The sequence below is a fragment of the Glycine soja genome, chromosome 5, assembly GCF_004193775.1.
Source record: "Glycine soja cultivar W05 chromosome 5, ASM419377v2, whole genome shotgun sequence".
Classification (NCBI taxonomy): domain Eukaryota; kingdom Viridiplantae; phylum Streptophyta; class Magnoliopsida; order Fabales; family Fabaceae; genus Glycine; species Glycine soja.
In genome coordinates this window covers 42,867,388-43,000,909 of record NC_041006.1, presented here as the reverse complement: position 1 = coordinate 43,000,909, position 133,522 = coordinate 42,867,388, and the positions used below count along the sequence as shown (strand labels likewise).

The following is a 133,522-nucleotide window of genomic DNA, read 5'->3' as shown; positions in this document are numbered from 1 at the left end:
ATGTCACCTTGTGACAGCTGTCATTTTTCTAAACAAAAGAGGCTTCCTTTTCCTAATAGCATTACTACTTCTTTATCTCCTTTTGAACTATTGCATGCTGATGTTTGGGGTCCATATTCCACCATTTCCCTTCTAGGACATAAATATTTTCTCACCTTAGTAGATGATTATTCCAGATTTACCTGGGTCATTTTTCTCAAAAATAAAAGTGAAACTAAAAACCACATTATTAACTTTGTTGCTTATCTAGAAAATCAATTCAACACATCCTTAAAATGTCTTAGATCTGACAATGGGACTGAATTTGCCTTAAATGATTTCTTTCTATCTAAGGGGATTATCCATCAAAAATCATGTGTTGAGACCCCTCAACAGAATGGTGTAGTTGAACGTAAACACCAGCATATTTTGAATGTGGCTAGGTCCTTCTTTTTTCATTCCAATGTTCCTCTCACTATGTGGAATTTTTGTGTTCAACATGCTGTCCATGTTATAAACAGAATTCCTAGTCCCTTACTTAAGTCTAAATCCCCTTATGAATTGTTATTCAAATTACCACCTACCCTTCTCCACCTTAAAGTCTTTGGTTGTTTGTCCTATGCCACTACTATACAAGCACATCGTACCAAATTTGACTCTAGAGCCAGAAAATGTGTTTTCATTGGTTACAAAGATGGTACTAAAGGCTACATACTTTATGACCTTCACTCACACAATATTTTCCTCTCACGCAATGTTATTTTCTATGAGCATTGTTTGCCTTTCAAAACTGTTCCTGGACCCACTCCCTCAAATACTCCATCTAATTTTCCACTTTATGATGATCCTTTGGACATCTCACCTCATCCTTGTGTGGACTCCTCTCCTTTATCCACCGGTTTGATAGACAGTACAAGCACCAGCCCTGCATCCATTCCACCCATAGATCACACTTTGGACTCTAGTTCCTTACCTACCCCTGCTGCTACAGCTCATCCTACTCATCCTACTTCTGATCTTGATCAAAATTCAATAGATCAAACATCATCCCACATTACTAATGTTCCTGTTACTTTAGAGCCACCCTTATCTACCAGAGTGTCAACTCGTCCAAAACGACCTCCTGGTTATTTACAGGACTATCACTGCAATGTCATATCTAGCTGTACCAATCAGTTTTCAAGTAATGTTGCTTACTCCCTTTCTTCTGTTTTATCTTATAATAATTGTTCTCCTGATTACAAAATATTTTGTTGCTCTATTTCTTCCACCATTGAGCCCAAAACCTATAACCAAGCTTCCAAATTTGACTGTTGGAAGAAGGCCATGGATGCTGAGATTACAGCTCTTGAGGTAAATAAAACTTGGACTGTTGTGGATCTTCCTTGTGGAAAGGTTCCAGTAGGTTGCAAATGGGTATATAAAATCAAGTATCATGCCAATGGCACAATAGAAAGGTACAAGGCCAGGCTTGTGGCCAAAGGTTACACTCAGATGGAGGGTGTTGACTACTTTGACACTTTTTCCCCAGTAGCCAAGATGACTACAGTACGTGTTTTACTAGCTGTTGCTGCTGTTAGGGGTTGGCATCTTGAACAACTGGATGTCAACAATGCTTTCTTGCATGGTGACTTGAATGAGGAGGTTTATATGTCTCTTCCTCCTGGTTATGATGCTTCTTCCCCTTCCAAGGTATGCAAATTGAACAAGTCCTTATATGGGTTGAAGCAAGCTAGCCGTCAATGGTATTCCAAACTCTCTACTGCTCTTACTTCTTTGGGCTATCAAGTCTCTCAAGCAGATCATTCCCTTTATGTCAGGTCTGATGGCACTTCCTTTACAGCTCTATTAGTCTATGTTGATGACATTGTGTTAGCAGGCACTTCCATGGAAGAGATAAAGTCTGTCAAACTATTCCTTGATCAACAATTTAAGATCAAAGATCTTGGTCAACTTCGATTCTTTCTTGGCCTGGAAATTGCAAGGTCATCTTCTGGTATTTTCCTAAATCAAAGAAAGTACACTGTTGAGCTACTTGAAGATACTGGATTTTTGGGTTCCAAACCGGCTTCAGTACCTCTTGATCCTCACACCAAATTATCTGCCACTGATGGTGTTCCCTTTGATGATCCTTCTGGCTATAGAAGACTCATTGGCAGGCTTCTTTATTTGACTCACACAAGGCCAGACATCTCTTTCTCTGTTCAACACCTTAGTCAATATGTTTCAAATCCCTTAGTGCCTCATTATCAAGCTGCTACAAGAACTCTAAGGTACCTAAAATCTTGTCCTGCCAAGGGAATTCTATTCTCTAGTCACAGCCCACTTCAACTCCATGGTTTTGCTGACTCCGATTGGGCTTGCTGTCCTAATACTAGGCGATCCATCACCGGCTACTGTGTTTTACTTGGTAGCTCTCTCATTTCCTGGAAATCTAAGAAACAAAACACTGTTTCTCGTTCATCTACTGAGGCAGAGTATCGTGCGTTGGCCTCATTAACATGTGAGTTACAGTGGTTACAATACTTGTTCCAAGATCTTAACATTACCTTTCCCCAATCAGCTTCAGTTTATTGTGACAACAAATCTGCCATATATCTTGCCCACAATCCAACATTCCATGAACGCAGCAAGCATATTGAACTGGACTGCCACATCATTCGACAAAAACTGCAGTCAAAACTGATCCACCTCCTCCCAGTTCCTTCGCAGTCACAACTGGCTGATGTGTTTACTAAACCCCTTCACTCTCCCTCTTTTTCCTCCATGATGTCCAAGTTGGGATTGTGCAGCATACACTATCCAACTTGAGGGGAGCTATCAGCTTTATTACCATTAGATTTGTATATATCTAAATTAGTTAGTTTTGTAATTAGTTAGTTACAATTCTGTTAGGAGGTTAGAAGATTTCTCACCTTGTATAGATTAATATATAAGGCCTAATCCTATCTGTAATAAGAGAGTGTTTTCCCTTTTCACATTCAATGAGAATGAGTTTTCCTTTGTTCACCTTGATCCTCTTGTCAACACTAAGAAAGGGTAAACATTGCGCTGACTTTCTGGCTAAGATGAATCCTAGTACGGGAACTTGGTTTATGGAGGTTGTGAACCCTCCTTTAGGCATGCATCAGTTGATCCTACCTCATGTCATGGGTTTACCTTTTATAAGGTTGTAATTTTCTGCTTTTTTCCCCTTCTTTTCTTCCTGTTACCATAAAAAATATATATATACATACATATTAACTCTAGTGGTTTAGGGTGGTTCAAAATGACCCTTTTGGTCTTGCGGTGCCTTGGTGGTTTGGATTGGCTCCTTGTGGCCCTATTGTTTCTGGGTTCTAACAGCGATGGCTCTTGTACGTAGGTTTGGGGAAGGAGAAAGAAACGCCACCAATGATGATAATGTTTTGGTTTTTGTTCTAGTCGCCATATTAAGGTCTACTTATACTGTGACTAGTTATGATTAAACATCAGTCTCTTTTGGTCATCACAAAAAATTAGTGTCAACTTTAGTAGTGGTAGCCTCAAGGTCGTTGCTTCACCAACATTGTGAAATTGGCGTCCTTGAATTCGAGGACAAGGTATGCCTCCATGAACTACTGATTACTGTTGAATTTCTTGCTTTCCTATTTCATTCCCATTCATCTTATTTATACAAGTGAGTAATTGTCTGGTAGTGTAGAATAGAAAGCATAAAGCACTAACAGAAAGCACAAAACACTAACAGAATGGTATAACAAACTGGTATAACAGAGTCTTTTCTAACAAATTCTGATATAGCCTATCCTAGCACTAAGTGTTGAAATCCTTCAAGTAATCCTTTTGGGCCGTGTTGGCTTCTTCCTATCAGCAATACTATCAATAATCTCACACGTTACTTTTCTCATCAATACTATTAAGAATGTGAAGACTATATGACAGTTGACGTCGTCTTCTTTGTTATGTTTGAAGGGTTTTTTTTTTCTTTTCAAAGTATCATACGTATAAGCAACAATCAGCTTGTGATCCTACTAAAATTACTTGGTCTCAATCATCTCTTCCATATTACGCTGAGAATTTGGATGACTGTTCATTGGACTCCCGTACATCATCATCTTCATTAATTACTTACACTTGTATATTATATTTTTGCTTGTGATTATCATTTTTCTCATATATATATATATATATATATATACTTTCATTGTTTATAGCCTTTTGAACTGAGATTTAACATTCATTATGATTCATTCTATTTTTTTTATTTGTAATTATGATTATAATTACATATTTGCATCAATACGTAAAGCATTTGAAATATGCATTTTTTATTTGCACGTATGCATTTTAAAAGTTCAGGTTTCGTTGCAATTTAGACTTTTCAGGTAAGGTTTTGTCGAATTTTAAAATTAAAATTACTTTCCATCATATATAAACAAATTAAAATTACTTAGCGTGAGTCATTGAGTTGTTGGTGTTGGCAAAGCTGAGATTAAATTAATGATTAGCATGAGCGACAGTATTACTGTAGCTGCGGTAACTTTTAAAAAATGGCATCAACCATTATTGTCCTTAGAGATGGCTACTGCTCCACGCTAATTGCATCAGCTACAGCTTAGCCAACATCACCAATATCAAACTCTGAAGTGTCAATCTGGTGACCAACACTATTAACTCATTTAGCATTATTTTCTTTTTTATGAGAAAGTTTAGTTTAGTTAGATTCTAGACTTTTGTCATGTCAAAACATGTTTTAAAGCTGATTAGACACTTATAAAAATATTTACATATTATTTATCAACAAATTTTTTATATTAATAATAAAATTCAAATTTATGTTCTTATGATATATAAATATATTCCTTATCAATTGAATTAATATTTGTTGGCTAAATATATTCTTTTATCTTTCTTACCTTTTATTTTCTTCTAAACAAATACAGTTAAAATGTTTAAATAATGTGAAAAAAATAGTGATTTGAAAACAAATCATACTAGATCCTAGATCCTGCATTAGATAATAAGAGATTACGTAGATAGCAATTTATAACTAATAATCAAGGTTGCGGCCTTTAGCTCACTCGTTTATATTTTAAGGTTGTTGACCGATACAAAGATAGAATATTTAAAGTTTAAAGAATTGACACTTGGACATAATTTAAGTGATTAGAATGTGAATGAAGATTTGTCCAATAGTACGTACATATAAAAGGAAATACTTCATTTTTAATGTTATACTAAAGCATCCACAATTAATATCTATATATACAGGATATTAATCATACCCTTTTTTTTTCTGTGGATACAGGTTTAATTATACCCTGAGCTTAAACTTATTCGAAACTTAAACTTAAACTTATTCGAATGAAGTGGTTAGCAATTAATCCTTGGCAAGAATACCTTACCCTTTCCCCCATTATATCTTATATTAAGAATATTTCAAAGTAAAATTCGTTGGTTCCACATTGGTGGTGGTGTGGACAACAATAGGAACTTTTTTGAGTTTTCCTCGTCATTATTTTTTGTTTTTTGTGCAGTTCAATATTTTAGGCTGAGAAGTGAGAAAGAACTAAGTGCATCTCCAACAGTAATTTTTTAAATAAGTTTTTGAAGTTATTTCTTTTTTTTTTCACTGTATCATGTTATTCTCAGAGCTCATACACTTTTATTTCAATACTTTTATATATTTTTATTTTTACTTAATTATGGTTCAAATAAAATTAATAATTCAATTTTTGAATTATTACGTTTAATGATACTAAATAATTAAAATGGTGAATAAATATAATGTTGGAGATTTTAAGAATTGTCACGATAGGAGTGGTTGGTTTTGCAAAGGATTGCAGTAATATTGAAGATTAGAATTCATTTGGTTTAAAAAACTTCCATGGTACATTCATTTTTTTTATGCTTTCAATTAATAATTTGTACTCATTTTTTTTAATTTTTGGATTCAAAGATAATATCAAAGGTTAAAATAACTTACACACTCTTTATCAATCATTTGAATTGGATTTTTGACATAATTTGTGTTAAAAGAATAGTTTGTGTTAAATTCATTTTTTTTAACAAAAAACCTCCCTTTCACGTGAGAGAGTCCAGAACTTTCCCATGTCTTTAGCTCACCCTCTCCTTTTCTCTCTTCACCTCACACGGTGGTTCTCCGTCACACAGCTCCCCTTCTCGACTTCTCTCTCAGACAGAGTTGTTCATCCTCTCATTCAGTGACGAAGCTTGACTAAATAATTTGAGGGGTCAAAAAGTAATAAGTAATATTTATATATTTAAAATTATACATATATGATGAGGTAAAAATGTTGAAATTATATATTTTTGTCATCAAGAAATTTTCTCTTAAAAAATGCATATATTCTTTTATGCTGGATCATTTTACCTTTTAAAAATGTCACTTCTAAATTAATATAAAAATAATTATATAACTCAGAAGACAAAATAAGTTATTAAAAATCATATTATCTAGTTATAATCACCGATCAGTAAGATAATTGTTTATATTCACTGTATTATTAATCGTTAAAAAAAAATATTCCATATACTTATCACTAAAAAATTAAAATCCTTTGACTAGTATGTTTTTATTCTCTTACTATTAAACTTTTAAATTAAAAAGAATGATTTTTTTTTCAGATACAGAAATAATAAATTTTTCTTACATCCAACAGAGTCTATACTCTTTGCTCATTTCTCATTTCTTCCTTTCAAATAATTAACTTCTCACAGTATTATAATATTAATAGATGTTGATCACAAATTTTAATGAAAGACATACATTTAAAATATATGCAAAATAATTTGGGGGAGCATGACTCTCCCCGTCCCTTAAAGGATCCACCAGAGTTCTTATTTGGCCCAAATCTCCTTCTCTGTTTCATCTCCCACACTTTCCCCAAAATAAGATCTCGTGCCAGGTGCGGCGGCAAGGCTAGCTTCTGTTGTCGCTGCGAATGATCATTCTGCTGTTGTCGGTGTAAAATATTAATCTTTTTACTGAAGGAACGGCTAATGGTGTGAAGAAATTTTGGGTCCCACATAGATTTATTTGCTCTAATGAAAAAAATAAAAAATAAACCAACATACTACGTTGTTGTTCCGTCATATTTTACAAGAGTCGTGCGGGGAAGCCAGAAAGTTTATAACAAAATGCATGAGCATTTATTCCGCAACTAAAGTTGAACAGAAATATTTTTTTACGGAAAAAAAAAACTAAAAGCAGAATACTTATTAAAACAATTGCTGCAAACTATTATACTAATTTTCCTAATTATTATGATCTAATCCCACCGTCATTTCAATATTGCGCCCCACTGATTGAAAATCAATTCAGATTAAATTATTACAGACAATGATTTTTGTACGGAACATCGATATATGGACATATCTTTATATTTAAATATCTATTTCACATTCTCAATTTCTTTCGATATTACGTTTTCGTCGCATCATATTATATTACCTATATAATATTGTTTAGATAATTTTTTATACAAATAAATAAAATTTTAATATAAATTAGAACTAACTTATACATAAATTATTCCATATTAAATTCTTTAAAAATGTATTTTAATTACTATTTTAATCATTTTTTTAACTTATAGGAAAAAATTTATTTCATTTTATTTTTTTAATTATTATGAGGATCTTTATATTTTTACCAAATTTTCAATTAGATATATAATTTTTTAATTAGATCCTAAATTTTCATTTTTTTCAATTAAATCAATTGTGAGAATTTTATCTGAAGTTTTAACTTTCTATAGAGTCAAATAAATGTGAAGGGTTAAAAATATGTAAAGTTTTAACGTTGGTTTTGTTTTGGCACGTTTCACGTGAAGCGAAATCGTACTAGTAGTTGAGGGGCATGTGCCAATGAAATGAAAATGAATGATGAGGGGAATGTCAAATGCAAAATTGATAATTCCATCTAAAATCTCAAGCAAAGGCGAAAGCTCATTCGTGGCCCACCTTCACATTATTGACCGAAACTGCACTTACTGCCCTGTTATGTGCATTACCCCTTTTTCTCTCACCAAATACCCAAAAAAGTCACAAATAATATCTCATTTTAAATAAATTATTCTATTTTTAAATGCATTTTAATAAGTATGTATTGTCAACCAACATGATACAAAGATGATTTAACTCAATTATTTTATGATACTACATGAGTCATTATAATTTTTTTTATTTATCTTTGATTTCTATGCATAAACAAAAATATAATATTATATAATTGATAGATAATTTTATTTTTTAAAATATATGATTAAGAATTTGATTTTAAATATTTGTGTGAATCTAGATACAAATGAGTAGATTCCATCTAGCTTGACCCAGTGGACCAAATGGTGGAAACAATCTAGTTTGGTCAGGTTTGAAATTCTAATAGACCATGTTTTTCTTGGTTGGCTTGGCCTATTTACACATAGAATCAATCAAATTGACTTTTTTTTCTTTCTTTCTTGAATTCATACTAATATTAAAAGGAAAAATAAAAAATAATGTTGAGTCAAATAGTCTTGATAACATTCAGGCCAATAATTTATAGGTATGGTTTAGCCTAATTGGTTGGACAAAATTGAAATAATCTTTTTCAGGGCAACATTTTTACAGTTTTGCTCGACCTAGTCTAATAGGCCGTTCGGCCAGCTCACCAAGCAAGGCCAATTTTGATAAGTCCGGTGAAATCCATAAAGATTGAAAAGAATATCAACATTCTAGTTGCCCTCGAATTAATCACCTAACAATTACAAATAATACATTATTTACAAAAAGTAAAAATGTTTTAATAATATTACTTCAGAAAGTAACTTATTGTTTTTAAAATAGGTATAAAATAATCTCAAACATCAATTTTATTAATGAAGAAGATATTTATTGTGCTTGAAATTTTGTTCTTCTTTGATTCTAAATTAACATTTACCATTTAAAGGATTTTTTTTCATATTTTAAATAATAATTCATCCATCCTAGTTTGAAGTGGACGGTGGTCAAAATAAAAGATTGATAAAGGGAAAATAGTAGAAATGGTTAATGTCACAACAAAATTAAGAAAACAAAACAAAATGAAAATGAGATGCAAACAATATATTTGAATAAAAGTTAATGTTTCATTCATCCTAAAATAGTGTGTCATATTATTTTACATAAATTAAGAAAAATTAATAAATAAATAAAAAGACTGATAATTTTATAAAATTAACCTTATTAATATTATACTAAAAAGATAAAGTGATAATTTTATAAATTTAATTTTATTAATATTATACTAAAAAGATAAAGTAACACTTATTAAGGATATTAGTGAAAGAAAAAAATGATTCCTTTGATCCTATTCTTTTAGTGTAGACGGATTTGATGGTATTTTATAGAATGTATTATAAAATTCTCATGAAACATTTAATTTTTTTTTGTTAGTTATCCTTGTTAAATATTTTAAGTATTTTTTTTCATTGATAGTGATGCATAATATTCATGAATTTAATGTTTTCACGTTATTCATAATAATTTAATGATTATTAATAAAGATATAGTTTATACATGTTCAACATTTTTATAAAAATTCAATAAAATAAAATAAAATAATTATTTTTATTTATCTATTTAATTGATGTTTAAAGTGTCTTAAAATAAAGATTAGAATCAATAATTAATATTACATTAAAAACTAATAAAATATCTAGTTTGAGATAATTTTTTTCTCTTAAACACTTCCCTCATATTGAAATATATCAATATCATTTAAATTTGACAGTTTCAAAATAAAAATTCATTTCCTAAATATCATCTATATTAATTACACAGGAAAAAAAGAAAAATTATTGAAAATAAAAATCTAATTAAATAAAAAACATTGTAAATGTATTATTTAAGAAAAAATAATTAAAATTTATTTATATTTTAATCTAATGCGGATTTATTGAAATTTTTTTCCTATATATTTTAAATGGAGAGATCCGGCAAACATGTAAGAACTCCAGAAGATTCTGACTCAAGTCCACTGCTCGAAATTTGAAGTGAAATGAAAGGACAAAAAAGTAATTGCATGAAAAACCCGCCACATAATATGAAACAACCTGACGATGGTTTTGCTTTACCCAACTGAAAATGTCAACTATACCACCCACATGTGACGGATCCTTATCTGACACCTCAACCACGTGCCACCATATCAGATTCCCCTCCTTTAACTAGAACATCCCCTTATTTAAATTAAATAGTACTATTTTTTTAGAAAATGATAATATGATTAATTAAATTAATTATTAGCGCAATTTAATTTTAAAAATTTTATAATTGAAGACTGAAAGAATAATCGATATTTGATATAGAAAAAAGAAAGGTTAAATTACTCTATCTATATAGTTTTATAATTCTTACTTTTTTAATCTCTAAAAATAAGAATCATTTTGGATTAAAAAAATAAGAATCATAAAATTATAAAATTAAAAAGTTATTTTTAAAATTATAGAAATTAAAAAAAATTAAAATGTAAATTATAGAGACTAAAAAAATCACTTTCAAATTATAAAAATTGAAAAAGTAAAAATCATAAAATTACAAATACTAAATGAATAATTTAAGAAAAAAGAAATAAAATAAAAGAATATTTAAACTAAAGAGTATTACTATCCCTCATCTTGAATAAAAATAACAAAACTTTTTTTCTTAAATGCATATAAATTTTAATTATTTATTTATTATTTTTACGAATTTGTCTTTAAAATATCTTTTATTTAATAAATTCAAAAAATTTAATACTTGATATCAAGTTGTAATAAAAAAATAATTTAGAAAATATGCTTATGTTGAATTACAAATAAAATAATTTATTAATATTAACTAATTTTTGTTTTATAATATTGATTATTTTTTTTAGTAAGGGTAAAGTATATCTTCTTTTACTTACAATCGAGAAAAGGAAAATATAATTTTAAAAAAAGTTTCTTTCATGCTCACTTATTTTTTGACAACCAAAATTAGTCTTTCTCTTTGGCTTTCACAGTATTCGTATCATACCTATCTTGCATATTATATGCAAAAATGATCCCCATATTACGTGAATGTTTGAATTGTTAAAAGTATTATATCCACGTTCTAATGCAAATTTATCGAATAAAAAAAATAAAAATATGATTCTTTTATAAAATTATTTTTGCCTCAGAGATATTTTTCCACGATTTTCGAACAACATGGACGGCATGTGTCGGGGTCCACCACCTCATTTCTGTAGAGCATATGAGCGTTGGGGTTGGGGATTCCAAACGTGTAACAAATTCTGGATCGGTCTTGATTTTTTTCCCCATTAAATAAGTTAATATTTTTGTCTTATTTTTATTTATCATATAAGTATGAAATTATTACGGACTTCGTTCATAATTTGACTTACAAGATATTATCTTCATGAACTAACTAAAACATTATCTTCTAGAATAAATTACACTTATAGTTCCTGATTTTTTTTAAAAAATTACAAACAAGAACGAATTTAAGAGGGCAGGAGACTCTAGCCCCCTTTTCTCAACACTTTCTTCTAAAAAAATAAAAAATTTAATAGAAAAATAATTGTTGATTTGATCATTTTCTTTCAGTAACAATTCTTATCTCTATTTTTTATACATTCTGTGAAAAGAAATCTCTAATTTTATACATAAATTTAATAATAAATATTTTTTGTGAAATTTTTATTTATTATATAAATATTTATTAAAAAATAATATTTAAATAATCGTATAAAAAAACTCAATTCCCTTTAATATATTTTTGGATCCGTCCCGAAATGCATACAATTCCATTATTTTTATATTCTTTTAAAAATATTACACTTCCTTTTATATATTACATTAACTCTTTTCTTTTGATGTTTGAAGATATTATACTAACAACTAATACCCTAAGGAAGGTTGTCATAAACATTAATAAAATAATTATTGCACGTAATTAAAAAAAATCTCAAGAAATATTAATATAATTTATTTTATTTTCTAACAACTTTTTTCGTAAGATTTAAACTCTATTATTAATAAGATTATTAACATTTACAAATGAGATAACTGCTAACTTTATATAAGAGTGTTACGAGGTCTCACATCGGTTGGATAGTGTCGTTAGCTCTCCCTTTGTGGTGACGAGACAATAGGTCCAAAAAAGTATTTAAAAATATGAAATTTAGATATTTGTTTAGATATTTGTACCCTGTCGACGAGGTAAGGAACCATGGTATATATGTACATTTACCCTTTCTCAAGGCATTTTTTTAGATAAGGACTCCGTTTTTTCCTTTTTTTCGGATGGTAAATATTTCTTAGAACATGGAGTGTGAATCAAACCCATGTTTTAATTAAAATTGAGATACTGATGCAAGTTCTTCCCTTCTGAATCAGGTATATTCGGGTGGTTAATCAATATGATAAGTGCTTATATAACTGGGTAGGGCACCCCTTATGAACCGATTTTTAAGGGGACCTTTCAAATACCTTTGTTGTACTTTAACATTTAATATGATATCAAAGCTAGGTGTTTTGTCCAGTGTTGTGGTGGATAGTGCCGCTAGCCCTCACTTTGTGATGACAAACCCTGATTTAAGGGGACGTATTACTAGTCTCACATTGAGTGATTAGTCAACATGATAAGTGCTTATATAACTCGATAGGTCACCTCCTTATAAATTAATTTTTAAAGAAATTTTTCGAATGTCTTAAGTGTACTTTATCATTTAATAAGGAGTGTACCAGGTTGATTGGAATTTGCTCTTCTAGCAATTATCACCGTCACAACACAACAATATTTTTTTTTCTTACTTTCTAACAATTTGATAGCAAATTCTTCTTCAATGATTATTTACAACTCGATAGAAAATTCTTACTTTCTAGTAGTATTATTTTAAATTTAGAAGATAATAAGGTGAGTAAATTTCATTTTAGTTCAACATTTTTATAATATAATTAATAGGATATTTTTGTTAAATTTTATGATTAAAATATATATCTTTTTTATTACAGATCAATAATTATTAGTGACACGTGAAACTTTCAATTGACATAGTCTGACAGAGTTGTTACATTTTTTTAAATGTTTGAAAAAATATTGAATTTGTAATGTATTACTTTTGAATATTTAAAAAATGAAAATTCACTGTCACCCAAAGATATCATCAGACACTGTTAACAAGATTTTTTATTAATTTTTCTACGGTCCAAAGATGTCAGAGGGACAAGACAATTGGACAAGGAACAGGTTCGTCGGTAACAAACAAAGGGCAGCCTCGTAAACAGCTACCATTTTGGATTCGAGTGTGACCCTGACGTCACCTGATTTTTTCACTTTAGCAGAGTAAACACTGCACCTATCTTTTAAATACTTTATTATTTATTCAATACAAGAGGATGTGAGGGAAAATATTTCAATTTCTTTTTTATTTTTTTATTAATTAAAAAACTTGTTAAAGTATTTGTTAAATGAATTTTTTAATAGTTTGAGTTTTTTATACGTTAATTGAAGTTATTTCTCCTAAAATTAATTAAAAATTAAAAAATGAGTTGATAGTTAAAAAAATTAGTTGATAATTATAAATAAAAAATTAGTTTAATAAATTAATAATTTATTTTAAAAAGATAATAAAAAAATTAAACAAATACAAAAATAAAAATAAAAAATTAGAAGTCAGCATCTCAAACAATACTACTTTAAGTAGAGGTTAAAAAAATATCAGAAACTACTAAAATATGTTTATTTATTAAATAATCAAACAAATTTTTTAACTAGTAAAAAATATATAAATTAACCAAAATATTTTTTTAATCTTTTTATAGGAAAATTTTATTGTTTTTATCTTTTTTTTACGCATGGTAGGCTTTTCTCATTTTTGCATTTTTATTATATATTTCTATAATAAGTTTATGTAATTTTTTTTGTATTTTATAAATAAAAACTACAAATATTTAAAATTAATTTAATACTAAAATTATAAATACTACAAAATATATTTTTATCAATAAAATTAAATTAAATTTTGAATAAAAAATTACATAAATATGTCCATTTAAGTAATTTTATATTTTTTTAATTAGTTTAACATATAATTTTATCAAATATTTATTATTCGATAATAAATTTTTTTAACTTTCAATTTTTTTTTATATATAATCAAAATAGGATAAAATTATAATTACAATAAATGTATTTTTTATTATAAAATTGACATTTAAGATTTTTTATTCCGATTATAAAAAATATCGGAGTAATACATAACTTACCTTTTGAAGTAATACTAGCACAATGTTATTGCTTTCAATAAATGCACAGTGTGTAACTATTGGGTGATTAATGCAAATGGTTGAAAAGTTGATATGCATATTCTTTAAAATCATTAGATTGATTGATGTAATAATTTTTTTACATTTTATTTAAAATTAAAAATATTAGTCAATATAAAATTTTTTAAGACTAAAACATCAATTATTTCAAGACAAAAAAGAGCAAGTAATAAAATATTATAAAAAAAGGGGAAAATGGAGGTATTTTTTTTTACTTTATACTTTATTTTTATATTTCAATCTTGATGACAAAGAGGTTGACGTGGTGGTGGTCGTCGTGAAGATTTTGGCAAAAAATGCATTATAAACAACACTTGTCCAAATCTTACTCACTCTACAAATAAAGGAACGACACCCTCACTTTCAATGTCAGAGAATCCGCTCCCTGAAATGGGAGAGGGGAAGGGTGTCTGAATTATTTTTTGAAGTTTTAGATATTTTAAAAAAGACAAATTAATTTTTAACACAAATAAAAATTAAACTAATAATCCGTATTAACAAAAAAATAATACATTCACAAATTTCTATTTTATGTTAAATTTAATTTTTAGTTAATATAAAAAGTTTGTTTTATAATACTTAAAATTTATTCATTTTCACTCATTTAAATAAGTAGATAACAATTTTCTATTCACTTTTATCCATTTAAACAACACATTATTTTTCTTCTATTTTTATACTTATTTTGTTATTCCATTTCTCATCCCAACAAAATATTAATGGTTTGTTTGGTTGGAAGAAAAAAAATAGAAAAAAATAAAATTTAAAATTTAGATTAAAAAAAGAAAAAACAAATTTATTTCTATAACGCAACTTTCCTCCTTGTTTCCTTTCACTTTCTCTCAAATCAAACAATATCTCTACCATGCTTTCCTTCTTCTTCTTTTTTTTTTCTTTTCTTTCTATTTCACCTAAAAAAGATCATGGAAATGAATTCTGAAATATGACAAAAAATAATAGGGATTGTACTTGAATTATCATCCTTACTCTTGGCGCAGTTGCATCATCTTCTACAGACAAAAAAAAAACCGAAAGTTCTACGTCGAAATTTGTTTTTAATAAATAAATGTTTTTTTTTTTTTACGAACGCAAGCAGTTGTTTTCATAATAAATTAAAGGCTTAGATGCAATTTAAATGCAATTCTGATATTCTTATTTTTTTCAATTTGTAATTTTTTTTATTTTAAAATTGAGACACTTAATTTTTTTATTTTTTTTAAAAATCTATAATTTTAATTATCCCATTTGAAAGTAGACATTTAATCATTATATTATTATATTTTTTAAAAATCTGTTATTTCAGTCATTTTATTTTAAAAAATTTACAATTTTGATCAAATTTTTAATTTTGTTTACATATTATTTTTTTTTCTTTTAATTCGATTTTAATCCAATTGAACTTTAAGTTTAACATATTTATTATAAATTATTTAATTATTACAAAGTAAGAAATAAAAGATAAAAATATAGATTAAATTAAAGATTAAATCAAAATTATAAATTTTTAAAAAGATGAGAAGCAAAATTGAAGATTTTTTAAAATATGAGAATCAAATATTTATATTTTTAAATAGGATGATTAAAATTTTAAATTTTTTAAAATAGGATGACCAAATAGCTTAATTTTAAAATAAATAAATCAAAATTAATAAAATAATGAGATAAAAATTACATTTAACCCTAAATTAAATTAAGTACTTATACACTGGCTTGATTGAGAACAAATTTAATTGATTTCAGAGTAAAGTTGATTTGTATTTAAACTCGTTTAAAAATTTGTGCAAACAACTTAGAATTTTGGGACTTAAATGCAAACAACTTAACCTGCGTTGAATTATAATTTTAATATCCTTGAGATAAGTTTTTTTTTTTTTTGTTATTTCTGCGATAAGAATCTTTAACAAAATACACAAATCTATCTATACAATTTTTTTTAGGGCCAAATCTATCTATACATACATACAATTAGACACAACATATTTAATAATAAGTAATTTTAAAAATTATGTACAGTACCATTTAGCTCATGTTTGATAGGAGAGAAAATATAAAGAAAAAAAAACACAAATAATGAACTATTTTTTTTTTGTTTGATTAGAGAAAAAGGAAAAGAAAAAAAGAGAAAAAAACTGACTTCTAAAAAAAAATTAAAATTTATCATTTCTTTTATTTTTTCTTTCAATTCAAATTTTGAACTTTTTTTACCTTCTCTATTTTCCTTCTTTCTAATCAAGCATATCATTAGTAGTTGATGCTGTCGTACACTTCCATATTACAATTATTATTATTTTTTAAGAATAAATTTAAGTAAATTAAATCTTGGACTCAGGATCAAAATAGACTTTAAAATTCAAATAGCACTTATAAATCTATTTACAAATTACCTACTTAACAATATTTTTACATCTACAGTGAAGTGAAAATTGAACATGTTTTTATTGGAACATAAGTATGTTATTTACCAACAAGACTAACTTTTTTTAGCATCTTACAACTAAAAAATAATAATATCCCGACATAATTGGGCAACATTCGTCCTTACGATAATATTTGTTCACGCATCTTTGAAATAAATAAAATCAATAATTCAATATACATGTCATTTACGTATAACATGAAATGAACGTTTTTTTTTTCTTTTTTCGGGATGGGAAAGGAGAAATAAAAGGTAGAGGTATGTTAAAAAAAATGAAAGAGAAAAAAAAAAGAAAAACACAAGGAAAAAATATAAGAAATAATGTTATACGAAAGAAAGAGAAGAGAAAAAAAAAAATAAAATAAAATAAATAAAATTTAATGATTATGTATTTCTGTTTTTTTAGCAAAAGTATTAGGCGTGCTACAATCCAATTAGTTCACCCTGGAAAAAAACCATTACACATTGCATCTTTGGAAATTAATATTTTTTTTTTGTTATCCGAAGTACAATAATTTTTATATGTATATTATGAATGTGAATTTTTTGTATCAATAAACTTTTTGAATGCGTCCGATCTAATATAATTTAATTATATTTTTGTAGTTGGATTTAATCATTGAATTAGATTGATTTTAACTTAATAAAACTAATTAAAATTGGTCTAGATGACGGATTTAAAATTTTGGATCGATCAAAATTCAACTCCAAAAAAATATTATTAAATTATTAATATAAAAATCCTAAACTAAGCATATTTTATTCTTAAGATAATGTATTATTCATCTTAAAGTAATATATTATTTTATATTTTTTTTTTGTTTATTTTAAGGTAATATATTTTTTAGGGATGACATTGGAGTATATATTTATATTTATTTTTTCTATTTATCATAGTATAACATTTTATGAATACTAATTCTTAAAAATATCCTTATTATTTTGAAAAAAAAAATATATCGTTCCTATTTTTGAGTTTGAGATTTGTTTAATTTTTTTTTCAAAACAAAAAAAATGACCATTTTTAAAATGATCCAACCTAATAATCAATTCAATTTAATTAAAGTTTAATTATATTGAATTGAGTTTAAAAAAATATAATCCAACTTAATTAAGTTTAATTAGATTGAATTAAAAAAAAATAGATAAAAGTCAATCCAATTTTTAATACTTACACCCCTGAATTTTCATTGTTAAAACTTTTTATACAGTCAACTAATAATTGAACAGTTTTAAATAATTATTTGTAAGATGTTTAAAGTAATTGTAATACTTACACCCCTGAATTTTCATTGTTAAAACTTTTTATACAGTCAACTAATAATTGAACAGTTTTAAATAATTATTTGTAAGATGTTTAAAGTAATTGTTTAGATCACTCTATAAAATTTTATATAATTAATACATATAGGTTTTTTATTTATTTCATATAACGCGAAAAGATAAATGAAGAGAGATAACCATTATGAATACATTGTTTTAAATAAATGAAGAGAGATAACCATTATGAATACATTGTTTTAAATTTATTATTACTGTAGGCTGATTCTTGATAGTTGCATGGGAAGAAACCATTTGCAGTTTGCACTACCTATATCAGTACTTTATTGACTAAAGTATTTAATAAAAAAATTATGCTATTTTTTTTAATTTTTCAACAGCTTCCTTTTTTTAGTTACTCACGAATAAAATTTATATTACTCTTTTTCGTGAAATGTCACTCCAGCTTTTGATAATTTGTTATGTATCTGGATCCATTTTCAGGCTTGGGAGAAGATGAACAATGTGGAAAAAAGAAAGAAGAAAATATTTAGTCAAAGCAGAGAAAATAAAAAGAGATGAACCGGCAACATGACGAGACTCAATTAATAGGCGGCAACAAAATCCACAGCAGCAGCAACAATAAGGTATGCTTGAAGAAGGCTTAGAAACTTGTTTTGTTGCTCGATTGAAAAAAAAAAAAAAAAAAAAAGAATCCTGGGTGTAATTTTTCTAAAAATAAGAAAATTAAAAAAAGCAAAAACAGCGGTGGGGTAGAGCAGCCCAAAAGTAAAAATACCATAAAACCAACCACATGATTCTCCCGAAGCCACGGACTTGACACTGAATTCAAATATAGTTAAACGGCCATAAATGAAACAAATAAATATCCTCCCCCTTGGCCCGCAACGGATCCCACACGCAAAATTAACAAACCCTTTCCTTTTTAATTATTTATTTATGCGCCTTTTTCTGCTACGCACGCGCCTGCCGTTAATTTAATCAAATGAATTAAAGTAAAGTAATCCCATCTATCCAACTATATATACCCTCCACCCTTTCTTTCTCCCTCCACCCTTACATTCTCTTTTTCTCTCTCTACACTCACCCATGGACGACTCCCACAACAGGAAGCGACTTCGCCACCACTCCCACTCCCACTCCCCAAAGCACCCCCGACTTTGTTCTAACTCCTCCGACACTCACCCACTTGACTCGCCCCAGTTTCAACTCTCCCGCGTCGACCCGGACCTTCTCAACATGCTCAATGATGCCGAGAACGTCACGGAGCGTGACCCTACCATGCAGGGTCTTGACTCTGTTATTAAGAGTTTCGAGGAAGAAATACTTTCTCCGCTTCCGAACCCGAATCTAGCGTCCGAAGCAGAGGTGTTTAATCCGAACCTAGGGTACTTGTTGGAAGCATCCGACGACGAGCTAGGGTTGCCGCCGGCGGTAGCGCCCGGCGAGGATGCGACAAATCCCCAAACACTTGATTCGGGCCGGGTTGGATCTGACGGAGTGGATCTGACTGGGTTCCTAGGGTTTGAAGATGATATCGTGAACTGCGGAGGGTTTGGGTTAACTGGTTACGATGATGTGGAAGGTGACGGTGGTGGTTATGTGACGATAGATGGATTGTTTGACTATGCGGAACCCGGTGCCGATATTCTGTGGCGATCGGAGTCGTTGCAGGCGATGTAGTTGGTTGGAAAGATTAATTAATTAATTAATTAATTAACATTTGGCTAATGAAGGTGTACAAAGAGATATCTAGGAATTACGTCCCACAGATAACATAAGTGGGTTAGATTAGATGTCAATTTATTTTAGTTCTTGGCTAAAGACTTGTTCTTTAATCTTCTTTTAGCAAAAATGTTGCTTAAATGGGAATCTAGAAATGGTTAAAATTAAAATCCTTGCTGTCCTTAGTGAAACTGGAGAATGATCTATAATAGAACCAGATTTTCAATCCTTTTATGTTTTTCTTTTTGTTTTATTTTTTGTTACGATCCCTGTGAGTTTCTTTCATAAATTTGTTGAAATATATGACACCATTTGATGCATATGAAACTATTCAATTTTACTAAAAAAATTAAATCCGAAGAAATACTACTATTTAGGCTTGTAGTTATGTTCTTCTTATTTTATTTGATCTCTAATCTTGTCTTTTTATTTTAAAATTAAGATATTTTAAAAAATAATAATAAAGAACAAATGGATAATGTTTGAATGTGTAAAAATCAATTTAATAAGTTTATATATATATATATATATATATATATATATATATATATATATATATATATATATATATATCAAATTGAGAATTTGCGACACAGGAACTAAACTATGTGCTTAACCTATTTTAAAAAGAAACTGTAAAATATATCAGACTAGTTCAAGAAGAGCTCGTGTTTTTTGAGTATAATTTCAATGTGATGAGTGCAAATTTTGTTTATACCGTTAATTAATAAAAAATATTATAATTTTAGATATTTATTATAAAAAATAGTTTTATTTTTCATTTTGTTTGCCACAAATATTGCTAAAGAATGGACTGACCCGTTCCACTAATGGGCCAGTAGGTCTGCGATTAGTGATGGTCGATGGATGATTTGTTTGGCTAAACGTTTGCTTGAGATCAAGACAAAAATGAAACTAAACATCTCCTTGCGTACTTTAATGTCGATTTTGATATATTAAGCTAGATAGAGTTTTACATACTTCAGAGTCTGGAATAGCTTTGGAGAAGAGGGAATAGTTTACACTTTCGGATTCCCCCTCCCCCCCAAAAAAAGATAAATCATTTTCATGCTGTGATGAGAAGAGCTTATATATTTTAAAACCGAAATTTATTAAGAGCCCCGAAATACCTAATACGATGACTACGGTCATTCAGAAAGAAAAAAAAAACTAATACGGTTGGATGCCTCAATGGGGAATGGACTACAAAAATTAAGACATGAATTTGCACGATCAAAGATCCGAGTAATAAATGGAAGATAAAAAAAAAAAGAAAAAGAAAGGCATAATAAGGTTTGGAGTTTGGACTTTGGATGTCACATGTGTAATGGGAAGAAATGCTTTTTTCCAAAAAGAAAGTATTCTCTTTGTACGTGGCATATACATAAAGTGGAATAAGAAGCCAAGTATACTGGGAGCCCAGCTTATCTTATATTACAACATGTAGAATCCAATTCTTCAAATAAAAGGATAATCCTTGTATTGTTATCCATCTGACTTTAAACCTTTTTTGGTTCTCAAAGTTACATTTTTGCTTTTACAAGACCCACTTTTCCTTTACTATTCACACTGTATTGGATTCTGAAACAACTCTTTCTACATGGTGATGACCGATCAATATTGATCATCCATTCCATGCAGTTTATTGCAATTGCGAGGTAGTTCTGAAAGTATCTATAACCATGATATTGCGGTTGTAATTAAGGTGCTAATTAACGGCAAATTAAGCAACAAAAGTAGTATGTTAATTACTCTTGTACATATGTTGGGAGTTTTGTTAAGTTTTACTCTTTTTAATTGCTCCTTAACGTTTACATAGCGTTTGAAAATTCGGTTCAGGTTCAATTGTCATTTGTCAACAGTTGAACGAACCGGAAGTATCAACAGATCTGATTATGTTGAATGAATAAAATGATTGAGTACGGTTTATTGGAAACGTGGCTAGACAGTATATAGGTTGAACTATTTATAAGTATTCATGCATTAAAAAAAACTATTTTAAGTATTCATAAATGTCAACTCTAAAATGGGAGAAATAGATCTCATTGGAGGTAACATTTTTCTATATTAAATTGAGGGCACGAGAAATCAGTTTATTATATAACAAAATGGGCTAAGCCACCCCCCGATTTTGGTCATATTTGATCTTTTAAATTGAGCTCAATTCTGGCACTGTGTTGGAAAATAGAAACTTCCTACATGTGCTGAGTTATTAATTGTTAATTGTTAGGTTTGAAAATGTTTAGACATTTTATTGGTCAACTTTCACTTATATACCAACCCAATAACCAACACTCTTCACATAAGGTTATTATATAACAAAAAATAATAATTAATAAGAAAATAACATATAATTTGATTGGTTACAAATAATAACAAACACTCTTCACATAAGGTTATTACATGTAGAGAGTTTCTATTGCGCCCTAGGAATTTTGATATTGTTAATTTTTAACTAATCAAATTATATGTTATTTTTTTATTAATTATTTTTTTTGTTTTTTAAATTAGTCATTGATTATTATTTTTAAATTTTTAAAATAATAAATTTTTAAATAAAAAAATATGATTAAAGATAACTTTAGAAGTCTGAATCTTACTTTTTTTTTTAATTACTTTCAACACTTTTTTTTATAAAACCTATGTTTAAAATAAATAATAATAATAAGAAATTTTTAAATCCTAAACCTCAAAAGATTTTGGTGTTGAAAGTAACTAAAAAGATTTTAGGATTTAAACTTCTAAATTTATCTTTAATCATATTTTCTAATTTTAAAAAGTTATAATCTTAAAAATTTTAAAAATAATAATCAGGGATAAATTTTAAAAAATAATTAATAAGAATATGACATGTAATTTGATTGGTTAAAAAGTTATAAGTATCAAAATTCCTCAAATTATTGAAAACACCATAAAAACTCTCATCACGTGTAATGTAACATTGTTTTGGTAAATTATGTTTTTAACTTTCTTGTTAAATATTTTGACGTCATCATGTTTTTTGAAGACATGGAAATTTAAACAATAATTTAACAAAAAATAATCATAAATTTTTAGAATCGAAAGAGATTTAAAAATGGATTTATCAAAAAATATTATACGTGATAATTCTCTCAGACTACTCAATATGAAAAGTTAACGAGCTACTAATGAAGTATTTGACTGGATGACTACAATAAAAAAATAACAGATACTAAAATTAAAAAATATATTTAAAGAACTTCCTATTTGATAAAAACCAAAAAATTGTTTAACCCTTATTTAATGAAAATAAAATAAAATATGATATAAAACTAAATGTACCATAAGTAATTTAAGTCATTTAAAATGGAATTGGTAAGATCTAAAAAAATTTCATTTGATTTACAATATAAGTATTCAATTATTAATAAATAAACAAGTTGTATAAAAAAATAAAAAAATATAACATTCTGTATTCTGTAAAGTCTTTAAATTTATAAATCTGTACCTTAAAAAAACAAATCCCTTAACTCAATAGTTATCCTCTGCTGGGAAAGAAGAAGAAAAATAGTAGCCCATTTTCCGGAAAAAATGCAATTGTTGTTCTTGACGTACGGGAATTAGGGCTCATCTAAATTCCCACCCTATTTTGTCACCATGATGTCATGTCATATCAGTCTTCTAACTCTAACTCGTATCCTTATCCGCTTTTGCTCCTAACGAATACAATACAAAGAGAAAGACGACACGATAAGATAATAATGCCATGGCAAAAGTTGTTTTGTCTATAATATCTACTCAGTCAGCACATACCTACAGCGAACTCTTAAACAGAAATAATAACATCTTAATTTTCATTCAAACCGTTTTGTTAGGAAAAATGGGTCCGAAATTGGCGAAAACAGGGTCTTTCCGTCACGGTTTGGCGGAGAAGAAGGAGAAGCTTCTCTCTGCGTCGGCGAAGAGTAGTAGTAGTTATTCTGAGATAGGTATTGACATAACCACGCGAGAGGAAGACGAAGAGCAATCGTGGTGGAACACGTTTAAGCGCGTGGCTGGGAAGGCATTGGAAATGGGTCGCTCTGATCCAAGGAAGATTATCTTCTCTGCAAAATTGGGTCTTGCTTTGACCATTCTCTCCCTTTTGATTTTCCTCAAAGAACCCTTCGCCGATTTGAGCAGCTACTGCGTCTGGGCCATTCTAACTGTTGTCGTAGTCTTTGAATTCAACATAGGTATATAACAACTACAACTTTACGTCTATAACTAACTAAAATACCAATACTTTTCTTTTCATGTGTTTTTTTTTTTAATTATTATTATTATTTTATTTTTGCGTGGTGGGGCACTTGATTTCAACAGGGTATGTGTTTTTTCGTTCTTTAAGGTTCGTGTTAGAAATGTGATGCTGAACTGTTTTTGTAATCAGATATTTTCATTTATGCAATTGTAATTAGATTTTTTATTTTTATTCCGTCACGATAAGAATGATTTTTTCATGGTTGGGAATTTGATCCTGTTCTAACCTTCAAATGCATTTCATGTTCTAACACTATCATTTATGCAATAGGTATCTAATTGATCTGTCTATGCGCTTGAATTCATGGTGAATTAAATTATAATGCACTGACCTGATTCAGGGGCAACTCTGAGCAAAGGGGTAAACGGTGGAATGGGGACCATGTTGGCTGGAGGACTTGCTGTGGGCATGGCAGAGTTATCAACATTGGGTGGAAAATGGGAGGAACTTATAATCATTATGTGCACCTTCATTGTAGGATTTTGTGCCACCTATACAAAGCTATACCCTACTTTGAAGCCTTATGAGTACGGGTTCCGCATGTTCTTGATCACCTATTGTTTCATCACTGTATCCGGGTATCAAACAGGGGAATTTGTTGATACAGCTATAAATAGATTTGTTCTCATTGCACTTGGTGCTGCTGTATCTTTGGGAGTCAATATCTGCATATATCCAATCTGGGCTGGTGAGGATCTGCATGATCTTGTCACAAAAAATTTCATGGGTGTTGCAACATCTTTGGAAGGTATTCTACAATATTTTCTTCATCATCACATTTCATTTCCAGTTACTACCATTTAGTTTGTTGCTTCTCAAACTTGTTTCCTAGGTTTTATACAATAGTTAAAGATAGTGTTCAGGACACATATAACATAATAAAATGATTTATTTTGTGCATAAAACATACTACAACACTAAAAATTAGGGAAACTTAAAATTATGTATCCTCATACAACTTTTTAAAGCATCAAAATTTTCTTCAATTGTATTAAGATTCTATATCATATCCATATTGAGATCAACCTGCTATCAATTCTTTGATTTGATGTGAGAAACTAAAATTAAAAAAACAATCCTTTTGTGAATATTTGGAGGCGAGCGGATATAACTTGCACTCGTCCAACTTGAGGTACTCATGAATGCGCCAAATCCAATTTACTTTGCTTTATTTTATATTTTTAGTACTAACAAAAAGTATACTAAAATTTCAATTTAAAAATATTGATTTGATTAAATTAAATTATAATATTAGAACACATGTTTGTATATGTCACCCTCATCAGTTTGATATTAATTCAATAGCAAATTGATGAAAATTAATTTACTAATCAATATCTAACAGTATTCCTTAACGTATAGGTAATATGTTATTATTGTTAAAATCTAATAAATAAAAACATAATATTTATTTGATATATAATTTGTGAAACTCATTTTTTCATTCATTCAATCACCTAATCAGGTCTTAATTTTATCATAAAACTAAAACTCGTTATGAAAACTTATGACTTATTCTTGATTAATTGTCAATTTTACACAAGTATTTAATTATAACAAGTCTCAGATTTTAATGGAGAGCATTACCGAATTAACTATTTAATCAGATAGGATGTTAGCCATACATATTCCCCAACACGATTACTCTGTTGAGCTTCTCTCTCTCCCCTTCAGGTGTTGTCAATCACTACCTTCATTGTGTTGAATATAAGAAGGTGCCATCTAAAATTCTTACTTACCAAGCTGCTGATGACCCAATTTACAGTGGCTACAGATCAGCTGTTGAATCTACAAGTAAAGAAGATTCATTGGTACTGTCTACTATAGCTATAGTTTTATCTGGTTCATAATTATATATGTTTATCCTCATTTTTGACTCAGTCGTATGCTTGTGATTAAAGATGGGATTTGCTGTCTGGGAACCACCACATGGTCATTACAAAATGCTTAAGTATCCATGGAAGAATTATGTGAAATTAAGTGGGGCTCTAAGGCACTGTGCGTTTATGGTCATGGCTATGCATGGGTGCATACTTTCTGAAATACAGGTACCTCTTGTCTGTGAACATTTCTTCTTCTTAAATGGTCGTTGGTAGAAAACATCTGAAACTTTTGTTCTTCGTTATCGAGTATTGAATAGTCACCCGAATCCATTTTTCTTTTATTTTATTAGGCAGTGGCCTATATTAAGTGGGCATATATCATTTTACAATTTTGGTTAAAATACATTTTTTGTGTCTATGACACCCATTTGCTATTTAGTTCCTATATGTCATTTTCAGTGACATTCCCGATTTCTACTGCCATTATAACTTTGAAATTGACATGGAGTTCCTCCCAAGTTTAGTGACCAAATTTATGGTCGATCCTAGGATGAGGACAATAATTTCACTTATTAATAATAGTTTTAAAATCAGTAAACAATAATAATTACTAGATAAATAATATCAATCTGTTACGATGATTAGGTTAGTTTACTCCGTTCGGATCCCTTAAATAAGGCCTTCTAGTCTAGTTGTCGAAATGGAAAAAAAGTAGTTGAGAAGGGAGATCTTTTCAATTTTCAGCATACATTCAGGCCATGTGACAAAGCTCTTTATATTTCCTTGGGCCAAATGTCTTCAAACACTCAGCATATGTGCATGATCATGGCATTCCAAAATCCAAATGCACCAACTTTTTTCTCCCTCCAGAGTCCAGACAGAGAAGGTTTCCAATTGTTAGATATTTTTGTAGGTTACCAAGATAGCACTTTCTATTTCTCATTTTTACTTTTTCTTGCCTGTTTTCCTGAGTTACTACGTCTGGTCATTTTTATTAGAAACAAGTTTTAATGTAAAATACACTAAGAGTTATTTATACGGGTGTACTGAACTTGCTTTTGTGATACATAGGCCCCAGCTGAGAAGAGACAAGTTTTCCGCAGTGAGCTTCAGAGGGTAGGTTCTGAAGGAGCAAAAGTGTTGCGTGAACTTGGAAACAAAGTTAAAAAGATGGAGAAACTAGGTCGTGGAGACTTGCTGTATGAAGTGCACGAGGCTGCAGAGGAATTGCAACAGAAGATCGATAAAAAATCTTACCTTCTTGTCAATTCAGAGAGCTGGGAAATTGGAAACCACTCAAGAGAAGAGAGTGATCCTCAACAACAAGGCCTCTTTAACATGGACGAAGAAAGAAAAATTCTCGAGTATAAGTCTCTCAGTGAAGCAGTACTTGATCTCAGAACAGTTCAAGTTCCAAATACTTGGGAAGGAAATGTAACTCTAGGCAATAACCCTGGTGTGCCTGCAACCGATGCCTCTGAAAACATGTTCAGGAAAAAGATATATTGGCCTTCTCATATTTATTACAATAAATCGAAATCGGAGGTCGAAGAGGGACAAGAGTCAAAAACTTACGAAAGTGCTAGTGCACTATCTCTAACAACATTTACATCGCTTTTAATTGAGTTTGTAGCAAGGCTTCAAAACCTGGTGGATTCATTTGAGGAATTAAGTGAAGTAGCAAACTTTGTTGACCCCCTTGAGCAACAAGCACCAGTAGCAATAGCATCTCATGGGTTTTGGACCCGGTTGTTTAACTGCTGCAAATTTAAGGACTGAAATATATGGTCTACTCTTCCTTATGTCAACTTGAAATTTAAGGATTGAAACATGGACTTGCTCATGTCAAGAGCACCATCTTGCAGTGTCCGATCGACTAAATGAGAATCTGCATGGTTGATTCTAAATTACTTTGGAAGGATGCTAACTTATGTGGAATATAGATTGTTTGTATTGCGACCTACAAAAATTCAAGATACTCTCCACCGAGATATGATGGTGCATTAGATTGGAACGGTTGGAGGTGATACTTATAAAAATACTGTGATGCTCAAGTCAAGAGGTGACCTACCCAGTGTTTATTGTAATCTATTACCAACAAGTTATTTGAATTTCTAGATAATACTAAGATCGTGTTCTCCTATATTTTTTCGAATTAGTTATCATCCCTTAATATAATAAAGTTAATAGCAGGAATCAAAATTATATTATTTCGTAGATTATGAATCAATATTAAACAAAATTATTTATATTAGAACATTTACAAGAATAAAAATATAGTTGAACATATAAATAAGACTTAAATGAACTTTTGGTGCCAAATGTGAACGTGAAGTTTTATATTATTATGTCAATTTTATGGGTTTGTAAATATGATATGTACATTTCATTAATTTGTTATATCATCAAGAAATTTAATAAAACATATTCATGATTTTTTTATAAACTATATATTTAAATTATTATCTGTTTAAAATAATTAAATTTGGACGTTTTTTCTTATTATTTGGTATCACTTATAGTATTTAAATAATGTAGTACCATGCTGCTCATAACGAGCCACCATTCAAGGCAACACCTGGTGACCTTAGTAGCTACCTTTAACACAATCACATGTATGATCTTCACATGTTTGGTTGAGTAGAAGAGGAGAGGAATGGAAGGAAGAAAGAAGAAATGAAGAGATATTAGAATTCCTACATCGTTTGATTGATAAGTGAAGGGGCGAAGAAATAAAAAAGTAAGAGACTCACCTTTTTTTTAATTTTTTTTCGCAAAATAATGCTGAACTATGTGAAAAAATGTGATTCATTAAAAAATTAGTAGGAGTTGATTTTATGTAGATTTATAATTAGGAAGGAGGGAATAGTTGATAGCATTTAGAATGATTTAAATTTTTATTAAATACAAAATTTGGTTTTACAGAAGTCTAAAGTTCGATTAACGAAAAATATTGTTTAAATATGAGTTTACATGATCAAATTAAAGCCTCTAAAAAATTTAACTTGTTGCATTTTTTAATTTTATTTGATTAATTTTCATTATATTTCTCTTAAACCAAAAACATATATTTCTCCTATGTTTGTTGTGTATTTTCCTTCTTTTTATTTCTCACATGCTTCTTAACTTACTTTTACTCCTTTTATTTTTTTTCTACATGCAAAACACAGTATAAGGATATGCTCGATTTATAGGATGAAAATAGAAACGATGAAATTAAAAGATTTTTTTAAAAATTAAAATATAATACGAATAAACAAGCATAAAATTAGAAAATTTCTCTCTTATCTTTGCCTTCCACGCTGAACCAAGGACAACCTAAATCTAATATGAATAAACAAGTATCCATGTCTTTACTGAAGTCTTCAATAGTCAGCGGACTCCCGATAGAACGCAGTTGTTGTTGTCGACGGGAATTGGGGTTCATCCTATGACGTGTCGAATTCTAAACGACGCAGAAGTCAGGCATCGGATTCTGGTCTGTTCTTTGCTTGTCTGAATGATGTCATGTCTTGTAGTAACTCGTAACCCTCTCCATTTTCGTTCCGAAAGAAAACAAAAGAATTACGACACCGTAAACAAAAATAATATAATAAAGCTTTTGTGCGGATGCAAATAACGCAGTACGGCCAGCCAGCCATCACGAGCCACCATTCAACGCAAATCCTGACAACGTTTTTGTCTATATATCTATATCTATTCCACACACACAGTCACTCCCATCACATGTTAGAACAACATTAGCATTGGTTAGGGACTGAAAATGGGTCCGAAATTGGCGAAAACGGGGTCGTTCCGTCATGGATTGGCGGAGAAGAAGGAGAGGCTTCTGTCGGCGAAGATGCGGCAGGAGGAAGAGGAAGAACGCAGGTGGTGGTGGTCGAAGTGGAACAGTGTGAAACGCGTGGCTGAGAAGGCTTGGGAGATGGGTCGGTCTGATCCAAGGAAGATAATCTTCTCTGCAAAAATGGGACTTGCTTTGACCCTTATTTCCTTTCTCATTTTTCTCAAAGAACCACCCTTCAAAGATATGAGCCGCTACTCCGTCTGGGCCATTCTAACTGTCGTCGTTGTCTTTGAATTCACCATAGGTATAGCTGATGCTCAACTTTATTAATTAATAAAGTATGCTTGTAGTTTGATGGGGCCATTCTTATGGGGACAGAATATAGATATCACAAAACTAATTGAATAATTGACCTGTTGGGCCACCGTTTTAATTGTATATTCCATTGGGTTCAATAAATTCTATTCCTTTTTCATGTTTTCCATTGGGTCTATCAATTAATGCAGGGGCAACTCTGAGCAAAGGGTTTAACAGAGGATTGGGGACCTTGTCAGCTGGAGGACTTGCTCTGGGGATGGCAGAGTTATCAGAATTGGCTGGAGAATGGGAGGAACTTTTAATTATTATAAGCATCTTCACTGTAGGTATGCTTTCACAATCACTTTCCTTTCATATCTTGTTTATGTTATATCCACACAAATGTTCTGACTAGCTTTGTGATTCATAGGATTTTGTGCCACCTATGCAAAGCTCTACCCTACTTTGAAGCCTTATGAATATGGGTTCCGCGTGTTCTTGATCACGTATTGCTTCATTACTGTATCTGGGTATCGAACAGGGGAATTTGTTGATACAGCTATAAATAGATTTTTGCTCATTGCACTTGGTGCTGCTGTATCTTTGGGAATAAATATCTGTATATACCCCATCTGGGCTGGTGAGGATCTGCATAATCTTGTCACAAAAAATTTCATGGGTGTTGCAACATCTTTGGAAGGTATTCTACATCATCACATTTCATTTCCAGTTACTACCATTTAGTTTGTAAGTTTGTTGCTTCTCAAACTTGCTTGTATAATTCTGTTGAGTTTTTGTTTTCTTTCTTTTTTTCTTTTCAGGTGTTGTCAATCATTACCTTCAGTGTGTTGAATATAAGAAGGTGCCATCTAAAATTCTTACTTACCAAGCTTCTGATGACCCAGTTTACAATGGCTACAGATCGGTTGTAGAATCTACAAGTAAAGAGGATTCACTGGTATTGTCTACTTTTTTCTCTGGTTTATGAATATATGTTGGTCATCATTTTGACTCATTCTCACGTGCTGGTGATTGAAGATGGGATTTGCTGTCTGGGAACCACCACATGGTCGTTACAAAATGCTCAGATATCCATGGAAGAATTATGTGAAATTAAGTGGGGCTCTAAGGCATTGCGCATTTATGGTCATGGCCATGCATGGATGCATACTTTCTGAAATACAGGTATTTATTGTCTGAACTTTTTGGCAATGGTTGTTGGTAGAAAACCTTGAAACTTTTGTTTTTCATTATGACGAGACAGATGAATATTGAATAGTCATTGCTTAAATGAAGCTTTTATCATGGCAATCCGTTTGTCTTTCTGTTGTGAAGCAATCTTTAAATCATATCAGTATTACTGGGTATTGTTGCCAAATACTATTTCAGGTTCCACAGCCCTTGTATCAGTTCTTATTTTTCAACCTACTTTTCATCATGAATACGGGATTTGTGACAAAAAATCTCAGCCCTTTATTTTTCCTTGAGACTAATGTCGTGGTCTTCAAACTCTCAAACTAACAGCATCATGATCATGGCATTCCAAATGAACCAACTTTTTTTTTGTCCAGATATAGAATGTTTCCAATTGTTAGATATTTTTGCGTGTATTGAAAATCCTTTTGTGATAATACATAGGCCCCAGCTGAGAAGAGACTAGTTTTCCGCAGTGAGCTTCAGAGGGTAGGTTGTGAAGGGGCAAAAGTGCTACGTGAACTTGGAAACAAAGTTAAAAAGATGGAGAAACTAGATACGGGAGACTTGCTGTATGAAGTGCACGAGGCAGCAGAGGAATTGCAACAGAAGATTGATAAAAAATCTTACCTTCTTGTCAACTCCGAGAACTGGGAAATTGGAAACCGCCCAAGAGAGGATCAGGAGACTGCTCTTCAACAACAAGGCCTCTTTAACATGGATGAAGAAAGAAAATTTCTTGAGTACAAGTCTCTTAGTGAAGCAGTACTTGATCTCAGAACAGTTCAAGTTCCAAATACTTGGGAAGGAAATGTAAGCCTAGGTGATAGCCCTGCTGAGACTGCAACCGATGCCTCTCAAAACATGTTTAGGAAACAGATATCTTGGCCTGCTCATATTTACAACAAATCAAATCCCGTAGCCAAAGAGGGTCAAGAATCAAAAACTTACGAAAGTGCTAGTTCGCTATCTCTCACAACATTTACGTCGCTTCTTATTGAATTTGTAGCAAGGCTTCAAAACCTGGTGGATTCATTTGAGGAATTAGGTGAAGTAGCAAACTTTGTTGATCCACTTGAGCAACAAGCACCAGTAGCATCTCGTGGATTCTGGGCCAGGTTGTGTAACTGCTTCAAATTCAAGGACTGAAACATGCACTGGCCCATGTGTCAAGTCAAGCCTTGCAGAGTAGAGCTCCTAAATTAGAATATGCATCACTGAGTCTGATTCTGTGAATGTTACTTTGGAGGGTTGCTAACTTCGTTCCCATCCTTTGTGGAATGTGGATTGGTTGTAATGAGATCACTTTTGTATCCGAGAATGCGGGTGTTAATTGAACTCTCATTTTTTGTACTGGTTGAAATTTTGATGAAATTTGCAAGTAATGCATAAAAATCGTTTGTATATTTTTCTACAGCAATCTTTAAAACCACATCAAATAATTAACGCCTCTACATTTTTTATTTTAAAAAGTTATACAGATATCTCCGAGTAATGCATAAAAACCGTTTGTATATTTTTCTTTTAGATTAAATATTAACTATAGATTTACCGCCACATTATGGAAGCATAAATTAACTATAAAATTGGTTTAGTAAGTCAACATATAACATATTGTTGGTTTAGTCTTCTTGATTTAGAATGTAAATATTGTAACCTCTCTTAATCTACAGAGTATACTCCGAAATTTAAAAATCTCAGCGATTTAGCAATGTATACTACATTGACATGGAAAAAGAAATCACAGATCAAGCATATATATATATATATATATATATATATATATATATTTCGTGTAACAATAATATAAGTATTATTACAAGTGCCTTAGAAAGAGTACATTTAAATGAGATTGTTTCTTCTTATGATATTTTTTATTTATCATTTATTTTTTCTTAGAATTAGTCACAAATATCCTATCTTACAATTTATTTTGTCAATACTGAAAAGATAGGTTTTCTAACATTCTTTTATGCATACAAAGATCTATACACACTATGTTATTTTACACCTTGGGAGAGAAAAAAGAAAAATATAAATATAATAAATGATATAATTTGATAAAATGAGAAAGTTAAAAAGAAAAAAAAATGATTGTCAAATAAATATTTGTGATATATGCATGTCCATATATAATTATCTCGTTTATACTTGATAACTGCTAAATTATATTTTGATAATAGAAAACGAAGCAAAGTTGTCTTTAAAATGATTATTTAGCAGTTATTTGTGCTTAAATGTTAAAAAATTGATGTTTCGTTGAATTTTGGCCGCAGATATAAAAACTGAAGGTGTTATAAGCAAAAAAGTACGAAATAACAAAGAATAAATCAGAAATGGCTTAGCCTAGCATCTCGCTTAGCGCACAGCTCACCCTAAGCGAGACAAGCGCTAAGCGAGACGTTAACCACGAGAGTCAAAACTCGTGCTCAACACACAACAAAAACAGAACCCGCTAAGCACGATTTGAACGCGCTAAGCGAGGAGAGTTGTGTTAAGCGAGTTTACAAAGGTTCAAAGCCCACTTCAGCAACTATAAATAGAGTCTGGCCAAGGAGAAACACACACCGAGTCTTAGAGCACTCTCACTTCTACCTAGAACTCTTACTCTCTTCTCTCTTTTGTATCTATTCTTTCTTTCCCCCCTCTTACTATAAAACCCTCTTATGGCCATGAGTGGCTAATCCCCTAGTTAGGTCTGACAGGCCTAAAAAGTTAAGCGATATATGGTGTACTTCAGATTTATCAATGCAAAAGGATTCCTTTCCAGGTTTTTCTATTCTATGATCTTTTCTGTTTTATCTTGCATTTTTCATCTTTAGATTCTTTTGGGGGTTAGATGTTTGGGAGAGGGTAACTTCTAAAAGATTTAAAGAAAAGATGTAGAAATTAATTTTAGAAGTTAGATGCTCAGGAGATGGTAACTTCTAATAGAAAAATAAAGAAAAGATATCATAAGGAAATTATTGCTAGACATAGAATGATAACTTTATGCCCACACATTTAGCAAACATCTAGAATTTATTCTTTATGCATTTTATTTATTGAGTCTTTTCAAAGAAATTTGAGAGATAGATAAATAAAATAGGTTTGTCATCCAGAGACATGAGGGACAAGTAAATGGATAGATGTAGGTAGAATAGATCCAATTAAATTGATAAAGAAAAACCATAAATTTATACATCCTAGGCCAACAAGGCATGCCAAGTCTTAACATTCGCATTTCATTGAATTTCTTTCTTTAAATAATCTACTTTAATTCTCTTGCTTTTTAGTACTCCTTTTAATCGTTTCCTATTCTTCCTTCTATCTCTTTCTCTATTAATTCTTCACTTATAAATTGAAAAGTATCCAAGATAAGTACAATACAAAATCTTTCTGGAATTCGATACTCGAACTTTTGAGATTTTATTACTTGAACATTTGATACACTTACCAAACGCCTAACTATACTTATGTCAAGTATTACATGTGTGATATGTTGCATGTGTTTTATCCTTACACTCACCACGTCTATGTTTTAGTTTGGTTTCAATTTTTAATTTATTTAATTTAAATTATCTATAACAATACTATTTGAAGGTTTTAATGAAGTAATTGATTTTTTATTTCTAAAATTAAAAATATTTTCCAATTAAAATCTTTAAATATGTTTTTTTTTATCTAAATATTAAAGGATCTATGAAATTTTTTGGATATGAAATGAAATAATTTTAAAAGTTTGAAATTAGTGAAATTGAATAAAAATGGAAGATTTTGTAGTATGTTAAATTTAGATTTCACTGTAATTACATACGACTAAGTTATTGATTTCGCTAGTGTACCACCATTTGTAACAAAAACCACCACAAGAAATGACAATGTTTAGCAATAATAAAACCGTAACATTTGATAAAGAGAAAATACAAGACCATGACTAAATAAAAAAGTTAAAGAACTAAATTGGAATAAAAATAAAGTTGTACAATATTATGAACGGAGCTCCTCATCCCCAATTTAGTTGTTAAACCTAAACTATCAACCATCTCTCCTCTGCTGATCTTATTAGGTTAGGTCCCCTGTATCCGATCTATGGCACTCTATCAGCAAAGGAGGGAGCGAAAGTAATGGTATTTGCCTTTGCAGCACTTAGTGAAAATGGAACTCTGCCAGCTTTATCATCTAGTTAGCTAGTCACTCTTTTCCTAGTCTTAGCTAGTCTCATTTTTCTTTGACTTCTTGTAAGGATTCAAATACTAATTTTACTTACTAAATTAATCATTAAAATGATGAAAATAATAGCAATAATACATGATTATCATTATTAATCATAATAATAATAATTATTAAAATGTTGAGAAATGTTATAAAATGTGTGTGGCATATTAAAATCTTGTGTGTGTAGATATAGATGGCCTAGTGGTCGTAAAAGAAGAAAAAAAAAGCGAAATTATTTTCAAAAAAATAAAAAGTGTACTTAATCTGTTTATCTTGTTTCAGAGGCTGATATCAAGCATTGCAACCTACGGCTTGGCTTCACAAGGTTGCGGAGAAAGTACAGAGTATGGCGAGGGCTGTGTTTTTGGAGGAGATTTTAACTCTGACTAATAAAAATTGTAGAATGACCCATGCATTTAGATTTAGAAAACCATGAGCTCCTAAATTCATTTACAAAAGGAAGGGAGACATATGTACTAATTCGCGAAGAACTTTCTCCGAACTGCCATGGCTGAAATATGTGTCAATTATTTGTGACTGTCAAGATTGTGAGATTTCAAATATTACTAGTTGTTGTCTGCTCTTTAGAATGCCTTCACTAAATGAGAAAGATATAAACAAAATGAAGATGCCTCTAACCACCAAAAGCAAAAACAGAAGACAAAGGCAAAAACTGTTGAACAATGGATGGCATTTCAATCAGCATCCAAGTCTGCTAAATCATAATCCAAGCTCAGCTCAGTCCACTATTTTCCTAGAGAATTATTTAGCGAATCAGTGTAAATGAGTAAAGAAGCAATACTGGAACACGAGTAATAATTTGAGAGAGAGGACGAAGAAATTCAGGGCTGGGAAAATCATCAGGGCATGAAAATATGTAGGAATTGTAATCAGTAACCAAACGAGTACTGGAACACGGACATTGTTAAAAATTAAATCGAGGATGAACTCACAAAAGCAGTGAATATCAACCAGATTCACGCATTCAAACAGCTCAGATGCAAAAGTAGAAAATGCACAAAATGAATCCAAAAGTAGAAAGCATGTAGAATCACTAACCAAAACTTGGCAGGAAAACGTTCAATTATACAGTAGCAGCGATGAAAGTGGGGTTTTCACGGTGGCAGAAGCCTCAAGAAGCAGTATATTTCACCCATATATATTTTGTGCGACAATAATATATTTTACAAGTAGATTATATAGAGTTGTCGAAAAAGTTATGAAAGAGAAAAGTAGGACAACTAAATTATAGTTTGGAACCATATCATGTTTTACCTCAAACTAAAATCATTTTGATTCATTACAAGCTTCCCTGAAAAGACGATACTTGGGCACAGCAATCAAGTGCTTGACTCTCGGTATTGAGAGGCCAAACTTCTCACTCATGTCCAACTCACCTGGGGTCATACCTCCTGGAAGTTCCCAACTAAAGCAATGTACTAATTGAGCGACAACAATTTTAACTGTTGCTAAGCCTAAGTGTATTCCAGGGCATCCCCTTCGACCAAAACCAAATGGTATATATTGGAGGTCAAGTCCTCGAAAGTCTAAATTTTTATTGATGAATCTCTCTGGATAAAATACTTCAGCATTATCAGACCATATCTTGGAATCTCTTCCCATTGCCCATATGTTTATGATGATTCTTGATTTTTTCTTTAAGAAATAACCCTGAACCATAGCATCCTCTGTTGACTCTCGGGGGACTAATGGTCCAGGAGGGTATAATCTCAAGGTCTCCTTGATCACAATATCCAAGTAACTTAACTTTGCCAAATCATTTTCCTCCACCATTTTGTCCCTCCCAACCACATTATCCAGCTCATCTTGAAGGTTTTTCATCACTCTTGGATGCCTTAGGAGCTCGGAAAATGTCCACTCTACAACAGTTGCAGAAGTTTCAAATGCCCCAGCAATCATATCCAAGAGTATAGCTTTAATGTTAGTTTTATCAATGATGTGATTTTGTTCATCATAGGGATCGATAGGCTGGTGCATCAGCGAGAGTAATATGTCTATGAAGTCCCTATGTCTATGGTGCTGTTCATTTTGTACATCTGAACCGTGTTCGTGCTCCTTGATTATCTTTTCCATAACTTCGTCAAGTGCTTTACTAATTCTCTTGTAACTTCGATTTAATCCCTGACAGTTACAAGTTAAATTACTTATAGAGATTGAAAATAACAATGAATTTTCATGCTCAAATTCAGGACAAGCAGCTCCCTTGCAAAGAGCAACTCGCTCAAGTCCTGCATCTAATCTCCCATCATCACTTTAGTTCCAAACTTGTCAAAATTCATTCATTTAAATCTTTTTCCACTTCCTTTTCTATGGTTGTTTGGCGGTAGAAAAGAAGATTAAAGTGAGTAATGTTTTCCATAGTTAGGGACCAAAGTGACAATTTTGTGAATCAAATTCAAATGCTAAACTGAGAGTTCAATAGACATTAAATTGTTTCAAGGTATATCAGTTTGAGTGGGTAGATATTTTAGAAGTTACTACCTTCATCTCTTCCTACCTTTTTTTACTTGTCTCGTTTTATAAGATTTTCTTTTTGTTTGGTGTATTAATTATTTATTTCCTATAATATTCTTAATTAATTACATCTTCTCTTATTAGAAATGAAGAATAAAAGAAGACACATTAATTAATTAGGTGAGAAATAATTAAGTAGAGAGAGAAATAAAGGATAATTTTAAAAGAGTAGTATAAATTATTGATAAATTTAAATATGATTAATAAAATTAACTACTTTTATTAAAATATTTAAATTAATCGAAAATGTCTTATATATAAGAATGAAAGTAGTAGAATATAATATATTCAAAATTACAAAATCATGTTAAATAAGGTGGGAGAAGCATTTTCAAAAATTTTAACCAAAAGAGAGAGTATATTAGAAAATATGACCCTAGTATCTAGGGAGATATTTTAATATACCTTGAACGTAGTTAATAAAGGCTTAGGGGTGAAATCTTTTTGAACTTAATTTCATGCTATAGGAGAAATTACAAAACCTACACAGCTACACTTGACTGAGTGGACCTAGGCTTTGTTTGAATAATTTCTCGAAACTTGTACACTTCCAACAGTTAAATGAAAGAAGTAATGGGAATAAATTGATTCCAACTTTGTGAAAAGGTCTATTTGCCATGCCAGTAACTTACGGCAGAAAAGATATTAATTGCAACGCAAGTGTGGTTGGGTTATTTATATACCTGAAGATCGAAAGCTCGAAGCCAAGGCACATAATCTGATAGATTAAACGCGCCAGTAAGATTCATTGCATTCTGAATCAACCCCTTCAAATCAAACTCGTCATGCTTGCTACTCCCCAACACCATCTTGTACACAATTTCCTCCACAACGTTGTGCACCACCTCGCTAAGATCCACAACGACCTCGCCTTCTTTCGCTGCGGCGGATTCTTGGAGCGACTTCACGGCCAGCTCCAGCTCCCTCTTCCTCAAGGGCGCGAAGGAGTCCACCTTTGAGGCGGTCAGAAGCCGGAGCGTGCACACTTTCCTCATGTATCGCCAGTAGGGACCATACTCCGAGAACGCCAAGCCCTTGGAGCCGTAGCCGAAGTACTTGGAGGCTTCGAGCCTTGGACGGCTCGCGAAAACGGCGTCGTGTGCTTTGAGAAAGTCTTCTGCGGCCTCTGAGGAGGAGACCACCACGTGTGGGACCTGTCCGAGGCGTAGGGACATGATGGGTCCGTATCGATGGGCCAAGGCCTCCAGGGTGCGGTGTGGGAGCTTCCCCAGCATGTGCAGGTTACCGATCACCGGCAAGGCCGGTGGACCTGGCGGGCCATCTTTGCTCTGATTTCGACGCAGGAAGATGATGGAGAGAATGAAAATTATGAAGGTTGAAAGGAGGAGGAGGAGGAGAGGGGGGATTGAAGGATACATGCTTGATCGATCATATGATTCTGGGAAGAAGAGATTGCTTGTGCTTCTGTTAATCACGGTACACCGTTGACTAAAGCAATATTTTAATTTCCAACACCACGAGAGTTAATAATGAGATTAAAAGTCAGTTTGTTTTTAAAAAAACCTTTATTTTAATCAAATAAAAAGTTTTATGTTTTTCTAATGTATTTATCTAAATAATTTTTAATTAAAATTAATAGTTTTTATTTATTTATTTTAAGAAACAAATTTTATTAATCCAACCAAATGAATATTTAATATTGATGCATGATATGTATCATGATTGTGTGCAATAAACTGCGTTCAAGTATATTTAGAGAAGTCATCAATATAAATGTAAAAGTTGGTACCAAACATCAAGTTTCATGAGAAGCCACATTCGATGTGTGGCTTGGAAATTAAAATTACGGCTATTTAAGTGTGTCTTAGTAAGTCGTGTTTGGGTTTTACCAATAGTTGGATAAAAGTAAATTGGATCGTCCATTAGAGGCCTAGGACATGATCATTTTAATAAAAAGATTCAACTCAAACAGTTTCTTTTTGTTAAATAAGTTAGGCCATATAGGCTTAAAAAAGATTATTAAATTTGATGGACAGATCTAATGAGTAATAATATTTTTTCAATACAAATTATTATTATTAATATAGTATATAACATTATAGTTATTCTAATGAAATTACAAAGTTAATTTAGATTAATTCTTATAAATATAAATAGATAATAATAGGAAGAATGAGTTCTGTTGTTTTTGGTGGAGCTTTACAAACTACACAATAACACTAAAAGATATACAATAACAAGAATAATTTACTTTTATAATAACTAGTACTTGCTCGTGCATATGCATGGGTGACTCACACTTTTATAATAATTCCTATAACCATGTACAGTTATTGTATATTATTTTTTTTCTCTGTATAATAAAAGATAAATTAATCCTTTAAAGAAAATAATTAATATTAAGTTAGTATTTTTCTCTCATCTTAACTCTTTCGTAAAAATAAATATGACAATATTTCAAGTTTCACAAAAATCGTTTCAGTAACATACATAACCATTAACTATGACTTGAAGTTTAATGTTTATTTTATTTTATGTCTGGGTACATTACATAGGAACAATTTTCATTTCATGTTTTTAACTTCTCTGGCTCTGTTTTCTTTGTTTACCCAATGAATCCCTGAACCGGAAGAAAAATACATTCTTAGCGCCTGAGCACCTGGTTTGCATTTGACTACAAAAATCAGAACTAACAAAACAAACTCCCTCATTTCAGAAATCCAAGTTAAAAGTGGAACAAATTCACATTCACATTCAAATTTACCAATCGCAGCCAGATCTCGGAGCACCCCTTCTCTCTCGGGTTTCGGAGAGGGGAAAGGGGAAGAAATCAGAAAAGATCGCAACATCTCTTCGATTCGCCATCGCCATCGCCAGAAGAAATGTCTCCAATCTTCGAGTACTTCGTGGTGTGCGGGATCGGACCAGAGATTCGAACCATGGACGGAAACAAAGGGTACCATGGCCCTCATAAATGTTGCCTTCCCATGGACATACAACAAACCTGTTTAAATTACATGCAGGTACCCATTTAGATATTCATGGCAGATTTTACCTGCGTATACGGATTTTTTTACCATCCCTAGGTGTCACAAATATAAGAACAATTACAAGAATATACAGTTACATAATTATGACAATGTTATCTGACCAACTTGCAATATTACTATAATAATAATTACATATTTCCAACTTGTTTATGGATTTGCATTTTTTTACCAGGTCTGCCAACTATGCATCTTTGGTGACAGCTCAGCTTGTTGTGTTGGCATCACACATGGTATTGTTTTGGCTATTCATGTGCTTGAATTGCATTGAAGTCAAGTTGTATCTTTTTGTGTTTTTAATACTTTGCCTGCATGAAGGCTGGGCTGGGACTTCCTGATAATGATGCTTGGTACATGATTGAAACAATTGCAGAGAGGAATAGCATCGGATCCAAGCAATTTGTAAGTTAATGCTATTTTTGTCTCTGGAAAAATCCTAGTCATGAAAATTATGAGACACTATAATTTTGGTCTCTGCAATAAATCATCCAGAGTGCTACATTTTTTTATTGTATAGTCAGTGTTAATGGTCAGTGGCCACTATAACAATCATACGAGTTCTCTCTCTTGTGAATGCTCCTTTGTTTATGCAATATATAGTTATGTATTAGTTTAAATATTTGTCTTGATTCTATGTGATTGAAAATTTGGGCTCACATAATGAATTATTGCTGAATCATTCCTCATGTGATTGATTCAGATAAAGATCAGAGGGTTCTTGTCTCATATCCAGCAATTACGCAATGGATACTGGGGAATCACCTCAATGAAGGCACAGTCTGTGTTATTACTTGCACTGCCATCCCCGCATTCTAAAGATACCAAAGATGAGAACCAGCAACCCTCTGAGGCAACTGGTGTTGGTAGAAACTGGTTGCAGAGTATGTTCAGCCGAAATAAAACAACTAGATCCAGCTCATTTAGTCACGTTCATAGATGGACGTCTGATGGAGGAAACTCAGGTACTTAGTTCTTGAATGAACTGCCAGTATCATTAAGTTTTGATTCTTCAATAAACTGTCAAATCACTTTGTTCTACTTCTTTATAATTCTAGCTACAAATGAGAATGGGAGTCCTCGCAAACAAGATCTGTCAAGTGGTGGCCAGAAAAAGCTTCATACCAATGTTCGCATACTTAGGGGTCATAATGGTGCCATTACTGCTCTCCATTGTGTTACAAAAAGAGAAGTGTGGGATTTGGTCGGTGATCGTGAAGATGCTGGTTTCTTTATTAGTGGAAGCACAGACTGCTCAGTAAGTTTCAATATCTATCATATGGAATTACCTGGTACTGAGTTGTTTCATTGCCTTCTGGTACCCAGAATGAGGTGATATGCTGTTCATGTGCAAATATGCAGGTTAAGATCTGGGATCCTAGTCTTCGTGGTTCTGAACTCAGGGCAACTTTAAAAGGGCATACTAGGTTCTTCCTCTCACTCATCAAATTTCCTGTATGGTTTTCAACATCTTTGAATAAGTAATGTGTAACCTTGCTTCTGTCTTTAAATGTAGAACCATCCGTGCCATAAGTTCAGATAGGGGGAAGGTGGTGTCAGGATCTGATGATCAGTCTGTTTTGGTGTGGGATAAGCAAACAACTCAACTTCTAGAAGAGCTTAAAGGCCATGATGGACCGGTATTTTTTACTTTAAAAATATTTGGTTTGTTCTACTATAAATAGTATAGGTGTTGTAAATTCATTACAAATATACAGAAAGGATAATTGAAACTTAATTCAGACAGCCAACCAACCATGTAGGTCAGCTGTGTGCGCATGCTTTCTGGGGAGCGTGTGTTAACTGCATCCCATGATGGCACTGTGAAGATGTGGGATGTAAGAACAGATAGATGTGTTGCAACTGTTGGTCGTTGCTCTAGTGCTGTTCTATGCATGGAATATGATGACAATGTGGGAGTCTTGGCTGCTGCTGGAAGAGATGTGTATGTTAAAAAAAAAATTGAGACTGAGTTTTCCTCATGTGATTTAGATATTTGTCATACATTATTTATCTAATGTCTAACCTGCTGCTTGTACCACAGGGTTGCTAACATATGGGATATCCGTGCTAGTAGGCAGATGCATAAACTTTCAGGACATACACAATGGATACGGTAAACAAGGAAAAACATGCATTCTTACTCATTTACAAATGTAAACAAATAATACATGATCATATACAAAAACAAAATGCAGGTCCATAAGAATGGTTGGTGACACTGTGATTACTGGTAGTGATGATTGGACGGCAAGAGTATCGTCTGTTTCTCGAGGAACATGTGATACTGTCTTAGCATGCCATGCTGGACCAATATTATGTGTTGAGTATTCTTCTTTAGATAGAGGAATAATTACAGGTGCTTCATCTCCAATTTTTTGCTATGCTGCCATTTGATATGTTTTATTTTGTTGGTTCTTGGACTTGCTTGAAGAGAAATTTCCGCCGTGCTTTTTATATCCAGTGCTTACTAAAATGTTAAATTTCCATTCCAGGGTCCACTGATGGCCTGCTACGTTTTTGGGAAAATGATGATGGTATGGCAGTCCCTTCATTGTTGCATATATTTTCATTCTTGACATTTTGCTTCTGTTTGATTTGGGTAAAATACAAACTATAAGGTCGCAATATGTTAAAGAATTTTCCCTAGTGTAGCTTACCCTGCTGTTATTCATTAAACTAAATGTCTCATTGTATAATACTATCTGTTGTATTTCTACTCCACCTATACAGTGTCTTAATCTTAGCGCAAATTAAAGCAAATCAATTTTATAAGAAATGCATAAGTTTATATGTGATAAGCTAGAATGTTTTAGAATTGGTGTTATGCCCATGCAATTCTTCTCTGCAAAGTCACAAGGCATTCGAGATCACCTGGTAACATACTCATTGGCTGTGCAGGAGGTATACATTGTGCAAAAAATGTAACAATTCACAATGCTGCCATATTATCTATCAATGCTGGGGAGCACTGGTTAGGCATTGGAGCAGCTGATAATTCTTTGTCACTCTTTCACCGGCCCCAAGAAAGACTTGGTGGTTTTTCTGGCACTGGGTCCAAGATGGCTGGTTGGCAGCTTTACAGAACACCACAGAAAACAGTTGCTATGGTATGTAGTTTATTGCCTCTTTTGTTCATATAATTCCATGTATATATTGCTCCCTCATGCCCCTAAAATAGTTATTGTTCAAGATTAAGTTCTGTTTTTTCTGGTGAATTTTCAAGATAATTGTTCTGTTATGATATTTTTTGCCTCCCAGATAAACTTTATTGCCTGGCTCATGCACAAATTTCCTTCATGTAACTACTATCACAGTATCTTAACTACAGTTCCTGTTATTTTTTGGGGTGTTATTAATATTTGATACAAATAATTAGTTTTGGAGAACTTGCCTACGTAAGCTAATTTTTTTTCTTCTTTTTCTTTAAGATAATAACTATTCAGTACTGATATTAAATAATTAAATATCTTTCAATTTCTTCTGGCTTAAATTTAATTTTTCTTTTCTTTTCTTTATGAAATTATGGCTTACTGTAAACTATTACTGATTATTTGAATAGGCATCAGTTACTTGATAACACTTTTTTGCCAGCTAACGGTGCATACATGGCTGGAGAATGTTATTTTATGCCTGTTGTTATGTCCATTTGTTATTGGTTGTTTTCCTGGGTTGATTTTGGCCGTATTATGACATCCAGGTTAGATGTGTTGCTTCAGACTTGGAAAGGAAAAGGATATGCAGCGGTGGTCGCAATGGGCTTCTAAGGCTGTGGGATGCAACTATTAATATTTGAGCTTGATCGTTAAATGCATGTTCACGTTTGTAAATTCTAACAATTTTATAGGTGAAAAACAAGGTACTTAATGAACAGGGGGGTTCTCCAATATTTTTTGTTTTATTTCCCTTATAGTATATAATGTGCAAGATATGTCTGATGAGTCCAACTTGTGAACAATTGTAATTTTGTGGTTAGAGGTTTCTGTATCCTGAATGTACAGACTGCTACGAAGAACAAGTTTTGTTAGTGTGTGGATAGATTTAGATTTAATGTCTACCATTAAAGCCTCAATTGATGTTGCAATGACCGTTATGTTTACTTCCACATATCAAGATTCTCGGTATGCTTGATAAATTGGAAAAATGATAAAACAAATTTCCTGAACTTCTTATGGTCCTTTTCTCGATCTTCTTCCTCGCTACTTCAAAGCATGAAAGTGTCACAATGCACAAGTTTGATTCATCTAATAAGAGGTGTATATTAAAGTGTTAATTCTTTAATTGAAACCATTTACCAGTAAATATTATAAAAGGACTTAGGCGAACGTGATTCCTGCGTTTTAAATTTTGATGCCAAGGCCACGTTTTTGGGGAATAAACACGAGCATAAAAGATAAACCCTAAAATGCGCAAAATCCTAAAATGAAGTGTCAAGAAAAGAAATAGATAATATGCAACAAAACAAAACCGCCAGTCGCTGTTGCTAGAGGTCGAACCCAAGTTACCTGCGTGACAGGTAAAAATACGTACCACTATATTACATATCCTTATTATTAGTTTAGTTCAACAGACAATTTAAAATAATAAGTCCTATGCATTACTATTAACCTGCAAAATACTAATTTGTTCCAAAGTTATCAAAATATATATATATGTATATAAGTGATAGTGAAATGAGCACTATATTTTCAAATTTGATAATATTACATGCCTTTTTTTATTACTTGCAATTTTTCTTTTCTTAAAAGGTTAGCTTCTTCTTTTTTTTAAGAAATGTTAGCTTTGATGCCTTATTAAGATAACGTTTTTCATTTTTATACGCATGAATTATGCTTTATTCTTTTGTTTATTTTATTTCAATATTACCGATAGCATTTGATTATGTCACCATTGCCTATAATGCAAATCATGTTCACCTATATCCCGTAACTTTTTCTATATATTTATGGAATATGAATTACGTAAAAGAAATGTTTCTATATAAAAGGAAGAGTGATAAATAGTACCTAACTGATAAAAAAAATAGCTATTTGATATTATCGTAAATTGTTTCAACTAAAATATAAAAATTTGTGTAACTTTTTAAAAGTTAATAAAAAATGTTATATGAAAAGTAAAATAGTACCACAATGAAAAGAAATAAAGAAAACTATAAAAATATGGATATAACAAATATGAAGAATAACGAAATAATTTTATAACAATAAATAAAAAATAAATTGTACCGAATATATAATATCAAAAAGAAATCATGTAATACATAAAAATATTATGCCGATTAACATTACGGTTGAAATATTATGTGTTTCAATTCCAAGTTAATTATAATGCAAAATCATTAATAATTAAAATAATTTATTGAATGTTATAATCAATAAGTCGTTGTAGTATAGTGGTAAGTATTCCCGCCTGTCACGCGGGTGACCCGGGTTCGATCCCCGGCAACGGCGTATTTTTTTATTCCTTGTTTTTTTAATAATATTTATCTCTTTTGACTATTTCGCTATCCATTCCGCAGCGATTCCTTCTTCCCTTCCTCCCCAAGCATAACATAGCTTCCTCGATTCTTCGTTCTAGGGTTTGAAAAGATGAACATTTGTGGTTGTTGGGTTTCATCAATGAAATTGCCCTTCCTCGGGTGGCGCTTTTCAAGGCCTTTTACCTCTCTCTGTTCTTCTTCTTTTTCGCCACGCATTATGACCATTCAAAGTTGTTCTTCTCCTTCTTCTTCAGCCTCCTTATCAACGTCAGAGTCGAAAGAGATGAAGAAGGAAGCTTCACCTTGGTTAATTGTTGGCCTCGGCAATCCAGGCAAAAAGTACGCTGCCACCCGCCACAATGTATGTCACTCACTATTTAAATTTAATTAGTAGCTGAAGCTGAAGAGATATCTATGAGATGGTCATCTATCTGACCTTCTTTTATATTTTTCAGGTGGGCTTTGAGATGGTTGATACCATAGCTGAAGCTGAAGGGATATCTATGACCACTGTTTCCTTCAAATCCTTATTTGGAAAAGGTTATATTAGATTAGACAAAACCCTTTCTCTAATATTTCTGTCTAGTTAATTTGGGATGAAATTTTAAAGAGGGATTTCATGGTGAATAATATCCCCCAAATTTGTTTTTTTAACTAAACCCCAAAGGCATTGTTTGACTCAGGTAGTCCACCTTACCTATTGGGATAAGGTTTCTGTTATTGTTGATAAGTCTGAAAGAAGTTTCATGCCAGACCTGAATCTGTCATTGTTCTAATTAATGTTTTGGCCATGTTATGGCTTTCACATAAATAATTAAAATATTGCATACAGCCACTGTTCCACATAATTTCAGTTCAGGTTTCAGAGTGTTGGTGATAAAAGCAAAAAGATAAAATTTAAGTTTTTTGTATGTTCCCATTTATGACAAATTGTTTTCCAATTGCAGGTTTTATAGGTGATGTACCAGTCATACTTGCAAAACCACAGACTTATATGAATTCAAGTGGTGAATCTGTAAGTCTGCTATCTGGATAATATTCAAATCTTATGTAAGCAATAGTATTTTATTGTATCTATAATGACTCATGTTTATTCTTATGACATCAATTCTTTTTTTTGATTTAAAGATTCATGCCTTTATGTTAAGTTTGTACTAATTTTTAATGGTGTATTATAGTCATGTATACAATGATTTTTTTTTTTCTTAAATCTACTATGTCTCCATGTCCATGTCCTCGTCATAACATATCTATATTCCATGTTGTATATTCACTTCCCAAGAATCTACCATAATAAATATTTTATTTTGATTATGATTGGCTGGCGTTTGAATCTATTTTGAAGGTTGGGGCCATAGTTTCATATTACAAGATTCCACTGAAGCAAGTACTTGTGGTATAATATCTATGCTATGACTACTTTGTTCTTTATATTTGCAAGTGACGAAAGAAAAGTAGAAGGATGATTTGCTTGAGTATTCAATTAATAATTTTCTTTTCAGATCTTTGACGACTTGGATTTGCCTTTTGCTAAATTGCGGCTTCTACCAAAGGGTGGACATGGAGGTCACAATGGGTAATTAATTTTCTTTGTTTGTGTTCTCTTTTTGCTATGAAACATGTCGACTTGGTTTGGCTCCTTATTTGAGTTTTATAAATCAACATGTCCACTGGCGTGCAAGTTTCTTCATATTTCTGAAATTTGAAATGCCATATTTGTCTTCCTTTATCTCATCCACAATGTGAGTCAGGGAAATGCTCAACTTGAAGAATACTTTGCTACACAGTCATTTTCTTTCCTATCAACTGTCAAGGCAAAAGATTATTGGTGGTTGTGGGATTGTAGGTTTGCATGCCTTATCAATGCTGGGGAGCCTAATTATTTTTATTATGATAATTTACACTGGGTGATATTATATTTATTCAGCTTGTTTCTTTCAAAGCAGAAGAGAAATGAAGTATTACTGTTTTTCTTTTTCTTGCTATTTGGCAGAATGAAGAGTGTTATTAATCACTTCAAAGGGAATTCTGGTTTTCCCCGTTTAAGAATTGGTACGCTCATATCATTTCCATTACTAAAATATCCATTCATATTACAATAATTTATAATACTATTTGTCATTTTATTGCTGATTAGGCATTGGACGACCTCCTGGGAAAATGGACCCTGTAGCTTTTGTTCTTCGCACCTTCACTAAACATGAAAGGGAAGAGGTATGTATCTGTTTTTTTTTTCTTTAATTTTTTAAAGGTGCAAACTGACAAACTGGCCCTCGGCACATGGAAGTTCTAAATGTTGATAAAAATGTCTTTCAGTTGAATTTTACATTACAAGATGGATTAGAAGCTGTGCGGATTCTTTTGCTTGAGGGATTTGATAAAAGTGCAACATTTGTTAATAGTGCCAAAAAGATAGAGCAAACAGGTTGAGGAATTGCTTGCCTTAGAATATCCCTTTGGCAAGTACAAACAAACAGGATCGTATAGCAAGGAGATACAACTTAGAGTAAACTCGTCCAAAGCTCTGTTTTTTAATTTGATAGGGCTATGTTTGAGCAAGTATTCATCCATTCTTTCAGAAAGCAGTTTCAGCACAATGAATTCGAACCTGATGCCTGGAATCTTCAGGTACTCGTACGTTTACATACTGTGGTGTTTGATCAATTTTGAGCACTTCCAGCACCTTGAATTATAATATTATATAATGTGAGTTGATAGCTCACACGGCACTCAACGACGGTTTTTAATTCTTTATCACCATGTACTATGTACTAGAAGTTCATCACTATGTATTCATACAAGAGTTGCTCTGGCTTGATGTCATGAATCTGTCCATCACATTTCCTTTCCCCATTCTTTGGCTCGGCTAGGCTTCTTGTACACTAAATAACAGTTTTTTGGCTGTTTTCTCAACGATCTGTAATTTTTAACCAAAGTTATTGTGTATAATATACCTACTTATCTTTCTATAAAATTTGCTATTAGCATTCTCTCCAACGCTATTTATTTCTAGGTGAAATTTATGTTAGGCTCACGAAGTAGGATCCGCTGAATATAGCATGGAATGGAACTCACATAATTTAGTGTCCTAGCAAAGCCATTTAAGGAAAAAAAATGAGAATTTTTTTTATTGAAATATATAAAATTATGTTGTTGATAACTTTTTTTTGTCTTTCTATGATTTCCACCATAAATATTTTTTTCTTTTTAGTTCTTTAAGCAATGCTATAAGAGTACCGGTTAGCAGAGTCTTTCTACTTCACTCAATTATAAGATATTACTAACATTACCAGTATTATTGAATGCCTAAAATTAATTATATCATATTATTGTTGTTAGAGTAAAAGTATTGATAAAAGTTATTAAAAAATAATAGCATATAATAGAATTAAATATTTTTCAACGTTTAATTTATTTATTTAAAAGTATGTGTTCATGAACTTGATGCATTTAGGATAATAATTAAGAATAAAAATATTAAAGAAAATAGTACTAAGAGAGAATACAATTAAATAAATACTAGTATGAACTATACCCTCTTGAAAATATTTTTTCAATTATTACTTTATTTCTAATTTACAAAAAAAAAAATTAATGTATCTACAGATTAGTAAATGCCAATATCAAATTCCTTTATTCTCAAACTGTTAATTGAAATCTAAAATTAGTTACTCTTTGTTTTAATGATTGCGTAGTTTCAATTTTCAATTCACCATTTTGGAAATTATTCTTGTAAGAAGAGTGACAGTCATGCATTTTATAATAGTCATTCTAGCATTTGATTAAAATTTATTCAAAACTATAAAATTATAGATGAGATTCATTATTAAAAAAAAAAACTCAAACAATATATTATTCAAAGAGTCATTCATAATTGTTGACTACAATTAAAAGATTTTTATTATATTTTAGAAAATGTATAATCATATTCATTTCTCATAATTACTAAGAGTGAATTGATTAGTTTCAAATTAATTAATGATCTCAAATTTGAGTTTCAAGGGTTCAACTATATTAAATATTTAGAAGGAAATTTTTTTTTATAACATAGTTTTACTTAATTTGAACAATATTTTCTTCTAGGGAAAATACTTGTGTTTATATGGAAGAAAAAAAAACTCATCCCTCAAAGGGAAGAGTATAATTTTAAAACAAATATTCTAACCATTTACTTTGATTATAAAATTAATAAACAAAATGTTTTGGAAAAAGTAGTGTTTTTCAGATTTTATTATAAAAAATATTTTTCTTTTAAAAAACCACTTTTAAAATTTTCAATATATTTATTTAAGCATTTTAAAAATTAGAATAAGAATTTTGTAATTTTTTCAAAAACCTACTTTCTAAATAAAGTCGTAAGCATAATTATATTTTAAAAATCATAATCATATAAAAAAAATCTTGTAACTTTTACTTCACATATCTAATCTAAATTCATACATGGGCCATGTTTGATTGTTTCCGACAGATCTGAAGGGCCCAACAGAAATCCCAAAACGCGGCATCAACGGGAAACTCGAAATGAAAAAGCCCTTTTTCACCCCTTCCCAACGCACGTTTCGTTCTCTTCTCTCTTCTCTGCTCGTTGGATTTCAAACTCACATTCTCTCCCCTAGTCATGTATGGCGATGGTGAGTGTTCACTGTGGCCTCTCTTTTCTAACAAAATTGCAATTTTATTTTGTTGGTAATTGGCAGACAAAGCATCAGCAATAGTGATAGACCTGGGTTCGCACACTTGCAAAGCCGGTTACACTGGCTAAGATGCTCCCAAGGCCGTCTTTCCCTCTGTAAGTGACATACATTGTTACATACAGTGGTTGTTTATAGCTTTGTTATTATTTTGCATGTGTTTATTTATTTAGGTTGTTGGTGCAATTGATCAAATGGACATTGATGGAACTGCTGATGTTGATCAGAACTCAGGAGCTGACAAAAACAAGGGAAAATGCAAACTTAATGTAGGGTCTCAGTCACTAGGATACCGCAGAGACTATATGGAGGTAACACTTCAAAATATCTATCTATCTATCTGCTTGCTTAGGCTTTTAACTATTCTCATTTGTTTTGATGCTCATCAGGTGCTGTCACCATTGAAGAATGGAGTTGTTGTTGACTGGAATATTGTAGACAACATATGGGATCATGCTTTGAGGTTGGTTGTTTCTGATTACTTAATCTGGCTATAATAGGATCATCATTTTCTTGATATAGCATATGCGGTTGTCAATTGCTAAGGTTCCTACTTCTTAGGAAGCTCGTGATGGTTCTTTTTTATATGCAGTGGTCCCAAAAATTAGTCAACTATTGTATAGAGAGTAAAAAGAGAATACTGATGTGGTTGAGCTATCCTGTTGTTTATGTTAGGACATATGTTTATACAAATCTCACTTTATGTTTACAAATTCGTGTTGTATGTATTTCCATTCTTGTGTCAAATTTTGTTCTCTTACAAATTTCTGCTAATTTATTTATCTCTGTCTATGCTTTATGCTACTATTCACTATCACTAGTTTTCAGGGAATGCCTCCTAGTTGATCCTAAAGAGCGTCCAATGCTACTTGCCGAACCATGTTCCAACACTCAAGAACAGAGAGAATTCTGTCAACAGTAAACCCCCAACTGCCCCTCTCATTTAAGTTTTTGGGTTTTAGGCTTTTTGCTGTATACACTATTATATTATTTCATGTTTGTTTAGTAATAAAGTTTGGTTCAAATGCATCAGGGCAGCAGAACTTATGTTTGAAAAATATAAAGTACCAGCGTTGTTTTTGGCAAAGAATGCTGTAAGTTGTATGATCTTTACTGCTCTGTCCATATTTTTTGTAATAAAAATGTATTTTATATTGTTGGCATGAAACCATGAATTTGTGAACTAGTTCATGAAGGAGTATTTTATATTGTTGGCATGAAACCATAAAAATGTATCTTTACTGCTCTGTCCATATTTTTTTTAACAAAACAAATAGTGATAAAAATGTATTTTATATTGTTGGCATGAAACCATGAATTTGTGAACTAGTTCATGAAGGAGTATTTCTTGGCACCAGGTTCTCACATCTTTTGCATCAGGGTGTGCTACCTCATTAGTTATTGATAGGTACGAGTCTTTGAAGTTGTTGACAAACAGTTTGGTTCTGTGTTGATATTAATGTGCAGTACAATTGCCAAATTGCCTACTCATGAATGTGGTTTGGTAGATACTGCAATACATTTGTCTTCCTTTCCTTTCCAGCATGCAACTAAATGTCTGTTGTCACTTTACTTTTTAATATTTCATTTATTGATTGTAATTGATAATGCCGCATTACAATACTACATTTCTGACGAGTAGTTTTGTTCATTATTTCAAAACTCAGTGGTGGTGGATCAACTACTGATGTACCAGTACTGGATGGTTATGTTCTTCAAAAGGTATTGCTTGCTGTCCTGTTAAAAAGAAATCATACATTAGACGACTTGGTCCATTTTTTAAGCATGCTTATTAAATTTAGTTTGTTATCTTGAGACTCTAATTTTAGTACTTTGTATGCACTATTCTTCCAAAACATGCTTCTTCATTAAAAATTATCACTAGTGGGTTATGGTTTCAAGTAAGTCAATGATATATTTCTTAAAGATATTTAATATGATATGTGATAAATTATCTGATCTTTCTTTGCAAAAAATATAACATACTCTAATACAGGGCCCTTTTTGAGTAAGGAAGAACTCCATAGAAAATTGGGAAGAGGAAGGGAAATAGGAATCTAAACTGAATTCATTCATTTTCTACTTTTCATAGAACAATACAAGGGATATATAGCTGCATGATGTAATAACAGAATCCTAACAAACTCAATTCTAGAACCTACCTCTCATATTATCTATATCTATTATTATTAAAAGACAACACTATTAATACTCTATTGGGCCTAACATAAGAATTGGGTCAAAACATACTCCTTCTGGTCCTTATTATAAGACATAGTTTAAAAGGAATTGATGGTCCTTTTTATAATGCACTTTAGAATTCTTATGAAGCATTTAATCTTTTTTCCATTAGTTGCCCTTATTAAATACTCTATGTATTTGTACTTTTTATTGATAGTGGTGTATAATACTCTTGGACCTTTATATTTTCACATCATCCATAACAAGTTAATGATTATTAATAAGGACATAGTTGGGACAATGAGTAACATTTTTTAAAAACTCAATAAAATCAACTGAATTAATTACTTTATTGGTCTACGTGATTGATGTCTAAAGTGCCTTATAATAAGGACTATTAAATTGTGTAATAAAGAGTAAGTAGTAACTATAAAATTTGTGGAAAGTACTAATGTAAATTGGTAACTTTGACACATTGGTGTGCAAGTTCCATTTAGTTTCCTGGGTGACTCCATATCAATATTAATATATCTATATATGTCTGTGGTTGATGTCTTACATTCTCTTTCCTTGATATATAATTTAGAAGTATTTGTGTTATATTGTATTTGTAGCCTTGTATTTTGTCATTAAGGTTTATTCAAGTTTCCTGTGTCTGCTTATGTCTTTATTTATGTCTACAATAGGCTGTGATAAATTCACCAATGATGTTTTTACCTTCCTGGTTACATTGAAGTTCATTATTATCAGATTCTATACATGACATGATATCCATTATGATTACTTTTCCATGGCAGAGAAAGCATATTCTAACATTCCTATGACTCCATACGAGCTTCCTGATGGCCAGTAAGTCCATCGTTACTTGTATTGAAATACTGAGGATTTGTTGAATTATTTGAATGGTCTTCTAATCTTCTTCCATTCTTGTCTCTGTTATGTTCTGTGTATCTACAATCTTTGTTTATTTTACCCAATGCATTGCAACTTAAGATGACGCATTATGATTTTTACATGATTTTGTTTATACATCAAGGAGATAGTGCCCTCTTAATCATGGTGGTAACTCTATGCAGTGTTTGGATAAGGGGGAGTATACTGGCTTCTCTTGGCTCCTTCCAGTAGATGTGGTTCTCCAAGTCCGAGTAAGTGCTAATTCATTGCAAAAAAACTCAGTTATTCAAGTTCATTCACCTTAATGAATTTTTTAACACAAAGCTATTTCACTGTGCTATGAATAGGTATGAAGAGCAAGGTGCTTCTTATATCCAAAGAAAGTGCCCTTGAGTTTTCTAACGGATGTGAATACGTGTTTATTTTCTTACCATTATTGGGAGCCCGGCAGTTTCAGGAAGTCCAATGTTGAGCACTAAATTAGTGCCCTTGTCATCAATGACCTGTTTCGAATTCATGCTATTCTCTTCAGTGTTTTACTAGGCGGTTATAACTATTGTCTAGATTGATATTGACAGCTTATTTATCTGCTGTCGAGGTTGATGTAACATTATAACTATACTGTAACTGGCACAAGCTCATTTTCTTTTTCTGCATCACATTGCATGACTGCATCCCCCTCCCATATAGTGTAATGAAGTCTAAGTTAAATTCCTGTTGAAGTCTGTATAGTGGATAGCTAGCTATTGCCGTTGCTGCACCCCATTGTGCTTATTGATGCCAATACAGTTAATGCTCGAGGCATTAGTGACACTTTAACTAAGCTAAATGACGTTGTACCTTAATTTGGTTGAGGCAAATGTATATGTTACAAGTTACAGCGTGAAAAGGCGTAGATTAATGATTCGATTTGTGTTGTACTAAATTAAAACATTTCAGAAAAAGAATAAAAAAATTAATTTCATGGCATTGTAATTTGGTATGATATTTATTTTTTAATAAATTGAAAAACATAATAAAAATGGTGGCTTGATTACAAAAATACATCTTTTGTTTGCCACGAGAGAAGAAAACAGTGAGAAAGAAAATGAAAGTAAAAAATATGAATAAAAAGAAAAGGAAAATAAAGAGGAATAATCAAACTAGAAACTCTTTTGAATATAGTAATCAAACATATACGCACTGGGAGAATGAAAAGAAAGATATATCAATTTTAATTCAACGATTCAAGTCGGAAAATCGAATGTAATTAAAGTTGGAATTATCCTGCAAACTAGAGGAAGGAAAGTCAGAAAACGCACCTAGTAGTAGGAAGATTGGAGGAGAGGAATTATTATTAAATCATATGCAATGTGATCCTTTCACGTTAAATTCTCCAATAATTACGTTATTTTTGTTATAACAATTTCATATCATATGTATCTGTGACATTTTTACTTGTCTCTCTTGTTACTTATACCATTATATAAATACGATACTTAGCGTAAAAAAAGAAGGTAATACTTCTTTTATAATTTCATTTGATTTCTACTTTTATTAAATCATTATACCCTTCAACCAATTTTAAAATTATCTACTAACTAAAACTATCCATTACTTTCTAACATTCTCTTCCTATTTCATTTTATTTTTATTTTATAAAAATGTAAAAAGGCATACTCTCTTTTCCCTAGTATGCAATAATTATCTTTTCCTTTTTTACTACATTGAATATATTTAGACAAAGAATCATATATATTCATATTGAACATTTTAAAATAGAAAGACTGAATTAAACAAATTAAAAAAATTAGAAGGTTTAAAATCAGTAATTTAACTTAAGTTTATTTATCTTTCTTTTTTTTATCCCCTTAACTAAACAAGAAAGAATTCATAAAATAAAATATAAAATATATTTAATTACAACTTTGTGATTTTTGAAGCCTATTATTATCAATATCAACTTTTTAAGATAAATAATAGATAATATATTTAAAGAGAGAAAAGGAAAAAAGAAACGGTTGAAATGAAAGGGGAAGAAAGAGTGAAAGGCATTGGGATGAGATAACGAATTGTGGCGCTAAACTAAATTGGTTCGTTCAAAGTAAAGAGAAGAGAAGAGAGTAATGGCTTGCAACAGTTTCTCTTGGCTCATGCTTTCATCCACCAACGCCAAACGCGTTCCCTTGTTCTTCGTCCCAACCTCAACCTGCTTCAAATTCGATGTTCCTGTTGCTTCCCAAATCCAATGGCATACCCGCAGCAGAAACATCCCCCAAATCAAACGCCATTGGGTCGAAGCTTCTGATCAATCGCTCGCGTCTCAAGGTTGTTAATTTTCTTCTATCTATATATATCTTCTCAAATTGAAGTAGAATCAATTGTTATAGTATTATGTTCCAGAAAGATTCAGCGTGGCGTCGTACAACATACTGGGGGACAGAAATGCTTCTCAACACTCGGATTTATACGTAAACGTTCCTTCTCGTTACATCAACTGGGGCCGTCGCAAGAGGGTTATTTGTGATGAACTCTTTGGATGGGACCCTGATATTATCTGCTTACAAGTAAACCTTTCACCTTTCTTGCCTCTCTTCTCATTTCTTTGACACTGATATTTAATAGAAAATTCAATCATGCTTTCAATTTAGCCCTTAAGTTTAAAAAGTTCTATTTTGATTTTTTGAAGTGTATCTATTAGACCAAGTTAGTGTTTTTTTTTTTTTTTTTTTGTCAATTTAGAATTTACCACATTAACTTGCTCAACTTAGTGACATGTGACAAACTGTGTGAGAGATGTCTTGTCAGATGAACGTTTGTCATGTCAGCCAAAGTTAGCTTCGTTAGTGCAAAAAATTGAGAGACGAACTAATTTGGTTTAACCGAGATGGACCAAAGAAAACATTTTAAACTTAGGGCTCCAAAGTAAAGCCAAAAAATAAGATAGAGAACAAGAGTGTATTTTGGCCTATTAATAATCTTTGTTAGACTTGATCTCAAATACTAACTTGAAATATTCGAAATGATATTGTCAGGAGGTGGACAAGTATTTCGAACTCTCAGACATTATGGTTAAAGCAGGATATGCAGGATCTTATAAGGTGTATTTTCATTTCCTTTCTGAATTTCTGATTACTACTTTGGTTTTGAGTTTTGACTGACTGATATGTTCTTGATCAACTTTTGGTTCATTAAAAATAAAATGAAATGAAATAAATATATTAGATGATTGGATCTGCACCATTAATCATTAAACATGCTGAAGTCTCTCTACTGTGAAATTTGTCATTATCCTGTGCATAGTAGTACTAGACTACCATGTATAGGTGTTATTATTGAGAACTTAATGAATTGTGTAAATGGAATTGTAGAGACGCACTGGAGATGCAGCTGACGGTTGTGCAATGTTTTGGAAAGCTGATAAGTAATCTATTGATTGCCCAATTTGCTTGTTTGGTAAAAATTGATGGATAATCCATTCACTTTGATTACTTTTTCACTCTCTTTGTTTGTTTGTAAGGTTCCGGTTACTAGAAGGAGAGAGCATTCAATTTAAGGACATTGGCCTTCGTGATAATGTTGCCCAACTTTCAGTTTTTGAGGTATCAGTTCTTTGATGTCGGCTTATTTCTTTTAATGTTCTTACAATGGTTGGTCCTTCCTTTTTAGTGTTTTGATACTCTACTCATGTTCCTGTATTCTAATATTTTCAATTAACAAGAATTTCTTGGACCTCTTGTGTGGTTGCATCAGAAACCCCATCAGACACAATTGAAAATAATCAACATTGAACATTCCATTAGGGCATGAGATACAAGGTTTCCATCCGAATAGATGTTTACTCAGGATAGTGGGATTGGTGAATGTCTCTAGGGTCTGGACTATTGATGATTTATTATTTTGTAGCATGATTTTTAAAGAGTAACGAAGTTTCAAGTACAGCAAAATCTCTTGTATGGTTGATATGTTTGATTATCGGCATAATCGTGGGAATATTTTATTAAACATACCAGTCTTTGCAAAAGTGGGTGCTATGGCACCGGGATACTGCCTGTTCCTAGCACTTTTCCCACCACCCCTTGCTTTTATAATGTGTTATCTTACATTAGTTTGAACACAAGCAGCGGCTATCCTCTATTGTCCTAGTTTTTTATTTATTCAGGTTATCCTTTTTTATTGTGTCCTAGTGTTATTATTGTAAATATTTTCCTCTTATATATTCGATTGAAAATATTGTCCTATTATATATTCAATTAGTCATCCTTTGCATTTCTAACTTCATCCTGTACAGGCAGATGTGTGAATCTGACTCAAGAAGAATGTTAGTTGGTAACATCCACGTACTTTACAACCCAAACAGGGGAGAAGTTAAGTTAGGTCAAGTAAGTGTTTTATTCCATCCCCCTCCCCCCACCCAAAGAAAATGTTCGTTAACGGTCTTTCCTCTATTTTAGCTAACTATCTTTCAGAAATTAACATCTATGCAGGGTTTCTTTATTAAATTCAAAAACATATCAAGAAGCCATGTTTAATATGACATATGTGTTGGATCAAGTGATCTCGGAATAATTAAGAAGGGGAGTTAAATTAATTATTAATATGTCTTGACTAATTAAAAAATTTATCATTCTTAATATTATTAGATTCAATTAGACTTTACTACTAAGTTATGAGAAAGTAAAGAACAGAAACAATAACTTAGACAAAAGTAAAGCGAAAATAAAAAGTACACACCGGAAAAGTAAGGAGGGTAGAAAAGAAGAAAACAAACACAAGTTTTTATATTGGTTCGGCAACAACCCTTGCCTACATCCAGTCCCCAAGCAACCACCGGTTCTTGAGATTTCCAATAACCTTGTAAAATCCTTTACAAGTAAAGATCCACAAGGAATGTACCCTCTCTTGTTCTCTTTGTACAACCAAGTGGATGTACGCTTCACTTGATCTGATCCACAAGACTCTTGTTCTCAGTATTACAACCCAAGTAGATGTACGCTTTACTTGTACCACAAAGGATGTACGCTCTGTTAGACAAGTGGCCTCAGATATCTTAAGAAGGGGGGGGGGGTTGAATTAAGATATTCCAAACTTTTCTCCTAATTAAAAATCTATCTTACTTTTTACTTAAGTTATGAATTCCCTTAATGACAATCTTCTTAAATATTAATTCAAATGAAGCAACTTGAATATAAATATAAAGCAATAATAAATAAAGGAGATTAAGGGAAGAGAAAATGCAAACTCAGTTTTATACTGGTTCGGCCACACCCTTGTGCCTACGTCCAGTCCCCAAGCAACCCGCTTGAGAGTTCCACTAACTTGTAAATTCCTTTTACAAGTTCTAAACACACAAGGACAACCCTTCCTTTGTGTTTAGAGATTCTTTACAACAAGAGACTCACAGTCTCTTAATCCCTTAGAGAATGAGAAGAAGAAGAGGAACAAATCTCTCTAGAAAGAGATGGATTTTACAAATTGAGCACTCAATTAATTCCTTAATGAATTGCAATTGAATTGGCCAAGGAATTCTTAAGAGGATAAAATGAAATTGCTCTTTGAGAGGATAAACACTTTGTTGTTCTGAAAATCTCTTAGCAATTTCGTGTTTAAGTCACATATATATAGACCATTGGTGGTCATGAGTAAAGCCTTTGAAAAGTTGTGACTCTTGAAATTATTTTTCTGAAATTCCTGTCTGGTAATCGATTACAGTAATTGTGTAATCGATTACAGCTTTTAAAATTTGAATTAAAACGTTTACTAACTGCTGGTAATCGATTACCAATATTGTGTAATCGATTACAGCTTTTAAAATTTCGAATTCAAATTTTTATAGCTGTTATAAAATGTATTTGGCCACTGGTAATCGATTACATCCTCTGGTAATCGATTACCAGAGAGTAAAACCTTTGAAAAACACTTTTTATTTTAAATCACTTGGCCAAACCTTTGCTAATTCAATTAGGAATTCCCTTCCTAATATTCTAGTGATCATCTTGATGTTGTGCCTTGTAATCTTGAAGTATTGTCTTGAATTTTAATCTTGAAAAGCCCATTTGCATCAATTGCAACACATTATCATGATCATCATCAAAACATCAAAGCCAATTGCATCTACACGCTCCAATGTGTTAAGACAAAGAATTCTTAGACGGTTAGTCCCTTGAATCTTTATAAAGGGAAACAAAAGATATCTCAGATAGTTAGTCTTTTGAAATCCTTTGTTCATAGGGAAAAAGAAGAATCAAAAGAATTCTCAGGCGATTAGTCCTTTAAATTCTTTTGGCAAGAGGGAGAAGAAAGAATCAAAAGAATTTTCAGGCGATTAGTCCTTTGAATTCTTTTGATAAGAGGGAGAAGGAAGAAAAGATAGCATACTTTTGTTTTCTGCAGAATTTCCACTTACAGAAAAACAAAGTTTTGAAACCGAAGTTTAGAAAGTTTTTTGGCAAGAGTTTTTGCAAAGAAAAACAATGGGCAATGGTTAGAAAAGATTTGAAAGAGATATGTGTTTTTTGGATGCTTGTAATATACGTGCCAAGGTCTTGCTTTTATAGACTCTTCATGTCTGGTCAAAAAATCATTGAAAGAGTTATGACTTTTGAGAAAATTATGTTAAGAGTTATAACTCTTAACTTTTTCTTCAAAACTATTTACTGGTAATCGATTACCACAATGGTATACGATTACACAATGTATTTTATGAAAAGTTGTGACTCTTCACAATTGGATTTGAATTCCAACGTTCAGATTCACTTGTAATCAATTATTAATATAGTGTAATTGATTACACTATTTGAAAATTATTTTAGAACGTTACAAATTATTTGAAAACATTTTAAAAACCAATCTGGTCACTGGTAATCGATTACTGCTAACTGGTAATCGATTACCAGAGAGTAATCACTCTGGTAACTTTAGAAAATATGAGAAAATTCTTTTGTAAAACAAAACTGTGTTATTTGATTTTTGAAAAAAAATCTTTTTATACTTATCTTGATGCTTTTCTTGAAGTTCTTGTACATCTTGAGTCTTCTCTTGAATCTTCACTTTAATCTTGAATCTTGATTGAACGACTCTTTGATTCATGATACTTGCTTGACTCTTGATTCTTGACTTGAGTCTTTGACATCATCAAAATAAACTTGAAAAGCATTGCTTCCACAATATGTTTCTTGATATAATTTATTAGAGTAATAGAGTAGAATTACTCCTTTCTTTTATTTCAGTTTAGTATAATTAGCCTTTATGGTTAACTCAACTAAGCTTGGGTTAGTTGACAGTTGTAATAACAGCTGTGTACAGTTGTCCTAGCTCCAGCATATATACTAGAGTTGTAACGGTTTTTGAGTTGGGTTGAATATTATCATCTTCCTCATTTTTTCTGTTTAGAAGTTTTTCTCTCTTTCATTTATAGAATATGGTGTCAAACAGTAATTGCTCACATACTGTTTGCATGTGGTGTTTTATGTCATCTTTCCATAATTCCTTCCTCTCTCTTTTTTTCCATTAATTTATGGTCAATTCTCTTCTCAGTTGGCCAATTTTTCATCTAGTAATAAACACTAGCAGATCAGTTGAGATAACTACTCATGCCTCATTCATATAGAACTTTATGTTATCTAGGAAATACAATTGACTAGATATTTCACCTTATTTTTCAACAGTCAAGTCAAATTTGTTTTGCTTGAACTAGCTATTATCGTGATAATTGAAATTTAAATATTTAATATTTCAGATTCGTTTTCTCTCATCAAGAGCACAGTACCTCTCAGAGAAATGGGGTAATACTCCCGTTGTGCTAGCTGGGGATTTTAATAGTACTCCTCAGGTGCCATACTCCAGAAAACAGATAGAAGCTTGTCCCTTACTTCTTGTTCTTCATTTTTTACATTGATTTCTATTTATTATTGTTCACCAACAGAGTGGAATATACAAGTTCTTGTCATCATCTGAGGTGATTTACTTTGAAATCATTATATCACATTCACATTATCTTAGTTTTGCAATTTCATTCTATACTGGACATGATAATAAGATTGTTCATGCTATGAATATAAGCAAGCAGTTTATGTTGAAGATGCTCACTTGAAGCTGAGTGTGGTTTGCAATTGCAGCTTAATATCATGCTATATGACAGAAAGGAATTATCTGGACAGAAACGCTGCCGTCCTGCTCAAGTTTTAGGCGAGAATAAAGAAACAGTTGGTCCAATTGTCGCACTAGATGGGTACTTTTCCATTTCTTTTTGGTGAATAGGAGCCAATTTTGATAAATTTTTCAAGAAGCACTTATAGAAGAAAATAGAGTGAGTTAAGGAGGTAAAACAAATCAAACTTCTGACACAAGTTAAAATCAACATGTGCAACTCAACTTTTTTATAAGCTTCCTCATCTAACTTTACCATGAATACCTAAGAGTTCAGCATTCTTGCCTTAAAAATGTCTAAACAATAGAGTTTTACAATTGAAAATCTCCCATAAGCTATAAGCTAATCTAAACTAGGCCTAATTATATATTATAAGCTACAATTTAGGTATGCATGTGTAGTTTATATAGTAGAGAATTATTGTTTGATATCAGTCATCACAAACTTAAGCTGACAGGGTATATGTGTGTAATGACCCTTTGAATGGATCTAGGATAGGTTTTGATACCATCTTAGAATGTAGGTTTGAATCTAATTCAATCCCAAAAGCTAGCTCATAGGATGAGGGTTGTCCCTCACTTAAATACTCCATCCTGGCCATATCTCTAGGCAATGTATGAGATTCATTTTCATGGAAAATTTAGTTGTTATAAATTTTAACATTTTATGACCTTTTTCTCTTGGGGGATTTTGATATTTTATGACCTTCAATTGTGCCCTCACTTTTTCCTCTTCTGCTGATTGCAACTTATGATATTAATTAAAGAATGTGTGTTTCTTGAAATTGCTTGTGCTATTCAGTTTTATCCCAGTATGATGCTCTCAACCTACTGTTTCCAGCTTGTTTAAGTGCTGGACAGATGAAGAGGTAAAACTAGCAACTGGAGATTCCGAGCGTCATTTGGCTGTGCATCCATTGAAGCTGAATAGTTCGTATGCAACAATTAATGTACCTAGTCATTCTTTTGCAACCTATTATTACTATGTATGATTTCCATATTTAATCCCCCTGGCCCATGCCAACAGAGTAGTAAAATTGTAAAGCTTTTCAGGGTTCAACTAGTACACGGGGATTCAATGGTGAACCCTTGGCCACTTCCTATCACTCAAAATTTCTTGGCACTGTAGATTACTTATGGTAACCAATGTCTTTCCTAAGCTCTGCCAAATATTTTGGTTGATAAAAATATGATGGTTGTGGCCTTATTGGTTGCAATTAGCAAATTATAAGATTGACTTTACTTGATGCAGGTACTCAGATGGTATTGTACCTACAAGAGTTCTTGATACTGTTTCAATAAGTGATCTCCTAAGGGCAGGTGGCCTCCCATGCAAGGTACTCCTGCTTGGCTTTTGCTGCTTAATGTCCAGCTTAAGTTAAAATTCTTCAAGCACATTAAATTGCCTAAGTGAATAAGTATAAACTAGGAGGGGATTGTGGAGGTTTCCAGATTGTAATAATGGAGAAGTAACATTGTTAATAAATGTACGGTTTAAGATTTTTGGGGTGCCCAGAGGTTGACCTATAATTTAGAGGCGCACAGAAATTTATCTTTGTTGGTTGTCAACCCACCTACCTGCATCCCACAAAACAATAGATCAGGATTGAAGGTTGAATCTTTAAGCTGCTGTTTGGAATCGGACAAATAAAATGATGATGTCTTGACTTTAGGATAGGATATGGATGGGCTTTTTCAACATTTATTGATGCTTTCACGTTGGTCATTCTTTATGGATTGGGACTCAACATTTTTCTGAATACATGTTTCATTTAGGAGCATTACGATCATTGGTTTTGTAGAGGTGCTTTTGAATTGAAATAGGAGTAATTGATCTTAGCACTTCTCTAGGATCATTTTGTCCAACTACATTGTCTACAATGCACCTTTTCACCTTGGATTCAAATGTCTAAACGTAATTTTTCCGAATCTAACCGGTATTTTCCTTGATCAATAGAAAGTGGGAAGCGACCATTTGGCCTTGGTTTCTGAATTTTCTTTCTCAGTTACCAACAATGAACCTACAGACATAGTGGCAGCAGCAGCATCACCTATAGTAGATATTGGAGAGCCTAACAATCAGCGGTCATAAGAAAACAGCTCAGCATTTGTGTTTGGAAACAGATGTTTGCTTTCTTTGTGTATTTGTCCTATAGTTTAAATTATTTACTTAGCTTAGCACAAATTTTTCGACACAGGTTGTAATTTAGATCAAGGTTGAAGTTAAGTTGTAAGAATTTCTCAATGTACCATAAGAAGTTATAAATTCGAAGCGTAAGGGAAAATCTTATTAAAAATTGAATTACTGCATTATTGGTCACGGTGAGTTCCTTTGGCATGTGTTTCCTGATTTATCTTTTATAGTTATCGACATCCCATAAGAAAATAACTATGACTTATAAAATAATTCTCTTAAAACTACCGAGCTAAATTTTAATGGGTTGATGTATGAGCAAAAGGTAGAACTTACCTAGTGCAGAAACTATCGGAGGTGAATTTTTAAAATATTTTAATTTTTATGTTAAAAATATTATAATATTTAATCGAGACTTTTAAATAATATAAATAAGTCATATAATATTTAATAATAAAAATTATCATAATTTTTAAAGGTGTCAAAATTTGGTAATATTTAATTAAGATTTTTTATGACTTATAAAAAAAATTAGTATTTTTTAAAGGAGTTTTCTAGTATTTTAAACATACAAATTTGCATGAATAATTTTTGTAGGATAAATTTTGTATGGCATTTTTGAAGATTAATTTTTAATATCACATTCATCTAATAATTTCACCTAAACTTTGAGACTTTTCTACTTCTCATTTTTCTTTTTCCTTTTTTACGTTGTCGAACTTTTTTTCATCCATCACACATAATTTTCTCCTACATTTACAACATGAGCGTGCGTGCTTTGAGTTAACAATGAACAAAATCAACTTGAGCATAGCCGTAGACTTCATTTGATAACTAATTTGTTGGGCTTGATTAATAAATTAAATTGACTGACCTCAAATTCAAAATTGAATTCATTAAATAAAAATAAATAAACTTGAGTTATATATAATTCAACTCCATTAACTTATATTCATTTAATTTTTATATGATATAAATAAATAAAAAATAATTATAATTTTTAATCGAATCAAACTATCATTCTGAGCCAGAATTAATTAAGTCGAATTCGGCGTTTAAAAAAATATTCATATAAAACTTAAAATTAAATTTTAAAATAAATCAATTCTTATCGAATCAAATATTAAGGTGGAGTGAATAAAGTAATTTGAAGAGGTGTGTCAGCATAAAACGCCCTGGCCTAAAGGCACGTGTGGATCATGGAATTCTCCCAACGCAACGCAAAGCTCCTAGAAAAGTCGACACGAATCGTAGGATGAGAAGACTTGGACACGAAGCACACACTCTCAATGAAACGGCGCCACGTGGATGCACAGACAGTCCAATGGCAACCTCGTATGGTAAGTTTCCCTCGCAAGCCAAGAAAAGAATGGAATCAAATCCTCTTTTCATCATTCATTTCTTTCGATCAAAAACAATCAATCTTCATTCAGGATGCAACGTTTTGTTGACAACGTCCTCGCTGTTACTAAAGAGTATGCTCATCTCTGTTTAGTTCGAATTAAATTATGTGATTCGTTGTTAGGAACGCGATTTAGATTAGTTTCTTCTGCATGTATTGTTTCTATTCTGGCATTGTGAATTTGTATTGTTAATGCTGCAGGTCGGTGAAGACGTTTACTTATGAATCGTTGAACAATGTTGCCACAGTGATAAATGGTGTGTCAGCTCTTGTGTTGACATTGCTGCCTGGGAAAGTTTCTATACTTGAAGGTATTCAGGGTTGGGAGCTCAGGCCAACTCTTCGTGGACCACGCTTTCCACGTTGGATGGATAAGTAAAAAGTTCAAGTCTTATTTTTCTTTCATTTTCATTTCATTATGTATTTTTCTGAATTCTTTCATTTTTCTAGAGGTGTGTCCTCTTTCAACCACTTTATTCATGAGCTTTCTGTGGATTCCGATGTATCAAGCCTGGAATATTCATCTGCAGAAGACAGTGATGATGGATATGAAGAATATCCTGAATCTCCCTCATCTCAATGTTCTAGAGCCTCCAAACCTAATTGGATTTTGGCTCCTATTCACTTCTTGCTGGGGATTCCATTTCGCCTTTTTCAGTTAGCTTATTCTGGCTCTGGGCTGTCAGAACCGCCGGTTATCTCTGGCAATGAACATCCTTCACAACCACATTTTCCTAATAGAGTGCAAAGCCTCAAGGACCAAATTATCCATCGCACTACTGACAGGAGACGTGGGATCATTGAGGTTGTGCAACTATTTCTATCCTTATTATTTTCTGTTGTGTTTTGTTTTCTTGACCATTTATTTATACAACCATTTTAGTAGACTAAACAAATCCCATGTGCATGTAACTTTCGTTTTTGTTTTCAACCAGGATCTCCATTTGGCCACGGAGATATTTATAGAAGCTGTTTTTGATGTTGTTCACAAGGCAATCCATCTTCTTCTTTCCCCATCAGAAGCTTTTGGAACATTGTCCAGGTTGTTTTCATCTCATGAAAGACGCATTTTAGTTGATAATGATGTTGTTGAGGAAGCCTCTACTTCTTCAGATACACTTGGAGAGAATGAGCCAACACCTACAGACAGGAATACCAGTTATCGTTCATCTCTGAACACAGATGCCCGGACATGTCAAGACGTTATAACAGAGCTAGGGTAAAGACTGTTGTGCACATTTGTTCTTTTTATTTTTTAGATCTTTCTTGTCCAATTAATGATTTATCCTTCTAACTCACAGGTATCCATATGAAGCTATTCATGTGATCACTGCCGATGGATATGTTCTTCTTTTAGAAAGAATTCCTAGGTAAATTATACACTTTTTTAGGGAAATTGTTTGAACCTCCATAAGTGTAATAATCCACCCTCTTTGATTTTGAACTTACTGTAATATTTCCAGAGTTAAAATTAAATGCACCCCATCTGATTATCCAGTGCAAATCACTGCGGAAATGGAGACATCATGCATGATAATTGATTATTTGACATTTTTTTTATCTATCTACTTTATTTTTAATTGTTGTGTGGAATGAATTGCATTTGATATTTGAATGGAACTATTATGTTTCATATGGGTCTTTTTCTGGTAGCCATATTTCTTTTCAAAGTTGTGGCTCATTCCTCACATGAATGTAGCACTAATGGCATCGGGATTCTATCATGTGTAGAGATGGAGGATTTTGAAGGCCATAACACGATTTTATCATTCAGAATATATTTAATTATCATAAATGGTTAATAATATAGGAAGAATAGACAATAAGGAGACTGTATTATTGTTATTGCTTTGTATACAGTCTAATGCGGTAATCTGACTTCACAGGCGAGATGCACGTAAAGCTGTTTATCTTCAGCATGGAGTCTTCGATTCATCAATGGGGTGAGTAATGTTGTTGTCTCTATCTTGGTTAGTTTGGGTTTAATTTGTATAGTATTTCTTATATGTGAAGTAGAGAGTTGTATAGTAGGTAGGGTAAAATTATTGCTGCATCATTTTTTTTGAGTCAACAGCTGCCTGAATCCTTTGAGTTATCATCTTGGCATGACATCCAGAACTGATGAGCCATTCTGTCTTTCTCTCTCTGTTTTGTCCCTGATTTTTTTCCCTCTGAATCATGAATTTTTTTCTATTGTTTCAGTTGCTTGGATGCCAGAATGATGTTAGGACAATAGTGGTAGTCTAATAAGTTAAACTTTTTTGGTTCAGTTGGGTATCTAATGGTGTTGTTGGCTCTCCCGCTTTTGCAGCCTATGATCAAGGTTTGTTACATCTGTCAAGGTTGTATGTGCGCTTCAAGAACATATCTGTTTAAAGAATTATTACATGTAAGTGTGTTTATTTTTCAGGGTATGATGTATTTCTGGGAAACTTTCGTGGTTTGATTTCTAGGGAACATGTCAACAAGAATATCTCCTCTCGTGAGTAAGTTCTCAAAGCGAAACCTATTGATTTGTCTTAGGTTGTTTGATGCACTGTGGTTTATATTCTTGTGACATTGGTGATGCAATGCAGATACTGGAAATACTCCATCAATGAACATGGGATTGAGGATATTCCTGCTATGATAGAGAAAATCCATCAAGTAAAAACTGCTGAGCTGAGGCTTAGTAAGCCTGATATTGAGGAGGAAAGCAATGATGGTCAGCTTTACAAGCTTTGTGCAATTTGCCATAGTTTGGGAGGAGCTTCTATGTTAATGTATGTTGTTACGCGTAGGATAGAAGCCAAGCCCCATAGACTTTCAAGATTGGTTTTGTTATCACCTGCTGGTTTTCATCATGACTCTAACCTAGTCTTCTCTGTGGCGGAGCATGTATTGTTTTTGCTGGCCCCTATTTGGTCTCGAATTTTCCCAGCCTTCTATATACCAACCAGATTTTTCCGTATGCTTGTTAACAAGTTAGCTCGGGACCTGCAAAACCTACCTGCAGTTGGAGGATTGGTTCAAACTTTAGTAGGTTATGTTGTTGGTGGGGACAGCTCAAATTGGGTTGGAGTTTTAGGGTTACCACATTACAACATGAATGACATGCCAGGCGTATCTTTTGGTGTTGCTCTCCATCTTGCTCAGATAAAGCGTGCTAGAAGGTTTAGAATGTTTGATTATGGGAGTGCATATGCTAATGTGAAAGTGTATGGTTCCCCTGAGCCTGTGGACTTGGGTGAACACTATGGACTCATCGACATTCCTGTTGATCTGGTTGCTGGTCAGAAAGACACGGTGATACGATCTTCAATGGTGAAGAGACACTATAAATTGATGAAGGATGCTGGTGTGGATGTGTCATATAATGAGTTTGAATATGCTCATTTGGACTTTACCTTCTCTCACCGTGAAGAACTTTTGTCATATGTTATGTCACGTTTGCTGCTTGTGGAGCCCAATTCAAAGAATCAAGTAAATCAAAGGGCTCTAAGATCGAGGAAAAAAGGACAAAAGATGAGATAATCTTTTAACACATTGTCATGTGTTTTTGCTGTGTCTCGTACACTGCCGGATGGAGTTGTATATACCTGTTTGCTTACAGAACTGCTCTGTACATGGTGTAACCTTTTCCTTTAAATCTTATCTTTTTTTTCTCTGTTTGTAGAAGAAATAGACCTTTGAAAACAATTTTGGAATACATTGTAAAATAGTGTGAACTCTGACTAAATGGAACAGAGGCGTCAGAGAAAATGGATAGTTGTTGTAAGATGTTGGTAGTTCACTTGAGGTTTGTGGAAATTTTTGTTAACTATTTTGCTCGAGGTTTGCGATAGCAATTAAATCTGAAGTTGTTGCAGGCATGTGTCCAATCCGATTCCATTTATTGAAGAAATTCACCTTAATTGGGTATGAGTTTGGGGTTTAGGGATGTGAATTATCAACTGAAACTAAATCGATACAAATGAAGACGACGAATTTGACAATGGTAGTGTTCATGATTACGAGTTTTGAAGATGAAGGAATTAAATGAAAATATACGGAAGAAATTAAAATAGATTATTTACGCAAACAGCTCTCGACAGAAAAACTTGAACTTCATTTGTGTGGAACACAAAGGGCACACTGAGTGCACGAAAGCTCTCGGTCTAAATGGAGAAGTTTATTTATACACAAAAATAACATTGCATTAATTACATCATTGAAGAACACTGAGTGCACAAAAGCCCTATCTAAATATGGCTCTCCCGGATGAAGTTTATTTTTAACATTGCATTCATTACATTATTATTAAAGAATAAGAAGCATTATGGTTTTTGTAAGATTCTTTGTTGTCTTTGATTATGGTATTTAAGACAGATTGACTCTAAGGCAGTTGTGCAGAGTATCTCCAAGGCTATGGGATGGAGACTTATTCATGATATTAGGAAGCTTCTGCTTTTTTATTTATAGGAAGAGGAATATGTGTGCAGACGCACTAGCTTATATGGCTATCTCTCTTGATTCTGATTTGATGCAGTACGACCAGGTTCCTTCTAACCTTGGTTCTCTTCACCTTTTGGATGTTTTCGGGAGCTGAACTCCCTCGTTCTATTCAGTTGTAGTTTTTGGGCTTAAATTATTTTGAAAAAAAAAGAAGAAGAAGATAGTATTGAGGATTTCTTTCCAATAAGGTATTTTTAATTATTGTCCTCAAGACAAAGATGGGAGGTTCTTTTTATATGGTGTCTTTGTTCTTATTATCATATTGCTTTTTCACAATTGACTTTTTGCTTTATTTATTTCGTCAGATATTTTTGTCTGTCATTATTTGAATTCTATAATCTATACCATAACAATTATCTCTATTGTTTTATAAGTATTATAATACATGACGCACTATCTTCTTGATCTACGGGTTGTTTTGATTTGACTATTAGTATTAATCTTCTTCAAACTCCTCCTGTGAAGTTGTTGCTAATTCTACCATAAATTTTCATTTTTCTGCTCAGAATAAGGCTTCTTTTTCTTCTTCAATGTCTGTTCTTGATCTCATTTTTGCAAAAATCTTTATCCATTCATTTTTTATTCTTTTGATTTAACCAATACATCAACAATCAACAATTAAGCTGAAGAGTAGTCCCATGATACCTGTTTAAACTTAAAAATAACAATTTAAAAAAATTAAGAAACAAATAGAATTTGCTTCTTAAAAAGAAGTTTTAAAAAATTAAAAGAAAAAACAATTTAGACAAACATTAAATAAAGCATAAATCTGCTTATTTTACTTTAAAAAGTGTTATTTTAATAAAAATAAGTTAAAAATAAAAAACAGATTCATAACCTAAATTATTCTCTCGCTTGCTACAAAGTCGATACCCAAATAAAAGTCATCTTATCTTTGAAATACTAATAATTCTCTATCTTCTAGGGAAAAAATGTCCATAATCGCTTCAAAATCATAGAACGATTTTTGGTCATTTTGGGGATTTTATAATTGGCTAAATTTAACGCATCTGATTAAATTAAAATTGGATAAATTTAAACAATGGTATCTGAAAAAAATAAGATTAAAAACTATGCAAAATTCTTAATGAGATAATTCACGTAAATTCATTGAGTACATTTAGAGAAGTTGATTGAGGAAACTAGCCTTCATTTCTTCCAAATGGGTATAATGGAAGCAACATGATCATTTGACCTTTCCAAAAACATGGACCTCATGTTATCATATGACGACAGTACAAGCAACACGCTGGTCCTGAACTGGAAGTCAGACCCAATGAAAACACCATCTATTTATTTTATGCAGTGTTTACAATTCTATAATGCATTTGAAGAAATGAGAAGAGTACATTTTCCTTCCAAAATTACACTCTCAACTCCCCAACTTCTGGTCCTAAAGGTTTAAAGACGGCTTCCACTTCACTCGGATCAACTTCCTCCAAGCTTGATGGTTTCCATTTTGGGTTCTGCGGGAGAACAATTATTGATTATTGGATCTATTACTGAACTAGGAAAATGCATATACCAAATAGCGAAGTATAAAATAAATACCTTCATGGGTTAAACGAAATTTAAAAGTATTCATAGCACTAGCAGTGTGACAAACCGAAAGAATTATATGCAGACAGAACCAGATATAATTTATAAATACTTTTAACTGTAAATTCATATGCAGAGAAATCAAATGTATGGGGCATATTTGATTTTATTTTGTTTTTTAAAATTATTTCATGCAATTATTTCACAGAATAAAATTATCAAAAACATGTTTGAAAATTTGTGTTTTAAGAAGTTTCGGAAATTGAGGGCATTAACTATGATGGTAGAAGTGGTGCTGGTGGTGGTACTTTGAAGTGAGACTAGAGAGACAAAGTCAAAAGAAAACGAAAACAGCTAAAAAAAAAAAGCATCCAAACAGGTTTTTTGTGCTTTTAGTTTTTTAAAAACAAAACTGTTGAAAAACAATCAAACAGACATATGTATTTTCAACTGAAGATTCTCAAGTGTTTTCCATTCCAACCTTTGGTGGAAGGAAAGCATTAGTACAAATACCAAGGACAAGCATAATTTTTGCACGATTTTATTTCACCAATAATATCTTAAGTACCCCACAAGACCTCAAGGTAAAATATAGGATAACTTTTAGTGACCACTTATTTTCAGCAGACAAGTCAATTGCACCTCAGATTTCCTGGCTTAGCAAACAGCTAATATTGAAGTTTGACAAGATTAAAAACATACAAAGCATAAGAAAAAAAAAAAAGAACCTGATCCTTGGCCACCAGCACTGCTCGGACACCTTCTGAAAAATCATGTCGTAGTGAAGACCTCAAGGCAATACGATACTCAGTTTTCATTACGCCACTAAGCTGGAATTTCCCAAATGCAGATGGAAGAGGCATAATTAGTTTGAAAACATGGAAACTAACACCACCACCTCCCCTAAAATAGAGTGCTTACCGTGGATAGTTCACCGTCATTATTCCCCACTGCAGAGGCAACCAAAGAGAAGTACTTGTTGGTCAAGAAAAGGGAAAAGGGAGCACCTTTTCCGAGGCCTTGGAGAGCTTCATTAGCCCACTCCACGACTAGAAATAGAAAAAATGCAAGAATGTTACAACAACTAGACTGGCAATTAATGTAATTTCAAACATTGTTATTAATATACACAAAAAGAGTATCTGGGCATTCCAGTATAACACCATGAATATGTCAATCAGCATACCATTAGGGTCAGTGCTTGACTGGTGTTTTTTTAGCTCCTCAATGATTTCAGTGACTGATTTATTTCCTCCAAATGTAGAAACTATCTGGGGTAAAAGCAATTTCAACTGTGCCTCAGACTCAGGGTTGGACTCATATCTTGCTAAAAGTACTTTGATGTCCTGATGTGGATCCTGGGAACTATATAACCAATGAGTTTTGTATAAGATCATTATATCTTTGATGTTTGAAGACTCGTTTGCATGCACTCATTGCAATTTTATATAATATACTTCATGACAAAGACAATAGATATGATAGATTATTTCAACAAACATACAAAAAGACCTTGAGCAAACCGTGCAATGCATCCTCTACATGACACAAACATGCCTATGAAGTATTATTATTTAATGGGTCCAATTCAATCTAAACTGATGAAGTCAATGGGGGCGATAATCTTAGAAAGAGTCTCGAGAGCTGTTCAAAGGTTCAAGCTAACATACAAGTTTGTGGCCAAGAGGGCCTCCTTGAATGAACCTAACTTTCCAGATGGCACATAGTGTGTTCCAAGGCCAAGATATATTGCATCTGAAGGAGTAGAAATCCTCTTTCCAGTCAATCCAAGATAAGCACCTGCAATTAGTAAAATTTTCAAATTAGCGTGACTCAGAATCCAAAGAAAGTAAATGGAACTGTGGAAGAACTTTTCAACAATATAAAAATAAACTAATTTTAGCTGAAACCTGAGACCACATCTAGATGCTTTAACAGTGTGGCACACATGTATTTATATGGCAGATTATGACAGAATAGTGCACACAAAAAATGAAAGAGAATCATTGGTGTTTTAACAACCCTCAAATCCACATTAGCTAGTCTTATAAAAGCAATAGCGAACTACAAATTTTGTATTAATTTTAAAAAAGAGAAGTACCAACGGATCCTTCCCCTGGACTTTGAGCCGCTATATGAGCAAAACCTACATCAGGGAACAAACCAATTCCATTTTCTGGCATCGCAAGAACAGTTCTCTGTAAATGTGTTTGAAAAAAAAAAGGTCAATCAGGATCTAGCACAGCAATTCATGACTAAACGAGGCAACTATTGCCATGCGAGCATACCTCTGTTATGATGCGATAGCGGCCATGACCAGATAAACCAATTCCAAAACCCATAGTTATTCCATCCATGAAGCTTATGTATGGCTTCTTGTAATCAGAAATTTTGCATATCAAAGAATACTCAGCAGTGAAGACCTAAAATATGCAACATAACAAGTACATCATTTTTATGTAGTACATTAACAGATAATGCAAAAATACAAGATGCAGCAAAATGCATAATTGCTGATGGCATTGTTGTCAAACTCGATAATTAACTTGTCTAGGATTAAGGTCCAAAAATGCAATAACTCCCAAGGAAACTTGGACCTCACCAGACCAAACTTGTGTGAACTCAACCAGGATCAGATGAACTCGCTCAAAATTGTGATTCCAAGGCTGATTTAGCAAGTCTGCTTTAGCAAGTCTGCTTTAAGTACAGAAACAAGCTCTAAAAAGTCCCCAAAACAGCACCATTTGGCCAAATATTTCCCCTTGTTGGTTCCTATTCAGCAACTCTTTTCATTACAAGTGCATTTGTTGATGCAATCCTACCCCGTAAGGGCATTGGGTAGAAGACTCCAAGTAGATTGGACTAGAGATCCAAGGGTAGGCCCTAGGGTTCTCATGAGTCTTAGGGTAGATTTCGAGCCCATGGGCTAAGTATGAGCCCGCTTATCTTTGTAAATATTAGAATAGGTTTTTCCTTCGTCTGGGCCTTGTATTTTGGCCATTCTAGTAGTATAGGGTTTTAGCCTTATATTTCGGGGCATTTTGAGTAGTCTTTGTAGTAAGGACTTTTTTTTGTATTTTCATGTTTTTTATCATGGAGGTGAGCTTAGCTATTATAAGGGGTGTGTAGCTAAACTCTTCTCAAGGAGGTGAGCTTAGCTATTAGAGAGGTATGTGTAGCTAAGCTCTAGCTTCTTTAGGAATCTTCTTAAGGAAACTTCTCAAGGAGGTGAGCTTAGTTATGAGAGGGGTGTGTGTCTAAGGCAATTCCTGGTGGTGAAGCTCCTTCTTCCTTGGCTTATTCCCTAGTGGATGGTGTCTCCCCTCTCCTCTTCTTCTTTGCCTTCCGCTGCATCTCCATGGTGTAAAATCACCATTGAAGGACCTCATTGAAACTCAAAGATCCAGCCTCCATAGAAGCTCCACAAGCAAGCTTCCATCATTTGTCTCCTCCTTTTTTGTTTTAGGTTCAGAACCAGCATTAGTTGGGAATTGAAAACTTAAGAATTTGATACCGATGCAAATTTTTTGGGTCTAGACTCCCAACTCTAAAGTTTGTTGTTTTCACCTTATTAACTTTTAATTTGGTCATTTATGTATAATTTTAATTTGTACTATCATACTTTGTTACTTCAGTTTGTTTTATTATGAAGTTGGAATGTTGTTTCTTTATTAAATTATGGTATTATTTTTTTTAGATAGTATGATTAGTTTTTCTAATATTATTTTCATATTAGGTTAAATCTTATGAGTTGAGTCTGAGTCAGGTTTATGAACCTTCCACGGTTTTACCTAGACTCTCAAGTTTGATAAACTTGGTTGATAGCAATTAGTAAGAAACAGAATGCAATCCAACTGGCAACAAAAACTGTCTAAAATCAACCAAATTATTACATATGCAGTTCTGGTAGTCACACACTAAAACACCCAAAGGAAGTTCCATGTCAAGGGAAAGAAAAGACTGTCAAAAGGGTAATCCTATAATGACAGAAGCTGGTGCATTCCAAAAGATAGGGCATTAATAGGAGCTGAACTGAAAGCACCTTCTGGTCATGGCCATACCAACACCTGAGCAGAGAGATTGGTCACACACCTTCAGGAGTGAGGATACCTTGTGTGGCCTTACCCAAAAAAAGTTGCAGAGATGGCTTCTTCATTCACAGACTAAGATTGCATGTTTTACACATTTTATTTGGATTTAATACACATTTTGGTAAACAACTTAATTAAAAAACTAATTCCATAAGCTCTTACCAAATGAGTTATTTTAAAGTTACTAAAATAAGCTAAAAGGAGCTTATTTGATAAGCTTCTCCATGAACTGGAAGCACCTTCTGGCCATGGCCATAAAAACACCTTCAGGAGTGAGGATACCATGTGGCCTAACCCAAAAAAAGTTGCAGAGATGGCTTCTTAATTAAAAAGTTGCAGAGATGGCTTATTTATTTTGCATTGGCATTTTTTTGATAAAGTGAAAGGGTATGAATCTGAAGGTATATATAATTACAAAGGACACAACTAGACCTCAATCATATCTGATAGATGGTTTTTGATTGTTATCTGCTTCACATCACCACCTGCAGATAAACTAAGATCTCCGTTACCGAGTAAGAAGTCGTTGAGAACAGAGAAAACTTATATTTGATGAAACACAGACTATAGACCAGTAGGATAGCATTGAAAGAAGATGATGATGTTGACAAAGATGCAAACAACATATCCAATGATGTACAAATACAACTGGATAAGCATGTATATTAATACACTTGAGGTTAAAACAAATAATATGAGACCTTCTGCACTAAAGGAGTGTTTTTGTCCTTTTGTATTTCAGCAACAACCCCTTTAATATCCATACCTGCATTGACCACCAATGGTGACTCTCAAAACCTTACCTAGCACTCAAAACCAAATAACCTCAAATCGAAAACAGAATATCTGCAAAAGAAGCTAATTTTTAATCTATTTAGGCTACAAACGCACGTTGTATTAAAAGATTAATAAATTATGTATTTCCCCCAATGCCTCAATCATACCAGCGCAAAAGGCACGAGGCGAGCTACTATCAACCAGTACGCATTTGACCCTTGGATCAGATTCCCATTCATCAAGATAACTTTTATACTTTACATCCATATCTGCACCAAAAAAATGAAATAAAAAAAATAAACCCACATAACTCAGAACTGCAAAAGGGCAATAATTTAAACCCATAAAAGAAAGAAAAAAGAAAGAAACAGATCCCACTCCAGTTTATCTCATTCCATGTCGAACAATCAATATCCAGAATCATAATTCCCTTCAAAATTCAATAAAATTAACGCAAATTTGGCACTCTGACACTAAACGCAGATATGAATTTTCAACTAAGCCATGAGCTCCACAATAATTGCGTGTTGCTATAAGAGCGAGTTCAACTAAACAGTCCAGATTCCAAAAGAAAATCTCCGAACACAATTCTCAACTTAATAGCATGCATAATTATGGAAAAGAAGAAGAAAATGAAAAACCTAGGTTCATGGCGTTGAGAGCTTTGGGGCGATCGAGGGTGATGACAGCGACGCCGTTTTGATGAACAGTGCCCTTCACAAATTCTTCGGCCATAGCGGAAAATGCTCGCAGAGAAAAGGAAGGTTGGAAGCGAGAAAAAGTGAGTGAACTCAGAAAATGTTGAACTCTGACAGCACCCACTAGCATCCTTTTCTGTGATATATCTGTGAAAACGAAGACGCATCTGCTACTTGTTACATTACATGTTTCGTTTTAGCCTTGTGACCCTTTTGCCTCTATATTTTCTTAATATTTACTTGCCTACTTAGTTGTTCGTTTTCTTCTTTCCAAGGTTAAATTAGTCAATAAACTGCAAAAGGCCCCATACGTGTGTACCCATGTACCATGTGTCTAGTCATTACTACTTTTTGTGTTGTATTGATAATTATTAGTAATATGAACATTTATGACGTGCCATATTTATTCCCTAATGTTGCCATTAGATTAGGCAAAATGATATACTTCTATTAGTTCTAATGTTTTGTTAGCAAAAAAGTGTCTCCTCGATATCAATTTTCAACATAAATTCTGTCAAAATTGATTTAGGAGAACCAAAGTAAATTTTAAAATTAAAATATATATATATATATATATATATATATATATATTAAGGAATCTTAACAACAACGTTTATAACAATATTTACATTTACATTATAACTTTTTTAACAAGAAAAACTTATATCATTTCCTTCAGAATAAAAACATCAATACATGTTGGAATAATATCAAGAGCAAGAAAATGAGTGACATAATTGATTTGCCTCTAAATAAAACTAACCATATAATTTTGAATAGTATAAAACCCTTGATTAATATCAAATGCTAATAAAAATACTTTTAAAAGAATAAAAATAATAATAGTATAAGTTAAAAAAATCAAAAACATATTTAATTCTTAAATTTATTTGTGTTCTTGTTATGAAATACGTTTAGACAAGATGGATTTTAGTAATCACGTGAAAAGTCAAACTTAATCGATAATGAAGAGGTCATGACTAAACCTAAATTCAAGAAAAAAAAAGTTGAAGTTAACACGTATAAAAGAGATTCACGTAAAAAGTAAAAACTAACTTAATTAACACAACTACTGAGAGAATATCATTTTCACTCTGTTATTTCCGCTAAAATGACAATTCGAACTGCCGCTATAACTCATGTTCAACTACGTCTTTGGATCACCATCATAACAGTTCCAAATCATGCTCCAGCTTAATAAGAAAACAAGATCCCAGGACATGACTAGCCCGACAAGGCCCAAACAAAGCCCAACACACCCATACTAAACACAATAGTCACAATTATAAGTATTGAATTTCATTTGGGTGGCATTTAGTGGACAAAAAGCTTTTACTTTTCCTGAAATCTTAAAGCGAAAAACTATTATTCCCGTGTTTGGTATGCAATTCATAACATAAAAGATCATTAGGAAACTATGCTTACCAGAAATCAATTTTAACTCATTTTCCTGCAAAAACATTTCCAATGGGGAAGATAAGAATCTAACTTTTCCAAATAGAAAAAAAGTTTTAATTACATATTTTATATGAATTTTTTAATTTTCAGGAAAAATATTAAAATTAACCAAATGTATTTTACATATTCTCAAGAATTTGCTTTCTCAAGAATCATGATTTTCGGATATAAAAAATTTTCTCCCCTATCAAATGCCCACTTAGATATCACTTATCTTTTTATACTGAATTTTTTTATTTTTTCCTTTTCAATAAAAGTTGAAAACAAAAATTCTCTTTTACAAACAAAGATACAATGGCTATGCAACCTTTTTTTGTCTTCCTTGAGGAGTGTGTATAGGATTAGAATTTTAAAAGACTTTTTTAGTATAAAAAAATCATTTAGATTTTAAAAAGACTTTGTGAAAATGTAACGATTTTTAAGATTTTTTAATAGACTTTTATGATTTGGATTTTGTAGTTTAGATTTCAATAGATTTATAAAACATGAATTCATAAGATTTGAAAGGATTTTCTAAATTTACAAGATTTTAGAGGATTCCATAAATTTTTAGAAAATATTCAAAATTATAAGAGTTTATAAAAAAAAAATTGGTAATATGCAAATTCTTCTTTCACTCATAAAAATTCAATGAACCGTTTCATGAAAAATAATAAAACGAGTCACGTGATCCTTTTTTTATCCTATTCTATTTAACTTTTGAACATAGTCAATTTTATTCAATTGACAATTGAAGCTAGTAAATTAGGTTTTCGTTATTATAAGTTTTTTTCACAACAGATGATTGTATTTGTATTAATAATGAAAAAGTTGAATATATCACAAGGAGTGTCATAAACAATCCCAAATAAAAAAGGATAGAATTCTCATGGGCCAAAATGTCTACTTGACTACAATACATATCAAATTATTGTATTTGTATTTTAATAATGAAAAAATTGTTACAGCAAATAGAAAGAATAAACATTTTGTACATGACAGTCGTAACTTTTTTAAGGTTATTAAAGCATTGAAAGTTATGAAGTGTTACACATGAATGTTTATATTGTCTTCGAAGAAAAGAGAAGGAATTATGAGTAATGAGAAGAAAAAAAGAATTCACGAAAGTCTCAAGGTTTTTTGTAAGATTGTTTGATGTATATTTTTTTTATTAAAAAATCACATAAAATTCATACTAAAAAAATTCATCAAAAACTTTATTTTTTTTAATACTAGAGGATTTTTTTTTTCAAATTATAAAAAAAATCTCAATTGAATACTATTGGATTTCATTGTAATTCTTTAAAAATTCCAATAATCATAATTAAACACCACAAGACTGATTTATGTCATTTAAAAATCTTAAGACTTTTTTTATTAAAAAAAATATTTTAAAATCCTTCAAAATCTTAATCTAATATATCACCTAAATTTTTATTTTGCTCAATCCATCTTCTAGTTTGGTTGTAGTGATTTAATGTATACAATATCAAATCATATTTCCATAAACAAACTATTATTTTATACAATATTCACATTTAATAATTATCATTTGAAATACATACATATATATATATATATATATATATATATATATATATAGAAAACATATGAAAAATACAAGTATCAATTCAATATTAACATATTACCATTAAAATAAATATCACCATACTTAATTTCATTGATAATATTAAAGCTTAGACACTTTTTTATATAAAAAAGTATTACACTAAATACATTTAGATATTTATACATTACTTGTAAAAAAATATTATATATTAATTAAGGATATTGTTCCGAGATAGAATTTTCTCAATTAGGTTAAAAGTTGTCTACCTAGAGCAGCCTGTGTATTCTCCTTTTGCCCCTAGGTCTAGTGTGCATTATATAATAGGCAGTGTGAAACTATAATTTTATCGTATCTTAAGATATAATAAGATATAGCATAAATATATTAAGATATGATACTGATACAATTATAAATAAATACAAATCAATCTTAGGAATTTAAATGTTCAATTGACAATGGACCTAAGTGGTATCTTGAGTCCATACTCGGCTTCAGACAGAAGGATACACAATCCTTCAACCTTAAATGCATAGCAGGGAAACGCTTAGTATTACAGGGTGTGCATGTTCGAGATCCACCCAAGTATACAAATATATTTACATATCTTACAAATACTTAATATTAAATATAAATATAAAAAACAATAATCAAACATTAATATCCCATGCATCACACCAGTCTGCACACTAATTAGTTAACAAATACAAATATCACACGGTATTTGGACACGAACACATTGCTTCTCCTAACAGGAAATCTAAATCACTGACGTTGATCGCATATATGATATATCTCGATTCATACATATTTTTTTCGTTATGAGAATAAAAGTAGAGAGATTATGTAATACAATGGATAGTAGATAAATGTTTATTTCTTTTTGGAAGACTAGTAGATAAATGCTACTATCTTTTTTGAATATTTTCTTTAACATAATTTTATTACTTATATATTTTTTGTCCTCTTGTTTTATGAAGCTAGAGCACCCTTGAGCACTTCAACAAACTTAAGGTGTGCAGTTAACTGGGGGAAATGGCCAAGTGTGTCTATGATCTCCAAAGTAACTTTCCCTTTAATTTTGTTTTCCATGTAGAGTGCTACGTTGTGTGGAACAGCTGCATCCTTTTTGGTCTGAATGATAGTGCATGGAGTCTCGACCTTGTCAAGTATCTCTCTCCAATCAGAATAGAATATGGTCTTGGCTAAGGAGAGAGCAACTTCACCTCGCATTCTTTTCAAGCACTTAGCACTTTTCATATTTGTTCACAGAGACTTCATTAGTTGGATCCGCTATTAATGAGGCGAAGCCAGAAGCAAAGTTTTCATAGTTAGTCTCTCTGTTTGAGAGCAATTGCTCAATATCTGAGCTGTTAAAGCCTCCCTCATAATCATCTGAATTTAGAAACCTACATATATACCAAGAAGTTAGAAGGATTAATCTTTTTACACTTAAAGCCAAAGGTGGAATAAGGGTAAGATATATTAGAGGTATTTGAATTTTAATTACAATCATACACATGACATGAGTAAAGGTGAAGCAGCTTGACTTGATCTATTCCGGGTCAAAAGACATTTCGTAGTTCATACCTCTACTTAAATTATTATGCTAGCAATAGCCTCCTTTAACTGATCATGTTCATAGTAAGGAACAATTGAAGTTGAACAAATCCAAGAGATCAAAGCAAGGGTAACAAAACAAACTAATAAGTAAAAGTTTAAGAAAAGAATAAGATGATAACTTGGGGAAGCACCAACGAGAATGAGGGTCTTGAAGAGTTGAGGGCTTTTGACAGAAGCAATGCAACCAATCATGCCGGACATGGAGTGACCAACAAAAGTGACAGCTTTGAGGTCCATTTTATTCAGCAGAGTGATCAAGTCATCAGCAAAACCTTCCACAGAGGAATACTTGACAGGGTCATAGAGATTCTGATCCTTCACAGTTCCAGCAAAAGGCCAATCAAACGTAATAAGACGGTAATTTTGAGGAAGAAGCAAAGGAAGGATTTTGTCCCATATCCGTTCCATAGCCATGATTCAAGGCAGTTGAAAGCCCCTTTTCTGTTGCTGCCATGCTTGTTTTGGGACTTGAGAGTAAAGACTACAGAACTACAAAACTTAGTTTGGCCCCTATTTATAGTAGCATATATGATAATTTCAACTAGTGTGATTTTATGTAAATATTTATATATTTGAGAGAGAAAAGTCACTGCCGACAGCGCCGTGGGAGCGATTAGCGACAGCAGGACGTGGTTTGAAGACAAAATCCTTATAGTTACTTGTTTAAGCCAAGACCCAAAGGCCTTAATTTTAAAATCACCCACATAAAATATTGTTATGGTAGCTTCAACTTCAATGTTGCAACTGTCACTGGCAATGGCACAACATTAACTTCTCAGAAATTTTACTGTAGGAATCGACTCTTTATCCTTCCCGGCAGAAATTTTGGCTGACCAAAGAGCTCAAATGAAACACGGGTGACCAGTCAAGGTGCAATTTTTCTTCTTGGAAAGTAACATTTTGTTCGCATATCAGTTATTCAAACTTGTCAAATTATTTGGTAGACTTTATTGTCACTACTTTCCATTAACCCATCTCTTTATATTTCTGATTGGGACAAAATGAAGTGTAGAGGTCCAGCTTTCTTTGTTACGAAAACGTGTTTCAGGCTTTTGATATGCTGTTATGCACTACTAAAAAACAATAGCTTTAAGATTTCTAATTTTCAATGACAAAAGCATCACACGGAAAAAGGTCTACACTTCGATTTAATTGGCGATTTCGGACTTAAACCAATTCCTCAGAGATCACTAGTTGACGTGTTTACGGTCCGTATGCAACACTCAATTTTACGAAGAAGTGACAGAGGAAGATAGTGTAGAAGCAAGTGCAACACAATGATTTTAACGAAGAAGCAAAAGAAAAATATATATATATAAAAAACGCAAAAAATAAAAGTACAAATAAGTAAAGAAAACATGCGTTTTTAATTCATATATGCTGTGGCTATTCAATTTCATGTATTTTACGTGCATCTGAGGAAATAGACGTGTATCCAAACAAAGTCTAAGTTGAACCTTGGCATGCAGTCTGCTATAAGACGTAACCCCATAAATCTATTGTCTAATGGCAACAGCTTTACCCGCAATTTGAAGCAAGCATTTTCATTTGCCAGCTCATCAATATGAGGAACAATAAGATGACAAAAGAATGCAAGTATAAATCAAATCACCAATTGAATCATGTACCTTCTTCAGATAAAGGTTATGAGAGTTTCAATATTAATATCTTCCGTAATTAAATTCATTACTAAAAATAATTGCAGCAATTTAGAAATGACGTAATGCCTCCTACATCCTGAAACTTCATGTCCATAAATCCTCCCTCCTGGGAAAAATGAGTTACTGTTTCTGAGATCATCAAAGCAAATCCTTTTAGCAAGACAAAGCTTGTCTGCAATAAAAATGAATCCCTTGGAAGGTGATTAATTTTAAAAAATGCCTGTACAAGGAAGGCAAAAACAATCAGAGGGTGACTTTTTCTGACAGAAAATGATAAATGGAAAAGTTGAAGCAAATGGCAAACTTGAATAACAGGATCACCCTTAATTTGATGCCCCAGCTTTACTACAGAATCCACTTCTTAGCCTCTTGTTGGATATAATATCAGAAAAAGAGTCTACAAGTTGTCCTGCCAAACTACCTGGATCATCGATAAGAGTTTGAATGAAGGTATTAACCACCCTGCGTTCTTGCTCTGTTGCCCTTAAACTAAACCATGTTAGCAATTTCAACCTAAATTCATGTTTGATGTGACCCTCACATTCTAGCCAACGAATTACTTTCACACAATACTCAAAGTTCTCATCCAAGGAACAAGAACCATCAGATATGCGTAAAGGAGAACCATTTATCAAAGTGCTGTCACAATCATGAGTCTCTTCGTTTGTGCTTGCTATCCTTTTCTTGCACATATCTATGCGAGAATCAACAGCAGACACTTCTCCTGTTGGCCCATGGGTCCAGGTCTGGGAATCCCCACTCCCATGTGATCTTGCTAAACCATTTTTCTCTAGATCATGAGAAGCAGCATCATCATCTGCCTCAACAGCTTGCAGCAAAGAGCAACCGTTATCTTCATCCCTAGAATACTCAAAAGGAGGTGTTAGCTCTTCATTTAAATCAGGAACTGAAACAACATTTAAATCAAGGCCTCGTGAAACTGAAGGCAACTGTGCTTCTGGAATTCTAAGCTTATCCACCATTTCACTTTGTCCACAGCAATTTTTCACATTGGCACAGCAAAACTCTTCCAAGTAACCTTGTTCTTGAGCCCAAGCAAGACGCAAAAATTTTCCAAGGTCTCGAACCTTGAATCCATAGCCTTCCATTGTGGCATTGGGCCCTATCTTGGAGGCCGAAGAATTACCCCTAGTTAGAAGGTTCTCTTTTTCATTATTCATAGCAACAGATGAAGAGGGATTGTTTTTAATTATCTCAATGCTCTTGGTGAAACACTTAGCCTCAGAATGACCCAAGTCACGTGTATCAGTGTAAGATATAATCCGAAAAGTATATTCTGTGCAAGGCTTGAGGTTGGATATCAAAATCCTCCTCTGAGATTTGGGAAACACGGAAACAGGATCTTTAGTGGGTGATTCATCCCAACTCTTGTAATACCAGAGCTTGTATCCCTTAATTTCCTCAGAACATATACTTGACATTTCAATTAAAATGATTTTGGCTGAGGAAGTTGTTACCTCTTCAAAAACAAACTTGCAAGCAGCAGGAAAAGAACCCTCTGCAAGTTATAAAATAGCATCATGAGCCAAATAAATGAGACTGAAAAGCAAGAAATTTAAGCTCCTGCCCCCAAAAAATATACAAATAAAAGTTAGAGCACTAGTTTCTACCTGTGGAATCTGAATTTACATTGGGAACAGTGGCAAGCCAGCTATCAGCTTTCTCGATAGCAAGAGAGCAGAGTTTCTGTATATCACTGGCAATATGGAGTCTGCTGACAATGCCTCGAGCCATCTTGGAAGAAACACCATTGACAGGACCAACTTCTGTCTCCAGTTTAGCCTTTGCCTCTTGTACTGTTTGATGCAAATCTTTGAATTTTGAGGTTCCATCCAGGAGCCTGTAGCTCAAATATATCCTGTAACAGAGTACATCTACACGCCGGGCATCCTTAGCTATATTTAGCTGCTTCTTCCAGCATCTGCCAATAATAAACATGAGTTACCAAGGTCACCAACATGGGGCTGGAAATTCACTTATTAACATACATGATGCAACTGGTTTGAATATATTATACAGTATACACATCTTTTGAGGAACTGAACAAGGCCATAATAGATTTCAATTCTTTTCATAAAGACAAATAGCAAAAACTGCAATAATATGTTGTTTGCTTTGTTGCTGCAAACATGTCGAATTAGCAAATGACAGACAGTGATGCAGAAAACATAGGCAAATCCTTTTTTAAATTCTTTAGCACAATAGTATATTCAGAATGAAAGTCAAAAAGAATTATACTGTTGAAACTGATGGGAACAAAGCTACGTGCAGTTATGACAGTGATTGGCAAAAAGTAGGAGCAATTACACATTAAAATAGGTGTAATAATAACTATTGATATTTTAAGATTAATGCACACGGCTTAAGAAATATTTGATATTACTCGCAAACTAAATATTTAGTCTAAAATACCCTCATTTAATATCTATGATGGGAGTAGTTGTGGAATAGATTGTAATTATGTAGAACATGTTAAATAGGGGGTATATGTGAAAGAAAATAATTAATGAGACTTGGAGTCTGTAAAACATCAATAGTTTTGGTCCGGAGTAAGTGTTATGTTGATGGTTAGGGCAAAAAGTTAAAAGCAGTTACACATTACTATTATTTATATACGTGTGTAATAGGGGAATAGGGGGATATGCGTGTATTGTTTTCTAGTAATTTGGACAGAGAATTCTGCTCTGTAACTTGTAAGAGTCTATGATTCTAGGACCGCAAATTCTGCTATATTTTGTGTGATTTAATATTACTCTTCTCCAATATATAAATTTTTGTTAGATCAGAAATTGCTAAAGATTCACCAAAGTCTTCATATAGTATATATTGACAGCAACAACTAAGTCTTCCCAATAGGTCAGTCAGCTACATGAATCAAACAACACTATAGTGTTCTATTGCAAATCATGTCTATAAACCAAACAAAACTCCAGTATACCAATAACAAAAAAATGGAACGAGGAATGTCAAATATCATCCACAGCACAACAGGTAAACATAATTACTTACCCAAGTATCCCAGTAACTTTACCACAGGACGCACAACAATAGCCACCATCTAGTTGCATCAGTTGCCCATGATCAACAACTCCCACCTTTTCATGTTGAAGGGCACATTTGATATGGCAAGACAACCCACAGGAGTCTCCTTGAGCAGATTCAGATGTGCATACCAACCAAAGACTAGGATCCTTGTTATCATCAAAAAGGTGACAAATACAGCAAGAGCATCTTCTACAAAACGTGTCATCCATAGACAGAACCGCCCTACAAGCAGCATTTTTACAAATCCAAGTGTTTGAATGGCCAAAATCAGAAGACTGGTCAAGAGGAGGTATGATTCGAGTAGGGTTTTCACCCTTCCGAGGTTGCTTTCTAGGGGGCTGATGGCTGAAACTAGAAACTTTTTTCGTGTCTTGTTTCTTAGTTATCTTACTGGTTGACTTAGTTTCAGACATTCTGCCTTTTGATGAAATGCTTTTTTTGTCCTTCTCAAAACACATTTGAAGAAGTTCCTTCTTTGGACCACATTTTAGGAACTGCTGAAGAAGTTCTGAACTTTTTGAAGCACCATCTGAATGGCCATTTTTTTCTGGAGTACTTTGCACACTGGAAGAAAGGCTTTGAACACCAGAAACTGGAGAAATAACAACCAATTGTAGAAGTATTTGGTGGAAACAACAAAAATTAAACTTCAAACTAATATAAACAATAAAACTAGGACTCATAAACAACACAAATAGCAAAGCTAGAATAAGACTATGTAGGGAGTAAAATATATGAATGCAATAAATGATGAACTGAATTCAGGTTCCATCAAAGAAATGTGAATATAAGGGTATTTTTTGTACAGTTGAATGACCAATGGAACTAATGCTTTCTACAATTTACTGCATTATTCAAGAGTCAGGACATGTTAACCCTTCAGATCAGATACAACAGAATTGATTCAATTTCTTTTCACAAAATAAAACCAGTCATACTTTCACCCATTTTTAAGCCTCAGATTACAGCATCATACATGGATGATAGACTTAAGAGTTGAGTAAGCCAAAAATCCAACAACTGGAACTAACAACACCAAATTATATAGCTAGGTATCATGCATGCATCAAGCAGTTGTTGCTACAGCATCAGTATTAGAACTATGCCTCTAATGGAGAAAAATAGACCTACCCACCATTGGTAGCATGCTTCGTAACTGCTTTGTTAGAGGAAACAATCACTTTTCTTTTTCAAAACCCCACACAAAGCTGGAAAATTTTATTATTTCTACAAAATAAGCTCAACCAAACATTCACACATCTTGCCACAAAACAGTAAGAATACAGAAACAGAGGACAAGAGAATAAGTATAAAAGGATGAACAAGCTAAGTGCAGTCCACAGAATTAGAAAGTAAACAATTTGAAGAACTTAAAAGGAGATGTACGGAAGTGGTTATCTGTGTGAGCATGAAAGAGCTAATCCAGGAGACAACAATTTACAAATGATAATGTGCAAACTACAAGAAAATTGACAACATTTTCATGTTATCCAAGTTCTGTTGCATACTTTCATTAAACTGCTTTGACAATATAGTTAATAAAAACCATTTGACAACAAATATTATCCATTAGCTTCTTAGAGGACAATGGTTTATATAAAATATTCCCCTCTTCATCAACAGAAACAACATGGAAGCAATCCACCTTAAAATTTATAAGCTTTCAACATTTGCAATAATTGATGTTTAAATTATGAGATACTAATACCAAACTACATTAGGCAAAATCATTCAAGATGACCAGCCAGAACAACACAAGTATTAATCAATTATGGCAGTTCTACTTCTACATGAACATCTACCAAAGAAAAGACCTGAAATCAAGTTCCTCCAGTCAGATTGCACAGATTTTGAACAAAACACTCAGATTATAAGCTATCAAGCAATAGGAGGGGTAAAAGTCTTGAGCCATCCTGAAAATGGATAAATTTATGATATGATCTTCATAATAAATTTCAAATAATAGGATCAGATTTTCAAACCAAAAGTAAGAATATTCACAATGAGGACTCGTGAAGCAGCACAAGTATGTACTCCAAATTAATTCAAATACCTTAAAACTAAATAAAAGAAGGATTAGATGGAAAATTGAAGGGGGTTGAGGGTGGCCGCTAGGAAAGCATCTCTGTAGCAAACAATGTGGCAACCATAGTTATCAATCTCAGATAGCAGGGAATAGCGGCCAACTCTGAAAATGCTATAGCGGGAGAGCAGGATGACCACTATTTTAAAAATTATAATACAAACTAAATAATTTATATGCTACACAACAAAATTAAAGAAATTCATTATAAATAATAAGTAGCAGTTCATACACACAATCACCATCAATCAATCTAGGTGTAATAAGAACATAGCAAAAGATGGTGGTTAAATTAATAGAAAAAGAACATAACAAATTAGATAATAGATAAAAATTAGCAGTGTGAATTGGGAAGTTGAAAGGAAGAAGAATAGAAGATCGGAAAAAAAGTCCTAATAAAGTGTGAAGAAGGAACAGAGGTACCTTTTTGAGGAATGGTCAAGGAAGAAGGGTTTCAAATCCTACATCTCTGAATCAAAAAATGCATAAAAAATGAGGAAGAAATCACATTTGTACCCAAAAAACCCTAATCAATGTTATTTTAGGGGTAAAAACAGGTTTTTGAAACCTATATCATGGTAGCGCTGCTATAACAGGTGAAAAGCCGTTGTTTTGGCTGCTATTGAAAACTGCTCTGCTATTTTAATCCTGTAGAAACCTAGGGCTGCTCCACTCTGCTATAGCACAGTTTTACTACTATAGTAGCAACTACTGGAAAACATCCAAGGCTAATGTGTGGTGGATAAATTTTGAATAACACTTAACATAGAACAGGGGGTCTATGCAATTCAAAGCACGTGCCAGAGCTTTATTTTTAATTTACCATGCATATCGACCAATTTGAATTTGAAATTTTATACATTTACATCATACAAAGATGGATTGTAATTATGGATCAATCCCTACGATTGATTAATATGTAATCATATCTTATGTTGGAAAAACGGCTGCTCATAAACACAAAAAAGTGGATATTTTCTTTTAGTCAAATATTATTATTGTAATCTTACCTTATACATATGATCAGTCTCGTATTAATAAAAAAACATGAAATATTTTTAACGTGATAGCTTGTGGGAGTAGAATGATGTACCTCTCTTTCAATTCATTATACTCGTTAAGAAGAACAATAAATTGCAAGGTAAACATGGACAATACAGTAAGATATAATCCCAGCTTCTAGTTGCAGTTCAGCTCAGTGTAGTCAAACACATCAAAAGTGAGCCTAAGGCACTGAGGCAAGGGGCCAATGGAATCAGCGCCATAAGACTTTCGGGTTCAAGCGAGGCCTGCCTTCAGTGCCTCATTGACAAGGATAAAAATTATCTAAAAGCACAACTATCTAACTTATTAACTGTGTGACGTTAAGAGAGTGAACCAACCATTCATGTCTCTTCACCTAATAGCTTAAATTTTTTGAATAGTTGGTTCATGGCATGGAATCAAAGCCTCTTCTGACCAAATTGAATTTTTGCTATGCTGCCCCGATTTTTATCTAAAAGCACAACTATCTAAATTATTAACTGTGTGACGTTAAGAGAATGAACCAACCATTCATGTCTCTTCACCTAATAGCTTAAATTTTTTGAATAGTTGGTTCATGGCATGGTATCAAAGCCTCTTCTGACCAAGTTGAATTTTTGCTATGCTGCCCCGATTTTTATAATAACAAGTTGAATTTCATTGCATGGTAGGTGGACCAGCACGTAGTGATTGTCCATGTTTCAAGCCCAAAAAGGCACTAGCATTAGAGGGATTGTTAGAGATGTTATATAAAACCATAAATGTACGTTCAACTAATAGATTACAGTTCTTGGTGAAATATTCAGAATGTCAGAAGAATAAATAGTAGTCAGTCTTTGGGACTCTTAGCAGCAAACAACGTAGGGTTTTGTAAAATGAACACAATGGTCTTTTATAAAAAATGCTATGCTTGAGTAGTTAATTAATATGAAAAATCAATGAAAAATAGTTAAATACTTTACTACTGAAGATTTACATCCCCAGTTTTAAAAAGAACATCACCGTTAGGGTTAATATTTATATCCCCAAGTTTAAGGGGGAAATAATTGGATACTCTTATTCTTATAAATCATTAAAAGGAAAAACCAAGAAATATCCCATTGGAAAAGTTAAATCATATATAGGTCTTATCTAATACTTAATAACCTTCCCTAAATTATAGTTATAAAAATTTGAATTACTCTCATATCACATTACTATTATTATTAGTAGTAGTATTAGTAATAGTATTAATGTATTATTATTATTGTCCTAAATAAGGTAATGTAGAGGTTCACAATTTAAAACACTTCAATATAACAAAGACAATCTGTACTATTTTTCATTTAGTATGACATTATTCCAAATTTAAAATAGAAAAGGAATGGAAAGGTTGTTGGATATTACACTTATGCAAACCATTGCTACAATTGTGTTCTGAAACTACACTCTTCAGATTAAGGGGGAAATACAATGATACTAATTAGTAAGCATACATGCTTATTGTTTAGAATTTATTCAAGAAAAAAAACATCACAAGCCTATCCCTGATGTAACGCCAGAACTAATCTTTAGCATTTATGCTAACAAGGCATATCACATCATTGGAATACTATATTTTACTTTAGCACATAACTACAATATATTTCATCATACAGGTCAAACAAAGTTCACGCAAATGATAAACCAAGAGAGCAGAGGCAGCTTCAACACCATCTTATTGGACCATTTTAGTTTCAAGATTCTTGACCAAGCAGGCACAGAACGTTCACATGCAACAAATCATGAGGCTAAAATATATAATATATAAATATAAATTATAACAATGATATATGGACAAATCACAAAAACCCTTGTAAATGACCAGTTGTACAAAACTAAGTCTTTATCAGAAAAGAAAACACAAGTAACCACATGGTTAGACATAATTGAGATAAATAGCAGCATGATTTTCAATGGTAGAACAATGGTAATATAACAGAAACATTTTTTAACACAGAGCATGGTTAATTCAGTTTGATCATCATGTAACTAGAGTTAGCTTAGTTAGTTATAAGTTAGTTACTCTTGTAATCAACTATATAACAGCTTACTAGTATTAGCTATATAAAAGCTCAATGTATTCATGTAAAAACTGATTTGCTCATTTGAGCATTATCCAAAATAGTATTCATTTTCTCTTTTTTCTCTTTTTTCTCTTTTCCATCTCTATACCATGAATTCTAACATGGTATCAGAACAATACCATTTCCTCTCCGCTGCCACTATCGATCAACCTCTCCGTTCGCCGCTGCCACCGTCCTCTGTAATGAGTCACCGATTCCGGCCAACACCTACCTTCGATCAATCCTTATTCATTTTCTCTTCATATTTCCCTTTTCAATTTTCGATTACATTTTCCTAAAAATCTTCCAATACACAAAACCCTAACATTTTCTCTTTCCTTTTCTGGCCAATCTAGATCACAATTCATGAAACCACCACCCCCAATCAGCTCACCTTTACGTCCGCAACAAAACCCCTATGTTTTTGGTCGCCGCTGCCATGAGACAATTTCTGACCGCCGTGTGCCGCCTTCCTTCGCTGTGAGTGGCAATTTCCGACGAGGATGCATATGGAACTATTGTCTCAAGCTTGATGACAGATTTGATACCCTTGAGTTTGGTAGATCTAGAGGTTCTCTCCATGTCTAGCATTGCCATGTTTTGCCTACAAGGTGTTTGATTAAATGTTTCTAAAGATTTTGAAGATATATTGGCTACAGTTTGAAGTCTTGCACTATTTCAAAAAGGTTCACACCAACTGTTTGGAGACTTATCTTTTCATTGTTTCATTAATATTTGACCTGTTTTGGCTTATTGTTTGCAGCCTTTTAGGCTTGTTTTGATGATTGTAGCTTTTGCCATGTGTGGTGGTTAAGCATTGTTCCTTTGTTTGCTTCTATCCATGGTGGTTAAGTACTGTTTTAGCTTCTACCATGGATGGTTAAGCCTTGGTTGCTTTTGTCTTGAGTGGTTAAGCATTGTTTAGCTTTTGCTCTTGATGGTTAAGCTTTGATGATTTGAGTGTCAGCCAAGTGGCCTTGTTGTTGCCTTTGCTTGGTGGTTAAGCTTTGATTTGCTTATTTTGACCTTTGATGCTTGCTTTGGACTCTTGGAAGAAGATTGAGAAGGTCGATGTTGGTCGAAGACTTCTAGGAGCTATGCACCATGGCCACACCTACATTTTGATTTATTCCTGAATCATTCTATTGTTCTGACATGTTTCTTTATATTTCAGTTTTAGAGATTACTAGTGTTACTAGCATTAGCTATATTTTCAGTTTCTGTATTCCAAGCTGGGAATGTCAAATATGTATTCCTAGCTTGAGGGGGGATCTTAACATAGAGCATGGTTAATTCAGTTTGATTATCATGTAACTAGAGTTAGCTTAGTTAATAGTTAGTTATAAGTTAGTTATTCTTGTAACCAACTATATAACAGCTTATTAGTATTAGCTATATAAAAGCTCAACATATTCATGTAAAAACTGATGTGCTCATTTGAGAATTATCCAAAATAATATTCAGTTTCTCTTTTCTCTCTTTTCCATCTCTATACCATGAATTCTAACAACATTCAACACACAATTTATAAAGGCAATAAGACTTTTAATCACATGTTCATCTTTCCCAAACTCAAATACCATATCCCACGGTATAGTTAGTAGTTACAATAAATTAACATGTCAAAATAGAATAATAAAACAACACTAGTTAACACTCGACTCTAGATATTCCACACAAAGAGAAAACAAATTATCTTAAAACTTTTTAAAAAGTAGACTCAAGAAGAAACACAGAACCATACCTTTAGCAAGGAACTTCTCTTCTAAATCCATTTATAATTGCTAAAATCTATGACCTAATGGCCCTTTCCTGACAAACACAGAGATATAGCATTACAAGGATGTTTTTATTAGTGGAAACATCAAAGCTGTGTCGTAAGTTACCACTCCACTCTATGCCAAGTATAAAGAAAAGTAAAGTCTCAATTATGGAAATACACCAAATAAAGTTAACAAAGGTAATTCATATATGTTTAACATGGCAAGTAGCTTAAATTCCAGCTGCTCAAGATCAAGAACAAACATCTAAATAGCAATGCTAACACGAAAGTTTTGTTTTTTAAAGTTCGCCTCTACCTTTACTTCAACAAACAAAAAAGCCATGACATTTCACATGGACGATGTAGATTTATATACTCAAATACTTATGGCTCACGAACAGAACATAATAGACCAGCAATAAATGGAACTACAGTGCAGGATAGGAAAATCAAATCAAATTATTCCAACTACAAAATAAACACAGAATATTAAAGGAAAAAAAATTAAAATCACACGCCACTACATCCATTTTTTTCTTCCCCGTGTAATCACAATCCACAATGCCTCATGCAAAAGAATAAAATAAACACAAATCAAATAACACAGAAACTTACCCACAATAATATCTCAAACACCCAATTGTTACGACCAAAATATTTATTTTTAAATACGTATTATTGTACACAGATACGAAAGACAAAGTTAGAAGTGAAGAGTGTTCGATAAGGCCTCGTACATCGCGATTTAACAGATTCTCCCACACGCATTGCACCGTCCGCATTGACGAGAAGTGAAATCAAAGCGAGTTTTTTTTCTTTTTTACCAAAAATAGAAACAATTCCAATATGCGAATATGAACGAAGGAAAAACGAAAACGCGTGTTTTGTTACAGAATTACAAAGCATGGCATGATAATAGAGAAGGAAAAAAAAGTGTATGAACGGAACGAACGAATCTGCGTAGAAAAGAGAGCCGAAAAAAAAAATAGACAAAAATAAGATAAAATAAATAATAAAACAGAAAAAAAAAGAGCAATAATTATCGGTAAAGTTGAGAAGAGAATCTGCACCTTGAAAGAATGGAGAGCGTTTTCTCCAGACAGAGCATGAATGAATGAACAAATCCAAGCGCAAAGAAATTTCTTCTTCGTGTTAGTTGTTTGTTTTGTTGTTGAAGAGAGAGAAGAAGTTGTACGAGTTGTTCACGTTATAGAAGGGAGAGAAGACGGCGAGAGTGACGCGCAGAGGAGCGCGTGCATGGGAAGGAGTCTGAGACTGAAAGCAACAACGGGTTTGGGGATTCTGCTTCTGCAGTTGCACGGTTACCGCGACGCATCTACTTACTCCCACACTCTCATGACTCTATATTTATGCTAACACTGACTCACTACATACGCTTTTTCTTTTTTTTCCTTTCCTTCATATGATATTCACCTCAAAAGGCCGTAACTTAGGTTTGAGAAAATATTTGAATTAAAGTATAAATAATAAGTATAAAATTCAAATTATTTTTTTCTTGAATAATAACTTTTTTTCTACAATCAAATCACCCCTAAATGTCCTCTCTACAAGGTGAAAACTAAAATATTTTATTCTTCCAAAGTTTTTTAAATATTTTTAATAAATAAAATAAAATACATTTATGCAGTTGAATCAAAAGAGGAAAAAAAAGTCTCTGTATTTAATTTGCAAGGAAAGGAGAAATTTGATTCCTTCAACGTATATACTACACTTTAAAGGATACGATGTAAAACAATAACTACTGATTAAAAAGTTAATTAGTTATGAATTTAGTTTATATACTTGTCTACACTTTACTATTTTGACATTATATGTAAAAATTGTATGTATTAGTTCATAGACAAGCAATATATTTTGATTTTTTCCTTTTACACACTTGGTAATGTTATCGTTAAGACTACTATAAAACTATTCCAATATATAGTTGTTAAATTGCTAGAAAAATCTTACATGTTTTAACAATCACCGTAAAAAATTTATTGCTTCGCTCTCTCCCCTCTCTTTCACATTCTTTCTTATTTGAATATTCTATTATCGTGGGTTATGCTTTTTGAAGATAAATATTTAGTATACCATCTCATGTTTTTCGTATTAATTGAAAAGTTTAAAAAGTTACAATCAAATAATATATATATATATATATATATATATATATATATATATATATTATCTTTAAAATTAGTCAAATACACTTCTAACATGTATTTGAGACATGATCTTATGCTTTCAATAGCGAAAACGTTTAACTTAAATTCTTATATCTTTTAATCTATTTTTAAAAAATATAGATTTAATTATAAATTTAATTTGATTTTTTTAAAGGGATTGCTAAACATACTTTGACTTTTTTTTTTTTAGTTGGAGTATGTTAGCAATGTACACCAAATTTTTCTTTACTAGAAGTCCATTAAGTTGTGTTGCTCTAGTAAATTTATTTAAGAGTATTACAGTTATTTATTATTTAATTGTTTAAAAAATGTAATTTCTCTCTCATTTAGCCCCTTTTCCTCTTTCTCTCTCTCCGACTCAGTGAATATTTGAATACACCATGGCCACTGCATCGTCTTCGGCTTATAGCATGATCAATTCTCTTTCTTCTCTCACTAAATTATCTTTCCAAATCAAAAATTAGCTATCAGTATTATCTACCCTTCTTTCTTAAATCCTTTGTCCCTCTCACTTTTATGGGTTTGTTATTCACTATAGCACCTTTACATCTTGATTTACATTACCTATGACAGAGTTTGTCACTGGAAGGATAAAGGGTGCAAGTGAGATACATGAATCAAAGAAGGTGAAAATATAAATTCTAACACAATTAATAAATTACGATTACAAAAATATAGAAAGATGGGATTTGAAAAATTATGAAATGTTGGGGGGAGAAGATAAAAACACAAAGAAGATTTGGAAAAGAGAAATTAGTGGGTGAAAAATGAAGAGATAGAAATGCGAGAGAGCAAAGAAAATTCTTATTTTTTAATTGTTTATAAAATTAATTGCATTTTCCTATTATGTCCCTTAAATGAAGTTACTAAAACAAAGAATAAAGAACTGAGAGTATGTTAGCAAACCCCCTTAGTTAAATAAGTTGTCAATTTTAACAATAACAATATAGTAGAATATAAATTATTTATCATAAATTAAAAATATAAATTATGTGTTCAAAATTATTTCTTTATTACAAAATTTAATTATAATATTAAAATTTAATTGATATATTAATAGTGTAAAAAAATTACATCATCAACCAATTAATCACAAAATTTTACATAATTAACAAGTTTGAATCTTATCAAAAGTCACATAAATTATGAATTATATATGATTGGTTGATAATTAAACTCATAATATATATATATATATATATATATATATATATATGTGTGTGTGTGTGTGAGAGAGAGAGACTGTTTATTTTTTATAAATATTTATCTTATATATTGCAAAAAAATAAAACACTAGTTATTAAATGATTGATTTCGTTGACTCAGTGTTAAAGAATATAAAAAATGCAATTATTTACATTTCATTATAATTAGTTACTCAATTATTATAGATTTTTCCATTTTTTGAAAGATACATTAAACATTAAACAATTATATATATTTAAAACCATAACTATAAAAACATCGTTCATAAAAATATAAAATAAGTATTATTTTCACTAAAAGTGAATTTATTATAATTTATAAAATAGCTCAATAAAATCAACTAGTTCTTAGTTTAAGGGACTGGATTTTCTTGGATAAAGTTCAAGAGTTTAAATTCATGAATGAAAAAAATCATAAATAAAGGAATTCTCATTAAAGAATAAAGATGTTTAATAAAAAATTTTAACAAAAATTATTCATCCATAAACTTAACAAATACTCCACGATAATGTTAGGATGAATTAAAAAACCTTAATCAAAAGTGAATAACGAAACAAATATATATTAAGGGTAAAATTGTATTGTCAAATTTATTTAACAACCTAAAAAGACCTTTACTTCGGTGGATCACTTTTATAATTGGTATATTTTGTACCACTTTTATGTACCATTAGATTAATCTCATCAATATGGTTCTATATGTGCCTTTTTATACCATATTCCTCTCCTAACTCCTACACAACTACTTCCACACAAACTCACAAAGATGGAGGGGCGCCATGGCGAGGTGCATATTTAATTGCCGGTGGCACACATAGTGGGTCTAGTTGATGGCAAGAGTCACCAGGGTGGAGGGGCATTGCTTCATAGACTTGTGTGAAGGTGGATGGACACTATACAAGTGGCAAATTTGGTTGACATCGAGTCTCACAAAGATGGAGGAGTATTGTGCGCGTCAAATTTGATTGTTGATAGCGTACGGAACGGATTTGTTTGATGGCAAACCCTTCATCAAAGTCACTTACTTTTCTAACAACAATAACCCCATCAATCAACTCTTGTGATTCAATGCGACGTCAATTTTGAAAATTCTCTTAGATTTCAAATTCGTTTTTGGAGCTGATTGCTTTAGTCTCCAATTCATGTTCTATGTACCCTTTAACGTGAGTTTTATCTCGAAGGAGGGACCATGGTATTGGTTGATAGAGGCGTTGTCTGCATTGATGACATTTGATTGTTTTTTAATTTTTTTCTTAAAATCAGATCCGATTAGAATCACTATATCTCGTTTCTTAGAATCCTCCATGGATTTCATGAATGTTTTATTGTTTTTCATTTGATTTTTGTTTCTCATTCTTAAACAAACAATAAAAATCAAAATTTATTTGAATATTTCATTTAAATATCAATTGATTTGTTGTTATGACTATGATTGTCTTTATGAGAACTAAAAATGAGGTGAATTTGAAAGTGCTCAAGAAGCATGATTGACAAACAATGTTTGTTTATGACCAAATCCGGAGTATTAAACTATTCAAGTGTTGAATCATTTAAAGCTTGGATTGGATTGGATGATTTCAACAAGCGAAGGCTTGAATCAACAAAAAAATTATGTTTTTCTGAGACCCTAAAAAAAATGAACCTGGTGATAGCGAATAGCTAGGTTTTGCTTTCTGCCTACAGGAAAAGTACATAAAGCAGTGATTCCCCATTCCATTGGTACGTGTTTTAACCATTCTATTTTTTGCGAGTGAGAGCAACATTATCCAAAAAATATATATTTTTGCTTTTATTATTTGTTTTTAGCTAATATTTTGGAAACAAAAGGCGTCGTTGGGAGCCTTGTCCACAGTGAAACCGTTCAATGAGTTCGCCATTATCATTTGGTTGGTGTCAAATATATATTTAAAATTAGTAAATTACAATGTCTTTCTGATATAAAAAAAAAAGTATAATTAAATGTCTTCATCGTTTTTGTGTTGGGGGTGGGGGTGGGGACTGGGGGAGGATGAATGAACTTCATATTTAATAGTAAACAAAATGAGATACATCAAAATTCATATAAAGATTTTTTTTTCTTACAAAACAACAAGGTTATATTCTAAGATCTTGTGCATACAGTGTACTATTCAAAACCCCACCTCCCAACCAACCCGATAAATAAAGATAATATAATTTTGAAGATTTCCAAACTTTTTTAGTTTTTACTGTAGCATTCCGAAAATGGACTGACAGAGGTATGCATTATTTGAGGGGGCTATGCCCCATTTTTTTTTGTTTATTTTATTTGTAATTACTGTATTTTCGATTAAATATTGTCAAACTTTAAAAAATATTTTTTTCGATAAAAATATGTGATTTTTTTATTGATAAGAATACGTGAATTCATTTCCTTCAAACTTTGAAAAATACAATAAATTTTTAAATATAAGAAACTAATTTTACATAGTTTTTTTAAAGATGTTATACCAAGGGCCAATAATTTTAAACTTAACTATTGTAGTAAGGTGTTTTCTGTAACTTTTTAATTTTCTTCAATTTACATGTAATTACCTTTATAAAAAAAGTAGTAATGTTTTTACTTTGAATGTAATTTTAGTTTTTAGGAATTAGGAATTTAGTTCCTCTCATATGAGTAACATCATATAACCACTTTGAAGAAAGTAAGACATAACTTTAGTCAAACTAAGACCTAATTATCAAATTATAATTTGATTTCCTACTTATGATTATGAACTATTTTGATTAGTTTCAACTAGACATGACAAAAAAATCCATACATGTGGGTATCTGTCTGAATCCGTCTCGATTTTGACGGGTAATATTTAAGTTGATCGGGTATGAGTTCAGATTCAGGTTTTTTCCGATAACCAAAAGTCGGGTACATGTATGAGATTATTACATTTGTCTTGACCCCAAACCCAGACCCGTCCCGTCACTTAAAATTTTTAGAATTTTTGCATAATTGAATCAAAAGGCCTAAAATTTTATTGCTAGTTAACTTTATTTTAAATTTTTTTACATAATTTAATATTTTTTTCTTAACGATTTTTGTAGACACATGCGCTATAATAAATTTATTGATATATAACTAGTTAAAAATAAATATTTAACAATTAATTTATTTTTTCTAAAATCAAATTTATAATATTTTTTTAAAAAAAAATATTTTTCTAATTTAAATCGGGTACGGGTATGAGAACATATTGGAGAGTCGGTGTTGAGGAGCCAATACTCGTCCCCGCCTTATTACCATGCCTAGTCTCAACAACCTAATAGTACAACTTTAATTAATTAGTTAATTAATCAACATAAGTACGGTCTGTCTTACGATATTTATTTATAGCAATTTGAAATTAATTTGCACTTTCAAATCTCACTTTAGAATGTACATAAATTTGAATTTTTATTTCACCACAAAAAAAAATATTTAAAAACATGTTTCAACAAAATCCAGGTATGTTTTGTTTGGACATAATTTTGAGTTTTAAATCATTAAGTAAAACACTTTTTAACGAGTCAAACAATTTATTACTTGCATATTAGCAATAGTTCATTGATTAACGGAAAAAGAAACTCCAATTATAAATTGTGTATAATAACGTCAAAATTTTTATTGCATTCCACAGTGCATTCAAACTCTTATTCATGATGAAATAATAATGAGTTATTTGTTGTAAAAATATAACTTTGAAAAAAGTTGCATCAAAATAAGAAGATTTTTAAGTTATGTTTAACAAACTTAATTGGAAGTTAAAAAATTAGCTTAAAATTAAAAAATTAGTTAATAATTAAAAATTAGTTGGTGGAGTCATAAATGTTTAGTAAAATTATTTATTGAAATAGCTGAAAATATAAAATTATATAAAAGATTAAAAAATATCTTAAATAAAAAATATGAAAAAGAAAATCTAATAGATGTTTAATGACAAAAAAGAATATATATATAAAAAACTGAAAGTTAAAACTTATTGTTTTAAAAAAATATTACTTTAAGTAATGTCATAAAAATTTTTAGAAGTTATTAAAAAAATAATTTATCAAATAATTAAACAAATTTTCCAGTTAATAAAGAAAATTATAAACTAGTTAAAATATTTTATTAAACATATTCTTCATATGTATAGAAATACTTTTAATCTAATTTGAATATTGTAAAAAAGTAACCCTTAACGACAGGATGGGTTAGTAGGTGCACTTACAAGACTACCTCCAAAGGAAATATAGGTTAAAGAAAATATTTGATCAACATCAAATATATGTTATCCAATATTTAGGGAGAGTAAAAGAGTAAAAAAATAGATAAATATAATATGATTTTATAATGTGATTGAAAGAGAGACAGAGAAAAATAAGAGATATTAATAAGGTCTATAAATTATAAATGATTCATGTATCATTACTCAGATAAAAAAAAAAAACTAAATCACATATTTCTATTTAACAGTACATTAGTTAAGAATAAACCAAGTAGAGATAAAGATTTTGTGAAATCTTTTAAGATATTATATAGGTAAAAGGATTGGAGGTGGTTGGATGTATTTACTATCATGAATTATTATTATCTTAAAAGAATCACATAGAAATATAAGAAATATGTAATTGATGTAAGTAAAGCTATTGGAACTAATATTTATATCATTTGTGGTTACAATTAATTCTCCATGAGATAATTATATGATTTTTCAAGGTAAAAGAATCTCGATTTGTGATAAGGAATTAATATATTAAAACTAAGTTGAATTGTTTAAAAAGTATCTAAATTTAGTTTCTAGTAAAAATAATTTTTTATCAGACTTATTTGTCTTTAAATTATATTTTGAATTAATGAGAGTTTTTTTTCTTTTCAATGAACGATAGAGTTAAGTGAAAGAAAAAATAGTTAAGAATATCCAACCAGTAATCGACACGCACGCAATAGGAGTTATTATGAATGGAACACTAAATCTTAGCCAAGGAATTATATTGAATTAAATTAAAGTATGGCTAATGAATCATAGGAGTTAGACGACGAAAAGAATCAGTGAATGTCAAAAGGTGAGCTTTAGTACTTTTCGATGACTCATTGGCACTTTTTCTTGTGCTCCGGATTCACTTTGGGCGCGGCGCAGCCACAAATCAGCCGTCCCAGTAGCGTTATTGGTTGTTCTGTCATGTGATTTGACAATTCTCTAACTCACACCCCTCTGCTCTCACGCACCAATTCAAATCAATTATTTCCTTATTGAATTTTCCATCAAACAATAATTATTTAGATTTTGTTTTCAATATCATTAAGGGGTTATTTGGTTGTATAAAAAATGAGGGAATGTAAAAAATATCTAAACTAAATTTAAAAAATATTAGGCTCATGTTATTTTTTTGAAATTTTTTTAAATAATAATTTTTTCTCTTCAGTTAAATAATCCCTAAGTGAGTAATTAATCATTTTAGATTATTTTTATAAATAAAATATCAATATCAACCTCTTTTCAAATAAGTTATTAGTATGATTTTGTTTACCCTTAAACGATGAAAATTACATTTTTAATAATAAATTCAAAAAGAACATGATAAGCGTAAAAAAAAAATAAAAAAATCAACAACTTGTACGTGTGGAGCCTCAACTACCGTGATGTGATACTGATACCCTCACCTCTAATTTTTCTTTCACAGATGTTTGAAAAAAAAAGTATTGTTGATTGTGATGTACATATATTTTCTACAACGTATATGAACAGAATCTCTATATCACAACGTGGAATTCATTATTCTTTTGGCATGCTCTTAGTATGTTATCCTTTGTGGAAAAATAATTTTGTAAATAAGTTTGTATGGCTACTATATAAAGAAATAGTATATTAATTATTAAGCTAATATTACATGTTATTGTCAAAATTTGAAGTTAAGACACGTCAATGTGATTGGAATGAGTTTTAGGACTTTACACGTCGACTTTGAGAGAATAGAGGATAATATTTGTTGAGAGGATAGAAGGAGGGACCCACAAGACACTAAAGTAAGTATTTTTAGTTAGGAGATAAAACATGTACATGTTGCTTAAATAAGACTCAAGAGAGAGAGCCATAAATTTGTTGCTTATGTTGAGGTGTGTGAATGATTATGTAGAGATTTGATGGAACCTAATATTTTATAGGAGTGAAAAGTAACTTGTGGATTATTCAGGGAGCTTATAGATAATGTTAGAGATAAACTTTAACTTATGAATAAAAGTTATAAGATAATTGTACCTTGTATTTTATGTGTAACTTTGTAGATAGTTAACTATTTATCAATAGATAATATATTCAAATATTAATAGATTAGAAATAATCTGCCAATTGGGAAATTCTAATGGTCGAGACACTCCTATTACAGGACTAACGTAGAGGATTGATATATGTCTCAAAGTGTCTTATATGATAACACGTGTATTTTATGAGTCATGGATAATATATTATATTTATATATTTTAATTTATAATATAATTTTTCATATTTTAACTTATGTGTGTTGACTAATGATTATATAGACATTTTTACACTCATCGTATCATAAATAATTATATATAATAAATTTGTTATCTTTTAAAATATCTATTTTAAAAATTATATCAATAAAGATTTTTTGTTGGTAAAAAATATAAATTTATTTACATACTACATATAAATTATATTCTTTTATTTATATTATAAGGCTTTATTTTTGAAGGAATATTTACAAGACTTAGTGTTACAAGAAAAGCGATCATGAAATGCAAGAAAATTATTGATTACATATCTAATTTAATAAATGATTGATTTTGTATCTTCTGATATACAATGAAAAAATCCACTTAAGCATACTGTCAAGGATCAATTCCTAATCATACTAAGGAAGATGACTTTTTGTGTGTTTGACAAGTAGTTGAATCTAATGCTAATGGACTTTCAAATGAAAATTGTAACATAATTGCTTTGAACTTTTTCTATTCCCCGTTCAATGTGATCACAAACACTAATCAAAACATACCAGAGATAAAATGTATTTCAATCATCTATAGAATTTATTTTTTTACTATCCGCAAACAAACAAAAAAAGCAAGAAAAAAAACATTCTGTTTCGGTTTTGTGTTAACGAGTTTTGGGCCAGATCTCAGATCCGTTATTCAGGCCCACCTTGAATTCGATTACAGTGTTAGCCAGGATCACAGCCTCATAGGGTGTTCCCCATGGGAAAAGACGCCCAAAGGAAAATAATATGTTGGTTCTCAGTGTAAGGAAGGGATACTGCTTTATATAAGTAAATTAAGTGTTAGTTTGTTAAAATTTTAAAATAAGTGTTTTTTATATAAATGTTTTTTTGAAGTAGATAATATTTTTTTAAAAAAATATAAAATTATTTTTTAAGCAAGAAATAATTTAGACAAACCTATTAATAAACATAAAGTTACTTATTTTATTAACATAAGTGCTTATTTCAATAAATAAGTTTAACCAAAGTGATCCTAAGTTGGCAAAGTTTCATATAAATTAAAAGTTAATTAATTAAGTGATTGAACCTAGTGATTAATGTGATGAAATTTTAAAGTTAAAATAATTGTGGTAATACTTGAATTCAATTGAAATAATTTTTAACCATACTTTATTTATCATCTGATCGAATTTCAGATTAATTATGCCTATTTCTCTTGATGAACTAAAAAGTTAAGAAAAAAAGTTAATATTTTATGACATGATTTTATTTAATTTTGATATATAATATGTTACTTAAAACATAAGTAATTTTCTTATTATATTGAATATTTAGTAATGTCTAAATCATTTATAATTAGATATGTAATTAATCAATAATTTAATATAACATAAAATGTGTTCATACTTGGTGTTGAGAAATACCAGTAGTTACTATCCCATATGAATGCATTATAAAAAAAATCTGGAGTCTGATCGTTATGCAATTATTTTGTTTGCTACCAGGGGCACATAAACGGTTTATTAATGTGCTTAAAAGCTACTACTAGCATAGTAGCCACGCATTTTATGGATCTTTCTTTTAATCTTCTGTTTCCCCCGTAATTGACTGTAACCAAGATCTTGTCATGCCTTAAAAGTACAAAATCACCGGCTAATCATGCAGACGCAGTGTGCCAGTGTATTAAGCCAAACGTTTATCACTGCTCTTTCTTTAACTTTCTGTAGCATTATTAATTATTAATTTCATTGGAAACAAGATTTGAACTACTATAGTGTCTAGAGAAAGCTCCTGAACAGACATTAATAAAACGAAGAATAGAGAGATCACTAAATTTTTTTGGGGTGCAACTTGACAACAGTGAAATTTTTAGCCATCAATGTCAAAGCCAAATGTACTGAAGAGAGGGAGAGACATTAATGAATGCATTTCTTTAATTTTCTTTTTCTTTCGTGCAAGAGAATTGCTGGAACATGACGCGGGGTATTAGCATTATTATATTATATCAGTATAATAATAGCTACAAAAATGACTTTTGTGGAATCTGTTGTGGCCGATGGTGTTTTGTGCATAATTTTTCCTTATTAATTAGCATGGAGAATTCCAAAGCTCTGCATTTTTAACCTTGGATACGCTTTCCAACACTTCTGAAGGGAGAATGTCGCCACAAACCACTACCATTTTGGTTTCCAGATCTACCTTGTATGAGCTCACTCCTGTTGAGAAGTAGAAAGAGGCAGTTATTAGAAAATATAAATACTCTTTCCGTTTCTATATCCAAAATCCAAGTTTAAAACAATGCTTGTTACTTTTTATGATAAGATTTAATTTATAATGTTTTTTGCATTAATTATTTTTAGATTATAAATATTTTTAATTTAAAGAAAAAAAAAATATATTGATAAGCAATTAAAGTAAAAAAATACTAATTATAAAAATAATTTTTAAAAAATATAAATTTAAAATAAATTTATTACTATAAATTAAATTAATTATTTTTTTAATTTCGATAATATTAGAACAGAGGAATTATATATTACCACAAACTGATGATAAGTGTGTGAGAGAAAACAATGATAAAGTTGACTTTTTTCACATATGGCTAGCACTTAATCATATGATTCATGAAGAATAAAATAATCTATCTTCTCTCATGGACAGTTGGACAACCTCTGTTTCTATCACACCCTTCAATAATAACCAATCAGATTTGGTTTTGAGGAATTGTTGAAAGTTGAAACAAACACACCATTGACCATAGCAAGCACAAACAACCAAAGAAAGAAAGTTACTCCTCTCTCTAATGTGTATAAATAGTATAGTAATTAAGATTTAATTATTCATTTCGTTTTTTTTATAGTTTTGCTTATTTTAAATTTTAGTACTTATTTGAGAAAACTATAAGTACTTTCTAGTTCCTACAATTGCATATAAGTTTTGGTTCTTGACGCTGACATGAGAAAAGAATTTTAGACAGTGTAAAACTGTCACAGAAAACTACTCCATGCAGAGACTAAAATGTACAGTTTTCTTGTATAGAGACCAAAAACTTTTAATAACAAAAATAGAGACAATTATACTGTGAATAGTTTAACCAATAATTAATCATATCAATTCTCGTGTTAAAATAGTCTTATCTAAGTAAAATATCTTTATTAACTGTACTTTACAATTACAATTATACATCTACTAATGCATTTGTTTCTTGATAATATGATTGGAAATCATAATTAACATTTTTTTAATATTTTAATGTGACAAATAATGAGATAGAGAAATATTTTAAAAATGACAAAATGAAACTGATGAAGTGAAGTGAAGGAAATAAAGTGCAAATAAGTCAAGCCTACTCTAAGAGTAGGTTATTTTATATGAAAGCTATGAAATCTATACTTTAATATGAAAAAGAAAAAATGTAATGTGCTCTCACCTTCCAGCTTTGAGATATGTTTCTCAACTCTTTTTGCACAGCCATGGCAATGCATGGACACCCTCAATATCACTATCTGCACATTGAGCAACAGGAAGATATGATCAGATTAACCCATAGAATACAAGCTCTCTAATTCAAACCAACTATATTTTCTTCTTTTCTCCCCTGGAATGAGAAAAGAGTGACTGGTGTTGCCAAAGACACTTCAAATATGGAAAAGAAAAAAGAAAAGAGAAGCCTCACCTTGGGTTTCAATTGAAAAGCCAATGTCTGCTTTCCATTAACTACATCCTTCAGCCTTAGTTTATGATCACTGTCACTTGCAATCAAAGGCTTACTCTCAAACTCATCTTCAAATTCCATGGAATTTACACAGAAGCAGGTGTTTGAACAAGAAGAAATACAGAACTTGTCCAACATCCAACTAAGTTTCCCCATTTCAACTTTTTACTGGCAAATCTGAACTGAAAGAACCTCTCTGCTCTCACAACTCTAACCTCCCTTGCTCAAGTCTCAACCAATGACTTGAATGACACAAAATCCATATCAGCTGGTTTGCTGTAATACCTTATGTTAAGGAGGAGAGGGAGGAAAAAACAAAGAAGCTTAAGGTCAAATTGTATTGGGAAAACCAAACTGCACAAAACCCAATGAAATTTATCCTGAACAATAATAGAAAAGAGACCCAGTGCGATTGGAACTTGTCATGTGATGAACCACTAATTAAAACACTGACCAAACTAAAATTCAATGAAGACACAAGATACCAACCATTTAGTGTCATAAAAGGAGAAACAGGGTTTGAGAAGCGTCTCATTGACTGTTTTAGCTATTGAAGAACCAAATACTACGTATCAGAAGAGGAGAAACATGATTCATGATCAAAGATGAGAGATAATAAAAGGATCACAGGAAGGGAAGTGGAAGTGACAAACTTTATGTGTGAATGTGATGGGACTTAGCCCAAGCTGGAGGAAAAGAATATGTATATACTATAATATTCAATTACAGATCCATGTGGATAAGTGTAACATCCAAATTAATGAACTATAACCATGGTAAAAGGTCAAATATTAAAGGAACAAAGTCGAGGCATATTTGGTAATACAACTGTGACGCAAAGTGAAGACTAAAGACAAAAGAAAACGCATGGCAATACGGCATAATCGGGAATTCTTTAAAGTTTTGAGCATTATATTAGATCCTTTTAATTAAAAATGTTCATGCATAGTAAATAAACTTTCCGCATATAGCAACAGTGCACATTGCTTGATTGACATCTTTCTACATTGTAAATTATACATAATTGGAATAAATACGACTGATTGAGAGACTTTGCATGCTTAATGTATTAACATTCCAAATTATGTCAGTAGATAATTTTATATCAATAAGTGCAAAGGGAAAAAAATGATACAATAAGTAAATCTGATTCATTGAGAGACCTGAATGAAGCAGAATATGTTGACGTCTTTGTCTATACCTTGAATGTAATAGTGCAAAATGGGACAGGCTCCATTGCATTATTGGACACTATTAGCTCAGAAGTGTTTGCGAATTATTGTGTTAAATAAATGGTCCTTTCTATCTACAGGTTGGTCCATGTGATAGTGAATCCTTTAAAAAATGGAGCAGATTGAGGAATTTGACAAAGCTAAGGGCAAAGACACTGGTCAGGAGCATGTGTCAGTCACATGAGCTTAATTTGCTTCTGCGACGATAAAAGCAGAGTGAGGAAGTTACTTGTGGTGCTTTTTATATGAAGTTCAGATTATATAATAATATATACATGCACCAAACACAAACATATATAAAAAGAAATTGTGTATGGGATTTGCTTAGTAAGACTCAACTATTGTAGAGACTATTGTGATCTGAATTAATAACATTAACAGGTAAGAATTATATAATAGTGTGCGATATAACAGTATATACATATCCCTAATTGGTTGACTATAACAAAGGAATCCACCGCTATGGACCAGTCAACATGCTACGTTATTTTCTTTCTCTCTTACCTTTAATTTAAACTTTATGGAAAATAACATCTTTTGCTTTCTCTCTAGCTTCTCTTTCTCCATTGAAATGATTCCACATTTTACGAGATGTAAAAGTGAAAGCAACATTATAGAAAACGAGAAACATGATTTTTGCATATTACTTTTTATAACATGATATTTAGTTCTTAAGTGTAAACTTTGTATATATGGATGTATATGATAAAGTTGCACAAAACACTTCTTAATTTATAAAAACCAATCTCAATCCTATTTCTATAGGTGTCCTTTTGACGTATTTGTGAGTTGTTACACGCTGCCACAGCTTTCTTCAGCCTGCTTGGCCTTCATTACCCAAGTGACTTCACCTAACGCTAGCTACCTCTATCGAAAGCAAACAGCCATTATCTTGTGTACGTGAAAAGAGCAGGTCGTAGTCGTTAATTGCTTTTGGAAACGGGCTACCATATTAAATGGAAGAGTTCTTAACGTGATATGTAAATGAAATAATTAATAGTATAAAGGGATTGTTAGTTACATGCAAAGTTAAGGGCATGGTATTCTATTAGGGCAGTGAGCAAGCATGCTAAGGAGTACTGTATTAACTCTGTGTTTAGATTGTAATTTAAAGCTTCTCAAAAAAAGAAATACACTTTCTTAAGAAGTAAGTATTTTGTTTCACTTAGATAAACGCTATTTACGTGTGAACGAAACTTTTATGCAAACACATCTTAAGAAATTCATCACTAAATGGGGCTAAACAAGAGCTCAACATTAAATTTATATCTTATCAAATTTAAACAAAATTATGTATATTACATCTATAGTTTCTGAATATTTTGATATCATTTAAAAATGCTTATGCCATTCAAAAAATACTTGTTAATTTTGAAGTATAATGAACTCCATGGGGCAATTGGTTGTCTAGTGAAATTGCATGTGAGCCAGTATCATCTACTAATTAATTAAAAAAAGCAATGATTGTTGTGTTAGCGCATTGATGATGCCATACTTGGGACATATCCATCTGGAACGTACTGTTAGAATAATTCTCCCATGCACTGAGCCACCGACTAAACCTGTCACTGCTCAGTGCTCACTTGCTCTCAACTTCATATGTAGCGACCTCAAGGAGCAAAACCCGTGCTTCACGCTAGTAATGGTAAACCGGAGTACCAGACAGCGCATTAAGTATGGATCAAAAAAATAAATAAGAATTCTATATGGTAAATTGATTATAAATTATTTTAAAATAATTATTATAAAAATAATATTTTATTATATATAATATTTTTTTTCATTATCAATGTCTTTAAATTAATTTCTTAAATCTATTTTCTCGAATTATAAAAGGAGAAGTATTTCTTGGTTTTGAAATATTTGTGTTTTAAGTTTTTCCATTTATAGATTTTGCTAACCCCGAATATATCTCGAGCAATTAAAATTTATTTAAGGGAATAATTTTTATGAATAAAATACTTTATCATATATATGTGATCAGATTCTAATTAGATTATTTGTGCATCATATTATGTAAAGATTTCAAATATGATTAAACTTGTTTGATCTTAAAAATTTAATTATTTTTACTTAATTATATTTTAACTTACTAAGATTTTCTTTTACTATGTAAAATATCTGTGAATAAATTAAAAAAATGATAAATAGGTCAATTTGTTTCTAAAAATGTGCGGTTTAATTTATATTTTTTATTTTTTGAAATCAATTTGTAATCATATTACATTTTCAAAAATGAATTTGATTATTTATTACCTTTTAAAAAAATGACATTAGATAAAACATGAAACTAAAATGATGAGACTCGCTTATTAGACTCTTTTCTTCTTCTATCTCCTTGCTCCTATTGCCGGACGAAGGAGGGATTAATTTTTTCTTTCGTCCATCCATTTTCAGTATAAACAAACAAGTCTAAATATTGTAGAAGTACAGAAATAATTATGTAAGATGTTATAACCTCTTCTGATTTTTTTCTTTCATTATTATTTTCCATTAAATATGAGCACCTCGATGTTAACTGCATGATGTTTTATCCTCCATTTTCAAATTTAAACATCTGCCACGCACAAAGAGAAAAGGAGACAAGAACTATGAGTAATGACAGATATCGTTTTCCGAGAAAGGCGGAAAAGTTTCTGAAGTACGAGCAACATACGTTAAACACAGCTTGTTTGTTTAAACATACCGCATTTGTATCTTTCAGACTTTATACAATTCATCATTCAGAAAGGACATCATGAAATAGGAGACGGAAAGTGTAAGTGAACTTCAGAAAAGACACTCAAAAACCAATCACCGGTTTAAAAGCAGATATTATTACATTTTCCTATTCAATTATAGCAAAGATGGGTGTTATTATGTATGTATGCTTAATAATCCCTCTAAAGAGAAACCAATAACTGTACTCATTTGCAAAACTACAAAATCAAACTCATTAGGATCAGTCTAGTGGTAAGAAGTTTGGATAATTAATTTACATAAGGTCTTAAGATCAATTGATCAAATCTTGTTGCTGTCATTGTACACGAAAAACTGCAGAAACTGCTTACTTCTTTTGAAGGCTCATCCCATCCTCGAATATCTAGAACTAGAAGAATAATATGCATCATAAGCAGTTAGTGACACATTTAGACATACTCACAATCATAGATTGAGAAAGCAACTAATTGCCTCTGCTGAAATTTATTTTCAACATATTCTGGAGCTGAAATTTGAAAGAATAAAATCACGAGATCAATGTAAAAGCATTTCATGCATGGCTAAGATAATGGAACAAATTTTTCTTACCAATTGCTTTTATCTGGAAAGCTGGTAAAAGGGAGCTATGAGTTCAATAAATCTTTTCGCTTTTAGTAGTGGTACACGCTGAATTATAGAAACAAGCAAATTATTTGATTAAACAGGCAGTATAACTGTGTCGCAAAAATATTTCAACAACATGAGTAACTTACCATTTAATTAACATAGGATTAATCAGCAACTACAATGACAAGAATTTATAATTTCCTCTCTTTAGGATATATCTTAGGAGATGTGAAATCTCATACCAAAATATATCATCTTGTTATGCTAAGATGATGATTGAAGAATAGGATCACAAATGTGCAGAAACAGGCAAAATAATTGGAAATCCTATTGATATTCACTCTTATCTCAGTGAGAATTACAGAAGAAGATTATGCCAATTCCTAGGATTAGAGAACCCTTGCCTCACTACTATACTAACTTCTCACAATCTATCCTTTTTTGGAATTTCTCTATTATCCCTTTTTATTATGTTTGATAACTGTAAAATAATTGTACTTTGATAATAAAAAATTAAGTAAAATTGTTCTTTAAAATGATTATTTAGTTATTTGTGTTTAAATTGTTAAGAATTGATGTTTTGTCGAATTCTGACTACAAATATAAAAATTGGAGGCGCTAAAAGTAAAAGCTGAAGAAAAAACACAAGAACGAAGAAATCTGTAACAAGGCCCAGTGCGCAGCTTGCGCTAAGCGAGACAGAAGACACAGGCACTAAACGAGACATTAAGCACGAGAGTCAGAACTCGCGCTCAGCGCACGACTAAGAGAACAAAGCACACTAAGCGAGAGGAGCCCGCTAAGCGCGCGATCCATTAGCGCTGAGCGAGGAAGGACGCGCTAAGCGAGCTTACGAAGGTTCAAAGCCCACTCCAGCAGCTATAAATAAAGAGCCTGACCAAGGGAAAATGACACACCAAGTCTCAAAGCACTCACTACTACCTAAAGCCTTGAGAACTCTTCATCTCCTTTCTTTTATCATGTTATCCCTTTCTTTATGCCCTCTCATTGTACAGTCCTGGTTAAACCCCCAGTTAGGACTTGGTAGGCCTAAAAAGTCAAACGATGTATGATGTATTCACTGTTTATCAATGAATACCAGGTTTTTCTTATCTTATTATCTTTTTTGTTTATCTTTTCCTGCATTATTCATCTTTTCATTCTTTTAGGGGTTAGATGCTCGAAAAAGGATAACTTCTAAATAAGATTTAAAAAAAATATGCATGCATTAGTTTTAGGGGTTAAACGCTCGGAAAAGAGGGTAACTTCTAATAGAACAAAAAGAAAAGATTTTATAAGAGAGTCATTGCTAGACATAGAATAATCATTTTATGCTCATGCATTTTTGCAAACATCTAAAATTCATACTTTATGCATTTTTATTTGTTGAGTCTTTACAAAGGAATTTGGGAGATATATAAATAAAATAGGCTTGTCATCCTGAAAAATCAGGGATAAGTAAATGAATAAATGTGGATAGGATAAAATCACCTGAATTGATAAAGAAAAATTCTAAATTATACATCCTAAGCAAATAAGGCATGTTAGGTCCTAACATTTGTATTTCATTGAATTTCCTCTTTGATTATTCTACTTTTAATTCTTCTACTTTTTAGTATTTATAATTCACTACTATTGCTTCCTATTCTTTCTTCTATCCTTCTTTTTTTATTATTTTCCTCTTATAAATTGAAAAGTATTTAATATAAGTACAATGTAAAATTCCTGTGAAATTCAACACTCGAACTCTTGAGACTTTATTACTTGAACATTTGATACACTTGTCAAAAGTTTAACAATGTTCTTCCCCATCCCTTCCTGTTTCCCTCTAATCAATTCAGTTAGAGATTCTCATTAATTAATCATCACAAAATAGTAATAGATACTAACTCATTAAGTTCACTGTCAGAAACAACTGATTCAAGCCCTACTTACCCTCTATTATCGGTCCTATTTCGCCTAATATACACCTTATTAATTTGGAGGTTTGCTATTAGCTAACAATATTCCCCCTGCCCCCCAAACTTTCACCTTATCCTTGAGGCGAAAACAAGTTTTCTGGCAAGGCTTTTCTTTTTCTGTCCTTGGTTACTAACTAGAACACTAAACTATGGTCTGATATGGGGCTCGAAGATATGTACAGCTTTGTAAATGTACCATCACTAAAGCTGTTGCTAGGATGGGATTTTTTTTAAAAAAAGTTGAACAAATTTGAGATGCATCAGTGTGAACTACCAGGAAAAAATTATGGACTGCCCCCCTAATCTGAAAGGAAGCTCTTAAAGCTCCAGAAAGATACCATTTCCTCTTCCAACCAAATCATGTCCAAAGTTAGTAGTTTGAGGTCAATGCATCTATAAGTTTGCTGCCAAATATTTAGATAAAAATTGACGATATTCATTCCCAGAGGATGTAAGGTCAATTGGTGACTGAAAAGTGGTAAAGAAGTTTGAATTGTACATGTGATTGGACTTTGTTCAATAACACGATACTGTGGTGGTAGAGGAATTCTATTGTTATAGTCCTCAATTGAATTAAGCTGATAGATTTGATTGGGTTGCAAGACGATCTTTCCACTCGAAAATTCGAGGAGAAATCAGGCTCAACACATTTAGAAAAAATAAACTCTTAAAAATTAAGGTTTAAATTTTTTGGTCCTATAATTTCATAACGTGCAATTTTGGTTTCTTTAAAAAAAATATTACACATTTGATTTTTCAAAATTTATTAATTTTGGTTCACCCTTGGTATGTCGCCAATCTTTTAAGTTTTAACAGAAATTACTGAGCATGAGACGGGTTGAAGACAAGTTATCTCTATTGTTACTCACCAAAATATTCATTAGGGTCATTTTCTTTCAAGAAACGGTGCATGTCAATAAGTGAGCGACCAAGTATTTTATGCCCAAAACATTTCAGCAATTCTTGTACATGTTTTTTTTTTTAATAAAAAATTGTCATATTATATTGGTTTTTATTTTAATAATTCTAGAATTTGTAATTCCAGTGTGCCCATGATTCTCAATTTTTAATCCTTTTTACATTATTTTTGTCAGCTTGGATTCCCCCTTATCATTGTTAATTTTTCTACCACCACAGTATCAGCTTAATATAAAAAAATCAACCCGTCAATTTAAAAAAACATGGGAACCCTATTGGATTTGGACATATGAGACGAAAATTCGAGGGAAGTTTCAAAATTTTATTTGGATTTTAGGACGAGATTCGATTATGTCACAGGTTGTTCGTAAGGATCACTTCACAAAAGCAATATTTGCAGATTAGTTAATAATAGTTAGATATTTCCAGTTTAGTCCATCCCATGATTCGTTGGTCATGGAAAAGGTTTCGTGACATAAGTTTCCTTCATCTTATTCTTGGAATTTTGGGTACCTGTGACTGTGCGATGCACATAGAGTGGGCTGAGGTTTTGTAAAATTCCAATAAATATTTAAGAAAAAAATAATAAATAAAATCAAATTATGTAGTAATTCTTATAAGAATTCTCATGTTTAACTTGTTCAAAGCTGTTTTTAGTTTATACATAAAAAAATGTAACTTGTAGAAAAAACAATTTATTTCATTTTTTAATTTTCTTCTCTTATAAAACTTATTAAAAAGTTATTTAAATATGGATCATATCACTTCAACAGCTTTGTATGTACAGTGGATATTGCTGTTTACTGAGTCTTGAAAAGAAAGAAACTGAATATATTCTTATTCTTATAAAAGAAAAAGAAACTGAATATATCTAAACCAATAAATAATAAATCACCAGCAAGTCAGATATTAATTCGAGAAATTTCAGTTAAACACGAAATGAATTCGATCATCTAAATACATTATAAAATTTTCAAATTTTTTTATACTAAATTATGAAATCAAAATGGTTATTTCACATGGTCCATCCACCCGAAAATTCTCCTTAATTAAAGCTTAAACTAGGGAAGTTTAAAAACCATGCAGTGTGGCATTTACATTTTAGACGAAACATGATATCTTCATACGTATGAGACACAATAGAGATGAGTCCCTTATCTTGTTACTTACGAAAACGGATAACATAATTTGTTATTTTCTCTGCAAACCTGGGATAAATTTCTCTTTCAAATGCAAGGACTAATCCAGAAACTTGAAAATAACTGATAAGTCCATCATAATCGATCCATAGAAACAACGTCCCTAAAAGAAAAATCTCTAGAAGTTGATGTTTTATTTTGAAATGAGGAGCATTGAATAGAATTTAGAGTCGCCATGTATGACCACAGATGTAGACTCTCTCTCACACACAGCTGGAGGCTGTCCTAACAAATTAAATTTAAAATATAATCGACTTTTTCAAATCTCTGTTTCATGCTGTTGCGCTAAATCTCTCTCTGAACTCTGAACTCTGAACTGCACAAAGCCGTAACTAATTTCTCAGTTCAGAAAGATCTGCTACTCTCTCTCTCTCTCTCTCTCTCTCTCTCTCTCTACTTTTAGAGCGTTATAATAAATATAAGCTGCATAAGTTGAAGACTCAGCACCGATTCTTCTTCGTCTGCTGCAAATTCAGGTTACTACTTCTCATTTTATTCGTTTCCTTTTCCTCTTTTAGGGTTTCAGAATATCACCTCCACTGCACATTTTCTTCTGCTTCTTAGCCTAGTCTTTGATTATCAGATCTGGTGTTTTTACACTCTTCGAAGTTGCTGCCTGTGGAATGGAATGTTCTAGATTTTTTTTTTAATTTTTTTTTGTTTCGGAGCATTCTAGACGCATTATGTGGAGTTGAACGCGGATGATGTTTTATTACTCTTTAGCCTTTGGAGCAATCTGATTTTGCTTTATTGAGTTTTGTTTATTTTCGTGAGTCATTGACGTGTTATGTTATGTGTTCACAGAAGTAGAGATGGCAAGTCGAGTGAAGGAAGATGAGAAAAATGAACGAATAATTCGAGGTCTTCTCAAACTCGCACCAAATCGAAGATGCATTAACTGTAACAGCTTGGTAGGATTTTTTCTCTCCCTTGTTATATTTCTCTCTCGATCTTGTTCTGAATTCAGCGGATTGAGATATTGTTAGGTGCTCTTTGAGTTAGTGACTTGTCTTACTATGTACCATTGAATTTGAAAGTATACTACATTAGTTTATAACATTTAAAATGTAGTTCAGGTGAGGGACATTGATACGATATACAATCAATGGTAATGCACCTAAGTGTGTGGAATTTTGGTGTGACCCAAGGTCATTAATGTTAGATTCACCTGAACTCTGTTATCATGGGAAAGTCACTTCAAACAGATTGCTTGCTAGAAACAAAATGGTCTGACAGAAGGAATTGTATGTTTGTTTAACCGTCCGCAAATAATTGCACACATTATGACAGAAAATGCGAGAGCAATTTCTTTTTTGCTTTTGGCTGAATATCCGTCTGAGGTGCAGCAAATGGATAAACACGCCAGATAATGACATGCTGTTTCTTGTTGTATTTGAATATGCTAGAGTGGATGGCACAAATAGTATGATTTCACCTGCATATGGCATGTCAACCAATACAAAGGAGTCTTTCATTTAAGTGTCAAACTGTCGATTATTGAAAATTATTGTATAGTTAGATATTGCAATCTTTTCAAGTGAGGCTTTACTTGGTTAATAATATTTTGGTTTTTGGAGTTTTAATTATTAAACAAGGAACTTCCGTATCAAATAATTTATGAGCTTGTTCTGCCTTGTGCCTTCATTAATATTGACTATAAACAAGTTTTTACAAAATATGTGTGTCTAATAATTAGGAAGCAGTTTTGGGGAAAAAAAAAGAAAAGAAAATATGTGCTCAGGTTTTCTGTAATATCATGGTTGTAGCCTGTTAAAATTGTTCGGATGATAGCAGTATGCAGTACCTATCAATAGTCTCTAGATTCCATGCAAAAAAGGAGCCTTACATGAAGAGAATTTGTATACAAGATACGATGCTTCTATTGGGCACGTTTATTGTCATTTTTAGACTTCGATTTAAGAACCAGTAATCTCTACCAACTTTTAGAGTGCTGTTCTGATTGCATTCTTCTGAACCTAGCTAGGAAATTTTTGAATTTGATGTTGAGGTTTGAGACTAGTTTGTTGCATTAAATCCTTTTTTCTTTCTCTCTTGTTAGGGACCACAATATGTGTGCACAAATTTCTGGACGTTTGTTTGCACTAACTGTAGCGGAATACAGTAAGTACTTACAATCTCTTTGCTTATGGTATTATTGTTAAAATGTCTTGGCTTTGAGGATTGATAAATAGATATTCTTTAAGGTGCTTTGGAAACCCACTGTACTGACTAGTATTTCTCTTTTTAATGGACTGGAGTTTAAGTTTTGTCATGTGCCTTTGGATAACACTTAACAGGCTTTCTATATGTTTTCTTCATGATCTTCTACTCCACTAACAATGAAGCTTGAAATGTCTGTATGTATACTGCTGCATGCATTTTTCTTGTACTTTCTTTGTATTGTTGTAATGTTTATGGATGGATTGGAGTTCATAAATTGTACACCTAAAAATGTCTGATTTTTCTTTGGCAGTTTTGTCCAAATTGTAATTATTTTAAATATTCTATTGTACTAGAGATAGGACAATGTTGTTTCAGACTTCAGTTTACTTTCTTCTCAACTGCCTTTTGTTTAATTTCCAGCCGAGAGTTTACACATCGGGTAAAATCAGTTTCAATGGCTAAATTTAGTGCACAGGAAGTTAGTGCACTTCAAGAAGGAGGAAATCAGGTGTGAATGCTTTTGTGTGCTAAAACTTGCTCTAGATATCTTAAGTCTTACTCATGTTAAGTTGATAGCACCCTGCAATTAACACATTTCTTAAGTTGATTTTCATTATATCTAATATTTGCAGCGTGCAAAGGAAATCTATTTTAAAGAATGGGATCCACAACGTCATTCTTTGCCTGATAGCAGGTAAGCATTTGCTTGTTAGCTTTTATGTATAATCGCAGGGTGCATTATTCTGATTAGCATTCTGGTGCCAGCAATATTGACAGGCTCCGGGACTTTATTAAGCATGTTTATGTGGATAGAAGATTCAGCGGTGAGAGGACTTATGACAAACCTCCAAGAGTAAAGGTACTAAAGTGTTTGTTTTCTTCTTTGGATTTACAATTTTAAACACATACGAAGTAGTCTATCACAAATTCGATTTTAACCTATGAAGCACTGATGCATGACACAAATTCAACACCAAATTTTAAGAATTGTAGGACACAACATATATGTGCACACACCCAAAATTGAAAATCAAAGTAATATATATATGTGTGTGTGTGCGCGTGTGTGCCAAAATGAAATGGGTACCTCCGAACCTGACAAAAAACACTGCTGCCTTTTTTTTATTTAAAATTTCCTTATTAGTTTAAAACAGGTTCCATCTCTTTTTAATAATAATAATAATAATAAAGTAGTCCAGTGCTGCTGTGTTGTAGCCATATTGCAGCCGAAAAATTAATTTTGAGTCACACACATATGGACACATTTTGTTAGTCTGCCTCTGCCATGTTGGATACGTGTCCATGCTTAATTAATTTAACTAGTACACTGTTATACAGGGTGACAAGGATGATTTCCATGAAAACAAGAGGACAGAGACTTATCACAGAAGCCCTTCATATGAGGACACACATGAACGTCGTTACAGTGACAGGTCTAGTCCTGGTGGAAGAAGTCCTGTATATGATCAAGAAAATAGGCAATATGGTGATTACAAGAAAAGCCCTGGTCGTCCTCCAATAATCAATGATTGGCGTCGAGAAGATAGATTTGGGGATGGATGGAAATTTGAAGATCATAGAATATCTGATGGAAATCATAATGTGGAAAGTACTTCTCCTGAGCAAACCAAGGATCTGGATTCTTCCAGCCCACCTGCAGTCCGACCTGTTAGAGAGATCTTGGGAGAAAATGTAGTACCTCTTCGAATAAGTGAACCACCCAAAACAAACAGTGGACAGGCTACTAATGGCTCAGCACTCACACAGGTGAAGTTATTACTGATGATGTTCCATATGCTTCAACCATCTGTGTTGGGAGTTAGGACATTTAATACACTGTTATAATAGTTAGTTAGTAGGAGGGGTTTTAGTTAGGCGGATTTTCTAGGTAAATAGCTAGGAGGAGGGTGGAAAGGAATGGGATTTTGATTAATATCTTTTTTGTAAAATGAGCAATGCTCTGTAAGCATCAAACGAACATGGTAAGTGGCAATAAGCATGAACATCAACATGTTCATTTATAGTTCGATTGGACAACACTTATTAATCTATGTAAGTGATGTGGCTTGGTATTTACTTTCTTTACTACGAATTTCATGGGATGACCTTCCCCCTTCCCTCTCCCCCTTTTACTTTGCAAGTTTCCCAAAATTGATTTTCTACCCAAAAAAAAATCTAAATTGACTATTGTAATTGCAGAGAACTTCATCTTCCAGTAGCTTAGCATCCAGCAATGGAACCCCTGCAGAAGTTAAGCTTGAGACTATTAAGAGCCTTATTGATTTTGATGATGATCCTGAACCACCTGTTGCTTCAGCAATTCCTCAAGCCCCGCAAACTACTGTGGCTAAACATGGGATGCCTGCAAATTCCAATGATAATAATTGGGCCTCTTTTGATGTTGCTCCTGAGGCAAAAGCACCTCAGGGTCCTTCGAATATAAATCCACTTGAATCCATGCTGACACAATTGTCAGTACCAGTATCTTTACCTTCTCATGTTTCAAGAGCCCAAGGTGATTCCCATGTTGCAACAGCTAATTCTGGGAGCTGTGCGACAAGATTATTAATATTCAATGACTCTTCTGTTTCTCGTGCAGGACCTTTGACGGGGTCAGCTCTTACCACTACTGCTGCAGGAGCTCCAATTGTTAGCAGCTTCTCAACATTCCCAGCCAGTGGTGCTTCAGTAACATCTTTTGGATTAACAACAGCATCAACTCTCAATAATGCAGGACAGTGGGCTACTTTGCAGTATCAGCAACAGCAACCTTTGCTCACTGCTGCTGCTAGTCAGCCTACTATTCAACAATCCACTCCACCAGTTGGTGGAGCTTTGAATAATCAGGTTTGTCTTATTGAGTAATTGTCTCAAATGTTCTGTCTATTAATTAATTAATTCAGATGTGGTATTTGTTCACCCTTTCCTGGAATTTTCTTGCAGCCCTGGACTGTACCTTCTGTACAAGGGCACGCAAACACACCAATGCCTCATGCATCGCACCTTGTCCCAAAGCCTGCCAATGAGGCTAAATCCAGTGTTGTTTTACATCCTTCTACAGTAGACATAAAACCAAGTGGAAGAAGTGAGCTTCCTGAGGTATTCTTCACTCCATATTTTACTTCATGAAACATCTATATCGTGCAGATATTGTGTGTATCTATTGTTTATCTAAGGGGAGTAGTTGTGATTTCTGCAGGATCTATTCACTGTAAAATATTCACCGTTCCCTGCTCCAGTCCCAGGTTGGCAAATGGGTCCACCACCTAGCATGGGTATCTCAATTCAATACAATAATGCAGTGGTACTGTTGCAATCCAACTTATTAGTTTGCAACTTTATCTTAATTTGTTGCTTCTAACTAGTAGAATAGTATGACACATATCTCATAATTTTCTTCCAACTGTTACAGCCCATGCCAAGTTATGCACAACCATCAAAATCAACAAATCCATTTGATGTCAGTAGCGAACCAACTCCAGTTCAAGCCCCAATGGTATGTGACTTTCATTGATATACTAGTGTTTAATGTTCCCAGTGATACACTACACTATTGGTCCTATTTTGTGTAAACCATTTATATTTAATATTGTTGATTTAGGATTTAGGCTCTTCTATAAAGTGCATTATGGTGGTTTGGATTTGCCCACTATTGAGTTATTAACTCAAATGTATTTTTTCATCATTAATTACTACAGTGTATATTACTTTCTGAAGTTTGATTCTTTCTTAGAGGTGCCTCATAGGAATATATTTTCTGCGTTTTCTTTCTTTGATCATCTGGCTTTGAAAAAGCTGGAACATTGAAGTATGATATGCTGACTTTCTAATATGTTTATTCACCAATTAATTGCATGTTTTGGTTGATGCTTTATGGTTGGTGTTCCTTTTTTTTTATTTTTATCAACAAATGTTAATTGTTAGTTTTTTGTTAGTGGGGGGAATCAAACCCACAACCATTTCCTCTCTACCTTCTCCTTTTACCATGAAGCCAACCTTATAACTCCTATGGTTGGTGTTCCTTGGTTGCAGTTTCCTTCCATGTCATCTTTGCAAGGTGCTCTGCCTAGTGTAACGCCTTCAGCTACAATGCACCCATCAAACATGGGTAATATATCTCATGCCTGGAATCCACACTCATCATCACCATCTTATGTATTGCCTCCTCAAGCACAAACTCTTGCACCAGCAATGGGACTGGGTATGCCTATTATTACTATTTCCTCAGCTACTTTATGCCAAGGCAATGCTGCTCTTTATCTGTATCCTAAACCGTGTTAAAATCTCAGGGGCATACATGGGACAACAAATGGCAACTAACATGCCAATGCCAAGGTAAGTAATTGTCCTTTAGTCTTGATAATCTTTACTGTTTGCATGGGCTATTTTAGGTGAGATGATTTCTTTTCTCTTGAAATCAATCTTTTGGGTCCAATCATTCGTAAAATGGCCCATGTTGGAATAATAAAAGTGAACCCTGTATTCATTAATAACCCATACTTTAGCATCACATATTAGGTGTGATTACTGAAAACTGAGTTTTATCTGTGCAAGGAGCAATTTGTTGCTAGTCTGGATAGGGTCGATAATTATTGGTTGTGGTTGGCCATTACTTTTCTTTCCACTTAAGATTTATAACTGAATATGTAGGCATCAAGGAATTGGGAGTTTTGCCACCGAGGCAACTGCTTTTGGATTCTCAAATCCAGATCAACAGCTGACTGGTAGGTTGTCAACTGCTGCTACCCCAAACACCTACCATGCAGGAGGGAACCCTTTCGGATGACCTAAAGTTTTTGTCTGCTTGGACTCTTTTTAAGTCATGCATCGATTTGTTGCACCCTGTACAAACATGGTTGAACTTTCTGGCGTTTTTCAGTCAAAACGAAACACTCATCAAGCATATTGAGAGATTTATGTTCAGTTACCACACGCCTGTGGGTTCAAATTCAAATATTTGCACCTGGCTTTGTAAATTGTTTATTGTTATAGGAAAGATGAAAGACAAAATCTGCTTAAGGGAAAAAGGGGAAAAGAGGAAATTACGGAGACACTAATATTGTGGAGATAAAGGTGTCCCTAGTATCATTTTTTCAGATTTTTCTGTATTGTATTATTTTGTAATCTCATAATTATTGTAAGGTCTTTCTATTCGTTGAGGTATTGTTAAATAATTGTCAGTTTGAGTTCTATGCCTCTATCTGTTTATTTATTGATGTTTTTATTAGGAAACTTGAAAGAATGGATGTTGTGTTTTTATTAAGAATTTAATTTAAATACACCGATAGTGTAAAATTTTTATACATTATTATTCAATCATGTATGGTAAGGTTTTAGGTTTTTTTTATAATTATTTTAAAAGTTATATATAGAATAATTTTAAATTGATTGATAGTGTAAAAACATTTTTACATTAACAATACATTTTTTTAGGAAATTTTTTTATCATAATTTGACTTGCAATAGAAGTTGAAGTGAGAAACCATGAATAAAATGAACAATTCTCCTAATATATAGGTTACATCTAGGAGTAAGTGAAAGATGAATCACATCAGAAAAAAAATTGGTCACTGCAACTACTCTAAACTTGTTAGGAAAGAATACTTATCACTTTCTCTATTAATAGGAGTGAAACACCTTACATTCTAGGACGCCGGCTAGTGTGCGTAACATCTAAGGGCGAGAGTGAGAGTTTTATAAGGTATGGACAGTGCGAAAACAATTAGGACCGTTAGATGTGCATTTTTTATAATCAATAGTTAAAATAAGTAGTAAACTACCATGTAAATATTACACTGGAATAAAGTTGATAAAAAAAATAAATTTAATAAATGGCTGGGATTTTTTTCTCTCTCTTTCCCAATCCCGGCAACTAATCTACCCCTCACTCCATCTTCATTCTTTTACACACCCAATTCCAAAAACACCATCCACAAACAAAAGTTGGATCTTTTTTAAAATACTTTTCTGAATCTTAGATAAAAAAATTGTTTGAGAAAAAATTTCACCGTTTAATTTATTATATCATAACTCTTGTGAGAAGATAAACAAGGAACATGACAGAACAATTGCAGAGAACAAAAGGTTACAGAGAAGAAAAAAAAGAGAAAAAAATCAACAGCCTTATCATTGCTTCAATGACTTCCATAGATCTAAATTTTTTTATGCAACAAAATTATTACAAAGAACAAAATAATTACAAAGAAAAAAAAAAAAAACCACCTAACCACCGCAACCCAAGGCGAAACTCACGACGAACCCATTGCGAACAACCTGTGAACCACTTGTCATTTGTGCACTATTAATCTTTCTAAATTTCTTATATTGAATATCTAATATCCAATTTCATTTTTATGTATATTCCTTCAAAACATTATTACTTTTTAATTCAAATTTTGAATCTTAATGTACCATGTTAAATTGAAGATATTTTTTAGATAAATTCATAATTTTTTTTTTAAGATAATGTTTACTGTTTGCATGGGCTGTTTTAGGTTAGTTTACTTAAATTTAAAAATACCGATGCAATTTAAGAAAATCTAGCAATATAGTTATAGTTCCAAGGGTTTGCAAAAAAATTCCTTTCCAGCACCCCCAAGAAAAAAGTGTTTTTTTTTCTTTATGATCGCTTGGATGGTGGAGTGAAATGACCGGATATCTATGAGGTGATAGAATAAATCCAACCAGTATATATGCATTTGTGCCAGACCCATTGCTTCTGTCTAGTGTCCATTGAAGAAGAATCGTTTCTGCAGAGAATTCCCTTGATTTTGCAATTGCTATTCTTTTTCATAGCTGCATCTGAGATATGGAACTATCTGAAGATCTTTAATCCTTGAAAAAAATATCAAAACTAGAATGGTTTGTGTTTCGGACGCGTTCTTAAGTAGAACCAGTATGTCTGCTTTTCCATATGATTGGGGCTATCAGCATCCACACTGTCAAAAGATACAAGTATCGTTTCGTTGAGCCTCAATTGTTCAAGAATTATATGGAAAAAGTTACTAATAAAGCAATGTTAGAGTTTAAGATATTATAGCTTCTATTATGCTTAGATAAAATTCAGATCTTCATGCCAGACTTGGTTTTACTAAAAATACTTACAATATACACAAACTGCCAACCATTCATTTACTATTCTGACCCAGGTGCTGGTCCAGCCCACATCAATCGTCCATCTGCAGAAAGAATATAGGTAATTACATCTTGTGAACTTGCTATAACATGTATGAGGGCACTGAAAGAAGGACAGAATCAACTTCAGATGAACTTGCTACTAGCACTATAAAAGAATATCATTTCAGTAACAACATATTCGAGGTGACACTGCTGAGTGCTGATTGACTATTGTATCACCCTGTTAATTCCTCTAAAGTGAAAGGAGATTTACTTTAGAGGATTTTGAGGATAAAATACAGTTACAATCATTGATAAAAAGAATGATAGTGCCATGCAAATAAGACACCTCTAATACTTAATGGGAATCACATTTATTGGGTTCTAGGGCATCTTGATTTGTATTTGATTAATTGATCATTTGCCTATCATCAATTGGAAATGCATTTCTTTTGTTTGCCACGCATTTTTTTCTCTTGGGACGAAGAAAAACAAGAAAACTCAGTAAGATGCAGATAACATGATATGGGCCAAATACAGGAGGGGAGGAGACCACCATACTTTCTCATAGAATGATGACTATTCCATCCAATCAATAGCATAGCAAAGTACATTGCTCCTGTGGCAAAAACAAAATGGAAGAAGCCATAACCATAAGGTACATCATCCTGTGCTGGTGGAGTATCATCCTTCCTGAACTGCAGGGATCTGTCAGATATGTATCCAGAACATAATGTCATGATTCAAGTTAAATTCAAAGTAACTAACCTGAAAGCATTTGGAGTCTATGCCTGTTGAAAATGTCGCAATAACAATTGCTAGTATTGCAACAACAAAGCTCTGCCAACAAAAGCCATTGACACAGGTCAACCAGTCGTGAAAAAGAAATTGGGTTTGTACATTTCAAAGATTTAAAAATAAATTACCAAGCAATCATAAAGATATGATGATGTTTACAATCAAAAGGTGAAGTTATTTTTTCTTAAAACGAGTTTAAATTTTTCATAATAGACAAGAGACATTGAATTGTATTTTCTGGGATACATGTACACGAAATGTGCATATAACTGAGCTAGAGACTCAAGGTCGAATATACAACAAACTTCAATTTTCAGTGTAGCAATAATAGCTATATGTTACTCTCAAAAAAGAAGATAGAAATAGAAATATATTACAATGATGCTTAGCCAGTCTGTTTTGGTTGCAGAGTCTGACTTCCTGATGCAGTTTCCTCCAGCAGGTTCACTGCATGCAAAAATATTCTAAGTTCAAATTCAATAGAAATGAAAACGGGCAGTTAAGAGAGGTTGCATAAGCAATAAATGAATAGATAAAAAATAGATAAAGGTTCCTTTCTTTTTTTTTTTTTATCGTTTTACTCCCATGCCTTCTTTGGTAGACATATTACAATAAACATTAGAAACTAAATGCATTGGGCAGCAACATCGATACTAATCCAAAACTATCAAGCAAAGATTGGTAGTCCTGCCTTCTAATAGCGCACCAACAAAGGAAGACAACATAAAGCCCCATCAGCCCTGGAGTTAGAATGCCAGCATCAACCTATTGCAGATAAAGTTAGAAATTTAACATCTCAGTCTTGTACGATGAAGTGAATTGAGCAAGACAAATAGAACTTACTTTTGGATGCAGAGACACACTTGTCATAAGTTGGAGAAGTACTAGCGTCCAAGTAATGAAGAAAATGTTGAGGAGACAAGATGGCTTTGGTGCATACCAAATGTACATCAAAATGATCCCCATCAGACAGACAACATATGCAGTCGTTGCAAAAAACATCACATGGATTCGGCTGCATGAGAATTGATGATTAATGCACATAAGCATTTACAAAAATATGGAATATACCAAATAGAGAGCTAATAACTAATAAGGATTTAGAAAATGAATATTTTTTTTTCTCCTTATGTCTTTATACAAGCACAATAATCAATTATTTAATATCCAAAAATCAGGGAAGCATGTTTTAATTAAAAAAAACCTTCAAAGTTTATATAGCTACTATTTTCTCAAGCATATTGTTCGTGCTCAGGAAGCATGTTTTTCTGTTAGTTCTTTAACTGATGAAATCTTACCATCTTGCTGCAAATTTTTCTGACTCACAACATTCATTCAGCCATGTAATGAAGCTGATTATGCTTATCAATTGAATAAGGAGGAAAACCCTGAAAAAAGAATATAACAACATTTTAAATATTCACAGCTCAGTTTAGAAAGAATGGCATGACTAAATTATTTGTAAGGGGTTAAAACTGTACCCTGCACCAAAATGAGCCACCTCCCCTGCCAAAAGAAATGTATCAGAGGAATGGCAAGCTTGTAATACCTACGTTTTGATATTTCAGAGGATCCATTAATTCTAGGAGGTTTGTTGAAAATACAATTTACTGACCGTAAATCTGAATAAATTCAGAAGGGAGTAGAAATGGAATGACAGTCGTGACCACCCAGAGAGCAATCTTGACTGACCACCATCCAGAGTGCCATGTATCTCTCACATTGTTCAGTTTAGAAGTGCGAGCAGTAGACAAAAACATTATGATATAAAATATCTGAACTCGGATTAAGGTTCACTTTTAAATATTATAGGACTAAGCCATTGACCTAGGATTAAGTGACATAGTTATGATATAAAATTTACTTTTAATTTATTTTTTCCACCTAGCATAAACAAACATAAACTACTGGTTAATAAAATTACTAATTGTTTCTTTTCTACAAACCTTATGCATAGTGTTTATCAACTATTTTCATGCATATAATTGAAAAGGATACAAAGCAACCCAGGTTCACACGCAAAACACCTTCAGCATCCAAACAGTCTTTTCCACCATTGCATCCTTTTAATCCTGTAGGCTAAATATATTAGATTTTAAGTTAACGGCATCATATGAAAATAGTATGCTCAACTTTAGATGAAAGGGAACATGATCTCAGTCGTCCCATGAGTGTGCATGAGATGCATCCAATAATTTCTCTTGATTGAATTGAATGATTTAAGAAGTCCGACTTACTAAAATAGAGGGATAACAGGTCTTTTTACGCTTCAGAATTTGCAAATTAAATGCTTGCTTATACCACTTTGGTCAACAAACAGTTTCATATTGAATACATACCAAGAAGTACATTGTCATGAATTGCTGAATATTTTTCACTATATCTAATTCATGTTTATAAAATAATGCATGCATTCAGATGAGACGTCAGATTTGCAGGCTAAGATGGTGAATCTCAAGGGAACCAATAGGCCGCAGTATTAAGAAAAATATTTCAACGTATATAAAATACTAACGGAATATTTAAGCATAAGAACTGGATCAGAGAGAAGCATTAGAAAACTAAATGTTATGGCGGTGAGATGTGAAAAGAAAAAAAAAAACATAACTTGAAGGATTTCAGAAATCTTACTCTTCATTTCTGTTAAAGCACCACGACCATAATCCCGTGCAGCCCATGCTAAAAGATTTGCCACAAGAAAAATCAAGGCATAGGCATATCTTGCCATCCAAGGATTAGATGCATTTCGGAATTGACTGCACCATGAAGAATCCTTAGATATGATACGCCTCTCGTTACCACTGTTGCTTTCCCCAACTTCCATCTCTTCTTCTACACAACAGTGCTACGCAGTGCATGAATGGGCGTCTTTCCCTTAAGATCTTCTATTCCATAATTCTCTGTACTGTGTTATTCGGAAAAAAAGACTCATCTATATATGTTATTATAGCTCCATTACTATTTAACTAATCCTTAAATGAAATAAGAGAACAACAACTTAAATCTTGGTCAAATTTAACTTATGGTTTTGTCTTGACGTAACTGGAGAATAATAGTTGTTTCATTTGGTGGTGATTAGTGAATAGTGATAGTCATTTCATTTCAGATGTCCTGCTTGTCATTCCTTTTTTGGACCAACCATTCCCGATCAATCATAGTAGAATAAATTCTAATTCCGACAGTTTAAATCGTACGTCAAATGTCTTTCCACAATTTCTCATCTCTTTAGCTCTCAATAATAAAGTGGACAACCGTAGAGATAACTCTCTCCCCCCAAATCACAAAAAAGAAAAAAAAAACCTCTCTCCCCCTGAAAATAATACTAACACAAGCAGTACTCATTAATCACTTACAAGCACTTGCATAAATCATAATTCATAACTGTGACGGGAATGTACGTTTACGTAAAAACGCATCAACCGTGTGAAGTTAGAACTCACAACCGACTTCATTGTCCCAGTTATTATCTCAACAGAAATACATTATGACAATGTCCTCTAAAAAAAATGAAACATATATTAAAAAACGCAAAAAAAAAAAGAGAAAACACTTTAATTTCGGAAACATCTATCAATATTTTGGTAGTTAATTAATACAACTTATCAACCAATTTTAATATCATTTATTACTTGAACATTCACCACAATATATATATATATATATATATATATATATATATATATATCATTCATCACTTGAATAGTCAATAAGTATTTAAAAAAAATCAGGATGAGGAAAATAAATAAATAAAAGCGAACCTCAATTATCAGTGCTGGAGGCTTTTTTTATTTGTTAAAATATTTGAAGCAGTTGAGTGCACCGGAGTGATTCGTTTTCCTTTACCTCGAAGTAAGAGTCTAAACTTTGCCTAATTTTCTCGGCAAACAAACATCATGCATATGCATTCAGCAGATTCTGCGCGGAAATTAAGGAAATGCCTACGAAATATGCATAGAATTAAGGTCACAGAAAATGAACATGAAACTTTGATCCAGCCAAAACTGTGAGGAAAAAAGACGTAGAAACAGAGTTTTCTATCCATTGACAAAATGCATATAGCTTAATACATTGGAACCTGGAGAAAGTAATGGAGGGCTTGCAATTTGCAAATGAAACTGAGAAATGAGAATCGCTTGTCGCAAAAGCGAGGAATCTAAGAAATGAATGGAGAAATGCAAGTACCTGCAAAAGAAGAAGATCAGAGCAATGATGAAGAGGACACGCAGATCTAGTTAGAGCCAACACTGAAACACTGTTTCTTGCATAGACACGGTTTCATTCTCTTTTAGTTTTCGATTTCGCTCTTTTAAGAGAGATTTTTTTTAAAAAAAAAATGACAAAGAGAGAGGGAGAGGGATTATTGCTTTGCTTTGGTAGTTCTGGTGCGTGCTTTTGGGCCTTAATAGAAATTAAAAGATGAGAGAGTTTGCTTTTGGTTTGGTGGTTTTTCTTTGCTTTTCGCCGCTTTTCCTTCTTTTCTATTTCCCGCCGTTAAGTTTCTCTTTCCTTCCCCAACAGATTGGTGTTCCTTTCAATGTATTCATCTTTTTTTATATTTATTTATTCATTTCTAATTCACCCTTCTAAATTCCTCTATATGCTTTTTTCTTTTTATAATTAAAGTCCTCTATACGTTATACTTAAATAATACTGTAGTACTGATATATCACCGAACACTTATCTCGAAACCCAATCTTCAGAACTTAGGTGCATTAAAATTTAGTCTCCTGGAATAGGGTGGATCAAATGTAAATATAATAATATTTCATATGAGCAAAAAAATATTTAATAATATTTTATTATTTTATGGGTTTTGACTTTTGACTGATGGATGGATTGATGATTTTAAAAGATGGATTGTATAAATATATAAAATTTAATGAGTATAAAATAACTCTTAATATTTTAAACAATTAAAATGAATAAATAAAAATGATAAATATTTTGATTCATTAAATATTTAACATATTTCTAATTAAAAATAAGTATCATTTACTATTTTTTGTCTAAAAATAAGAAGGTTGTAAAAAAGTTAATTGAAAAAATAAAAAATTAATAGACTATTTTATATTTTCCTTGATTAAGACTTTTCATTCTACTTAATGTATATATTAAAAGAAAAAATTAAAAAAAAAATAATGAATACAATTTTGATCTTTATACAGTATTTGGAGCATCATTAACCATTGTAGTATCTATATCACTTTGTATCGAAGAAATGATTGAAGATACTATAATAGTTAATGATATTGATAAAAAAAATGCTACATAAAGATCAAACTTCTATTTCATTAAATTTATTTAGATTGATTTTTTCAAGTAGATCTTCAATATTCTCCGTGTCAGAATCTCAGGTACAATAATAAGTACAGCTATAAATTCTGCAATAATATGAGTATTTATACGAATTTGTAACTTTTACGATAGTAATGTTTAGTTTTCAAATCACACAATTCAGTTTTTTTCTTTTCATATTCTTATGTAGAGAATATGTAGTTCTTCTATTTTGTAAGTTTTGATTTTTTTTATCAGTTATGAAATTGTTATTTGATTCAAAATTTAATCACAATTAATTTCACATTTCTTCTTAAAGTATATTTTACAGATCCAACTCAATCATCCTCACAAACTCAACATATATTAAATTATACCTATTAATTTGCAACGAGATTAGGAGTATGAAAAAAATTGGTTTAGACTAAAGTGGAATTTAACTAAACTAAAATTGATTCGATTTTCATCTGGTTTATAAAACTAGTTGAATTAATTGAATTGTTTATACAAAATGAATTGGATTAATTGAATTAGTTTTCACCTGGATCATTTTTTATTTGAAAAAAAATAATTCAAAACCCATTTCATAATCGATTTAATTCTTAAAATCGATTTAAAGCTAGTTCAAAACTAATTCATTTTAAAACCGATTTTTTAAATCAATTCAATTATTTGGATATAAAACTAAACCTATTAAAAGGATTCCAAACTAATCCAGATCATACATTCATAATGGGATGACAATAGAAAACCATGAAATCGTCACCAAAATTAATTTTGAGAATTTTTTTTTTTTTAAGGAAACGGTCATATTAACTATATTACAGTTTGAGAGTGGATTATGTTCGAGCAAGGCGTTAACAACTCTATAATGTTATCCTAAAATTATCACTTTTAATTAAATGTATAAAATTATAATAATTCTGATAATATTTACTTTACTTTAACCTTCAAAAGAAAACAAGAAAATAAATTTTAAAAATTTATCTACTATTGACCTTAGTAAGAATCTTTACTATTTAAAAAATATTATCATTTTGAAGAGAAAAAAATTTTTGTGATGATGATTTTTTTTATTACATTTAATGTCACCAAATTAACACAATGCATGTGTATCAGATTTAATAGTTTGACTGTAACACTATTGGTGACAATGAGATTTTTCCAACAAATAAATTTCTGGTTGCTTTTGTTTTTTGTTTTGGAGAAAAAAAAATATGTATTGAATATGTAAGCTTTTTTTATACGATGAATGCATAATCATTCCTTTAATAAGATAAATGTTAGTGATATTTTTTTTTTCCAAACACTCTCTTATGATTGGATGAAATATTGAAATTTGTTAAAAAAAATCATCAATTTGGGTGAAAATCAAGAGATACAATCATTAAATGATAAATGATAAATGATAAGTGGATCTCTAAAATTTGTGATTTCTATCAAATTTCATCCAATTACATGTTGAAAAAAAAAGTAAATCTACTTTCTTAGATAATTAAAAAATAAGTATATGACATATGTTTGATTCCTAATTATGTGAACAGAAGAGACATTTTTTTATTGATAGTTTACTTTCTTATGGAATTAATTTGATGACTTTTGGCTAAAAAAGTAATTGTTTTCTAATATATATACATGGATTGATTGAGAACTTAAGATTAAGATTTAAATAATTTAAAACATTAGTTTATTTTAAAAAGAAAAAATCTTTGGTTTGATATGGTGTGTCAAAATATAAAATTTAAAGTAAATTAAAATATAAAATTAAGTAATAATATGTGGGTGGAATCTTAGGAGGAGCTAATATTAGATTATTTTCAGTAATGATAAAAATAAATTGGCTGTAACGACAGGAAAAACTAATACATAAAAAAGATTTCTGAAAAATCTATTTAAGAAAATATTAAAAAAAATCTTTAAAAAAAGTTTTTTGAAATCGACTTTGGATTTGAGAGTTATTTTTTTTTTTTAGGTTTGATTTGAGAGTTAACTTCACATAGGAAAGATATTAACATCTTATTATATGTTATAAAATGATTACCTTTTACTTAAATATAAATTAAGATAATTTTTAAAGTATTTATTTTACTCCTTTTTATAAATTAAATAAAATTAGATTTTGAATATGTTTTATTGATTATTTTCTATATAAAAAATTATTATTTAAAAGAAAAATGTATTACTTTTGAAATAAGTAATAACAGAAAAATTATAAAGCATATTTAATGAGAAAAAATAAAGTTACGTTAATCTTTAGAAGAAGAAGAAAGTTACTACGTTAATGTTAATGGATTATTTTTAAAATATTTTGATAAAAAAAATTGGGAGAAAGAAATTTTGTTTTAATAAAATCTACATTGTACATGATGTAACAGAATACAGTTTTAAGAAAAAATATAATGCAGT

The 133,522-nt window shown here is 31.8% G+C and overlaps 15 protein-coding genes and 1 non-coding gene across 35 annotated transcripts; 10 read left to right on the top strand and 6 right to left on the bottom strand.

The window, feature by feature from the left end:
- Nucleotides 1–19,029: 19,029 nt before the first annotated feature.
- Nucleotides 19,030–19,957, top strand: LOC114413611. The gene has a single exon (XM_028378099.1). It carries the CDS (start codon nt 19,081–19,083, stop codon nt 19,672–19,674), a length of 594 nt encoding a protein of 197 aa, XP_028233900.1. The 5' UTR covers nt 19,030–19,080; the 3' UTR covers nt 19,675–19,957.
- Nucleotides 19,958–23,381: 3,424 nt separating this feature from the next.
- On the top strand, nt 23,382–27,953 carry LOC114413610 (aluminum-activated malate transporter 9-like). The gene is made up of 5 exons (XM_028378098.1): nt 23,382–23,912; nt 24,318–24,725; nt 25,652–25,788; nt 25,879–26,025; nt 26,872–27,953. The coding sequence occupies exons 1-5, from the start codon at nt 23,444–23,446 to the stop codon at nt 27,577–27,579; spliced, it is 1,869 nt and encodes a 622-aa protein (XP_028233899.1). The 5' UTR covers nt 23,382–23,443; the 3' UTR covers nt 27,580–27,953.
- A 1,155-nt stretch (nt 27,954–29,108) lies between these two features.
- LOC114413609 (aluminum-activated malate transporter 9-like) lies at nt 29,109–32,484 on the top strand. The gene is made up of 6 exons (XM_028378097.1): nt 29,109–29,891; nt 30,094–30,231; nt 30,315–30,584; nt 30,706–30,842; nt 30,923–31,069; nt 31,523–32,484. Exons 1-6 carry the CDS (start codon nt 29,564–29,566, stop codon nt 32,225–32,227), a joined length of 1,725 nt encoding a protein of 574 aa, XP_028233898.1. The 5' UTR covers nt 29,109–29,563; the 3' UTR covers nt 32,228–32,484.
- A 3,903-nt stretch (nt 32,485–36,387) lies between these two features.
- Nucleotides 36,388–39,223, bottom strand: LOC114413606 (cytochrome P450 CYP736A12-like). The gene is made up of 2 exons (XM_028378094.1): nt 38,494–39,223; nt 36,388–37,417 (listed from the first exon to the last, which is right to left on the bottom strand). Exons 1-2 carry the CDS (start codon nt 39,187–39,189, stop codon nt 36,563–36,565), a joined length of 1,551 nt encoding a protein of 516 aa, XP_028233895.1. The 5' UTR covers nt 39,190–39,223; the 3' UTR covers nt 36,388–36,562.
- LOC114413608 (DENN domain and WD repeat-containing protein SCD1-like) lies at nt 39,133–44,887 on the top strand. 2 transcript variants are annotated; one of them, XM_028378096.1, is made up of 14 exons: nt 39,133–39,247; nt 40,488–40,794; nt 40,994–41,051; nt 41,137–41,220; nt 41,519–41,780; nt 41,874–42,073; nt 42,178–42,242; nt 42,332–42,455; nt 42,579–42,760; nt 42,860–42,931; nt 43,014–43,174; nt 43,311–43,352; nt 43,717–43,925; nt 44,516–44,883. In XM_028378096.1, the coding sequence occupies exons 3-14, from the start codon at nt 41,049–41,051 to the stop codon at nt 44,609–44,611; spliced, it is 1,500 nt and encodes a 499-aa protein (XP_028233897.1). In that variant the 5' UTR covers nt 39,133–39,247; nt 40,488–40,794; nt 40,994–41,048; the 3' UTR covers nt 44,612–44,883. The 2 variants fall into 2 exon arrangements, with proteins under 2 accessions (XP_028233897.1, XP_028233896.1); XM_028378095.1 differs by lacking the exon at nt 39,133–39,247 and having other exon boundaries at nt 40,349–40,794; nt 44,516–44,887.
- Nucleotides 44,888–46,193: 1,306 nt separating this feature from the next.
- Nucleotides 46,194–46,265, top strand: TRNAD-GUC. Its single transcript has one exon. It is a non-coding gene; the product is annotated as a tRNA-Asp (tRNA).
- A 34-nt stretch (nt 46,266–46,299) lies between these two features.
- Nucleotides 46,300–49,286, top strand: LOC114413605 (peptidyl-tRNA hydrolase, mitochondrial-like). Its single transcript, XM_028378093.1, has 8 exons — nt 46,300–46,655; nt 46,750–46,834; nt 47,242–47,309; nt 47,640–47,690; nt 47,797–47,870; nt 48,288–48,346; nt 48,432–48,508; nt 48,611–49,286. Exons 1-8 carry the CDS (start codon nt 46,404–46,406, stop codon nt 48,722–48,724), a joined length of 780 nt encoding a protein of 259 aa, XP_028233894.1. The 5' UTR covers nt 46,300–46,403; the 3' UTR covers nt 48,725–49,286.
- A 1,479-nt stretch (nt 49,287–50,765) lies between these two features.
- On the top strand, nt 50,766–54,946 carry LOC114413604 (actin-related protein 4-like). Of its 4 annotated transcripts, none has more exons than XR_003666948.1 (10): nt 50,766–51,083; nt 51,159–51,296; nt 51,375–51,448; nt 51,814–51,903; nt 52,019–52,079; nt 52,344–52,393; nt 52,653–52,707; nt 53,964–54,015; nt 54,243–54,311; nt 54,408–54,946. XR_003666948.1 is itself a non-coding variant. In XM_028378091.1 (10 exons), exons 3-10 carry the CDS (start codon nt 51,180–51,182, stop codon nt 54,411–54,413), a joined length of 522 nt encoding a protein of 173 aa, XP_028233892.1. In that variant the 5' UTR covers nt 50,766–50,925; nt 50,992–51,083; nt 51,159–51,179; the 3' UTR covers nt 54,414–54,946. The 4 variants fall into 4 exon arrangements, 3 of the variants coding, with proteins under 3 accessions (XP_028233892.1, XP_028233893.1, XP_028233891.1); XM_028378091.1 differs by lacking the exon at nt 53,964–54,015 and having other exon boundaries at nt 50,766–50,925; nt 50,992–51,083; XM_028378092.1 differs by lacking the exon at nt 53,964–54,015 and having other exon boundaries at nt 51,213–51,296.
- Nucleotides 54,947–56,061: 1,115 nt separating this feature from the next.
- Nucleotides 56,062–64,507, top strand: LOC114413603 (carbon catabolite repressor protein 4 homolog 3-like). 2 transcript variants are annotated; one of them, XR_003666947.1, is made up of 13 exons: nt 56,062–56,367; nt 56,443–56,606; nt 57,075–57,140; nt 57,411–57,463; nt 57,560–57,641; nt 58,335–58,421; nt 61,778–61,870; nt 61,964–61,996; nt 62,157–62,269; nt 63,029–63,121; nt 63,241–63,326; nt 63,440–63,524; nt 64,145–64,201. XR_003666947.1 is itself a non-coding variant. In XM_028378089.1 (13 exons), the coding sequence occupies exons 1-13, from the start codon at nt 56,166–56,168 to the stop codon at nt 64,277–64,279; spliced, it is 1,308 nt and encodes a 435-aa protein (XP_028233890.1). In that variant the 5' UTR covers nt 56,064–56,165; the 3' UTR covers nt 64,280–64,507. The 2 variants fall into 2 exon arrangements, 1 of the variants encoding a protein (XP_028233890.1); XM_028378089.1 differs by having other exon boundaries at nt 56,064–56,367; nt 63,029–63,137; nt 64,145–64,507.
- Nucleotides 64,508–65,666: 1,159 nt separating this feature from the next.
- Nucleotides 65,667–69,568, top strand: LOC114413602 (lipase 3-like). Its single transcript, XM_028378088.1, has 9 exons — nt 65,667–65,796; nt 65,925–66,098; nt 66,174–66,528; nt 66,659–66,942; nt 67,025–67,093; nt 67,610–67,666; nt 67,994–68,046; nt 68,134–68,209; nt 68,300–69,568. Exons 1-9 carry the CDS (start codon nt 65,756–65,758, stop codon nt 69,234–69,236), a joined length of 2,046 nt encoding a protein of 681 aa, XP_028233889.1. The 5' UTR covers nt 65,667–65,755; the 3' UTR covers nt 69,237–69,568.
- A 1,700-nt stretch (nt 69,569–71,268) lies between these two features.
- LOC114413600 (3-hydroxyisobutyryl-CoA hydrolase-like protein 3, mitochondrial) lies at nt 71,269–77,463 on the bottom strand. Of its 5 annotated transcripts, XM_028378086.1 has the most exons (11): nt 77,245–77,463; nt 76,771–76,872; nt 76,548–76,592; nt 76,259–76,311; nt 74,024–74,158; nt 73,837–73,933; nt 73,406–73,535; nt 72,922–73,100; nt 72,657–72,784; nt 72,464–72,565; nt 71,269–71,662 (listed from the first exon to the last, which is right to left on the bottom strand). In XM_028378086.1, exons 1-11 carry the CDS (start codon nt 77,429–77,431, stop codon nt 71,561–71,563), a joined length of 1,260 nt encoding a protein of 419 aa, XP_028233887.1. In that variant the 5' UTR covers nt 77,432–77,463; the 3' UTR covers nt 71,269–71,560. The 5 variants fall into 5 exon arrangements, with proteins under 5 accessions (XP_028233887.1, XP_028233884.1, XP_028233885.1 ...); XM_028378083.1 differs by lacking the exon at nt 76,548–76,592 and having other exon boundaries at nt 77,245–77,462; XM_028378082.1 differs by lacking the exon at nt 76,259–76,311 and having other exon boundaries at nt 71,326–71,662; nt 76,528–76,592; nt 77,245–77,461.
- Nucleotides 77,464–81,429: 3,966 nt separating this feature from the next.
- Nucleotides 81,430–82,761, bottom strand: LOC114413599 (probable strigolactone esterase DAD2). 2 transcript variants are annotated; one of them, XM_028378081.1, is made up of 2 exons: nt 82,064–82,761; nt 81,430–81,714 (listed from the first exon to the last, which is right to left on the bottom strand). In XM_028378081.1, exons 1-2 carry the CDS (start codon nt 82,340–82,342, stop codon nt 81,697–81,699), a joined length of 297 nt encoding a protein of 98 aa, XP_028233882.1. In that variant the 5' UTR covers nt 82,343–82,761; the 3' UTR covers nt 81,430–81,696. The 2 variants fall into 2 exon arrangements, with proteins under 2 accessions (XP_028233882.1, XP_028233881.1); XM_028378080.1 differs by having other exon boundaries at nt 82,048–82,757.
- Nucleotides 82,762–83,358: 597 nt separating this feature from the next.
- On the bottom strand, nt 83,359–94,961 carry LOC114413598 (VIN3-like protein 1). 5 transcript variants are annotated; one of them, XM_028378076.1, is made up of 6 exons: nt 94,678–94,961; nt 93,590–93,657; nt 86,620–87,247; nt 85,221–85,531; nt 83,911–85,108; nt 83,446–83,809 (listed from the first exon to the last, which is right to left on the bottom strand). In XM_028378076.1, the coding sequence occupies exons 2-5, from the start codon at nt 93,618–93,620 to the stop codon at nt 83,913–83,915; spliced, it is 2,166 nt and encodes a 721-aa protein (XP_028233877.1). In that variant the 5' UTR covers nt 93,621–93,657; nt 94,678–94,961; the 3' UTR covers nt 83,446–83,809; nt 83,911–83,912. The 5 variants fall into 5 exon arrangements, with proteins under 5 accessions (XP_028233876.1, XP_028233877.1, XP_028233880.1 ...); XM_028378079.1 differs by adding an exon at nt 89,162–89,207 and having other exon boundaries at nt 83,446–85,108; nt 94,678–94,960; XM_028378075.1 differs by having other exon boundaries at nt 83,359–85,108.
- Nucleotides 94,962–105,240: 10,279 nt separating this feature from the next.
- LOC114413597 (protein SODIUM POTASSIUM ROOT DEFECTIVE 2-like) lies at nt 105,241–107,878 on the bottom strand. Of its 3 annotated transcripts, none has more exons than XM_028378072.1 (4): nt 107,639–107,878; nt 107,111–107,434; nt 106,865–106,940; nt 105,241–105,650 (listed from the first exon to the last, which is right to left on the bottom strand). In XM_028378072.1, exons 2-4 carry the CDS (start codon nt 107,303–107,305, stop codon nt 105,523–105,525), a joined length of 399 nt encoding a protein of 132 aa, XP_028233873.1. In that variant the 5' UTR covers nt 107,306–107,434; nt 107,639–107,878; the 3' UTR covers nt 105,241–105,522. The 3 variants fall into 3 exon arrangements, with proteins under 3 accessions (XP_028233873.1, XP_028233875.1, XP_028233872.1); XM_028378074.1 differs by having other exon boundaries at nt 107,111–107,425; XM_028378071.1 differs by having other exon boundaries at nt 107,111–107,878.
- Nucleotides 107,879–115,756: 7,878 nt separating this feature from the next.
- On the top strand, nt 115,757–123,120 carry LOC114413596 (probable ADP-ribosylation factor GTPase-activating protein AGD14). The gene is made up of 15 exons (XM_028378070.1): nt 115,757–116,241; nt 116,570–116,676; nt 117,825–117,886; nt 118,349–118,436; nt 118,561–118,622; nt 118,694–118,787; nt 119,267–119,695; nt 120,128–120,443; nt 120,528–120,775; nt 120,872–121,027; nt 121,128–121,232; nt 121,341–121,424; nt 121,961–122,129; nt 122,218–122,263; nt 122,579–123,120. Exons 2-15 carry the CDS (start codon nt 116,578–116,580, stop codon nt 122,712–122,714), a joined length of 2,094 nt encoding a protein of 697 aa, XP_028233871.1. The 5' UTR covers nt 115,757–116,241; nt 116,570–116,577; the 3' UTR covers nt 122,715–123,120.
- Nucleotides 123,121–124,032: 912 nt separating this feature from the next.
- Nucleotides 124,033–130,308, bottom strand: LOC114413594 (probable serine incorporator). 4 transcript variants are annotated; one of them, XM_028378067.1, is made up of 14 exons: nt 129,918–130,305; nt 129,601–129,780; nt 128,474–128,747; nt 127,841–127,914; nt 127,458–127,617; nt 127,324–127,348; nt 127,141–127,230; nt 126,686–126,857; nt 126,534–126,607; nt 126,220–126,289; nt 125,813–125,884; nt 125,606–125,742; nt 125,033–125,106; nt 124,033–124,866 (listed from the first exon to the last, which is right to left on the bottom strand). In XM_028378067.1, the coding sequence occupies exons 3-14, from the start codon at nt 128,664–128,666 to the stop codon at nt 124,811–124,813; spliced, it is 1,197 nt and encodes a 398-aa protein (XP_028233868.1). In that variant the 5' UTR covers nt 128,667–128,747; nt 129,601–129,780; nt 129,918–130,305; the 3' UTR covers nt 124,033–124,810. The 4 variants fall into 4 exon arrangements, with proteins under 4 accessions (XP_028233868.1, XP_028233867.1, XP_028233870.1 ...); XM_028378066.1 differs by having other exon boundaries at nt 130,025–130,305; XM_028378069.1 differs by lacking the exons at nt 129,601–129,780; nt 129,918–130,305 and having other exon boundaries at nt 127,841–127,921; nt 128,474–128,599.
- Between the last annotated feature and the right edge of the window lie 3,214 nt (nt 130,309–133,522).

Coding starts and splice junctions, on each gene's coding strand:
- LOC114413611 (XM_028378099.1), top strand. CDS start 19,081: ATGGACGACTCCCACAACAGGAAGCGACTTCGCCACCACTCCCACTCC.
- LOC114413610 (XM_028378098.1), top strand. CDS start 23,444: ATGGCAAAAGTTGTTTTGTCTATAATATCTACTCAGTCAGCACATACC. Junction 23,913..24,317: donor AGTCTTTGAATTCAACATAG/GTATATAACAAC, acceptor GACCTGATTCAG/GGGCAACTCTGAGCAAAGGG. Junction 26,026..26,871: donor GCATACTTTCTGAAATACAG/GTACCTCTTGTC, acceptor TGTGATACATAG/GCCCCAGCTGAGAAGAGACA.
- LOC114413609 (XM_028378097.1), top strand. CDS start 29,564: ATGGGTCCGAAATTGGCGAAAACGGGGTCGTTCCGTCATGGATTGGCG. Junction 29,892..30,093: donor TGTCTTTGAATTCACCATAG/GTATAGCTGATG, acceptor CAATTAATGCAG/GGGCAACTCTGAGCAAAGGG. Junction 30,585..30,705: donor TGTTGCAACATCTTTGGAAG/GTATTCTACATC, acceptor TTTTCTTTTCAG/GTGTTGTCAATCATTACCTT.
- LOC114413606 (XM_028378094.1), bottom strand. CDS start 39,189: ATGTATCCTTCAATCCCCCCTCTCCTCCTCCTCCTCCTTTCAACCTTC. Junction 37,418..38,493: donor TTCGAGCTTTCGATCTTCAG/GTATATAAATAA, acceptor TGTAACTGTCAG/GGATTAAATCGAAGTTACAA.
- LOC114413608 (XM_028378095.1), top strand. Junction 41,221..41,518: donor GCATCGGATCCAAGCAATTT/GTAAGTTAATGC, acceptor TGATTGATTCAG/ATAAAGATCAGAGGGTTCTT. Junction 43,353..43,716: donor TTTTTGGGAAAATGATGATG/GTATGGCAGTCC, acceptor TTGGCTGTGCAG/GAGGTATACATTGTGCAAAA.
- LOC114413605 (XM_028378093.1), top strand. CDS start 46,404: ATGAACATTTGTGGTTGTTGGGTTTCATCAATGAAATTGCCCTTCCTC. Junction 46,656..46,749: donor ACGCTGCCACCCGCCACAAT/GTATGTCACTCA, acceptor TATATTTTTCAG/GTGGGCTTTGAGATGGTTGA. Junction 47,691..47,796: donor CACTGAAGCAAGTACTTGTG/GTATAATATCTA, acceptor TTTTCTTTTCAG/ATCTTTGACGACTTGGATTT.
- LOC114413604 (XM_028378091.1), top strand. CDS start 51,180: ATGGACATTGATGGAACTGCTGATGTTGATCAGAACTCAGGAGCTGAC. Junction 51,297..51,374: donor ACCGCAGAGACTATATGGAG/GTAACACTTCAA, acceptor GATGCTCATCAG/GTGCTGTCACCATTGAAGAA. Junction 52,708..54,242: donor ATGGTTATGTTCTTCAAAAG/GTATTGCTTGCT, acceptor AACTCTATGCAG/TGTTTGGATAAGGGGGAGTA.
- LOC114413603 (XM_028378089.1), top strand. CDS start 56,166: ATGGCTTGCAACAGTTTCTCTTGGCTCATGCTTTCATCCACCAACGCC. Junction 56,368..56,442: donor TCAATCGCTCGCGTCTCAAG/GTTGTTAATTTT, acceptor ATTATGTTCCAG/AAAGATTCAGCGTGGCGTCG. Junction 62,270..63,028: donor CCAATTGTCGCACTAGATGG/GTACTTTTCCAT, acceptor TACTGTTTCCAG/CTTGTTTAAGTGCTGGACAG.
- LOC114413602 (XM_028378088.1), top strand. CDS start 65,756: ATGCAACGTTTTGTTGACAACGTCCTCGCTGTTACTAAAGA. Junction 66,099..66,173: donor TTTCCACGTTGGATGGATAA/GTAAAAAGTTCA, acceptor TCATTTTTCTAG/AGGTGTGTCCTCTTTCAACC. Junction 67,667..67,993: donor GTCTTCGATTCATCAATGGG/GTGAGTAATGTT, acceptor TTTTTGGTTCAG/TTGGGTATCTAATGGTGTTG.
- LOC114413600 (XM_028378086.1), bottom strand. CDS start 77,431: ATGCTAGTGGGTGCTGTCAGAGTTCAACATTTTCTGAGTTCACTCACT. Junction 76,593..76,770: donor GCCTCGTGCCTTTTGCGCTG/GTATGATTGAGG, acceptor TGGTCAATGCAG/GTATGGATATTAAAGGGGTT. Junction 74,159..76,258: donor ATCTATCAGATATGATTGAG/GTCTAGTTGTGT, acceptor TGCATATTTTAG/GTCTTCACTGCTGAGTATTC.
- LOC114413599 (XM_028378080.1), bottom strand. CDS start 82,342: ATGGCTATGGAACGGATATGGGACAAAATCCTTCCTTTGCTTCTTCCT.
- LOC114413598 (XM_028378075.1), bottom strand. CDS start 93,620: ATGGATTTAGAAGAGAAGTTCCTTGCTAAAG. Junction 87,248..93,589: donor AGAGAAGTTCCTTGCTAAAG/GTATGGTTCTGT, acceptor TTATTTCTCCAG/TTTCTGGTGTTCAAAGCCTT. Junction 85,532..86,619: donor AAAGTTACTGGGATACTTGG/GTAAGTAATTAT, acceptor TATTATTGGCAG/ATGCTGGAAGAAGCAGCTAA.
- LOC114413597 (XM_028378071.1), bottom strand. CDS start 107,305: ATGGGGAAACTTAGTTGGATGTTGGACAAGTTCTGTATTTCTTCTTGT. Junction 106,941..107,110: donor CTTTTCAATTGAAACCCAAG/GTGAGGCTTCTC, acceptor CTCAATGTGCAG/ATAGTGATATTGAGGGTGTC. Junction 105,651..106,864: donor ACATATCTCAAAGCTGGAAG/GTGAGAGCACAT, acceptor ACTTCTCAACAG/GAGTGAGCTCATACAAGGTA.
- LOC114413596 (XM_028378070.1), top strand. CDS start 116,578: ATGGCAAGTCGAGTGAAGGAAGATGAGAAAAATGAACGAATAATTCGA. Junction 118,623..118,693: donor CATTCTTTGCCTGATAGCAG/GTAAGCATTTGC, acceptor TTCTGGTGCCAG/CAATATTGACAGGCTCCGGG. Junction 120,776..120,871: donor GTGGAGCTTTGAATAATCAG/GTTTGTCTTATT, acceptor ATTTTCTTGCAG/CCCTGGACTGTACCTTCTGT.
- LOC114413594 (XM_028378067.1), bottom strand. CDS start 128,666: ATGGAAGTTGGGGAAAGCAACAGTGGTAACGAGAGGCGTATCATATCT. Junction 127,349..127,457: donor TGAATTTATTCAGATTTACG/GTCAGTAAATTG, acceptor TTCTTTTGGCAG/GGGAGGTGGCTCATTTTGGT. Junction 126,290..126,533: donor TGTTGGTGCGCTATTAGAAG/GCAGGACTACCA, acceptor TTTTGCATGCAG/TGAACCTGCTGGAGGAAACT.